Source organism: Oryx dammah, unplaced genomic scaffold (assembly GCF_014754425.2).
Source record: "Oryx dammah isolate SB20612 unplaced genomic scaffold, SCBI_Odam_1.1 HiC_scaffold_3, whole genome shotgun sequence".
Lineage (NCBI taxonomy): Eukaryota > Metazoa > Chordata > Mammalia > Artiodactyla > Bovidae > Oryx > Oryx dammah.
Genome location: NW_024070187.1, coordinates 98,247,161 through 98,391,339, shown reverse-complemented (window position 1 = coordinate 98,391,339; position 144,179 = coordinate 98,247,161). Strand labels below are relative to the sequence as shown.

Here is a 144,179-nt window from a genome sequence, read left to right as displayed (position 1 = left end):
TTCGCTTTTACCTCTAGGAAGAAAATGCTCAGAAGTGAAGTTGGAGTGAAAGAGGGGAGAAGGGAGAGATAATAGAAGGGAGATTCGATCCTCTGGTTTGACGGGTGACGGAGGGTAAAGACGAATTGGAGCTTTTGTGTCCACAGTCTCCTGCAAGACTGGGAAAGATTTTCCCTCTTATTCCTCATCTCCAAACCTGGGTTCCGAGTGCCTTCTCCTGTGCAAAATAAATTTCCAAAACAGACGTCTTCATACTGAACCAGTTAAATTACCATGTGCCTCTCTGTGAAATATGGATAACCAGTAGGTGCAAGGCATTATCTTGGAGTCCAGCTCTGCTGGTGTGACCCCATCGATACTAGCCCATTGACAAAGCATCGTGGCTATAGCCATTCTGTCTACGGTGGTGAAAATAGAGGGTGTTTAGTAATTTTGGAATTGGGTTTCGTTTTGTATTTTAGGAGGTCGATCTTACTAATCCCAAGACATTTAGAAACCTGGCCAAGCCAATGGGAGCACAGACAGATGAACGATTAGCTCAGTATAAGAAGCGATATAAAGACTGGGAAGATCCTAATGGTAAGTAACTTTCCCTGACACAGGACTTGGTACCCAAGTTTCAAAAGTAAGCCATTATTTAGTGGTCTGACCCCCTTCCATCTTTCCCCAAGTTGTTTGTATGATTATGTCTGTGTCTGTTACATATGCAAGCATATACGCAACTATCAAAGGAGAAAAATCAGGTTTTGCATGCCAACTGACAGCCATGCTTGGAAGGCATTTTTTAGGTAGCTTGTCAAGTATTGGCAGCAAACTAAGTCTTTCTGCTTTGTCTAGGGTAGAAATTTCCCATCATAATATGCCTTTATTCTAATCGTGTTTAGGCCAGGAACTATGCTTTCCTTTACTGACTCTTTTAGTATTTTTTATTGAAGTATAGTTAATTTAGTGTTTGAGGTATACAAAAAGTGATTCAGTGTGCATGTGTATGTGTATATGAATATATACATTTTTTTTCTTTTTCAGTTTGTTTTCCATTATATGTTCTTTTAATTTTATTGAGCACTTTTACAACCTTTTTGCATTAAAAAAATATAATTGAGTCCCTTCTAAAATACTGCAATTTACATACTCATGATTTATTGTTTAATGTTTATCATATTACCTCTTCAAATAGGCAAAATAAAGGAGGAAAAAAATTAAGCCTAACAATATTTCCTGTGTGAAATCTTTTTTTTCCCCTGCCAGGGAGAATATGTATCAGAAATTGCATGATACCCATAGAACATCAATTCAGAGAAATGTATACTATTGCAAAGCCAGAACCTACTAAAGAATTACTATATGTCAGTATCCTGCTTTAGTTGAAGGTGGCTTGCTATTAAGGATTATCTATTACAGTTAGCCTCAAAACATGAATTGCTGGATGTGCTCAATTTGGGGGAAAGTCACAGAATTTTACTAAAATGGATAGTTGCCAGATATATAAATGATACATTTCAGCAGCATCATAAAACTTTTTATTCTACAACTGCCAGAACTGACTGTACTTCATGTTGCAGTTATCACATACATTATTAACATTTTCAAGTCTATTGATTAACACTAATTTTATTTTTATGTTACTCTTTCGTTTTCTTTTTTATTCTCATTTTTCTTGTTTTTTAAATTTTTATTGGACTATAGTTGCTTTACAGTGTTGATAATTTCCGCTGTACAGCAAAGTCTTCCAGCTATATGTAAACATATGTCCTCTTTTTTTGGATTTCCTTCCATTTAGGTTACTGTGGAGCACTGAGTAGGGTGCCCTGTGCTATACAGTAGATTCTCATTAGTTTTCTATTTTGTACATACTATCAATAGTATATATATATACCAGTCCCAATATCCCGATTCATCCTTTTCAATTATGCTTTTATTTTCTTGGCCAGGAGAGACTCCAGCCTACCACTATGGGACCCACTATTCATCAGCCATGATTGTGGCTTCATACCTTGTCAGAATGGAACCCTTCACACAGATATTCCTAAGGCTACAGGTAAAACTCTTAAGTTTAGAATTTTTGCATGTTGTTCGCGCCTTCTATTTAAGATCGTTTTTGCTATTTTCTTTAATGTTGTTTATTTCCTGACATGAAGCCCTGTGAAGTTTTAGTCACAAAAGTAGTCAAAACATAATGATAGTGGAATTTCACTGGACCAAAATTGATAAATAAGCTAGGATTTGTTTACACTAAACAAGTGCCAAGGTCCTTTAGTCAAATAAGCAAGTAGCATTTGCTTTCCAGCCACATATATGGAATTCAGCCTTAACTGATTCATCAGACATTTTAAAAAGTCTATCTAGCTCATTTGCTATTGTCCCTATTATAATTGCTTTTCTCCAAATTCTCTTTCATTTATTCAGCAAATAATTATTGAATACTTACCGGATGCCAGGCACTATCCTAGGTGCTTAGAGGACATCAGAGAATAAAGACAGTAGTCCTGCGTGATGGAATTTATATCTTTTGGTTGAGAGAGACAGACAAACATAGTAAATAATTATCTAGTAAAATATTTTAGAATATGATAAGTGCTGTGTGAAAAATAGAGGTCAGAGAAAGGGGATAGGAAGTACAGGAATGTGAGGTGGGGAAGGACATGATGCCATTTTTAGAAAGACTGGTCACTGTAGGTCTCCTTGGAGAGGAGACATCTGAACCGGAGCTGGAAAGAAGTGAGGGAGTTACTGGTGTGGATATCTGGAGAAAGTGTGCTCCAGGCTGGGAGAACAGCCCATAAGGGGCCCTAAGTCAGACCTGTGCCTGAGACATTTGAGGACTAGCAAGAAAGCCAGTATCTGGAGCAGAGTGACTGCAGGGGAAAGCAACAGGGCATGAGGTCAGAGAGTTAGCAGGGGCCAGAGGGCAGTAGGCCTTGGTGACCATTGTACGGACTTGGGCATTTTCACACAGTGAACTTCATTGTAAAGACAAACACACTGTGTTCACTCAAACACAGCATAGGGAGTTTGCTTGAGGGAAGGCAGTGGTGTATCTGTGAGGCCGTGTAAGCAAAAGAAATTCCTTTTATATTTGAGTTTGTTTTATCAATTTATAACTTTTTGATCACCTTCCTAGTTCTCCTCTTAATTCTCATGGGTATAAGAATAACAATGTCATGTTATTTTATAAAATTAGTCAAATACATATATATCCTGAATATTTTCAACTGTAAATGGCTATATGATAATAGCAGCCTTTTTTTTGTTGTTTTTTTTAAATTAATTTTTATTGAAATGTACTTGCTTTACAATGTTGTTAGTTTCTACTGTATAACAAAGTAAGTCAGCCATATATCCCCTCCCTTTTGGGACTTCCTTGCCATTCAGGTCACCACAGTCCATTAAGTAGAGTTCCCTGTGCTATACAGTAGGTTCTCATTCAGTTCAGTTCAGTTCAGTCGCTCAGTCGTGTCCGACTCTTTGCGACCCCATGAATCGCAGCACGCCAGGCCTCCCTGTTCATCACCATCTCCTGGAGTTCACTCAGACTCACATCCATCAAGTCCGTGATGCCATCCAGCCATCTCATCCTTGGTCGTCCCCTTCTCCTCCTGCCCCCAATCCCTCCCAGCATCAGAGTTCTTTCCAATGAGTCAACTCTTCTCATGAGATGGCCAGAGTACTGGAGTTTCAGCTTTAGCATCATTCCTTCCAAAGAAATCCCAGGGTTGATCTCCTTCAGAATGGACTGGTTGGATCTCCTTGCAGTCCAAGGGACTCTCAAGAGTCTTCTCCAGCACCACAGTTCAAAAGCATCAATTCTTTGGCACTCAACCTTCTTCACAGTCCAACTCTCACATCCATACATGACCACAGGAAAAACCATAGCCTTGACTAAACGGACCTTAGTCGGCAAAGTAATGTCTCTGCTTTTGAATGTGCTATCTAGGTTGGTCATAACTTTTCTTCCAAGGAGTAAGCGTCTGACACCGTTTCCACTGTTTCCCCATCTATTTCCTTACCTATTTTATACATAGTATGTGTTAGTCCCTCAGTCGTTCCTGACTCTTTGCAATCCCATGGACTGTAGCCCGCTAGGCTCCTCTGTGCATGGACTTCTCCAGGCAAGAATACTGGAGTGGGTTGCCATTCCCTTCTCCAGGGGATCTTCCTGACCCAGGGATCCAACGTGGGTCTCCCGCATTGTGGGCAGATTCTTTACTATCTGAGCCACCAGGGAAGCCCTGTACATAGTATAAATCCTGTGTACATGTCAATTCCAGTCTCCCAATTCATCCTACTCCCCTCTTTTCCCCCCTTGGTGTCCATACATGTGTTCTCTATGTCTGCGTCTCTAGTTCTGCTTTGTAAGTAATAATCCTTTTTTTTTTTTTTTTTAGGAGAGCATTATCAAACAATGGAAGAACTATTTCTTTATAGTCTTGCCCTCTCTCTAAAAACTAATCTTTTTAAATTGTAGTACTTGGCTATCACTTTGATACAAAGCAAGAGACCCGAAAACAATTCTTCTTTTTTGTCATTATTTAAAAATTTTGTGTATTTGACATAGGAGAATGGGAAACTAAATTTTCAGCAAATGTATTTCTTTGGGGTTTCCAAGCCCTTGAGCGTGGATGCTGAGGTGGGAGCGGTTCTCTCACAGAGGTGCCTTCTCGTTCTGTCCACAGGGAGGCCACTTTGACCTGGCTGACCGGATGTTTCACAGTGTGCGCGAGGCCTGGTACTCGGCGTCGAAGCACAACATGGCAGATGTAAAGGAACTCATCCCAGAATTTTTTTACTTACCTGAGTTCCTGTTCAATTCCAACAACTTTGACCTTGGTATGTAGCACCATGGCACTGTCTTAGGAACGGTATCCAGGAAAAGACCACCAGAAATGTCACTTTTCTGAGAAGTCTGTAGCAGACACTGACAAGGAAAGCTTTCGTTACCAGACCAACCTTGGGTCCACCCACCTGACACACGGCAAGCCCAATCAGTCTATTGACGCTGGGTTGTGGTGAAGGGATGGAACAGTGTTTATTGCAGGGCCAAGCAAGGAGAATGGGCAGCTCATGCTCAAAAGGCCTGAACCACCCCCAGTGACAGCTTTCAGAGGAGAGTTTTAAAGAGTCCGTGTAAGGGAGAGGGTCACAGGCTTTGTGATCAGCTTGTGCTCAGTTCTGCGATTGGTTGATGATGCGGTAACGAAGTGGTATTCCAGGAATTTTGGTCATCAACTTCTGGTTCCAACTGGTCTGGGGTCTATGAGCTTGTGGTCAGCATGCAGTTAACTTCCTCCACCTGGTGGGGGTTTTAATATCTGCAGAACAACTCAAGGATATGGCTCAGGTTTATAGCCCTCGAGGAGAAACTAAAAATCCTTGACTTTATTTTAGGCTAAACTGTTACTTTGTGCTGCTTGGCTGTTTTCCTTTGTTTCTGCAGTTTCCCTCTTCTCTGATTACATTTGCTCTTTGGAACTCTGGGGAGGCCTGGAAGACTAAGGCTTTTCTACGAAGAAAGGAGGGGGAACGCACCGGGTTGGGGAGGACAGGTTGTTCTTGGAAAGGCCCTGCAGGTCCTTCTCAATTACTATTTCCTCATGGTTATAGCTGCTGTTAAATTCAACTGGGTTATTGGGTATATGAGAGTAAATATAACAAAGAAAAATAGATTTGTGCCCCCAAATAGCTGTTTCAATCCAGAGTCTTGGGAAAATGAAAAAATTAACAGAGATTACATCTAATGGTCAGAATATCATTATTTCATTGAAAATGAAAGTGAAGTAAAATTTTATTTGAAAATTAACGTGATTGAAGCTAACAGCCAAGAGTGGCATATCCACATTTTTCACATATAGTTTAAATCTTTCCGTATTGTCTCAGCTTACATGCTGATAAGTTTTAAAATTAGAATTTCTGAATAACTCTAAGTAGACCCCTTTTTTCATCTCGTTAGGGTACTAAAAACACAGAACCAAATCAACATTTCTAAAAAGGAGAGAAATTTCCTTGGTACTTCGCTCTCTTTGTATTATCCAGCAGCTACAGGAAGTAGATTTGACTTTGGTTATAGTTTCTTGGAACACAGCTTGCTGATCTGTGTTTTGAATATTTATTTTTACAACATATCAAAATTTCATTGTTTTACTTAGAGTATTCATGCCAGGTATTGTTCTGTTTTCATATTCTTTTCATGCCCTGTATCATACTGTATTTAAGATTTCCACATATAAACCATTACTATACTATCTCATAAAATTTATTAGGTTGTTCAGGGAATCAGTTCAGTTCAGTCGTGTTCAACTCTGCAACCCCATGGACTGCAACATGCCAGGCCTCCCTGTCCATCACCAGCTCCTGGAGTTTACCCAAACCCATGTCCATTGAGTTGGTGATGCCATCCAACCATCTCATTCCTCTGTCATCCCCTTCTCCTCCCACCTTCAATCTTTCCCAGCATCACGGTCTTTTCAAATGAGTCAGCTCTTTGCATCAGGTGGCCAAGTATTGGAGTTTCAGCTCCAACATCGGTCCTTCCAATGAACACTCAGGACTGATTTCCTTTAGGATGGACTGGCTGGATCTCCTTGTAATCCAAGGGACTCTCAAGAGTCTTCTCCAACACTGTCACATCTAATATATTTGAGTGATTTTATTTTGAGTATTATAATTTTTATTTATTTAATCATCCATTCAGCAGCTCAAACCTTGTGAAATTGTAGCTCCAGATGCAGTAGGAAAGATAATAAGACTCTCAGTAGCCCCAGCAGAAGTCCTAAAATTGAGTCTTAGCATTGATGCCTCTGATTGGACCTGGAGCTCAACCTTGAGCAGCTAAAGACACCAAGTTCTAGCACTTAGAGTTTGGAGGAATAGGGAAAAACAACAAATGTGAACCCAGCATTTGCATGTGAATGCACATTAGGGTTTTACTAGGTTTACTTATAATTCACCTTTGGAGAATGCTACTGTCTTCCCTAGGAACACCACTTTCAAAGAGACAAATATGGAAAAGTGCAAAAACGTATTCCAGAAATACTCAGTCTATAATAATATCTATGTTGCAGGAATGTTCTAACCAGACTACTTACAGACCCAACCAAATGATCCACTTTTAAATAAGTAAATGAAAGAAAGTGAAGTGAAGTCACTCAGTCGTGTCCGACTCTGTGACCCCGTGGACTGCAGCCCACCAGGCTCCTCCGTCCATGGGATTTTCCAGGCAAGAGTACTGGAATGGGTTGCCATTTCCTTCTCCAGAGGATCTTCCCAACCCAGGGATCGAACCTGGCTCTCCCGCATTGTAGGCAGACGCTTTTACTGTCTGAGCCACTAATTGTCACGCTCACCTTCGTAACAAATCCCCTTCCCTCCTTGAAATCACACACTTTAAAAACAACACTATTTGCAAGTAAGAGCTAAAGCTATAAGACTCTGAAAACTTAGGGATAAATCCTCATAATCTTGGATTTAGATAAACATAAGCAACAGCAACAAAAAAAGGGAAATTGAACTTTATCAGAATTTAAAAACTTCTGCATACAAGGGCATTATGAAGAAAGTGAAAAGAAGACATACGAAATGCTAGAAAATATTTTCAAATGATATATATCTTGTAAGGATCTAATATTCAGAATATAAAGAACTCGTACAACTCAACAGCAATAAGATAAGTGACCCAATTAAAGGGGCAAAGGACCTGAATAGACATTTCTCCAAAGAAGTTATACAGGTGGCCAATAAGCATATGGAAAGATGCTCAACGTCATTAGGTAAATGCAAATCAAAAGCACAATAAGGTAATACTTTGCATTCACTAGGATGACTATAATGGAAAAAGCAAGACACACAAACAGAAAATGACAAGAGCTGAAAAAGATGTGGAGAAAGTAGAACATTCATGTGTTGCTGGTGTGAATGTTACGGTGGTTCAGCACTGTGGGAAGCACTTTGGTAGTTCCTCCAAAAGTGAAACATTGAATTGCCATATGACCAAGCAGTTCCACGCAAGAACTGTCCAGAGGAACTGAAAAAAGACTTAAAGACCTATACATGCACATTCATCACAGCTTTATTGACAACAGCCCGATGGTAGAAAGAGCGCACATATGTATCAGTGGATAAACAAACTGTGGAATATATATATATAATGGAGTATCACTCAGGCATTATAAGATACGAGGTAATGGTAAATACACCAACACAGACGAACCTCAGAAACATTACACCAAGTAAAAGAAGCTAGACACAGAAAGTCACATAATGACTCCACTTACATGGAATGTCCAGAACAGGTACATACAGATAGGCAGGACACAGATTGGTGATTTCCAGGGCCTGAGGCAGGGGATCGGAGTGGGGGCCGGGGGGAGGAATGGGGAGCAACTGTTTACATTTAAGATTTCTTTCTGGGGTGGTCAAAATGTCTTAGTACTAGATATAGTTGCACAATACTGCGAACATATGAAATTCCACGGAATTGTGCACTTTAAAATCGTTAATTTTATGTTATGTGAACTTTACCTCAATATAAAGGAAGTCAAACAAAACCGTTTGTCTCTCCATCCAGAAAAGAGAGCTAATAATACAAAAGAAAGAACACTTGGGGTTTTTTCCCTGGCTCTGGAGCACATAGGTTCTTTTCCTGGTCTTATCCTTGTACCCTTGGATAAACATGGAGGGAAACTGCAGAGTAGCAGAATTAGACCAAGAGCTTTCAACAGACTGTCCCCTTTAAATGACATTTTAAAATTGCAGACAGTGCTGATAAAATAACATTATATCACACAGTATTTAGGGATTATGAGCAAAATTGGGAAAAGTAGATTCTATCTACTATTCTATCAGGTAGTTAGGGGATTATTACTTATTATCAAAAAAGTTATTTCTTACTTCTTATTCTTATTAGGCCTACGGGACATTTCAGAGAGGGTGGGGAAAGGGTGTGAAAGAGGGGAGAGAGGCTGTAATAACTTGATTGTTTTGTTTTGTTTTCTTAAGTTACATGAAAATTTTCCAACTAAATCAAAACGTTCCTTTAAACAATAAAATGGATTTTTAATCTCTTACTTATATCACATTGTAAAGAAGCCATCAAGTCTCAATGATGAAAGTTTTTTTTACTGGCCCTTACTTGGAACCTACCTTTTGTGTCCTGAAATTTGAACAGTTCTCTATGAAAATTTATAATGCAGCTGTTTAACCAACTGCATGAAACTAGGGAGTCCACATTATCATTTATGGAGTCATTGTTTACCATGATTATCCGATTTGTGCCTAGGAAAGCTCTGTAAGCTCAGTTAACTTTTTGAAAGAAGAAACAGAACCCACTTCCTCAGATGCCAGTCCCATTTAATGTGTTTTGTTGTCAATAGATAATAGTAAATGCAACCTTTACTATTTTAGGGATTATCTGGCTGTGACTTAACAGTTTATGTGGAATAAATATGACATGGTTATGAATTATCATAACTTGATTTCTTTTCCTGCCAGGTGGTCCTATAGTCTTTACAGGTGTTTTTTCTGTTAAAAGATACAACAGTCCCAAAAAAGTCACATTGTTTCAGATTTTACTTTTATTTTTTTAGTGCAGCAAAATACATGTGGGTTCTACAGAGTTCTCTCAAGAATTTAAGAATCAGAAATATGAGAAACCACATGTATTGCAGATATTTCTGGATGACTCATACTTTTATGTCCTCTTAGGCCAAGATAGAATTCAGACTGAAATTGGTTTAAGGAGTTAGGTATTCTTTCAGCAACCTTTTCCATATGAATGCAGAATTTTGTCAAAACATCCAGAAAAGAGATTCAGTGCTTGGCCACTGCTGTTGACTCACCAAGCTTTAAGCATTCTGGAAAAGCCTACATGAATGCTTCAGAGAAATTGTTAACAGTCTTGCAGATGAGCAGCCTTAAGGAGTTTATATTGGTTTAGGCAGTTTCTTCCAAACTCAAAACAGTAACCCCATAAAATGCTTCATGAAGCAGTCCTGTGGTCGATGAAATGGCAGAAATGTCTCTAATACCCTTCCTAGAGAAGAGCAGTACCTGGGAGGAGCCTATACCCTTCCTAGAGAAGAGCAGTACCTCGGAGGAGGCTTGTAGAAAAGAAACATGTTTAACCTTGCATAGCTCAGCATTTCCTGAAGCCCTTTGACTGTGGGAGCCCCACAGTTTTGCGAATGCTCTATAAATCGAAGGAGGAATTTTGGGGAAATACCAGAGTAGATGATCTCTGAGGGTCCTTTCTGGTGGTAACATTGTATAGTTCTGGTAATGAATCTAACCCACTATTTCTGTTACTTTAGTAGGATGTTACTATTTATCTCACTCTTTTATTTTCTTGTTAATGTATCTAATTTCACAGGCTGTAAACAAAACGGCACCAAGCTTGGAGACGTTATCCTTCCACCCTGGGCAAAAGGGGACCCACGAGAATTCATCCGGGTGCACCGTGAGGTAATGGGAGCGCACTTTGCGGTGGAACTGAGGTTTCACTGGGTCACTGACCACAAAACAGAGAGGACCTTGAGCAATGTGTTCCCCATGTGTTCAAGTTACTAATGTGATTTGTATGATTTTTAGTTATTTTAGTTCCAGTTGGCCAGTGGTCACTTCTTTTACTTTCCATGTTAGTAATCCAAGTCAGCCAGTGACTGAACCTGTGTTTTGAAATTGCAGGCTCTGGAATGTGACTACGTGAGTGCCCATCTGCATGAGTGGATCGACTTAATCTTCGGCTATAAGCAGCAAGGTCCTGCCGCAGTAGAAGCTGTAAATGTCTTCCATCACCTTTTCTATGAGGGTCAAGTGGATATCTACAACATAAATGACCCCCTCAAGGAGACAGCCACCATAGGGTTCATTAATAACTTTGGGCAGATCCCTAAACAGGTATGGCTGTTTTTTCCTTATCGTTGATATTTTCTATTACATTTTTTAAGCTCTGTCTTATGTCTTTGGGCTTCCCCAGTGACTCAGTGGTAAAGAATCTGCCTGCCAATGCAGGAGACACAGGTTCCATCCCTGGGTCGGGAAGATCCCCTGGAGAAGAAAATGGCAGCCCCTCCAATATTCTTGCCTGGAGAATCCCACGGGCCTAGTCCATGGAAGAGTCCACACATAACTTAGCAACTGAACAATATATCTATGGATGGTAGATGACCATATAGTAATTAACTTTAGACCAAGTTTTTAGTTAAGAACCATGAATATTGCCCAGTAGTTGCAGTGGGTCCCTAGATTATTACATTCTCCTTCCTTTTACAGTCCAGATAAATAGAAATTTTGTTAGTCAAAGAGGATTTTCCTTCACAGACTAGTGGCAGGGCATGCTTTCCTGTCCCCACACGAGATTCAGCAGGAAACTGGCTTCTCAACTGCTCCTGCACAACCCAGAGGAAGGGAGAGCTTCACCACATCCGATCAGGATAGAGGAGCTAGTGGGCAAATCACGTTTCCTGTGGAAAAGCCTCTCTTGGAAGGTTGTGTACCAGAGGCTAGCACTTTGCCTTGCACTCAAAGAATTCCTCCAGGAAGCCCTAGCCAACCAGGTATTCAGTGTTTCTGCAAACCAGAAGAGCCTCCTTTTGAGTCTCTAAGGGAACTCATCCCATCCTTCATCGCCTTTGCTCCGGGCCCACGACGAGGGCAGGATGTGCCAGAAGAAACCACAACACGGTGCAGAAGCCGCGCACTGCCGGCTGTTGAGACCACCGCCTTTCCCCCGAGTGCCCTGGCCTCTGCATTTTGACCCTGGCTGTCCTTCTCTGTTCAGACATCTCTCCTGGACTCCCTTTCTGTAGGTTAACCGACTTTGAGGTTCCCACAGTTGACAGCTGGGAACACAGAACAAAGATAAGTCTCTGTTTATGGACAGGCCGCGGCCCGTGACTCCACCACTCACAGTGCCGCCTGATCCCCCAGCGCAGGAACCAGGTTTCCTTCTGAAGTGAAACATTTGCTGAGGAGCTGTAATCACAGCAGAAGAACCTTAGTTAAGCCTTTCCCTTCTTTGTGGGTTACATGTGCAGGAACCATTTTTCATAACCTTCTGGGCAACAGATATTCTGAACACACATGCCCTGTTGCAGGATTTTTGCCCCACTTTTGAGTTTAAGAGGAAGATAGTCTGGGAGATAGGGTTTGGATACTAACATATTTCTAGGACATTCCAGGAACTAATGGAGAGTACTTCCAAGTGTAACCGTCCCTCAAAATAGCTAAGCTTTGTCGTCGTCGTCGTGTTAATTTATCCTTATATATATGCTTGCCTGGCCTGCTCTATCCTCAGGTACCTCATAAAGGTCTTCAGTAAAGGTTCATTCATGAGCATATTTGAAAGTGTGTGGGTGTTTTAATACAGCTTCTGAGTCTTGTCTCTGAAGACATTTATAAGAAATAACAGAACCCTGATCCTATGCCATGCATGTAGACAAAATGGGAATTACATCTTTAAAGCTTTGGGAGCCTCAGATGTGTATCTTTATAAACATATTTTTTCCTGTTTTTTCTCCTGGAAACCCAAAATGTCAAATAAATAGACTGTGATGGTGTTGTAGTCATCCTAAATCTCATTTCATCTTAAGATTTTCCAAATATCAGTTTTCCAACAGAAATGACTCTGTCTATTTAGAAACCGTACAGTATTTGAAAAACAGTCATCTTAAATGTACATTAATACTTTTCAGTCCCTTAGAAATACTAAACAGAAATGACAAAGATCTTTTTTTCTTTTACATCATCACAAAGTAAAAAGAAGGCAACCGTGTTCATACTGAGCAAATTAATAGCACATCCATAAAGCCCGTGTTGGCGCCAGATGTAACCCAGTTAGAATGGCTGCCTGCTCTCCATTGCCCAGAACAGTATCAATCTGTAAAGGATGGGTTCATTTTTAAACATCACTGAAAAATAATTTTCAACTGACTGTTATTTGAAGAGATTAATTTACTTTTGAAAAATTATCATGAAATCAGTGTAGCAGAGAGCTTGATGGTAACCCAAGCTTTAGTATCAGAGTCTTGTCCCCACTTACTGAGGTATGAGATCTCAGATGGCAACCTTCTGAGCCTCTTTAAATCTCTTTTGTCAAGTATAAAATGTGATAATGTGATGCCTAATGGCTGTTGTGAAGCTTAAGTGAAATCGCAAAAAAATATCTGGCAAATAAAAGGGCTGGTTAATAAATGTTAGCTTTCGTTATAAAATGTGTTGTCTTCTCTCTTACCAGTTATTTAAAAAACCTCATCCACCCAAGCGAGTGAGGAGTCGACTCAATGGAGAGAATGCGGGGGCCTCTGTCCCGCCAGGGTCTGCCAGTGACAAGATCTTTTTTCATCATCTAGACAACCTGAGGCCTTCGCTAACACCTGTAAAAGGTAAAATGACAGGGAATGAGTTTTGGATGGATGATTCTGTGGGACTGTTTAATAATCCTAGTTAAGCAATAACAAATTTGCTTCTCAGCAACAGTGTCATTTGTAGTGAGTGCTAAAACCATCAAATACAGAGTCTCCTTTTCCTTTTCTCTTCTCTTCTTTCTGCCTGTTGGATTTTGCATCTGAAAGAAACCCAACAGGTTTCTCCTCTCTGCTAGGGTACTGAAAACTAATATACCAAATCTTATAATTCAACTTGTAGAAAAACTTCTGCCATCTTCATTTACACATGTTCTGCCAATTTAGAAAGAGCAGTAAGAAGACTTGTATTTTTAACATGCCAACTTTAAAAGCTTCTTTCATCTACTGTTATTGTAAGTTATTTTAAATTACTTTTCCAAGTGGATATTTTTCCCCTTTGAATGAAAAAAAAAAAAATGTTTTGCAGAGTCTTGAAGTTGTCATTTAAATCCAAAAACTGAAGCATCAAAGTCTGGATGGGTGCCCAGCTCTCTGCCGCCTGTCTCATTCCACAGACTCTGCCCTGTGCCAGCTCCAGCCACTGCCCAGAGATGGCTCTGGAGCACTGGTGTGGTCAACAGAGTCCTGGGTCAGAGCTGGGGTTCTTGGCCTTCCTTCAGGAAGTCTAGGGCTGGGAGGGGCTGAAGGCCTAGGTCGTTTGGAGGTCTGCGTGGCATTCTGGGGAGCATCCCAGAACACTCTGGAAGTCCTCGGGATCAAAAGGTGGGCCTGGCGGCTTGGAGCCAAACCCAAGCAAGTGTCCATAGACAGGCAGGCTGGAGACACCAGTCAGGGTCGATATCTGCCCAGTTGGTCTGCAGAAGACTCCATCAAAAGCCACGCCCTACTTCCTTCTCAGGTCATTTTGTATTAATGTGGGTGTCAAGATGCTTGATTTGTATGAAGATTTGAGATCCCTTTACCCTCCGCTATGGGATTCCCAGGTAGCCTTAGTGGTGAAGAATCTGTCCACCAAGGCAGGAGATGCAAGAGATGCCAGTTCAGTCCCTGGGTTGGAAAGATCCCCTGGAGGAGGAAATGGCTTCCCACTCCAGTATTCTTGCCTGGAGAATCCCATGAACAGAGGGGCCTGGTGGGCTATAGTTCATGGGGTCATAAGAATCAGACACAACTAACACTCTCTACCCTCCTCTGTGGGATAAGGAGGTTAGTTTTCCCTGTACTGGTTCTAACATGTTGATTTATTTTTTGTAGAACTCAAAGAGCCTGTGGGACAAATCGTGTGTACAGACAAAGGCATTCTTGCGGTAGAACAGAATAAGGTTCTTATCCCGCCAACCTGGAACAAGACTTTCGCTTGGGGCTACGCGGACCTCAGCTGCAGGCTGGGGACCTATGAGTCAGACAAGGTTTGCACTGTTGCTTGCTCACTTATGTCATCCTGCCTCACGGGGGTGGGGATAGCTCAAGCCAAGGGCTTCTCAGCTGCTCCTCCCCAGCCCAGAGGAAGGGAGAGCTTCACTGCATCTGATCAGGATAGAGGAGCTAGTGGACGAGTCCCGTTTCCTGCAGAAAAGCCTCTCCTGGAAGGTTGTGTACCAAGACCTAGCAGTTTGCCTTCCACTCTAAGAACTCCTCCAGGGGGCCCTAGCCAACCAGGTGTTCAATACCTCTGCCAACCAGAAGAGCCTCCCTTTGAGACACTGTCCCACTTACCATTTCGGTGGTAGAAAACCTGCCGCCCTTCCCCTAAGAAGCAGTTGCGGCTACCATTTTCAGTCCCATTAGCATCTCTTGGAGAGGCAATACGTAAGTGATGCTTTGGGGTCGTATTTGCCCCTTGACAGTCCTCTCCTGAATGCATGAGGGACACAGTCTGTGTCTGTAACACAGTTCTGTTTAGTCACATTGTCATGAACAGCAGCACTCATGGGTTCCTTTTACATTCTGCCTGCTACAGCGGATGCATCCTTTCACCAGATCACCCCCTGCATCTCACACAGCATCACACAACCTGAACGTCATTTTCCATCACACAATCTAAACATCTTTTTCCCTGACTGGAGAAACTGGAGACCCCCAATATGAACAAAGTGCTTCTTATTATGATTTTCAACAGCATTTATAGTTAGGAGGCTGTAGGGTGTAGTTCAGAGTAGAGCTTTAGGGAACCAGCCCAGCAGGTATTTGCCCAGGAGGGACCCAAACAGAGGTTCTCTTTCATTTGGTATGCTCGTCGTGTCTCAGAAGCTTGTAGTGCTTGATGGCATGTCTGTCTCACATCTCTTCTATTTTACAGGCAGTGACTGTTTATGAATGTTTGTCGGAGTGGGGCCAGATTCTCTGTGCGATCTGCCCCAACCCCAAGCTGGTCATCACGGGTGGAACAAGCACGGTCGTGTGTGTTTGGGAGATGAGTACCTCGAAAGAAAAGGCTAAGACTCTCACTCTCAAACAGGTAACAGAATGTGAGATGGTGGACCTATTCCAGCCCACCCGCTCATGCTCTAGAGAAACTGAGTAACTTCCTTAATTCCAAGGCAATTTACACATTAATGGACAAGACCAAAAAATGTATGTTCTTTTGCTAGAAATGGATCTTAAAATAAGTAAATGAAAAATCAGAGGATACTATTTCTGAAGATGATCCAAGCTGTCCTTTTTTAAAATCTGAAGCAAGATATCTTTAGGTGATACAGTTTTTTTTTTTTAATATATTTAAGTAATGTCAATGTTTCTCAGAGTTATATGTAGGTTAAATTCTTGCAAACCAGTTATATTTGCAATTGATTCATAATAACTTCTTTTCTGGATGCTTTTCATTCATCTATACCATTAAGTCGTTGATTTTTGGTTTTCTGTTTCTTCATTTATAATATTCTTAAGAACATGGCAAATTCATGAAATGTATTCAGAAAAACCATTGGTGATGTTATTAACAAGTATTTTTGATCACTTGATATGAGGTGACTCTATCATAAATGTTTAATCAAAACAAGAATTCTTTTATCATGAAGCCATCACCTTTTTAATATTTATAAGTGAATTTACTGTAAGTTTCTTTTTAATGGAGTTTACATCTAGGTGTTTTCTGTGATAACACATTTTAAAAGTAGTGTAACAGTAATATCTGACATTTACTGAACACCTGCCGTGTTCAGGGCACTGTGCTGGGAGTTTAAAAAATGTAAAACTGCAATCTTGACATTTCTACAAGATCATTATCAGCCCAAGCTAATTAACACTTGGAAAAACCATGGCTTAGGGAACTTAATACACAGGCCCATGTCACACCTTGTGGTAAAGCCAGGATATAAATTCAGTTCTTTGTGATTCCAAAGCTATTTTAAAACCAGCCTCAGACAAACAGTGCTGTTTTCAATACCTGTAGAAAGAATAGAGCCCCTCTTGCTTACTCCAGTGACCATCTCTATTGTCTAGAACCTTCAGTGGTTGCTGGGTCTAAAGGTGAGTCCTTGTGAGACAGTCTCCACGTGCAAGGCTCTCAGTGCAGTTTGCTGGTCCAAACACTCCTGCTTGTGGTATTTTCTGTGTAGAAAATGGGCTTCGCAGCCAGCTAGCGTGCCTGTTAGCCCCTCAGTGCCAAGTACTTCTCACTTCGAACAGCCTTCTGGGTTTGCTAAGTATATAGTAAGGGTGTGTGCATCACCAAAATTTGATAAATAATAAATACTCAGAAATTCCTAACAGTCATATGAATCTTTTCCTTCAAAATGTTTGTTTTCGTGCACTACCATTTCCCTTGATCCTGTTTCTCTTCGTATCCCAGCAAAAGAGAAACATGTTTATTCTGGTTTGAGAACAGGTCCCTCTCGGGTGCAGGAGATACCCAGGTGTGTCCAGCTCCTAATAGATGCTCAGCAGACACGTCAGAGCTGCATTTTTGCTGTATCTTCCTAGGACCATGTATTACAACCACGCACTTACATTTTTAAAAAACATATCCAATTGTAGTTCTGTAGAATGGACTTCGAGGAATCGACAGCAGAAAAGAGTAGATTCGGAGTTTAAATTCTGAATTTGGGGACTATGATCGACACATCTCCATGTGGAGATGGGAAGTGTGAGAAAACCCCAGCTGGGTTGCAATTGCGACTCTCCCTGCCTTCTGAGATCCTGGGCTGAGGCCAGGAGAGAAGTAAGATACTAATGGAGAGTGGCGTCTCCCAAGTCCTCCACACTTCTCTCTTACCCCTGGTTGGGGAGGCAGGGACAGTGGCGAGAAAAGAATGACGACCTTCCAGATGCTGCTGCGCAAGGCGCTCCCCGCTAGCTGCACGCCTCTCAGTTCACAGCGCACCCAGCTGTTTGGAGTCCAGTAAGGAGCACCACCTGAGACCAGGTCTCTTCTGTCCCCCTTTTAGGCCTTACTGGGCCACACTGATACGGTCACCTGTGCCACCGCGTCATTAGCCTATCACATCATCGTCAGTGGGTCCCGAGACCGAACCTGCATCATCTGGGACCTGAACAGGCTGTCGTTCCTAACCCAGCTCCGAGGCCACCGGGCTCCCGTGTCTGCTCTGTGTATCAATGAATTAACCGTAAGTCATAAATTGCTCACTTGTTTTGTGTGTAGGAACACGTAACTCTGGCCAGCATAAATACAAAATAACTCTGCTTTCTAAGTTGATGGACATGCATCTTATAAAAGCCACTTGGTTTAGATGTTGTTTGCAAAAGCAAATGGATATTAAAGTTTGTAACCCAGGAAACAATTCTGTCTTAAAATCCAATCACTGCAGGAATACTGCAAAGAGCAAGATTTGGTTCAAAATAAAACAGTGTAGAATGCACTTTTTTAAAAGCAAGGAATTTGTGGGATTTGTTAAAATTGTTGAAGTTTGATGAAATATGTTCAAAGTGTTTATAAAGTGAGGAGAGTAATATTTGGGTACCCAAACAAGAGAAAAATTGTTGTAAAATGGTTTTCAAAACAGAACCCAAAGGTATGAAAAAAAAATGGCCCTCAAAAATACACTGAAACAGAACAAAAGAAATGTGCTGGCATAGGAGCCTCCATGCAGACTGGGCAAGGAGGGGGAAAAAGTCATTGGTTTGGGGTGTTAGGAAGCAAGGAACATTCGGGGTAGGTTTAGAGAGAATGAGGTCTCTGTGTCCAGGGGACAAATTCTCACATGTGCAAGTCAGTCTGCAAGTTAATGAGAACCGCCAAGCTCATCACTTCTTAGCTGTAAATATTCACTCCCACCCTTGCTGTCAGCCCCGCCGGGGATCATGCTAGTGACACAGAGTGGTCCTAGCTTTGTCATACCATCAGCCACGGGCAGCTTTCCTTTCAAAGGAGGCATATCTTTAATTTATACCAGAAGATTCTGAGTATTGAGTACTGTGCTTTCAGTCAAATACCTTGCAGTCACTCAGAGGGAAAAAAAAAAAAAGGAAATTTACTCATTCCTACTTAATGGCACTTGCAGTTGTGCCATGGACTTGCTAAGTCTTGTCTGACTCTCTTGTGACCCCATGCACTGTAGGCCACCAGGCTCCTCTGTCCATGGGGATTCTCCAGGCAAGAATACTGGAGTGGGTTGCCATGCCCTCCTCCAGGGGATCTTCCCGGCCCAGGGATCGAACCTGCACCTCTGGCATTTGCAGGTGGATTCTTTACCACTGAGCCACCAGGGAAGGCCAGTTAATGTCACTTAGATTGTCTCATAATAATAAGAGTAATCAGAGTCAGGAATGAGTGGGGAGCGTGTGGGGATAAGAGAGTCAAATTTGTTTTCATATATATTTGAAAGGCTTAAAATGTTTTTTAAAACAGCACCTTCAGTTGCTCCTGCAAAGGCATCTAAGAGGAGGTTTATGGAAATGTCAGTGCAGCAGAACCACCCTGCTCTTCACTGTGTTGCTCTGAGTCAAACGCATAATTGCACTATTTCAAGTACTTTGTTTTATGATTGTTGTTAATGCTGAGGATTTTATTTTAGTTAGTTGTCATTGGGGCCAGCACACACTCACTGGATTGCAGTAGTTGCTGTGGACACTACAGACATGTTAGATTTTTACCTTTGAAGATTCATTTGTCATCTCCATCACTCATGAGAAGATTTCTATTTCTGTTACATTTTTGTAGCCATCATCAAGTCTGCCTTACTGCAGTCTACACTTTGGGCATAAGCTGCCTTGCAGCTGCCCTTTAATTCTCCTTACTCTCAACCCTCATAACCACAGGGTTTGCTCAAACACACTCTAATTGAGGTGCCCTGGAGTAATTGCAGAATGTCTTGCGTAGTGCCTCATGGGGTGGCAGCCTCCCATCTCCTACAGAGACTGAACCCATTAATTAAAACTCAGTTGCTGACACTCGTCATCAGAGGTGGTTCCAGAGGTAGACACAGCAGTGCTTTGCTCAGTGTGGCTTTTGTTTGGGTGTTTGTTTGGTTCTTGCCACCTTGGTAGACTGGGGGAGAAGGGGAAGGCACAGTAGCAAGGCCAGCACAGCCAGCGGTTTGGAGAAGCCCCGGGCCCCGCCTGCCTGCCTGCCCGCCCTTCTCTCTTGCGTGGGTCCTGCTGTTGCATTTCTAGCTTTCCTCTGTTCTGGATGCTGTTGTTGTTCAGTTGCTCAGTCATGCCCAACTCTTTGCAGCCCCATGGACTGCAGCACGCCAGGCCTCCCCGTCCTTCACTATCTCCGAGAGCCTGCTCAAACTCATGTCTGTTGAGTCGGGGATGCCATCCAACCATCTCGCCCTCTGTCATCCCCTTCTCCTCCCGAATGCAATCATTTCCCAGCATCAGGGTCTTTTCTAATGAGTCAGCTGTTCACATAAGGTGGCTGAAGTATTGGAGCTTCAGCATCAGTCCTTCCAGTGAATATTCAGGACTGATTTCTTTTAGGATGGACTGGTTGGATCTCCATGCAGTCCAAGGGACTCTCAAGAGTCTTCTCCAGCACCACAGTTCAGAAGCATCAGTTCTTCGGCACTCAGCTTTCTTTGTAATCCAACTCTCTTATCCATACATGACTACTGGAAGAACCATAGCTTTGACTAGACAGACCTTTGTCAGCAAAGTAATGTCTCTGCTTTTTAATATGCTGTCTAGGTTGGCCATTGCTTTTCTTCTAAGGAGTAAGCATCTTTTAATTTCATGGCTGCGTTCACCATCTGCAGTGATTTTGGAGCCCAAAAAAATAAAAGTCTGTCACTGTTTCCATTGTTTCTCCATCTGTTTGCCATGAAGTGATGGGACTGGATGCCATGATCTTAGTTTTTTGAATGTTGAATTTTAAGCCAACTTTTTCACTCTCCTCTGTCACTTTCATCAAGAGGCTCTTTAGTTCCTCTTCACTTTCTGCCATAAGGGTGGTATCATTTGCATTTCTGAGGTTGTTGATAAGTCTCTGGCAATCTTGATTTCAGCTTGTGTTTTATCCAGCCCAGCATTTTGCATGATATACTCTGCATAGAAGTTAAATAAGCAGGGTGACAGTATACAGCCTTGATGTTCTCCTTTCCCAATTTGAAACCAGTCCATTTTCCCATGTCCGGTTCTAACTTGCTTCTTGACCTACATACAGGTTTTTCAGGAGGTAGGAGAGGTGGTCCGGTATTCCCATCTTGAAGAATTTTCCACAGTTTGTTGTGATTTACACAGTCAAAGGCTTTAGCATAGTCAGTGAAGCAGAAATAGATGTCTTTCTGAAGTTCTCTTGCTTTTTCTACGATCCAATGGATGTTGGCAATTTGATCTCTGGTTCCTCTGCCTTTTCTCAATCCAGCTTGAACATCTGGACATTCTCAGTTAACATACTGTTGAAGCCTAGCTTGGAGAATTTTGAGAATTACTTTGCTAGCTTGTGAAATGAGTGTAATTGTGCAGTAGTTTGAGCATTCTTTGGCCCTGCCTTTCTTTGGGATTGGAATAAAAACTGATCTTTTCCAGTCCTGTGGCCATTGCTGCATTTTCCAAATTTGCTGGCATATTTATTGGTTTTGACGACCATCTTCCAATTCCTATATGTTGTCCTATGCCCACTGGCTGTGTCCACCAGATCATTTCTGAAGTCAGACTTAGCATCACGCCTGTCAGACTATCTCAGGGATAGGAGAGGCTGCCTGGGATGGTGTAGAAGCTTTGGGGTGTCTAAAGGGCCCAGTGCACTAACCAACACACTATTGATGCTTCAGGAAGTATCTTAGTTCCTTTAACGGTAGTGGGTTGCTTTTCAACCAAACTGGTAGAATTTGAAGGAAAAGCTTCCTTTTTTTTTTTATTTTTTTCTATCTCTGGAACTCATGAAAAACTGACTTCTCTGCTCAGGGAGTCTTAGGGTTTAATTCCGTGTGCCAAGAAATGACCTACATACTAGCTTTCTTCTTCTCTATTGTGAATACAAATTTGTAATAGGATATTACAGTGTTACCAAGATTTCGTCTTTTCATTTATTGAAGGAGTCCCAGCTGCACCAAAGTAAAAGATTTCTCTTCTACCCCGTGGCTTTTATGATTGGGCTCATTTTGTAAAATTAAGTGGGTGGAAGGTATAGATTTTGTAAACAGTAAAAGAGTGGTTATCACCTCCTCAGATTACAGAGAGCTCTGACATGGAATGCGGCAGGGCTCTGCTGAGTGTGTGGAAGGGCTTCCAAATCCATCCCCAGATCACCTTGGCCAGTCTTCATGCCACCTTGAATTCTTAAAGAGGCCTCTGTTCAGGGTATTTTTTTTAAGTCAGCAAGCTCTGGATTCCAGGCTACCTCAGAAACTACCCAGTCACTAGTCAAAGCACTTAAGAGAGTTCTCGAGAGCCAGACCAAAGATTCAGTTGCTTCTGAAAGGAGCGTGTCCTCTGCTGGGAGTGACGTTTCTCTTCCCCATCTCAGGGGGACATCGTGTCCTGCGCCGGCACGTATATCCATGTGTGGAGCATCAACGGGAACCCTGTCGTAAGTGTGAACACGTTCACAGGCAGGAGCCAGCACATCGTCTGTTGCTGCGTGTCAGAGATGAACGAGTGGGACACGCAGAACGTCATCGTCACGGGACACTCGGATGGCGTGGTCCGGGTAGGTCCACTGTGAGCACATGTGCCAGGGTGTTTGCTGCCCTGGTTCACCCAAAGCTTCTGTAGCTGTCCGCAGGTAAAGACACCTGGAGGTTGTCCTTCTGTTTAGCAAACTGGCGCTCAGATGTAGACCTTGGCCACTGGGTTATCAGGTGTGGGGAGCATCAGTGACTCGGCCTCTTTTCCCCCCATTAAGTAGATGTGTTAGTGCCTTGACCGCTTGATACAGGATCACTGAGACACCGTTTCCCTGTCGCACTGGGATTGCTAGAAATGTCAGCTGCCCAAGTATTGGCCTTTCAGCCCGTCAGATGGCTTCTTTGGAAAATGGGGACCATCTCTTCTCTGCAGAGAATCACAGAGCTTGATCACGCTTCCAGGGGCCTCACGTCATCCATTCCTTGCTTGTCTCAGATCCTGGGTGATTTTACCTGAATCCTAGATCCGTTTATCCTTTTCTTAGTTTTCATGTGTTGAAAAGAAAAGAAAGAAAGTGAAATCGCTCAGTTGTGTCTGACTCCTCGCAATCCCATGGACTGTAACCTACCAGACTCCTCTGTCCCTGGGATTTTCCAGGCAAAAGTACTGGAGTGGGTTGCCATTTCCTTCTCCAGGGGATCTTCCCAACCCAGGGATTGAACCCAGGTCTCCCTTATTGTAGGCAGAAGCTTTACTGTCTGAGCCACCAGGGAAGCCAATGCATTCATGCGTTGGGCCTCTACCAAAAATGGAATCCATGGACTGTTTACCTTTTTAGTCTGTTCTAATACTTGGGTGTTTCTCTCGGGAGATTTTTCTTTATGTCCTTCTTTAATTGTGCTCTGTAAAAGGAGAGAGCAGATGGTTGCTGCCCTTGTAATCACAGTCACAAGCAGAACTACACAATGAGGCCATCAGCCACTCCCTGGCCACACTCTACTCTTAGACTATGGGCACTCCCCTAAAGGGCACACCCCCAAAGCCGCAGGGCTGCAGAGCAGCATTCCAGATTACTCCATCTGTGAGGAATCATGAAGAGCACCCTAGCCAAACACGTCTAGGGCTCCTACTTCCTGTACACCTTCTTGGAGGTGTAAAGTACATATCAGTGTATGCAAGGCTCACAGGGGTATTGTAGGAAATAAGGAAGTGTACATAGTTTAACTGTGTTTCTGAAATTTCTTTGACCCCATTCCTTTCCCTTGACCATGAAAAACCCACTGACATCTCATGCAACACAGTTTGGGGAGAACTGTTTAATCTGTAAGCAGTCCCTGCCACATTTTTCAAAATACAGGGAAACCTGACTGTACATAATAAGAGAAATCAGGTTACCTATTTAACCCTGAGAATCCATCTTCATGCAGTAACTCATAAATTGTTTCTGTAATCTGTTCAACTGTGTTGTTTGTTTTTTTTTTTTCCCCATGCTTATTTAAATTCAGTTTTGGAGAATGGAATTTTTGCAAGTTCCTGAAACACCAGCCCCTGAGCCTGCTGAAGTCCTTGAAATGCAGGAAGACTGTCCAGAAGCACAAATCGGTATTGAATACTTTCTAAGTTTTGCAGTAATTTTCATGTTTCTTTTTTTTAAATCCTTATGAGTAAATTTACATCAACCAAGGTAAGCAAGAGCCTGAGGTCAGGCATTGCTGTCAGAAGTGGTCTTAACCACCTGGTGTGCAAAGCAACCTGGCAGGCTCACAGAGTTCTCTGGTTCATCAGGCAACACCCCATGTGGTAGTGTCTCATGGTGAGCTTTCGCATCCCACAATAAATACAGTTACAAGCTTCCCAGAATACCAGAGGCTTGGGCTTTCCATTCTGAGAAATACAAAGCAGGTGCAAGAGTCCACTGTCCGATGAGTCAGGGGCCACACCTCAGTCCCCCCATCACTTGAACAGCTCCGTGTGAGGAACCGGGCAGCATCATGTTTGTAAACTATTCACAAAGACAGACCAGAGTCCATGCCCTAGACCCCTCAGGAGGGGCCTTCATCAGATAGAAGCCCACTGATCTGTACTCTTGCTGTTTAGTCGCTACGTCACATGTGACTCTTTGCAACCCCATGCACTATAGCCAGGTTTCTCTGGCCCTCGATTTCCCAGGCAAGAATACTGGCGTGGGTTGCCATTTCCTCCTCCAGGGGATCTTCGCAACCCAGGGATTAAACCCACATCTCCTGCATTGGCAGGCAGGTTCTTGGTACCACTGAGCCACCAGGGAAGCCCAATCTTTGTTCTGTATCTGCTGTTTGTGAAGTACTTTAAAATTTTCCAGTGAAATATAGATATAGATTTATTTGTGTGTGTATATATACACACACAGAATGTTTGGAAATGGCACCAAAGAATCAAGCTAAGGTGTGCTCTGGGTTACTGAGTCTCCAGAGAAGTACCTCTCCCTGATTTAGATCAGCTGGTCCAAGACTCTTCATAAAAAGGAACGGGGCTTTAAGTTCAACCTCTAGATCGTCTCTCCGTGACTTAATTTTTGTACACTGAGAATTCAGCATGAGTTTAACAATATGAGGAAGTTGCTAAGGGAAAAGACTTACTATCGGAAAGACACAAATCCTTCTCCTTGTAAGCTGACAGTAGCTTTTACTTTCTTTGCCGGAATCGATGAACAGGACATTGTAATGCTTGTATTACTTTAATGCATGTAAATTTCCACGTACAATTGCAGTTCCACTAAGAAGAAAGTCATCTGGGTGTTTGAAGACCTACACTCAGAATTTAGTTCAGTCAGTATTTGAGAGTTAATAACTGTTGTGTGTCAGACATCAACTGTTCAGTCTAATGAGAAGTATGTCCTTCTCCTTTCCTCTTCACAAAGCTTATAAGTGAAAAACAGGAAAATACGAATAAGGAGAGAAGAATGGTCAGATTCAGGGAGGAGAGGCATTTGTATGTCTTCATCTTCTTTATGTTTTCACATTGTGGACAAAGTTTGGCAAGAGTGGCAGAGGCGGAGAGCAGCCCACAGAAAGGGTTAACTTGGGACCATGTCAAAGTGGTAGGACTCAAGGGCAGGGACCCAGATGAAAGAGAGAGCTAGTGGCTCTCTGGAAATCAAACCCATGTCAAAGACCACTGTTTGAAGACTTTCATGATCATAAGCCATTGGGTTAAAAAAAAAAAAAAAAAAAAAAGCCCTGAAATTAGCCAACCAGATTACTAATGTTAGTAGAAGTGTTAATTGCTCAGTTATGTCCAACTCTGTGTAATCCCATGGACTGTCTCCTCTGTCCATGGGATTTCCCAGGCAGGAATAATGGAGTGGGTTGCTATTTCCTCCTTTGGGTAGATCTGCAGGTTTGATCCCTGGGTCTACTTCACTGCGGCAGACTCATTCAGTTCAGTTCAGTCACTCAGTTGTGTCCAACTCTTTGCGACCCCATGAATCGCAGCACGCCAGGCCTCCCTGTCCATCAACAACTCCTGGAGTTCACTCAAACTCATGTCCATCGAGTCAGTGATGCCATCCAGCCATCTCATCCTCTGTCGTCCCCTTCTCCTCCTGCCCCCAATCCCTCCCAGCATCAGGGTCTTTTCCAATGAGTCAACTCTTCGCATGAGGTGGCCAAAATACTGGAGTTTCAGCTTTAGCATCGTTCCTTCCAAAGAAATCCCAGGGCTGATCTTCAGAATGGACTGGTTGGATCTTACCACAGGCAAATTAAGTATTTGTCTAGTTAAAAAATATGCGTAGTGGACTGGTGCTTGCTTAGTTGTTTGTTTGTTTGTTTTTGGCTGAGTCAAGTTGTAGTTGTGGCACGCAGGATCTTCATTGACACACGCAGGTTCATGGGCTCCAGAGCGAATGGGTTCAGTAGTTGAGGCACGCAGGCTTAGTTGCCCTGCAGCGTGTGAGATCTTATAGTTCCCTGACCAGGGGTCAAACCTGTATCTCCACCCTTGGAAGGCGAATTCTTAACCACTGGACCACCAGGGAGGTCCCTGCTCACTTGGTCTTGCTCTCTCCTTTGTTCCAGTTACATATGTTTGAAAGTAAGTGAAAGTGTTGGTTGCTCAGTAGTGTCTGACTCTTTGCAACCCCGTGGACCATAGCCCTCCAGGCTCCTCTGTCCATGGGATTCTCCAGGCAAGGATACTGTAGTGGGTTGCCATTCCCTTCTCCAGCGGATCTTCCTGAACTAGAGGTTGAACCCGGGTCTCCTACACTGCAGGCAGATAGATTTTTTACCATCTGAGCCACCAGGAAAGCTAGTTTTCCCTCCAGTAGACTACTGCAAGGGAATTGAGCTGAAGAAATGGACAATAACAATGGAAAGAGGAGGAAGAACAAAATTCTCAATTAAGATTTCTATCCATAGTCTGTTCATCTATGCTGTCATTTATATTGACTGCTATGTGGAAGGCACCGTGCTGGGACTCCTTCTCTCCAACTGACCACTGTCTTGTAGAGATAATGACCAAAAGTAATAGTTTGGGGTGATAATTTTAAATGTGTGAGAGCCATACAGCTGTTAAAGGAGCCCAGAAGAGAGAGTTAATTTTCTGTTGCAGGAACCACATAAGATTTTAGAGAAAGAAGCATTTAAGATATGTCTTGAGAGATAGGTCACACCGGAACACACAGAGATTGGGAAGATGGGTCCAGGCAGGGCCAACCCGTGTGTGCAAAACTAGTTCTGAGGAGGAGCAGGGCTGCGTGGAGAGCAGAGTGGGCACGTCCAGCTGAGCTGTGGCCGAGAGGCAGGTGCAGGTGGTGAGAAATTCATAAAGGCAAGCTTTGGCCAGGTTGTGAAAGAATAAATGCCGATCTAAGGATTTGGGCCACAACAGTCTATGAACTCTGAAATTCTGCCATTTTGCTATCATACCTAACTGAAAATTCTGGCAATTTATTTGCCTTTATGGCTTCCCAGGTTGAGCTGGTGATAAATAACCCTCTTGCCAGTGAAGGAGACATAAGAGATGTGGGTTCGATCCCTGGGTCAGAAAGGTCCCCTGGAGGAGGGCACAGCAACCCACTCTACTATTCTTGCCTGGAGAATACCATGGACAGAGGAGCCTGGCAGGCTACAGTCCACAGGGCCACAAAGAGTGGGGCACAACTGAAGCGACTTTGCATATTGTGATATTGAGCTTAAAATACTGTCTCTTGTGTCTTAACCACTAGAGGAAAAATACGAGTGGGACAAAGCTGGATCTAACCATGATGTGTGCGTGTTCTCTAATTCCCCCAATGCATCACCCAGGGCAAGAAGCCCAGGACGAGGACAGCAGCGACTCCGAAGCTGACGAGCAGAGTGTCAGCCAGGACCCCAAGGACACGCCCAGCCAACCCAGCAGCACCAGCCACCGGCCCCGGGCAGCCTCCTGCCGAGCCACAGCCAGCTGGTATAACGACAGTGGCTCCGACGACTCCCGGCGCTGGTCTGATCAGCTCAGCCTCGATGAGAAAGACGGCTTCATATTTGTGAACTATTCAGAGGGCCAGAGCAGACCTCATCTTCAGACTCCCCTTAACCACCCCCACCCCAATCCCATCGAGGCGCGGAATTACAGCCGACTGAAGCCTGGTAACTCAGAAGTCCCGCGTCTGTTTGTCAAGCCTTGTGGGTTGGCGAGGGTCGGTGGACTGAGGCAGAGTGCTGCAGCTCTTCTTTGCCCCATCCCTGTGACTGAGGCTGCGCGCCGAGAGGGCCTCACGTTTCTTCTTGTGTAAAGTGGATCTAGAGACCCTTGGAGATTCTATCCTACGGTAGCATTTGCAACGTGTTGGGCATTTTGTAAGGAAAAATAACCTCAAACCAAAACTTCATTCATTCACAAATTATGAAAGCTTTTGAAAATGGGTAGGCTATAGATTACGGATAAATAGATAAAATTCTATTCACAGAGAACTTTACCTGTGATAGAGTTAGGGGCCAGGTCCTCAACTGGAGAAGTTGTGGCTTGTACTGAGGGTTTCCCCCTCTCCGTGTTTGTCTTTGTGAAAGCCTAACTGAGTCCCTGGTCAGTGTCAGGCTAGACTGCTGGACCTTTAATAACCAAGGCAGCAGCGACTGAGAACCAGAGAGGCTGCCAGAGCTGTGTTCAGCAGCACCCTGAGGTTTGAGGGCCCTTTGTCAGGGGCCACCTACCACACATGGGCTCCCCTCCCTTCGTCAGTCACGCGTTGCCCTTTTCTTCCCCAGGGTATCGCTGGGAACGGCAGCTGGTGTTCAGGAGTAAGCTGACCATGCACACGGCCTTCGACCGGAAGGACAACGCTCACCCTGCCGAGATCACTGCATTGGGTGTTTCCAAGTAAGTGGCCAGCTCTCCTGGGGCCCAGCCCGGGCGCCCACACTCAAGCCAGCTCTGGGGAGCACAGGTCTCATCTCTGTAATCCTGTGGAGCTGCACCGGACACACCAGGACACCTGCCAGTGTGTGGATTTCACTTGTGAATTTCAAAAACCAAAAAACTTTGCCTTCTCTGTTCTTCAGAGATACAGCACGGTTTGATGCATGGAGGGCTGAGATGGAAGTGTGCATTCAGGCTCAGTGCTGTTCTGTGCCTATCCACGCTTGACCCCTCCCCAGCACACACATCCACTGGGGACCGGGGTCACAGGGAGCTGCGGCCGCGTGGCGGTGACTCTGCCGTGTCTCCTGCAGGGACCACAGCAGGATCCTCGTGGGCGACAGTCGGGGCCGGGTGTTCAGCTGGTCTGTGAGCGACCAGCCCGGCCGCTCCGCCGCTGACCACTGGGTGAAGGACGAAGGAGGAGACAGCTGTTCAGGCTGCTCCGTGCGGTTCTCTCTCACGGAAAGACGGCACCATTGCAGGAACTGTGGTCAGCTCTTCTGCCAGAAGTAAGATGAGATGCAAGCTTTCTTTCCTTTTAATTAAAAAAATAATTTTTGTTTATTTATCTTTAGTTGCTCTGGGTCTCCATTGCCGTGAACAGGCTTTCCTCTAGCTGCAGCGAGGGTTCGAGTTACTCTAGTTGCAGTGCTCGGGCTTCTCACTGTGGCTTTTCTTGCAGAGGCGGGGCTCTGGGTGCACAGGCTTCAGTAGATGTGATTCATGGGCTCAGTGGCCCGGTGGCAGGTGGGATCTTCTTCAGCCAGGGTTTGAACCTGTGTCCCCTGCTTTGTCAGGCTGACTGTTAACCACTGGACCACCAGGGAGGTCCTTGATGGACTCAAGGGATTTTCTTTCATTTTATCAGAATGATAAGCAATACTGCAATGCACACCATTATAAATGCCCTCTTCATACACAAGCTGGAGTTTCCCTGGAGGAGATACCTCAGAAAGGAATTGCTAGATGGCAGACATAGCCCTGAGCTTAACTAGCTATTGCCAGATTACTCTCCAGAACAGTAGTGCTAGTTCACTCTCCCTCCAGCGGGATATGTCAGTTCTTGCAGTGCTTATTTATACCTGGTACTGCCAAGCTTTTCCACTTGTGCCAATCTGAGAGCCAGATTGTGTTGTTCTAGCTTGCAGCGTCTCTGAGGTTGAGCATCTTTTTGTATGCTTATCGGCAGTTTTGAGTTTCCTCTGGGGTAACTTGGCCCATTTCCTCTTTGGGTTTGCTCTCTGTTTTTTTTCCACCTACATGAGTTGTTTTGTATCCTGGGCTCTGATCCTTTGCCTTATATATGTCTTGCAGATATCTTCTGCCAGTCTGTGGCTTGTGTTTTTAACTTGATGCATGTTTTTTTCCTGGCACACGGGTTTAGAATTTTGATGCAGTAGCATGTGTTACTTTTTATGACTTTTGCTTCTTTTTTTTTTGGCCTTAAAAAATGTTTCTCTGTCCTGAGGTCATAAAAATGGCCTTGTTCGTTTTCTTTTAAAAGTTTCAAAGTTTTGTTTTTCACATTTGGGTCTTGAGGTTCAAATCCATTTGGAATTCATTTGGGGGTACGACATGAGGTGGGGATCACTTACATTTCCCGGGTATGAAGAGTCAGCTGTCCCATATGCACTGACTGCTTGGCATCGCTGTCATACACTGGGGTCCCACATACGCATGTTCACGCCTTGCTTTCCTTTTCTTAAGATTTATTTACCTACATATTTGCCTGCTTAGTCTCTCAGTCGTGTCCAGCTCTCTGTGACCCTTTGGACTGTGGCCTGTCTGCCTCCTCTGACCATGGGATTTCCCAGGCAGGGATGCATGCATGCATGTATTTTTGCCTGCACTGGGTCTTCATTGCCATTCATGGGCTCTCTCCAGTTGCAGTGCGGGCTCCCCTTCATCACAGCGTGTGGGCTTCTCTTGTTGTGGAATACAGGTCTCAGGGCGTGTGGGCTCAGTAGCTGTGGCACGCAGGCTTAGTTCCTCCAAGGTGTGTGGGATCTTCCCGTACCAGGGATCAAACCCGTGTCCCCTGCATTGGCAGGCAGATTCTTAACCACTAGACCATCAGGGAAGCCCCAGTCCTTAGTTTTCATGGCAGACAACAGAAAAGATCCCCCAGGCAGTACTCACTAATATGTATATTGCCTTACTCGAAAGATGCTTTCACAGAAAACACAAAGTGTGTCATTGCTCCTGAGCCAGTCACTGAGGGCCTTGGCTTATTGGAAAGGCTACAGTCTTAGGTTTCCACTGCCCGGGTACTCACTGGGCTGTTGTCCATTGCGTCATCTCAGCACATTACTAGCCCTCTCTGAAATCACATATGAGTTTTGTAAAGCACCAGGTGCAAAGTCTGGCAGTATAGGTGCTTAGTGAAAAGTGTTATCATAATTATAAATTTGTTTTCAGATTAATGTCTTAAACCTTTTCTCGTGAGATGTCTGATTCAAGGTGAGGTGGCAGAAAGTTGCTGCCAGCCACTTCTTACAGGAATTTCCATGATGGCAGAGGTATCTGTCTTGAGCTTCTGTGCTTTGAAACACCCACTCTGTGAAGCCTAGTGATCTGGTAATTTCTGGTCATCTGCTGCTCCATATGTCTGCTGACATACATCTGTTCTTTGTAGTGTTTAATTTTCAAAGTACTGTTTACATGTAGGTGATTCTTTAAATTATCAAAGGCCCTCAAATGTTGAATGGAGGCTTTATTTGAAAAACCAACCAAACAAGTGACGGATGATGACATAATGAGCATGGAAAAAATGCTGTCCCAGAGGGCAGAGCCCTGCCATGATCTTTTACCCTTGAGCTGCTAAGGGAGCTTGCCAGCATTCCTAAGGGTCTCCTCAAAGTCCAGTCCCTTAAACCTCCGAGGCTGCTGGCGCTTCACTTATTCTCTGGACACTTCTACTGGTAGATTAATGGAGGAAATAAAATTTTCAGTCTTGTGAAAAGCCAAGCTCAAAGTGACAGAGTGCCACATTCAGGGTCATATCCTGCTTTGTGCCAGGAATAAGAATGCTTTCTATAAAGAACTTGAACATCTCTAAGTGTGTATTCCACCTCAAGAAATTCTGTCAAGATAAACAGAAAATGAGAACATTTGGACCAGACAGAAAAGTCAAACTACGTGTTTAAGAAATGACTGAAAAGTGAGTCAAAGTGTTTAAAAGCTCAGAAGAACTCTTTAGTGACCAAAGTATCTTCTAAAATGAGTAGTGAGAGCTCTAATGCCCAGGGAAAATAGTCAGGCTCCAAGTAAAGACATTGGCATACCGCCCAAGGTTACAGGACCTGAGGAAGAATGCCCTACTTCCGTCCTGCACAGGAAGAGTGGCCTCAGAGCTACAAAGAACAGATGTATGTCAGCAGTTCCCCTGGCTTCATCCTGTAGCAGAATCTTAACTTTTTTTTTTAATCCTCTTTTGTCAAATAAATGCCTTGCCTTGGTTTTATTAGCACATTTCTTCATAGAATGAAACAAGGAGTACAGCATTCCTCGTGGTCCTTGGTCAAAAACCACATGACCCATACCAGTACGGCCTCGGGCATTCTTCGGACACAATATGGTCTTAAGTGTTATACTGCAGGCTCTCCATTCTGTTTTTAAATGAGCATTTCGGGGCCCAGTGGTCCAATGTGGGAAAAAATCCATAACTACCTGGTTTTGCCTCTCCTTTAGGTGCAGCCGATTTCAGTCAGAAATCAAACGCTTGAAAATCTCCTCCCCAGTACGTGTCTGTCAGAACTGTTACTACAACTTACAGCATGAGAGGAGTTCAGAAGACGGGCCTCGGAATTGTTGAAGATTCACCAAGCTGATCGGAGACCACAGTCTGGAGACCCCCCTTCCTGCCTCCCCCATCACAACTCGCAGCTTGGAAGGCATCGAAACAGTCTCCGTTTACACACCTCTTCACACCGCGTGTCTGAAGTGTGGGATTCAAAGGGAACACTGACTAACGGGTGTAGAGTCCAGTCGTGGGGCAGGCACGGTGCAGGTGAGCAGCGCCTGCTGAGAAGACGAGGTGGTTCCCAGGAGCAGCGTCTCAATATCCGACTCTCCCTTAACAGTCGCTTCTCCAAGAGAAAATCCTCACGTGTTAACTGTTCTTTTCTTGCGTCTCGTTTTTGTAGAGCTACTCATCCTCAATTGGAAAAATCAACAACTACAAAAAAAAAAAGGCTTTTAGAAAATGGTTGTAAATCTGACTTCTTTGCAAGTAACTGTGTATATTGTAAATAGGTACAAAGGCCTTTTTTCTAAATAAGGACTTAACAGCCTGTAACATGAGACTTCCAACTAAACCACTAATTCAATGAAATACTTATGGTTTGTCTGACATCGCTCACCAATTAATTATAAATATGTTTTTTTTTAAATCTTCAAAGACATTATCTGTGGTCTTTTTTCCTTCCCCCTTTCAAGCCCAGCTCGTGTGCCTGATGTCCTCTCTCAAGTTGCCCACGGTATCTCCACTTAACCTAAGCTAGTAACCAAAACAATGTCATGTGGACCTTCTTTAGGAAACAGTGTGGGAGAATAGGAGTCTGGCCCGGAGATACCCTGGCAATCTTTGGGCATCTTGCACATGGCTACACACCACCTCGGTGTTATTCTGACGTCATAAGGCCCCAAGTAGACTTCTCTTTGGACTGCCCTGTGGTCAAAGCATCTGTTCTTAGCACTGCGCCCTGATGGTCGGGCAATCCCCGCAGTGCAGGAAACAGCCCTGCCTCAACGAATGGAAATATATTTGCATGTAACCCAAATTAGCTTCTCTTGCATAGAACATAAGAAGTATGTGTCTTTGGTGACACTAATGTTCTACTATAGCTTATTTTCCAAAAAAGGGTTAAAACAAAAGAAAAAAGTGTACAGAATTAACATGTAAACCTTGTTGTAAAACTGGATCATGTCAGAACTGCTTATATTTAACCTTTACCATTTAATGCCATCTACCTGAAAACAGTGAGATTTATACTGTATCAATGTCTATTTTTTTGTTTTTGCTATGAATATAATTACAGTATTTTAATATTTAGTTATTTAATTCATTCTACTAGTTGGATACAGAACACACAAATCCAGGGAGACTAAAGCTGGTGGGGGCGAAGAGATAAGTTTCGTTTACAGAAAAAAAAGGCTTTGGTGGTGGGATTTTTTAAAATGTGTGTTATGTACATATATAAATATATATATAAAACAAATGAAACGATTAATCTAGATTTTAACATTTTCAGATATTTAGTGATAATATTATGAACAAATCTAAAAGCCCTGTGATTTGAAAAACACTGAAGCATTTATGGCCCAGGAAAGGAAGGACAGGCCTTCACACCTCTCGGAGTATCATACGAAGGACAGCGGCTTTGGCATTCCCGATTTTTCATCCTTAGGCCCTGGTGACAGGCACACTTATGCACTAAAATGCACATATATGCACATGCATTCAAGCATAGGCATTGGTACAATAGTAACCTTGTACCTAATGGGCTGAAACCAGCTTAAGAACAAATTTGTTCTTCCTGATAACTAGGTCTCCAAGAGAAAAATATAAAGGCTGCTTTAGTGCCTTATGCTTACTAAATTTACACCTTTATTAACTTAGGTTTGAGCCTACCGTCTATTTATGATTACATATCAAAATTGAGGAAAACACTTCCATTTCTAAAAGTTCAAATATACTTGTTAATAAAAGGATTATTGGCATTAATACTTTAACTTGAAGAAAAGTGTGTTCTGTTTTCCTTCCTGTGTCTCCCTCTCTCCCACCTTCCTCCCCGCTCCACCCCCAACCTTCTAACTTCCGTTCTAATAAATAATGCTGGGTGTTCAACAGTTGCAGGACCTGTGCTCTCACCTAGCCGTGGGCTTTGCCCCTGTCCGGACCTAGAGATGAGTTGTAGCAGTGTTATTCTACACTTTTTAAAAGAGGCGTCCTCCTTGTGTCCACGAACCATGTTTACCCCAAACCCAATGGCAGAGATGTTCTTTAAAGACTTGAATATATGAATGTCTGTACGTAGTTACTTAAAGGTTATTCCTCTGTGTAATATGAAGTTATATGAGATGAACACTTTTAAACTTTCCGACACAACTTCCGTAACTAGAAGGTGGAAACCAAAACCCTCATGATAGTATTTCCTCTGGCAGCTGGTGCTGTGGGCAACCGTTTTGTTCAGTGGGGTTTCTTTTCCTTTTTGCTTTTAATGCAGAAATCACAAATCACTCACACACCCAAGTACACTCACTCACATCAACTAATCGTTTCTCTGGATGTCTCTCTGTTCCATGCACATTTGTTTATCAACATATATTCTCAGCATGTACATCCACCTTTGCGTGGTCCGTGTTCTTTCTCTGAGAGTACCTCACAGGGCTTCTGCCTGATCTTTGTAGTGGTTTGTCCATCCATCGATTCATTCATCCCTGTTTTCTAACATCTGTGTGTAGTGTGGCATGGTAATGTCATGCTTTGGAAGAGGAGACTAGCTGCCCACAGCAGCCATCCGTCTGGATAATAGCAAAACACTCTAGATAAGTTATTTTGCACTTTCTTATGTATAAAGTTGGTAGAAACTTATTTTTGCTTTGTATCATTTAAATACATTTTGTTTGGGTAAATGAACTGTGTATAAAATATTTATGCCATTAAAACTGTTTTTAGAAAGTATTTTTAATTTCAGCAAGTTTGGTTACTTGTTGCATGACTATTAACACAGCTGACTTTTTGTGTCAGTGCAATGTATATTTTTTTGTCCTGTTATTAACTTGTAAGCCCTAGTAATGGCCGATTATTTGTACAGCAACAGAAGTAAATTGAAGATACTGGCTAAGACTGGATTGACTGTGGACTTTTGTACTATATTGCAGAATCCAATATCTGTTCTTTGGTGGTTATGTAAAAGGCCTGAAGAATTACTATCTTAGTGTGCAACCTGTGATAACTGAATGTTCATTGTATATCTGTCTCTGATGCAAAAAGGTAGAGTAACACAATTACAATACATGATTAAATGCAGTAGTCCAGATACTTTTTTTTTTCCATTTCAGATAAATACCTCCTATTTACCACCCCCAGGAAAAAAAAGAAAAAGTTTTTGAGCCAGCTCTTCAGAGAAGGAAAAACAAAATTGAGGTCCAGTAAAGCTTGTGTGTAGTTCTTTTCTAGTTGTGAATATATCTCTCAGAAGTGCCTGCTTAAAGTCTCTGCTTGCAGAGGTGTTGGCTGCTAGGACCTGGCTCCCGTTCTAGTGCAATCCACGTTTTAAAACCAGGCTTTCCGCATTCTGAGTTTCCCAGTGATGCTGGACTCCCAGGGCTAACTGTGTGCACAGCCGCAGGGAAAGACAAGTGGCTCTTGGGAGACATGACCTTCAGACTTGAATGAACCTCTGGAAAAGGACTACATCTCATGGTTTCGGCTCCTCTTCTCTGAGCTTTTTCTCTTATCCATCATATTATGAAATGTAAGCAATGATAAATTATGTCTCTGTCTATCTCCAGCCCCTGCTATATTCACATCAGGAATATTCTGCTGTCCGGCTCTCTTTCTGGAAGCACGGCGCCCTCTGTCATCAGCTAGACTTTGCATTTCAGCCTTTGATCTGAGATTGTTAGCAACTCACATCTGTTTTTATAGTTACTAGCTTATTTGGTCTGAAAACTGACTTCCCAGAAAGGGGGAATGTAGAAAACACTTAAGTTTATTTAGGCTGCTTTAATGTCTTCTTTCTAAATATACTAACAAAATTTCCATTTCATCTTAAATATAAATAGTAGAGTCCCACGTTTGAGGATATTGTGCTTATTACAAATTACCCCCCAGTGCAACTCCAGTGTAGAGCCAAAAGATATAGGAATGCTAAGAATTTCTAAGACAATAGATATTTCTTCAAAAATAGATTGGTGATAAGAGAAAACCCAGAGCAGTTCTCATTGTTTTAATGTAGTACCATTCATAATTCTAACGACCTCAAGAAGAGTTGCTGTCAAGGACGGACTTGCAAAAATTTTTTTCAGGGTTTAAAGGAAAATGTGCAAATGATCTTCAGTAAGTCCGATGTCTGCCTTTTGATTCTCCAGTAAAATTTCCTCTTCACCCCTCATTTCGGCCCATTTGGAGTGTTGAAGAAGCAGAGATGGAATTGCTTTAGCACTGGCTTAGACTTTTTTGCTTTAACAATATTCTCATCTTCCCCCACCCTTTGCAAAGTTCCTTTTTTATTTATATATTGTTCTTTTGACTTTTGCTAGAAGTGGCACCAAGCTCAGCTACTGAACTCAGAGATAGCATGGTGTTGGGAGAGCCTTGGCTCGGGATTCAGAGACGGTGACTTCCGGAGCCCCGCACTTAATCCCTCTTGGTGCACCAGGCTTTCCTGTGTCAACACTGACTGTGAGCATGGGATGAGTCTAAAGTAGCGCTCTTCCAACTCTTTGGTCTCAGAGCATTTTGATCCTTAAAACTATCACTTCTGTTTGTGTGAGCTGCCTCTATTAGTAGGCGTTGTATTAGAGAACAAAACTGAGATTTTAAAAGTACGTATATTACTTAGAAATAGCAATGATGAAATTATTATGTAGTAACATCAATTACATATGTCTATGGAAAAAAAAAAAATTTTCCAAACCACAAGAGAAAAAAAAATTAGTAAAGACAGTGGAATGGCTTTACAATTTTGCAAACCTTTCATGTCTGGCTTAATTGAACACAGGTGGATTCTCACATTTTCTTCTCTGTTCAGTCTCTTGCGATTCTTCATATTGGTTGAAGCATATGAGGGAAATCCAACCTCACACAGGTATGTGGTTAAAAGGGGGGCAGGGAAGGGTATTTTAATAGCCTTTTCAAGTCATTGTTTCTGAATAACTTTAAGTTTCTTAAAGATTGATTGCTATATGATATTTGAAACTATTGGGTTAGCCAGAAGGTTTGGGCTTTTCCACAACATCATACAGAAAAACCCAAATGGACTTACTGGCCAACCCATTTTATCAGTGAACTTTTTATACTCCATTGCTTGAAAATCCATTAGTCTGTCTTGTACTTTGAATTGATCTTTTACCCATGTATAATTTTATAGCACTGATTGGCTATTTAGAGGGCTTCCCAGGTGGTTCAGTGGTAAAGAATCAGCCTGCTAAGCAGGAGACTCAGATTCCATCGCTGGATCAGGAAGATCCCCTGGAGAAGGAAATGGCAACTCACTCCAGTATTCTTGCCTGGAAAATCCCATGGGCTGGAGGAGCCTGGCAGGCTACAGTCCACAGGGTTGCAAAAGAGTCCCACATGACAAAGCAACTAAACAACAACACTGGCCATTTAGAACTATTAGCACCACTGCTACAATGTGTGTAGATCTTCCAAGATGCAGTTCATTCTGTAATATATCCCCCCAAATCATGTCATAGATAATATTAAAACATCGCTAGCGGTCTCAGGAAATTCTAAGTCAAGCTCACAGTAGTGGATATCACAAGTTTTCCAAAATTCTTTAAGTTCTGCTTAAAACCTAGAATTTTATCACTGGCACCAGTCACTGTTGTTTCTTTGAAGCAATAGGCTCACCTTGTTAATTTCAACAACACTACTACCCAAGAACTGAGGTCTGTCTACTGCTGAGGTCTGTCTACTGCTCTTTCAGGGAGGAAAGATATGCCGGGAGAAAAGCCACAAGCCAGCCACAACTCAACTGCAAGTGCTTCTCTTCAAGATGAACCTTGTACCTGATGTACCTGGCACCTTCTGGGTACCTCTCATTTTGTGTCGTGTAACTTCAGGTTCAAGGTTTAATAAGAGTAGTAACTTCACAGCTTCTCCAAGGACATTTTTAAGAGAAACATACTTTTCCTGGGAGTGCTTGACAATGAAGACTATCACAAGTGGCAGTTCGGTACTGCTGCCTGATTGCATGCTTGAATTCTAGCAGTTATACTCACTGTTGTTGCACATCTGAGTTCGGTACAAATATCAATGCATTGAAAAAGGCAAACATTTCAATATTACCATGAAAATAATCTTCATCTTGCCTTTGACCCTTGAGAGGGTCTTTAGGAATCCCAAGGGTCTGGAACTCTGAATTGCAGAAGCACTGGTCCAAGGAGAAGACACATGAGGTGTTCCTAAATTTTAAAGCAACTGGTCTGAAACTTAACCTGGAGCCAGGTTTTTAATCACAGACTCGGGGCTTTCAGTGGGGCTCCCTCTGAAGCCTGCCAAGTGCAAGACAGGCCCTGCCACACTGGGCTTACCGCTGGGGCCACGGCCCTCTGCCAGAAACTGCCTCCCCAGCTCAAAGCACACACAGACCAAGAGTGCATCACTAGAGTACTGGGGTTTCTAAGATGGCCTTTTTTTAGTCACATTCTTCTAGTCAAGACCAGAATTTTGATCATGTAAAAACAATAAAGGACAGAAATGGTAGGGACCTAACAGAAGCAGAAGATATTAAGAAGAGGTGGCAAGAATACACAGAAGAACTGTACAAAAAAGATCTTCACAACCCAGATAATCACGATGGTGTGATCACTCACCTAGAGCCAGACATCCTGGAATGTGAAGTCAAATGGGCCTTAGGAAGCATCACTACAAACAAAGCTAGTGGAGGTGATAGAATTCCAGTGGAGCTGTTTCAAATCCTGAAAGATGATGCTGTGAAAGTGCTGCACTCAATATGCCAGCAAATTTGGAAACTCAGCAGTGGCCACAGGATTGGAAAAGGTTAGTTTTCATTCCTATCCCAAAGGCAATGCCAAAGAATGCTCAAACTACCACACAATTGCACTCATCTCACATGCTAGCAAAGTAATGCTTAAAATTTTCCAAGCCAGGCTTCAGCAGTATGTGAACCGTGAACTTCCAGATGTTCAAGCTGGTTTTAGAAGAGGCAAAGGAACCAGCGATCAAATTGCCAACATCCGCTGGATCATGGAAAAAGCAAGAGAGTTCCAGAAAAACATCTATTTCTGCTTTCTTGACTATGCCAAAGCCTTTGACTGTGTGGATCACAATAAACTGGAAAATTCTTCAAGAGATGGGGATACCAGACCACCTGACCTGCCTCTTGAGAAACGTGTATGCAGGTCAGGAAGCAAGAGTTAGAACCAGACATGGAACAACAGACTGGTTCCAGTTAGGAAAAGGAGTATATCAAGGCTGTATATTGTCACCCTGCTTATTTAACTTATATGCAGAGTACATCATGAGAAACGCTGGGCTGGAGGAAGCACAAGCTGGAATCAAGATTGCCGGGAGAAATATCAATAACTTCAGATATGCAGATGACACCACCCTTATGGCAGAAAGTGAAGAACTAGAGAGCCCCTTGATGAAAGTGAAAGAGGAGAGTGAAAAAGTTGGCTTAAAGCTCACTATTCAGAAGACTAAGATCATGACATCTGGTCCCATCACTTCATGGAAAAATAGATGGGGAAACAGTGGCTGACTTTATGTTTCTGAGCTCCAAAATCACTGCAGATGGTGACTGCAGCCATGAAATTAAAAGACACTTACTCTGTGGAAGGAAAGTTATGTCCAACCTAGACAGCATATTGAAAAGCAGAGACATTACTTTGTCAGCGAAGGTCCATCTAGTCAAGGCTATGGTTTTTCCAGTGGTCATGTATGGATGTGAGAGTTGGACTGTGAAGAAAGCTGAGCGTGGAAGAATTGATGCTTTTGAACTGTGGTGTTGGAGAAGACTCTTGAGAGTCCCTTGGACTGCAAGGAGATCCAACCAGGCCATCCTAAAGAAAATCAGTCCTGAATATTCACTGGAAGGACTGATGTTGAAGCTGAAACTCCAATACTTTGGCCACCTGATGCAAAGAGCTGACTCATTTGAAAAGACCCTGATGCTGGGAAAGATTGAGGGCAAGAGGAGAAGGGGATGACAGGGATGATATGTTTGGATGGCATCACCAACTCAATGGACATGGGTTTGGGTGAACTCTGGGAGTTGGTGATGGACAGGGAGGCCTGGCATGCTGTGGTTCATGGGCTCGCAAAGAGTTGGACACGACTGAGCAACTGAACTGAACTAAAAAACACTGTTATCCTTCCTATTGAGTATAGTTCTGCCTAAAATGGTGAGCTGGTCAGGAACTTGACAGCTGAGGGTCAGTCTGAAGTTTAAGTTCTCGTTCTGCCACTTACTGTGTGACATTAGGCCACTTCTTCACATCTGAGCTTCCTCATAAGTCAGTTTTATATTATGATACTTGAGAATTGTTATAAAGATTAAATTGGGTAATACATATCTTTTCCAATGAGTTTCTCTTCACATACTTTGGCCACCTGATGCGAGGAGCTGACTCACTGAAAAAGACCCTGAGGCTGGGAGGGATTGAGGGCAGGAAGAGAAGGGGGCGACAGAAGATGAGATGTTTGGATGACATCACTGACTCAATGGATATGAGTTTGACCTTGTAGTTCATGGGATCGCAGCTTACAGACTGAACAACAATATAGGACATTAGTGCTTTACCAGGTGTTCTCAATATAGTGTAGCATTAATTTAGAAATGGATTCCCAGGTGACTCAGTGGTAAAGAATCTGCCGGACAGTGCAGGAGATGCAGATGTGGATTCAGTTCCTGGGTCGGGAAGATCCCCTGGAGGAAGAAAACTGACAACCCACTCCAGTATTCCTCCCAGGAAAATCCCATGGACAGAGAAAATGGTTAGACAGCATCACCAACTCAAAGGACGTGAATTTAAGCAAACTCCGCGAGATGGTAGACAGAGGAGCCTGGCGTGCTACAGTCCATGAAGTCGCAAAGAGTTTGACACAACTTAGTGACTGAACAATAACAACAAAAAATTAGAAATATGAATGTGAAAGAAGTGGTGCATTTTCTAAAGCCTAAATATCTAAAGCCACAGACGGCCAGTTGATCTTCAGGCAGATTCTCAGCAGGCAGAATGCCAGCTGAGGAAGAGGCCTTAGAAATCGTGCAGCCCAAACCTTCATTGAGCACCAAGAAGAAAGGGATTCAGAGAAAGCTTTGACATTCCCAAAGCCCTATTGCTTATTAAATCTAATTCCCTGCTCTGCCCCTAAACTTCCCAAATCCAAGGCCAATGACCTTTACAAATGGCTTCCAGGTTCCATTTTCCATTTTCTCTTTCATTTGGGCGGTGGGGATGGGGTGGGTGCTGCAGGGCAGTGGTGTTGACTACAGCGAAAACGTACTTTGGATATTATTTCTATCATGCCCAGCTTTATCATAAAGATAAAGGGTTGGAACTTCAACCTTGGCCTTCAACTATCACACTTCCTGCTCAACAAAGGCAAAGGCAACTTGCAAGCTGCATTCCAGAGCACAGAACTATTATTTATAGGAAAACAAGTCCTTCGTGATTTTGCCCTCAAGCACTGCTATACATTTCAAACAAAACCTGTACCCTAAAATATTTTCTGTACATAAAAGCCAAGCCACCTGTTTGCAACCTGATTTGTTGCTGTTCAGTCACTAAGTTGAGTCCAACTCTTTGCCACCCCATAGACTGTGGCCCATCAGGCTCCTCTGTCCTCCACTATCGCCCAGAGTTTGCTCTGATTCATGTCCGTTGACTTAGTGATTCTATCTAACCATCTCATCCTCTGCCACCCTCTTCCCCTTTTGCCTTCAGTCTTTCCCAGCATCAGGGTCTTTTCCAGTGAGGCAGCTCTTCGCATCAGGAAGCTAAAGTATTGGAGCTTCAGCATCAGTCCTTTCAATGAATATTCGGGGTTGATTTCCTTTAGGATGGACTGGTTTGATCTCCTTGCAGTCCAAGGGACTCTCAAGAGTCTTCTCCAGCACCACAGTTCAAAGGCACCAATTCTTCAGTGCTCAGCCTTATGATCCAACTGATTAGGAAGAAATAAACCGGGGAGCAAAGGTCAACCTAAGCAGCCTGACTAGAAACTCAAGGATCATCACAGCGTGACCCCGCAGGCCAATTCTGCCGAGAGAAAGAAACCAAGACCTACCCCAGCAGTGTGACCAAGGATGCTTGTGGCTCAAGTGTGGATCCATCCACATAGATTTTTCCTTCTCCTAAGGTAGCAATCTCTATGTCCATGATGATACATATTCCATTGTGCCTTGTGAATGATACAAAAATGACATAACTAACCTCTTCAAGAACTTTCTAGCCTATAAACGAGAGGCTTGCCTTCAAGTCGGTGTAAGATTTATAGTTGTATTTTCAGTGAGTCTATTCCATTTCTTACTGTTTCTAATTCAGTAAGAATGACAATCTCATCACAATTGGTTTTCTCAGCTCTTCAATCTTCATTTTCACATCATTCTATTGTTCTCTCATTTCATCGCTGATCCTTTATTGAACTCATATTTTTACTAAATTACATAATACAAAGCCTTCCCAGAAAATTCTCTTTAGGGTGGTTTTTCCTCCCCCGCTCCCCCAAACTGGGCTCTTGGCATGTGTGCCTGCTTTCCTGCCTTCGTTTTGTGTAGATGTGATAGCTTTGATTTGCATCTTCCTCCTTTTAAAGGTGGGTATTCCAACCGAGTTTGCACTTGCTGACGTACAGTGTGAATAAATTCGCCCTTACTTTGGGGCCTGGCTGTGGGATTTCTGTACTGCCTTGGCCATCATGGTCCATTCTTAGCCAGGCAAGCCCACTAAGATGCTGGATTCTGTCAGTCCTTCTTAAAACCTGCAGGGCTCCTCACCTCCTACCTCCTTCATTCTGCACACTTGCCAGGCTCTCCCCCGAACTGTAACGTCTGCCCTGAGGCTCCTAACCCATCTGTGCTCCACTTCCTCACTCCCCTGCCTCAGTCATGTCTCAGCTGTCACCTTCTAAGGGAGGTACTTCCCAGACTTCCGGGCAGTACTAAGCCGACCCCTCAATGATGCCCATCAGACAGCAAGGAGGGGAGGCTGAGTACCCCGTGGGGCCCCCAGTTGTGGAGACAATCGGCACCCCTCCCCTGCTCCTCCCCAGGCCCAGAATACCTTCCCCTGTACATCTACCATGACAGATTGTCTAGCCAGTTAACAACTTTATTGAGAATTAAATCCTATAAAAATTCATCAAATAAGACTCTTTGAGTTTAGCATGTTTAGAGTTGTGCAGCTATCACTATTGTCTAATTTTAGAACATTTGCATCACCCCTAAGGAAATCTCACACCATTAGTCCCCATTCTCCTCCCTGTCCCCAACCCTGGCAGCCACTGACCTACTCCCTGTCTATAGATTGCCTGTTCTGGACATTTGGTTGAATGGAATTGTCACTATGTGGTCTTTAGGGGCTGTCCTGTGTCAGTGAACATAATATTTTGGAGTTTCATTCATATTGTATCATGTATCAGAACTTCCTTTTTATGGCCAAGTAGTTTAGTCCGTTGTGTGGCTATATCACATTTTATTTATCCATTCGCCACCTGATGGACATGTAGTTTGCATCCACTGTTTGCTGTTGTGAATAATGCTGTTGCAAACATTTGTGTTTACATTGGGCATTTTCATTTTTCTTGGGTATATATATATATATATACCCAAGAGTGGAATTGCTGGATCATATGGTAACGCTTTACCATGTTGAGGAACTGCCAACCTGATTTCCAAAACAGTTCTCCCATTTTACATTCCCTCCAGCAATGTGTCCCACCCTTTTTTATTCCCAGAGAACAGCACCAGCCAACCCTCAGTCCCTTCTCTGTCACCTATGAGCCCTCATTAAAATGTCTCTTTGATTTAGAGACAGGCCACTTTCTAATGTACTTTCAAGCTGAGAATGACAGCCTGCATTAGTACCCTGGGAATGGAAAGAGAATCAGATGGATGCACTGTCACAGGTGGAGACTTCAGCCATCAGAAATGGACAGATGCAGGAGACAGAAATTTAGTACAGACAAAGCTGAACTTAAGAGCACCATCACTCAACTGGGTAAAATTGACATGCACAGACACCCAATAACAACAGAATACACATTCTTCTCAAAGTCCCATGGAATTCACCAAAATAGACCATATTCTGGGCCATAAAATACATCTAAGTTTCAAAAAAGAAATCATATAATGTCTGCGTTCAGACCACAAAGAATTAAACTAGAAATTCCAAAATATATGGAGCTTAAATACATGCATCAAAGAAGAAATCTCAAAAGAAATGTTAAAATATTTTGAGCTGAATGAAAATGCAACTTACCAAAATTTGTAAATGAAAGGAACAGTTAGAAAGGGAGATTTATACCACTTGAGTGTATATTTTAGAAAAGAAGAAAGACCAAAAATCAATAACCTAAAGAAGAGCAAAGTAAATCCAAAGTAAGCATAAGAAGAGAAACAGTGAGAGCAGAAATCAGTGAAGTTGAAAACAAGAAATCAGTACCAAAAAATCAGTGAAACCAAAAGCTGGTTCTTTGAAAATATCACTAAAAATCAATAGGCCTCTAGCCAATCTACCTTAAAAGAAAGAGAGGACACTGATTACTGATATTAGAAAAGAAATAGAATCTATCACCACAGATCCTGTGAAATTAAAAGGACAATAAAGGAACGCTATAAACAACTCTTATGCCCACAAATTTGCTACCTAGATGAAGTGCACCAATTCCTTGAAAGACACAATATGCCAAAGCTCATACAGAAACAGTCTGAATAGGCTTCTATCAAAGAAATTAAATCAATACTTAGTAACCTTCTGAAGCAGACAATACCAGGCCCAGGTGGGTTCACTGGTAAATTCTATCAAAAAGGAAGAAATGATACCAATCGTCTACATCTCTTTCAGAGGAAAGAAGCAGAGGAAACACTTCCTAACTCATTCTATGCAAACAGCATTACCTTAATACCAAAAGCAGATAAAACCATTACAAGAAAACTGCAATCTCTCTCATGAACATAGTTGCCAAATCCTCAGCAAAGTAGGAGCAAATCAAATCAACAATGCATAAAAAGTATTATATAACATAACCAAGTGAGATATATTTCAAGTGTTCAAGGCTGGCTCAACATTTAAAAATCAGTGTAATCCATCACATCATTTAGCTGAAAAAGAAAAATGATATGATCATATCAAATGCAAAAAAAAAAAAAAAAAGCATTTGACAAAGTCCAACACTCATTCACTAAAAGCTCTCAGTAAACTAGGAATAGAGGGGAACCACCCCAACTTGATAAAGACTCTCTACCAAAAAATCTACAGCTAGTATGATATTCAATGATGAGAAGCTTACAGCTTTACCACTAAAATCAGCTACAAAGCAAGGTCTATCATCACTCCTCAGCATCACACTGGCAGTTCTGCCTAATGCAATAAGACAAGAAAATTAAGTATACAGCTAGGAAGAAAGATATTAAACTTTCTGTTGCCAGGTGACAGGATTGTATGTAGAAACCCCCTCAAAATGTGACCAAAAACTCCTTTAATTAATAAGTGTTAATCGAAAGTTTTCAGATTATAAAAATAAGTCACTTTCTTATATGTCAGCAATAAACAAGTGAAATTTGAAATTAAAAACAATGCCATTTACATTATCATTCCCCAAAATGAAGTACTTATGTATAAAGTTAAGAAAATGAGTACAAGATTTGTATGATGAAAACTGTAAAACTTTTATATAGACATACCTTAGAGATACTGTAGGTTCATTTCCACTCAATAAAGCAAATATCTCAAAGCAAGTCACCTGAATTTCTTGGTTTCTCAAGGCATATGTTATGTTTACATTATACTGTGGTCAATTTAAGTGTGCAATAGCAGTATGTCTAAAAAATAATGTATATATCTCAACTTTAAAATATTGTTAAAAAATGTAACCATCACCTGAGCCTTCAGTGAGTCATAACCTTTTTGCAGGTGGAGGGTCTTACCTCAATGTTGATGCTGCTAACTGATCAGGGTGGTAGTTGCTAAAGTTGGGGTGACTGTGGCAGTTTCTTAAAACAACAATGAATTTTGCTACAACTATTGACTTTTGCTTTCACAAACAATTTCTCTTTAGCATGCAATGCTGCTTGACAGCATTTTACCCACAGTAGAACTTCTTTAAAAATTAAGAGTCAATCCTCTCAAATCCTGCTGCTGCTTTATAAACTAAGTTTATTTATGTTTTAAATCTTGTGTTGTTATTTCAACAACCTTCAGGGCTTCCCAGGTGGCTGGGACATATTTGTAAGTCATATATCTGATAAGGGATTTGTATCTAGGATACATGATAATCTCCTACAACTTAGGAAAAACATCTCATGTAAAAATGTGCAAAGATACGAATAGACATTTTATCACAGAAGATATACAAATGGTCCATGAAAAGATACTCAACACCATTAGCCATTGGGGAAATGCAAACTAAAACCACCTTGAGATGCCTCAGCACGCCAGCCAGAATGGCCATCTTTAAAAAGACAACACCAAAAAAAAGTGTGTATAACTTATTCACTTTGCTGTACAACTGAAACTAACACAACACTGTAAATCAACTAGACTCCAATAAAATTTTTGAAAGAAGACAATGCTGAGTTTTGGTGAGGATATAGGTAAATTGGAACACTTGTGCACTGCAGGTAGGAATATAAGATTGTACTTCGGACAGTTTGGCCATTTCTTTAAAAGTTAAACATAAACTTACTATATGACCCAGCAATTTCACCCTGGAAATCTGAAGGGAATGCAGACATGCCCACACAACACATGTCAACATTTTGCATAAGAACCAAAAACTGGAAATAACTGAAATAATCAACAGGTAAATGGGTCAGCATTTACAGTATTAATAAAAAGGAAAGAAGTACTGATATATGCAAAAATATTATGCCAGACATAGAACACCGCATAGTGTATGAGTCTGTGTGTATGCAGTGTCCAGAAAAGGCAAATTCCTAAAGACAGAAAGCAAACCAGTGGTTGCCTAAAGCTGGAGGTTGGAGTGAGGATTATGTGCAAATGGGCACCAGGGATTTTTCTGGAGTGATGGGAATGTTCTCAAACCACAGGTTGTAATGGTTGCACAGTATTATGGTACATAAACTGAATCAATATTGGGGGGAAAAACAAAATTGCTAATAATACAAATATGTCTACCTTACCTGTACTTGCTGAAGCCTCTGGTTCCCTCACAAAGTTCTGAGATTTATTAAAACTGATCAAAAATATACTTAATAGATTATTCAAGACTCTTCTCCAAACTTACCACTTTTCTAGGTCCTGTCTGAAGTTTGAACATTGCACATGCTTGAATAAAAGACCACCAGGATCCATTACACTCCAGCTGAATACACAGCAGAAAAGGAGGCTATGAGAGCTTAAACCCCAAATCCATATACCCCATTGTCCTGTAAGTTTGACAGAGCAGTTTGAAATTTCATTCTTTTCCCAAGAGGACACCTTCAGGTGGGCTGTCCTTCAATGAATCTCTTTCTCTGGGCAACAAGACTGCTGGTTTACCCACCCATGTCCTTTGTACACATTTAAGGACCAGAGTATTCTCTCAGTTCATTTTGGAAACTCACTTCACCATCAACAGATAATATTCGACTCATCAGCCTGTACTAAATGACTCTCCTTGTTATCTGATGTTTCAAGAATATTCTCCCCTTCTGTACAGGAAAAGGAAGACAACGGGATTAAGGTAAGACAGACTTTTGATTTTGGTTAAATTGTCTAGATCTGCCTTTATTTGCAGCCACTGCATGAAGATTCCCAAATACAGCCCCTCCTCAGGGAGTGAATTTTAAACTCTTTAAGTTTCAGAGCTGGTAAGGAGAACTGGCTGTGGACTCTGTGCAGGGCAGCAGCTCGTCCATGGAGGTCAGAATGATGGTGTCCATTCAAGGAGCACTTACATTGCTAAGTCAGTCAGTCATGGCCAACTCTGTACCCCTGTGGACTGTAGCCCACCAGGCTTCCCTGTCCATAACATTTTCCTGGCAAGAATACTCAAGTGGGTTGCCATGCCCTCCTCCAGGGGAATCTTCCCACTTACATTAAAACTACCTAAACCAGATGAGACCAGACATGTGGACACTGTTCTGTTCAGTCCCACCAAACAGTCACTTCCCAGCGAAGATGGGCAACAGGAGAGGAGCAGAGAGGAAGAAGGAAGGACACCAAGGATCAGCTCCTTTATGCTGAACCCAAATCACAACATATTCATAGGAGTTTTCACTTAACCCTTAACCATAGGAACTAAGAGTAATGAAGTCCATCTTAGAGTCACATCAAATAAAAACTGGGATGAGTGTGGAGGGGCTGTTCAAGAGACACAAATGGGGATGTGAAGCTTGAGGACCTGGGGAGATGCCAGCATTGAGCCAGACCCTGGGAACACAGTGGCCATCAAGACAGACACCACTCACTGTCCATGCAGCTTAGAGCTCTAGTGATGATGAATAAAGATTGACAAAAATAAATAGCAATTACAAACTAAGACATACCCAAGACATTCGGTCCTCTTTCTATCAAGAGGATATCACCTCTCAACAACCACGTTTAATGATCAGCAGAGCTTATTTACTCCCCTGCCCTGAAGATGTCACTGTAGGTGTTGGTGACGGAGTATACACAGTTTCTGTATTTGTTGAATGAAATGTTTCTTCCCCAAAGAGAAAACGCACAACAGAGTTCAAATGTGATTTGTTTATTTTCCTGTCTGAGTAAGAGGTTCAGAGAATGGATTAACACATATCATAAGCTATCTTCCAGCCATATACAGTAGGTATACACTGATTCTTTTTCTTTTCCCCTGATAGGTGACACTTTCTTTGTTCAAACCAAATTACAAATGAAGAGATACTATAAAAATAAAAGGTGTGTGGGTGTAGCCTTTTTATTCTCAGACAGTAAATGTATACCCATCACCATGAGGGGAAAAGCACTGAGGAAACATTTGTACTGAACAGTCAGGACCCTCAGAGTACCTCTCCAAACAGCAGACTGGAACAGTTAGCCATTACTATAAAGGAAGTTCCTAGTCTTCCATTTTTTCTGTCATCACATTTGCTACACTGGAATTTAAACCCTCTTCAGAGTGCAAATATAAAAGTGATCAAAGTCAAGGTTTTATGGCAATCTTTGCCAAACTTTATTCTTGCTAAAATATATTCTATTTTAATATACATGCTATAAAAGTACACTAAAAAGGTCAATCTTTAGAGCTCTGTTAAAATTAAGAATTTTTTTTACATATAGAATAATATACACCCAACTCTAAAAGTATATTTGAGAATAGCTATTACTGTGACCCCAAATATTTCTAGCTTCAGATTTTGTTTATAACAGTATCAATTTTATAATACATGTATTCAGTAATGCTCTCATAATTCTATACTGCAATACTTCACTCATCACTAAAGAAAAATGCAGAGGGAACTGCATTTTCTCCAAGAAGTTCTTATTGTGCAAATCACGAAGTTTTCAACAGAAGTTCCTATTACAATATTTTTTAAACTTTGGTAAGTAAAATTCTTTTATGATCCACATTTGGGGCTTTTAATGCAGCAAGTAAAAAAGAGTGATGTTGAAAATTAACCTGAAGGTAGCCTGATTTTAAAAATGATCACTTCCTTCTGTAATAACATCTCCGGGGCCAATTCTAGGTGTTTATGGAATAGTGTGGAATAACGCTGACTGCACACATTCAGTGGTGATGAACTGACTGAGTGCACGCCAAACCAAGATATTAGACTCTTGGGACTGAGTTTATATCTACCACAGTCATGTAGTACACGTGATAAGGCTGCTAGTTTACATCTGTGGAACCCAGGCATATCCGCAATTTTTTTTATTTTAAGTAGAGCTGTAGAAGAGAAATATAAAATAATTGAAATTTGTTTTTGATTTAAACAAAAATATGTAGTCTTTTCCTTAACAAAACATTCTTTAAAATATATCAACTTCTCCTCTCCGAACGTTTAGCCAAGGAGCCCTAGGCAATTTTTGAAGGTTTTTGTGCTGACCGTTCGATACAATAAATACGGCTGTAGTGAGCACACAGCAACAGTAGATTACTGACATCCACCGAGAAGAAATTTATCCTCCTCTGGTTCCAGCGTCCAGTCCACCGAAAGAAAGGTTTGGCATTCGTGTGCTTTTTGTTCTTGGTGGGAATCACTTGCGCTTGATTTTCGTTGTTGGAAGGAAGAAACACCAGCTGATGACCTCGGGTTTTGTGACATGATGCGAAAGAGGAACGTGACAAAAATTAGCTGCTCCCATGGAACCGGTCTGGGATGGGGTTTCCAGGCAGATCTCGCTTCTTCCCAGGGGCGTGTCCGGTGGGCTGCACGGGAACCAGGAGCCAGGCACCTGGGGCCCAGGCATGTGGAGCTGCATCTTGGTGGGGCGGGGGGCGTTGCTCTCACTCAGCAGAGCACCCCCTGCTCTGCCTCGATCACCACCCCTCCTCACTACCTTATATACTGATGTTCGTGGGGACAGAACTTACGGAGACCAGCTCACAGGGAAACGAAGGCAGAGAAGTCAACCAAGAGGCAGGCTCTGCGTGCCACCATCCAGAGCTGCCTCCTGACTGCCTGTCTGTCGAGATGACGGGTGGAGCATGCGCACATCCGTTCTTCCCAGCGGAATTCTCCTATTTCTCTTGAAAGCTTTTGAGAAGATCCTGTTTTTTTCCAAACCATTTTATCAAAGTAGTCTGATGTCGGCTCTTTCGAGCAAACCAATCGTGGCAGAAACTTCAGCCCCTCTCTCTTGAATTTCAAACCTACCTAAAAGTGGAATGTTTTCCCCTGGCAAATAATTACTTCTTTGAAAAGTGGACAGTTATTCTTTTTTTGGATCCAAGTCAGCCCTTCAGAAAATACTTCAGACTGAAAGAGGAGGAAGTGGAGGAGAACTAGCTTCCTATTGTGCCTTACATAAAACGTTTTGCTGAAAATGAAGAATGGCTCCGACTACAAAGGCAAATATTTGTGAAAAGGGCACACCGCCAGGTGCAACCTCAAGACACCCTCAATGTACTCATTTCATAGTGTGTGACTCTTTAAAATACAAGTCTTAAGTGACGAAACCTAGCAAGTAATGGGAAGGAAGTTAACATCAGAAAATACACTTCAGAAAAAGTACAAGACATTTTGCCCTCCATTTGCTACTTATTTCATAACTTAGATCAAGAAAATGTTAAATATTCACAGTAACTTCAGAGAGGAAATATTCATGTCTGTAAAACTTCAATCCATTGCATTTTCAACTGTTTCTCTGTATAATTACAAAAATGTCATCTGTCAGTGCTTTCCTGTAGAATTCTTTATTGTTAGTCCATCCCTCTCCGGCTCCAATTATACCTTCAAGGTGGGCTGTAGTATTCCCTTCTCAATGAGATGAGTCTTCAGCGTTTTATAGATATTTAACTGCTGTTCTGGTTGAAGCACCAACAGCTGCTGCAGCACTTTGCTGGGATTTGGACCCCTGGAAACAGCAGAAAAGACAAAGTTCACACTATTTTGAGAGAGCTGAAGGCAGCATAGACTGGTATTTAAAATAAACCATGCCTTTAAGACTTCCCTGGTGGCACAACAGGGGCTCAGACAGTAAAGAATCTGCATGTGGCACAACAGGGGGCTCAGACAGTAAAGAATCTGCTTACAATGCAGGAGACCTGGGTTTGATCCATGGGTCGGAAAGATCCTCTGGAGAAGGGAATGGCTCCCCACTCTATTATTCCAGATTCTATGGACAGAGGAGCCTGGCAGGCTCCAGTCCATGGGGTCGCAAAGAGTTAGACACAACTGAGTGACTAACACTTTCCCTTTTGGTGGTACAATGGATAAGAGATCCGCCTGCCAATGCAGGGGACATGGGTTCAATCCCTGGTCTGGGAAGATTGCACATGGCAAGGAGCAGGTAAAAGCTGTGCACCACAGCTACTGAGCCTGTGCACTCTAGAGCCTGTACTCCGCAACAAGACACGGCAATGAGAAGACCAAGCGCCAGAACCAGAGGAAGCTCACACACAGCGACAAAGACCCAACGCCACAGAGAAGTATTTTTAAAAGATAAAATAAATCATGCATTTAAGTGCAAAGGATCAATCTTAACTGAAACAGTCTTACTCAGAGCCCACTTTAATGTTAGTGTCAGAGGGGGAAAAAAAACCTAGAACTCTCCACTGAGAGGCGTGCAGTGTAGATGTGAGAGAAATGCACAAACACAGAAGACAGGGTCAACACGAGGCACTGATGAAGTGCAGATCCACGCATTCCACAAAACTTCTCAAAAGGGCAATCTGAGTTAGAAGTGAAGGTTGGTAACAAAACCTGAGATTGGACAAGACACAGAAACCATTCTGTAAGAAAAGGAGCACAGCTCCTGGTGGATGAAGATAAACTAGAAGAGAACATGAAAACATAAATATTTTTGCTTCAAAGAAACGTCAGACAAGGAAGGTGTTTTGAAAGAATACACAAAGTGCTGAGCCTGCACTGAAGCCTCCACCTGGGATCTGCAGTGGGAACAACAGCCTCTGTTCAAAGAAGGTCTTGGGTAAAACCCAACAACAGAAACGAAATAAAAGGGGCTCTGCTCCAGCTGTGGTGCCAGTGGTAAAGAATCTGCCTGCCAATGCAGGAGATGCTAGAGACTCCAGTTCGATCACTGGGTTGCAAAGGTGCCCTGGAGTAGGAAATGGCAACCCACTGGAGTATTCTTACCTGGAAAATTTCATGGACAGAGGAGCCTAGCAGGTTACTGTCCATGGGGTCATAAAGAGTCGGACACGCACATTCGCACCCACCTTGCTTTAGCTGAAAGGAGGACAGGGAGCTGGAGAACCCTGCCTGCCTTATCCACCTTACCCAGCAGTCCCACTCCCACTGGGGAGGAAATAAGCCCAGGCAGCGTTAAGTATCCACTGGGCTGTGACTGCTCTTCACCAGTTACCACGCAGGGGCCTCTCCCTAAGCTTCTCCAGCATCCCTACACCGGCCCTTCTCTCTGCACCCTCCCCTGGTGCACTCTGAGTCAGAAAAGGTCCCAACCAGGACTTCACACTCTTCTATCCTGAGACACTGTGACAGGCAGGGGAGTGCAATTTCCTACCTTTTGGACTAGCACTCAATCCATTTGTAAGCTACAGATCACTTTCTGCTAAAGTGCTATTTTGTCAAATTCAGAATGCACCTCATTCAGACCGTAATGCGTATGTACTATTCTTTGCAATTCCTACAATTCACTTGAACAGGAAAAGCAGAGTAGGTTTACTTTTCAGGAAATCCAATGGGAAAAAGAAGCGAGACACAAGTAATAGATGGAGAATGGCACAGAATTCTGAGAAAGACATTTACATGGGTAATTAAATTTATGACTTATGATAAGGACTCCAGTTCAAAGGCTTCTCTGGTGGCTCAGTGGTAAAGGATCCACCTCCCAATGCAGGAGACTCAGGTTCCATCCTTGGGTCAGGAAGATCCCCTGGAGAAGGAAATGGCAACCCACTCTAGTATTCTTGCCTGGAGAAGCGCATGGACCAAGGAGCCTAGTGGGCTACAGTCCGTAGAGTCCCAAAAGAGTCGGACATGACTTAGTGACTAAACAACTTCTGTTCAGATGGAATTATAAAAAGTAGAAAACCTAGCAACAAAGAAATGTTTGCTGTAGGGTGATATCACAGAGAAAATCTTTGATTCTAAAAACTGCACAATAACATGAATTAGCTGTCTCATAGGTCACACCTTTGTGCACGTGGCTCAAATCATTTCCCAAAACCTTGAAACCCTAAGTCTTTCCACAACCATAGTCTACTCACGTCAAGACACAGCTTGTCTTATATTTCTTCAAAAGACTCAGCAACTTAATATAAACCCAGAGTAGGGCCCCACAGAGAAAGGGAAGGCTATTCTAGCAAGTTCAGCTAAATGCAAAATTGTCCTCAGGTGCTCCCAGCTAGCTGCACATTGGCTCTAGCACTGTATTCCTAATCATCTAAATATTTACTTTCAAATGGAGGACAACAAGGCTCAGCATGACTTTTTCCTACTGAGAGAACAGCAGATCAAAAGGCAAAAAAAGTATGAGTTAACGCTCTAAAAGCTACCATCTTCAGAAAAGAAAGAGTTCTAAGGATTTAATCACTAATTACTAATATTCAAACAGATCAGTGAATAAGTCATATGCAAATGGATTAAATACTCCAATTAAAAAGACAAAGACTGTCAACTGAGTTATAAAAACAAACAAAATCCAGCTATACACTTGTGAGAAGAAAAACACACTTTAAATATAAGGGAGAAGGCACACAAGAAATAAAAGGATAGACAAAAAATACTATGCAAACATTAATCAAAAGTAGGCTGATGTAGCTATGCTTATATTCAACAAAAGAAGCTTTAAACAGGTAGTATATGAAGATGAATATTATATGACATTAGGAGTGATTCAACAGTGTATACACTGTGTATACAACTAACACAACCTCAATATCTATAAAGCAAAACTGGAAGATTCTGACAAAGCTCTCTTCATAACTGACAGAGCAAGCAGATGGAAAACCAAACCAAAAAATCAGTACAGAAGATTTAGCTATTAACTCCCCCCAGTGGACTTACAGCACTTGTCTCATGTACACATAGAATGTATATCTGAGTAGACCATATGCTTGAGCACAAAGCAAGTCTCAATAAATATTAAATACTGAAATAACAGTATGTTTTCTAGTCACAGAATTAAAGCAAAAATCAATAAAGGAGAATGAGAAAATCTCCATTTCTTTGAAAGTGAATCAATGAACTTGTAAATAATCCCATGTCAAAGAAGACATAATACTGGAGATCAAAAAATATTTGTAGCTGAATAATGAAAATACAAATGTGGGATGACAGTACTTAAAGAGTATTGAAAAAAGAGCACTCAAAAAGCAGTAGTTAATAAGAAATATAGTGTTAGATGAACATATTAGACAAGAAAGCTGAAAATCAGTAACCTAAGCTTTATCTCAAGAAGCTGGAAAAGGAACAGAAAATTGAAACTTAAGGAAGATAAAGAACACAAAAACAGAAATGGAACCGATAGAAAACCCAGAAATAAACCCATGCACCTATGGGCACCTAATCTATCTATCTATATTCTTCTATCTAGCAAGAATATACAATGGAGAAAAGACAGTCTCTTCAATAAGTGATGCTGGGAAAACTGGACAACTACATGTAAAAGAATGAAATTAGAACATTCCCTGACACACACACACACACAAATAAACTCAAATGGATCAAAGACCTAAATGTAAGGCTAGACACCATACAACTCTTACAGGAAAACATAGGCAGAACAGTCTCTGACATAAACTGCAGCAAGATTTTTTGGGATTCCCCCTCCTAGACTATTGAAAATAGAAACAAAAATAAGCAAATGCGACCTAATTATGCCTAAAAGCTTTTGCACAGCAAAGTAAACCACGAACAAAACAAAAACACAACCACAGAATGGGAGAAAACATTTGCAAACAAAGCGACTGACAAGGGACTAATCTCCAAAATAAACAAACAGCTCATGCAGCTCTATGTCCAAAAAAAAGAGAAACAACCCAATCAAAAAAATGGGCAGAAGATCTAAACAGTTCTTTCTTCAAAGAAGACATACAGATGGCCAAAAAGCATATGAAAAGTTGCTTAACATCACTAATTATCTGAGAAATGCAAATCAAAACTACAATAAGGTATCACACCACACCTGTCAGAAAGCCCATCACCAAAAAATCTACAAACAATAAATACTGGAGAGAGTGTTGGTGGGATTGTAAATTGGTACAGCCACTACGGAGAATAGGATGGAGATTCCATAAAAAACTAAAAACAGAGCTACCATATGATCCAGCAATCCTACTCCTGGGTAAATATCCAGAGAAAACCGTAATTCAAAAAGATACATGCACCCCCCAATGTTCAGTGCAGCGCTATCTACAAATGTCCATCAAAAGAGGAATGGTGCAGATATACAATGGAATATTAGTCATAAAATAGAAGAAAATAATGCCATTTGCAACAACACAGATGGCTAGAGATTATCATACCACGTGAAGTCAGTCAAATACCATGGTATTACTCATATGGGAAATCTAATGTTAAAAAATGATACAAATGAACTTATTTACAAAACAGAAACACTCACAGATTTTGAAAACAAACTTATGTTTACCAAAAGGGAAATGCTGGAGGCAGGGGATAAATTAGGAGTTTGGGATTAACATGCACACACTACTATATATAAAATAGATAACTAACTAGGACCTACTCTATAACATAGGGCACTCTACTCAATATTCTGTAATAAACTATATGGAGAATGAATCTGAAAGCATATGAATAAATGTATAACTGATTCATTTTGCTGTATTCTTGAAACTAACAACACTGTAAAGCAACTGTACACCAATAAAATTTTTTTTTAAAGATGAAGGAAAGGTGAGAGTTGACATCATGAAATGGAAAACACACACACAACAGAGAAAGTTCAAGTCAGAATCTGACTCTTTGAAAAGATTAATGAAATAAACTCCTAACAAAACTGCTCAAGGAAAATAAAGGTTAATACAGAAATGCTCACACTACTATGGGTATAGATTTAAAATGCATATTTAGGGGCTATAAATATGAGTTTTCCTCCAAAAAAGAGGTTTCCTAGGTTCAGGAATATTCAAACCTACAGGTTTTCGAGGCTCAGACACCAGTAGAGACCATGACTTTAAAAAGTTACCATGTGGTTGATGGGGTTAGCCTTCACATCCCAGACTGGCGTTTTAGGGCAGATCCAAAACATTAAAGTTTAATAATGAGAATAAAGCACCCATACAAAATAGCAACACTCTCCAGTCACCCTGCCTCACCTCTCCACTCCCACCCTCAACACACATACACATCCATAAACCCCTTAGGCTGCTTTATTTTCCTCCATGGCTCTTACAACCACCAAACAAGCTCTATTTGTTGTCCACTCCTGCCCCTTCTCCCTCCAACTCCCGAACGAGAAAATAAGTTGAAGACGGGGACTGGTTTGTTTTGTCCTCTGCTATATCTGTGCCGAGAACATTCCCCAACACATAACAGATACTCCAGCAGTAACTAGTGGGCTGGATGAATTATGTCCGTCCTTTTTAACCCTCAGTGTTGACTACTACCAGTGTCCACAGTTGAGAAATGAAATCTCCTCCCGTTCCAAACCCAGTACAATGCATCCACGCTGACTGAAGGTTAACTCAGTCCTATTAGACTATGACATATACTATTTTTTAAGCTGTTCAAATCTAAGAAAAATAATTACACTTTAATCATACAGCCCAAGGCAACAGTGTGACACGGATCCAGGAGCTACCATTCCTTTCACTATTATGGAATACCAATGACAGAAAAAGTAGCTAATTCAAATTAATGCCTATGGAAATGAGCACTCAAAGAAATCATCTAATAAAACATTTTTTAAAAATCTAAAAGTACCTTATGAAACTTGTGATGTACACATGCACGAAAGTTGCCATCAAATACTGACAATCAAATCTGTCCATTATCCCGCCATGTCCAGGAATGGTGTTTGCAAAATCCTTCAGAAAACAACAACAGCAACAACAAACATATTAGTAAATTCTCAAAAATCACCTGCTATAAAATTTCTATCTGTAAATGTCTCCTTGATATCATGGACTTCAAGGAAAATACTTTAGTATTGGATTTTCCTATTAAATATAAGGGCTTCCCTTGTGGCTCAGACGGTAAGGAATCCACCCATAATGCAGGAGACTTTGGTTTGATCCTTGAGTTGGGAAAATCTCCTGGAGGAGAGCATGGCAACCCACTGCAAGTATTCTTCCTTGGAGAATCCCCACAGACAAAGGAACCTGGCAGGCTACAGTCCATGGGGTCACAAAGAGTCAGACTCTACTGAGCGACTAAGCACACACAAACACAAACTTATTAGAACATATCCAACAGATTTAAACCGTATCTTTGCAATATGTTAGAATCATGCTAGAGTGATTACTGAACTGACCCGCAGCTTTCTATGTTGTTGTTTCCTTTTTAGGGATCCAACCCACACCCGCTGCAGTGGAAGCAGGGGGGTCTTAACCATTGGGCAGCCACGGAAGTCCCCAGCCAAAGCTTTCAAACAACACTATATAAATATTCATTCAATCTAGCACTAACTTTTTTCAGTTAATAAAATTTTTTCTAAACAAAAAACGCTATCAGCTAATACTAATCATATATCCTGCTCTTCCGTTTTATCAGCAACTACTGGGAGGGTGCTATTTTAGTGCTGTTGACAGATGTACAACTGGTTCTAGCTCATGTTTATCCTAATAGTTCTTATGCTGAAATAAATATTTTACTACTGTGATGAACATTTCTTCTTTTTTTTTTTTAAGTGTTGGGGTAAAAAAGAAAATCAAAACAGCTAATTCATTTGGGACATGTTAGTCCATTAAATGGCCAAATGGAGGGACTGGTTAATCAGCCTCTGCCAAGTTGACCTTGAACAGATCTATCCAGGAAATGGAAATGTTTCAGTGCCCAGGAAATGGAAATGACCAAGTGCTCTTCTCATTTACTCAGGCAACCTGAAAAACCTCTGAAATGTAACAGCAATTCTACCTTCATTTCAGACATAAAAAGAAATCTCATCATTCAACAAGAAACCTTGGATTGGAGACCATTAAAGCAAATAAAATAGCTAGTGGGAAGCTGCTGTATATACCACAGGGAACTCAGTTTATCCTCTGTGATGACCTTGAGGAGTAGGATTGTGGGGCTGGGGGTGGCTGGATGGAAGCTCAAGAGGGAGGGAAAATATGTATACATAGAGTAGATTCACGTTGTTGCACAGCAGAAACTAACACAACATTGGAAAGCAATTATGCATGCGTGCTAAGTCACTTCAGCCATGTACAATTCTCTGCAACCCCATGGACACAGCCTGCTAGGCTCCTCTGTTCATGGGATTCTCCAGGCAAGAATATTGGAGTGGCAATCCAATAAATAAATAAATGAAAATACCATTCTAAACATAACATTTCTCTCTTTGAAAAAATGATCGAAAAATTCTTGGGTTAATTTTTGCCAACACGTTTCCTTCCATCTCTCCCCTACTGACCCAAGCACAGGAGAGCCGTGGTGACTCAACCCTGCTCTACTGTTTGCAGCCTTTTCAGGCCTCCTGTCTTGCACAGCTACTGCTGTGGTCCTTTGTGGATATAAATTATCTCCCCAAGTAGGTGGTGAGCGTCAGTGTGGACAACATTTTGCACATTTCTGTATATTATACGCACCTAAGGTAAGATGCCCCCCGTTGCAAGTGCTCTGAATTCAGGTACTTATTTCCCTGGGATCTGGCCCCATCCACTCTGTAGCCTGATCTGCTCTCTACCGTGGCCATGCTCTTCTTCATTTTCCCTCTGTGAGGGCTCCTCTGCTCCAGTGCTTTCACTGGAACTCCCTTCCTTCAATTTCTCTGCAGGACTCATCATCCTTTCCCCAGATCCCTGCTCAAACATCACCTCCTCAGAGAAGCCTGCCCTGACTGCCCCACCTTCAGAAGCCACTCTAACTCCCAACGGCACAACAGTCAGTCTTAGTGAAGCCATGTGAGGAAAGCTGAGATAAGAGGCCATTATTCCACTTTATGAGATTCTAACTGAAAACACAGGGCTGACTTTAAGTATCTGGAACAGGGACCAGCAGACTATGTCCCACAGACCAAATCCAGTCCTCTGCCTGTTTTCTGTAAGTAAAGTTTTATTAAAACACAGCCACACCCATTCCTTGACATTTTGTCCATGGGACCCTCTCACTACCATGGAAGAATTCAGAGTTGAGTAGTTTGCAACAGCACTACTATGAACATATGCCTTGGCCTTTCCAGAAAGAGTCTGCTGCCCCTTGATCTGGAGAGTCCAGTCACAGATCCCAGGACCCTCCTGCATGTCCCTTCGTGTGAGACGGTGACCGGACACTACACTCAACACAATTCATGGCCAGATTCTTGGATGAACACCTGAAGGACCAAGATTCTGTGTCTGTCCCAACCCGTGCCATTTCAGGAAGAGAGGGTGACGTGATACTTCAAGATGCATTAGCATGGCACGACCAAAACCTGACAAGAAAGAAGGAACTCTGTGAGGCTGACACACAGAGGGGGGAAACGTTTTTGCCCAGGGGCTTAATGTGGGAGGCCAAAAGAGAACCAAATTCCAACCCTCTCACATTCTCTAATTATATTCTAGAACACTCTAACAAAGAATCTAAACACACACCTTGATTTTGAAAGCTCTTTTGAATCCGCTGGCAAAGAAGCCTCCGAATGGACCAATCAAAGATGCAAACGTGGAAAGAGCAATGCTGTGTATCTGGAAAGGGTACATGCTCACTGATTCCTAAAGAGGTTAAAAAAAAAAAAAAGGAGAGGGGTTGGAGCTAACTGCGTGAGAAATGTATTTGAGCATGCCACCTAAACTAAGAACCGTGATATAAACAGTAAGTTAAGAGCATATGCCATAGTTTTATTAATTTCACAAATTATCAAGATCACAGGAAAAAAATAAATGTTGTAAGCTCATACTATCCTTTGTTTATTCAGCCTACATGCCCCATTCCCTCTGTAAGCATAATGAAAGCACCTGGTGTACTAAAATCTAACAGGCTGCTTTCTAATCTGTCTAGAGATTTATACATCACTTGGGTTGCAGGATTACCAAAAGTCAATTAATCTCTGAACCTGTTTTTTACAGTTGTTTCTGTAATCATATAATATATATTTTGATTGTGCATTTTATTTAACTTTAGTTTTCTATGACAAAATGAGGGGAAAGTTGATCCTTCTTTTAAAATTAAGTTAAATGCTGTGGAAACACCTGAGAGTAAAATGCTTAAAAAGACTGCCAAAATGAGCATCACCGAAGACAATTATAAAAGATTTGGAGAGGAAATCATAAAAATCGAGAAGAATTCTACAGTCAAATTATTTCGTCAATTCTTAGTTCTTATTCCACTTTAAATAAACTGAAATTACACATTTGAGAAAGGGCATCATGGGTGTGGTTTACAAAAGATCACTAAGAACTCCAATCTTTGGACTTGTTCTCAAAGCAATGGGCTCATCCCAATCAAAGACTGACAGAATCAAAACATTCTCTAGCAGGTAACAGATGGCTGGAACATTGAAAAATTTCTTGGAATCAGTGTATCTAGCATTCAAGTAGAGAAATCATTTGTTGGTTAACCTTCTTTTCTCAAAAATTAACTTCAGTTAACAATTAAATGCTTCAAGGAATCCCTGAAACAGGTGGTCCAGTGGTTAGGACTTAGTGCTTTCCCTGCTGGGGCCTGGGTTCAATTCCTGGTCAGGGAATTAATATCTAGCAAGCCATGAGGCACCACAAAAAAAAAGTTTTAAACTGAGTCAATTTATACCAGTTACACATAAAACTCATTATAACTCATCACTGCTTTGTAGAAATCTAAAAGATGCTGAAAAATGCTTCTAAGACAAACACAAAATAAATTACCACCAGTATTCAAACCATTAGGCGAGTAAGTTTCTAACAGATAATTAGTTTGTGATAGCAATATTCATTTTATGTTCAAGAAGGGGAAACCCCAAGAGAATAGGATATACGATTGATGCCAAGGAGTCAGTGAAACCACTTTTATATTCTATAGCTAACAATTCTGTAGAAATTGATTTCTTGTGAAAATCTTAATTTTACTTTTAAAGGAAGCTTAACCTTCAGGAGGGAGGATCCCTCCCACGTTTATCTTACCCGTCTCAACACTGCCTTCAGAAAGGGAGGAAGTGAGTAACTCTGAAGCTGAAAAAGTTCTGAAGGTTCACACTCTGTAACGAAGGAGTTTACATCACTTCGGTATTCCACTGGGCAGACAAAGTACTGGTATTTGGATAACACGTAAGCAGCCTAAATGACAAAGCAAGCGTTCATAAAACATTCAATGAAACAGAAATATGTATATACTAAAATTTTAATGGATGTATATTATGTGTCAGTAAGGCCGGAAACAGAATGCCAAGTTTTCCTTGCATTCTCATTCTGCCACATATATTTAAAGTTAAGTGATCACAAGCAGCACAATAAAAGACTCTGAAAAGCCATCAGGAAACCAAAAATTTTTGAAAATCAGTGTTGTTATAATCTCAGTATGACAATAAGAGGGAAGGGGAAAAAGATAAAAAATTGATTTGAGCATTTAGACAAGCATATAGACAAGCATTATAGCAAGGTTGTACTTTTTCTTAAGAACATACTTAATGTCAACAGAAGCTAAGAATTATAAAGATATGGGACAGTACAGGGCTGAAGTTTCTTACATAAAGGTTATAGTAACTTCATCAATAAAAAATAACCAGTAATTCAAAATTGCTAAGAAAACAGCACAGGTGAAAAACCCAGGAAATGGTTACTAAATTATTCTTTCTCTGGACACATCATTGCAATTTTTAAAGCTATCTGTTCTCAGCCACAGAAGATATATAAAAGCAAAATATCTTATTATAAATTTAAAGTGCTAGTTCATTTCCTTTCTCTTACAGACATTCACACCATTATACTGCTCAAGAATGGTTAATAGAAGTGCAAATATAACACTGGGAATAGATATATAGTGATTTTGCTTCCAAATAACCAGTTTCCTCAAAATTACTTATTAAATATATATATATATAAAATTTCCTTCATTATTTTGTCATGCATTACATTCTTATAGGATAGCTCTTTATTTTCTTTGGTCCTATCCTTGGTCCTATCCAGTGATATGGCTGTTCTTGTAGAATTTCTAAATTGTCTTTAATGATACCAGATTCTTGTAGTAGGATTTAACTTAATAATATTCTAGTTATCCTTGCTTCATACTGCATAAACATTGGATAGGACCAGGTCCCTTTCCATTATCCTATTTATCAATTTTTATCAACATTCTACCAAATAAACACTGGAATAATTTTTTTAAATTCTATTGGAATTTTCATTGAGGATGAACTAAACTGATAAAGGGATTATGATGGTTTTCCCATCCACCCTGGCTCATTTCCATTTATTTGTGCATTTGCTCCCTCTCAAAGCCCCATGTTATTAGTAAGTACCCTATATTTGGCTACAGAATATATTCTAGAACTGTTAAGGGACATGACTTAAAAATTAAACTTCCTGACAGTAAATTTTTAGTATATTTATCTATATCCAGCCATTTTTCTGCACCTTTTCTTGATTCTCACAAGACACCTTTGAATAAAAAACCTAAATTCCATAATTATACACTATTTTTTAAAACATTTACAATATCCGTATTCACAGCTAAAAGTGAACATCAATTATTTTTAACAAACTTTTTCTGTAAACTGGGCTCACAGCCACAAGCGCCCATTAAGTCAAGCAGCTGGTAAGTGTCAAGGAGGCAGAACTCTTCAACAGCATTTGCAGTCTCTGCTTTTACTTAGAGTCACCACCTGTCCCAGTATCTGTGTCCCCCAAAGGCTGCACAGCTATTAGAAACTACCAGAATACAACAAAGGGTCTCAAGCCTGCCTGTGTATGAGAATCAGCTGCGGGAGTTAATTGAGCTGGCAGAGGGCTGGGACATGAATGTTAGAGAAGCTCCCCAGGTGATCTTGACACAGGCCAGGATGGGAGCTGCTGGGCTAGAGAATACGAGCATACCTCACTCTACTGCACTCGCTTTACTGTGCTTCCCAAGTTTTGTGTTTTTAACAAATTGAAGGTTTTTGGCAACCCTGCCTCAAGCAAGCCTAACGGCACCATTTTTCCAACAGCAAGACTTTAGTGGAGGAAGTAACGACAAATGTGGTAAAATAGGAAAAGAACTGCAATTGAAAGTGGAGCCTGACTAAGGGGCGAATTGCTGCAATCTCCTTATACAACTTCCATGGATGAGGAATCACCTGTGATGAATGAGTAAACAAGGTGGTTTCTTGAGATGAGCTCTATTCCTGGTGAAGATGCCATGAAGACTGTTGAAATGACAACAAAGGCTATAGACTATGACATAAACTTGTTTGATAAAGCAGCAGCAGGATTTGAGAAGACTGACTCCAGTTCTGAAAGAAGTTATGCTGAGGGCAAAATGCTATCAGCATTGCATGCTACAGAGAAATCATTCACGGAAGAAGAGAGAATCAACGTGGTGTACTTCACTGTTGTCTTATTTTAAGAGATTACCAGAGCCACCTCAACCTTTAACAACCACCATCCTGATCAGTCAGCAGCATCAACATCAGAGCAAGGTTCTCCACCAGCAAAAAGATGATGACTTCTGAAGGCTCAGATGATGGTTAGTTAGCAGGTTTTTTTGTTTTGTTTATTTTTTTTGCTGGGGGTGAGGGGGCTACAAAGTATTTTAAAATTAAGGTATGTACATTGTTCTTTAAGATATAATGCCATTCCACACTTAAAGGACTAACAGTAAAATGTAAACGTAACTTTCATACACACTGGAAAACCAAAACATTCGTGTGACTCATTTTAACCCCACTACTCGCTTTACTGTGGTGGGCTGGAACTGAAGCCACAGTATCTCCAAGGTATGACTGTGGATTCTATTGAGTGGGCTTCAGTTACTACATTATTAGCATTTTATGGTTTAACGCCTTTAGGTTTAGAATAGATTAATAAACTTGCTACCATTTCTCAAAATATAAAATAAAAATCCGAGTAAAACTCACAATGAATCCAAAGATAACTGTGGAAAAGAAACCACCAATGAATCCTTCCCAGGTCTTCTTAGGAGACAACTGAAAAAGATATTTATTTTTTATATTAAATAAAATTTAAAAGAGTTGCTGCACTCACAAAACACAGATACATATGTTCAGTGAACTCCCATAATACCCTGTACACCTCTCCTTTTTCTCACATTGAAAAGATTTTGCAACGCTTTTTCCTTCAGTCCATGATTGTGTTCTATTTGTGTGAATCTCTCTGGTAGACTCTAACACATATTAGGCCCTCATACAGCTGACATATTGTGAATCTCTGTTTCTATAAATTGCCTCAATTTGTTTTCATCACTCAAAGGACTATAAACTCTATGCTGAAACAATTGTCCCATGATGTTCATGCTTATATAAACTCCCAGAATAATGTAGTTCTTGAAATAAGGCTGAGATCTATTCATGCTAAGTATACGTGGTCTGTGTTGATTTACTACTGATCAAAGGAGGATGCGTACAACACGTGGACACTGCAGGGCCCCGGGCCGTCACATAGTCCCAAATGCCAGGCTTGCAGCAGACCTCGTTCTGAAATGGCCAAAGACTCCATAGCCCAGGAGCAGATCAGCCCCACCAGTGGGCACATATCCTCCTTCCTTTGGTCAGAATACATCATTCTCTATGAAGAACTATATTGTGCTTCTAAGGATACTTTGGTATTTTGTATATCTTTGCAATTTGTGTCAGGTTGCAATTATTGTTTATTAGTCCTTGGAGCATTCGGGGAGAGAAATCTGGAGGAAAGTCTTGAACTTGGTGAAGCAGGGGCAGGAGAAAAAGATTTAGGAGTAGACAATGCTAACTGCTGAGATGCTCTGGAAAATAAGGACTCGGTACAGGGTTCTGATCATCAGGAAAGCACTCTGGTGGACTCTGTAAGAATCCTTTCAGTGGATCAGTGAGGACGGAAGCCAAACAAACAGCAGAGGGAAGATTCTGACATAGAAGTGGGTAATACGCTAAAGTACATGAAGTCTCAGCCCGAAGTTTACGAAGCACAAAGCCTTTCTTGACCAGTCTGACAACAATTCCATCACACGTAAGCGACTGGTATACACCACCTCTTAGGATAATTCAGTACTGTTGTCATGAAACAGCAGCTGACTCAAATTCAAAAGTGCCTGCTGATTATTTTAAAGAGAGCTTATCAAATTAAATTGACCCTATCATATTGATTTCAGGGTTAACTTGCTTAATTACATCTGGCCGCATTATACAACTAATTCAGCCTGGTAATTCACTAGAAATGGACGCTTAAAATCAGACAGTAAGTCTTCTACAGCCTCTGAGGGCTCCTGAGTCAACAAGCTCTCGGTATAGAAGCCTTGACTACTTCACCACTCACTCTTGTGCTGGAGCAACTTTAGAAACTTTAAAAATACATAATTTGCCGGCCAGTGTCCCTACAGCTCAGCTTGATGCTATGTACCGGACTCCTATGTGGGGAAGAATTTAAGGAAGGTGTTTTTGAAGGACAAGCAGTCCACACACTCTTCTGGGAATGATAAACTATCCTCACATCACTCTGAACAAACAAGTTTTCTATCCGAGTAATTGTCTCAGTTCCTCCAAAAATGCCTTCATGTCATAACATCAAAACAGCCACTTAATGCATTTGTGGGAATGGCATAAAAGACCTGGCCCAATATATAAACCAAGTAATTTCTTTATAAGGCCCCAACATGAAAAGCTTTTATTTTTTGAAGCAACCAGTTCTATAAAATGGTCTGTCTTTATATGAGAAATTGATTTTTTTTTAACCCCAGATGGGAACTTAAAAATTACTTCACTTCCTTCTTTGCTTCCATTGACTACTGTGCTGTGCTAAGTCACTTCAGTCATGTCCAACTCTTTGGGACCCCACAAACTGTAGGCTGCCAGGCTCCTCTGTCTATTGGATTCTCCAGGCAAGAATGCTGGAGTGGGTTGCTGAGCCCTCCTCCAGGGGATCTTCCCGACCCAGGGATCGTACCCTTGTCTCTTAAGTCTCCTGCATTGGCTGGTGGGTTCTTTACATGCCACCTGGGAAGCCAAACAGAACCAAATCTAACACAAAACAGCATGGTCTCCTCATGTGTATTTTCTGGTCTCTGAGCTTCACTTTTCCTTACCACTTGCATTATTCATCAATGTTTTTTATTGTAGAACCTCAATATTTTAAAAATGAATTTGAGTATAAAAGTCTTGCAAATGGACATGAGTATGTGATGCTGGTATATTATACACCTTTAAACAACTCAGTAAAGGACGAGACAAATGAGATGGCTTGAGAGGAAAGCAGAGTCAAGGACAGGCCTGTTTAGAGGGATGCTGGGGAAGAGAATTTAAAAAAAAAACCACATGACAGTCAAGGGAAAGAAGCCAGAGGAAAATGACAGGAGTCTTCACGGAAGAGAATGAATGACAGAGGAGTCAAAAGAAGAGCTGATGAAAAGCCCAGACGGAATCATTGGGAAATACAGACTTCTGCCCTCAACACTGTGGCTGCTGAGGGTAGCTAAGGAAAATCAAAGCGCCTGAGAAATCAACAACATGTAACAGCACCGAACTGTTGGGAATTTTTTTCCAGTAGCTGATCATCTAGGTTATGGTAAGGGCTTGCTTGTGGTGTTTTTCCATTACCTTAATTAACGGGGTTCTTCCAAAAAAAAATCCAAAAATGTAAGCAGCTATGTCATTGCAAATAACACTTGAAATTGGAACAAGGAACCTTAAAAAAAAAAAAAAAAGTCAGCAGAAAGAAGTCTGTAAGATTAAATGGCAAATATTTACACAGGTTTTGACTCAATGAATCAATGCAATAACCCTTTGGATGACACTGCAGCCTAGTCCAGAACATAACACATGCTGAAAGATGAATAGACACAATAAATATCAACCAAATTTGCCCATTTAGCAGTTAGGCAGAGCAAAATCCATAAACATACTAGAAGAATATTGCTAGTGAAAATATTAAATAATCAATTTGACAGTTAACAATCAATTTCTATAGCTACAGACTTTCAAATTTCCATTTTATGAGGAATGCCAACTAAAAACTATCACTCGCCATCTGGCTCTACAAGGGTTAGGTCACTAGTCACTGCCATTGCTGACCTCTGCTGACCTTTAACACATCCTGAAAGGAGTTCAGGGCAAAGGTCAGGAATGAGGCACTGTGTGCTCCAGGTAAAACTGGCAGAACAGGCCCTCAGAGAGTTAGACATTTTTTTAGGAGAAGATTTTATGAGGCCAATTGCTTATGTCAGACTCACTCTTGCATCTAGAAAAGCACTAAAATCATTAACAGAGACAGCTGCTCCTCATGACTAGCAGCAACCTTCTGCCAAAATGCGTGCTTGACGGCATGTGTCCCCGTCACTAAAATCATACGTATACTGACCTCCCCTCTGACCTCCTTAGAGGAGTTCCTCGAAGCTATCTGAAAAGCTTTCTCAGAGTTATCTGAGAAACTGTCTCTGGGCTATCTAGTCCTCATTTGGCTCCAAATAAAACTTAACTCACAATTCTTACATCATGCATTTTTTTTTTTCAGTCAATAGGAACAAGTTACAGTAGTATAAAGAATTTTTTAAAAGCAGCCTTTCAAAACAGAAATGAGTCAGTCAGAGTATAATCTGATAAATTTGCACCAAGCTCTTGTCCAATTATCAGTTTTAATTCTATCCTAGCCTACAGGGGGATTAAACCCTACTAACTGTACAGAACCTACTAATTTCAGTGATCGCCTCCCATCAATGAAAAGTTTGTATATGGAAGGCAGTCTTAAAATGATTCCAATTTTTCGCACACACATATGTAAAAAAAAAACACCAACCTGTCAAGGGAACGAATTTATCTTGACTAAACTTACCAATTATAAAAGTTTTTACTGTGTTTTAAAAGAATGTGGAAAAAATATGGTCAGATTTCTTAAAATCCTAAGTTTTTCTCCACTCTTATTTTTAATTAATAATAATAGTTTTAACTTAAGCTAATTTTTAACTAATAAAAATGCCTTCTCAATCTGCAACCCACTCCAAGTAGGTTACTAGCAAGTAACTCCAAATACTTGAAATCTGGACACTCTACACCTATACAAAGGCAGAGGAGAACTAACCCACCTTTCACCCAAAGAAAATGCATTGCCAGCTCACTGTCTGCTGGAAAGCGAACTTTCCCCTTCTTTTTACATTCCACGTAAACAGTACACTCTTTCAACTCAACTCTTTGTTTTTAGAAAACAGTCATGTTAAAGTGTAGTAACACCTGAAAATGTATTTAATTATTTGGAGCTTTTATGAGGGTTTTCTGCATTTTACTGGAAACCTGAAAAAGGAAGTTTTCCAGTTGATAACAAAGCATTTGTCTTCAGTTGTCATAGTTAGAAGGGAAGTCACTCATTTGTGTCCGACTCTTTGTGACCCCACGGACTATAGCCTGCCAGGCTCCTCCATCCATGGGCTTTTCCAGGCAAGAATACTGGAGTGGGTTGCATTTCCTTCTCCAGAGGACTCTTCCCAACTCAAGGATCGAACCCGGGTCTCCTGCATTGCAGGCAGACTCTGTGGCCTGAGCCACCAGGGAATCCAGTCAAACAGTTAAGGGGAATTTATTCTAATGGAAGAGAGTGACAACAAATAGGACATTTTAGTAGAAATCCCTGTAAGACACTGGCCAGGGTAAAAGAGCTTTAAAAGTGCTATAAATATATATAAATATAAAGCAGCATATACTGTCCCCTTACCATATCATGCCTTCAAACAGATTTTGGATGACAAGATGTGACTGAGTAACTGTTATCAGTAAGGTGACATGAGTCCATGCGAACTGTTAATAGCCCAACAACACAACAATAATGAGCACAAGAGATCAGGGCAGGCCACGAAGCAACAGCAATTCTGAAACGCAAATTTCTAGCACGACTACTGGTCAAATTTCATAAGATAAGGTCATACGAAATAAATGCCATTAGTAAATTACCTTCATTTTGGTGCCTCCTGAAACCTGAGAACCATGAAAAATATTCAACAAAGTAACCTTAACTTATACAAAAATGGAATGCTGGTAACACCGAGCTACACGTCTATTAAAAAATAAACCATCATCTTGAATCATGAGATTAAAGTGATAATGACAAGTCTGCAGTATTGCTATGGATTTAGATAAGAACTAAAATTTTACTCTGACTGCATTCTTTAGTTACTAGAAATGCTGAAAACGATTTTTCCCTGAGTTCACTATGGTTTTTTCCCATAAACAGTTATCTATAACTTCAAATGATTCAAACCAGCAGGGATCAATTGCCCTTAAATCCAACCTTTTCATACTTGAAAGCTGAGCTCTGTTCAATGACAGTATTCCATTTTAAATTGTCCAAAGGCCTCTGTTTCATCAATTCCATCTATCCTGAGAGACAGCCACTTTAGCTACTTTTAGCATCATTAATATGAGTAGAATGTGAAGAAAAAGGGCTAATATTTCTATGTATTAGTCTCATAATTTTCTGTTTCTTTTTTCTTTTTTTGCTGCACACCATGCAGGATCTTAGTTCCCCAATCGAGGATCAAACCTGCAACCCATGCATTGGCATTGTGAAGGCTTAACCACTGGACCACCAGGGAAGTCTCTCATAATTTTCATTGAAAGTTATAAAAGGACTTTTCAGAATTCTTATGATTTTGATTTATTTATAATAAACCTATCTATCATTTCAGCAAACAGTGTATTATGTTGGTTGTTCTGTTTTGTTTTCATCTGCTTAAGTGACCCAATTCTGTCTTAGATTGCTTCAATATGCATAAATGATTTTTCCCAGCAGGTACCATTTATATTTTCATAGCAGATTCTATTATTTCTAATTTGTCATGATGGTTTCTAAATTTTCACTGAGAACTTCACTGTTTCTTTTTTTCTCAAGATCCCCAGAAATTAGAAATGTAAGAAATACTATAATTTTCCAGCAATGGTGCTCAGCAGGATGTCTTAATGGGGAAAAGCAAAGCATGAAGAATAGGAATTATACCCCAAATTCACAACAAACCTAGCAAATACATGAATTTATAGATACTACATTTGTCATTTTACACTCTCATCATTAGCTACCTTTTAAGAAAATAAGAGGTCATCATATACAGTGATTCATTTCATAAGACACGGAACACTGTTCAAGGATACACTGAAGGAAATACTTCTGGCCAAAACAAATCATACAACTGTATAACTAACCATAGCTACCCGGAAAATGTAAGCTCTGCTCCCCTTATGCCTAGGCTAAGCACAAGTAAGCATAGGTCCTTTCCATACAAATATATGATACATGTTTCTGGGACTTATTAACTGTTCAGGAGACTATGGAAACACGTCAAATTTCTACATATTTAGGGAATCCAGATACTTGACTTTAAGGAAAAATTTTTAGGAAACTTTGGAAACAGTTAAAAATTTTGAGTCCTCGAAAAAATTTTCAACTTCAAACATTTATAAATATTAGTCATCCAAAATTCAAATACCCCTCACATTTAGGCAACTGGCAGATTAGATCCTATTTTCTCACTACAGAAAAAAAATAATAATAAAGGTGAAGGTTTTTATTACATATAGTAACTACAAAATAATGGTTAATACACACCATATAAAACTGCAGACGGTAATGTTTCTTCACCAAGCTCAGCACAAACATGCAGAAACCTGTTCAAGAACAAAAACATGTGCTTGTTGTGTAATCTGTTACAAATTTTAAGATTCAATGAGTTCATATAAGCCAAATTTCTACACCACATCTAGCTATTCATTGGCTACTCACTCATACACCATCCCTCCTACTCTTACATTATTGTTGAGTCACTAAATCTTGTCCAACTCTTTGCAACCCCATGGACTGTAGCCTGCCAGGCTCCTCTGTCCATGGGATTTCCCAGGCAAGAGTACTGTCATAGGTTATCATTTCCTTCTCCAGGGGATCTTTCTGGCCCAAGGATCAAACCCTGGTCTCCTGGACAGGACTCTTACATCACGCAATTTAAACAGAAGTTTCTTGAGGGGAATGATCCTGTATTCTCCAAAATGCCTGATACAGTCCATGCCATAAATTCAATAAACATCTCCTACATTAACTGAGTCAGTCCCTTGCTAATGTGCGGACATGGAAAATTGGACCCTGAATTTCAGTTCACTAAAATGTATTCACTGTATCATTCCATCAAGTATATATGAGTGAGTGAGTGAAGTCACTCAGTTGTGTCCGACTCTTTGTGACCCCATGGACGGTAGCCTACCAGGCTCCTCTTTCCATAGGATTTTCCAGGCAAGAGTACTGGAGTGGGTTGCCATTTCCTTCTCCAGGAGATCTTCCCAACCCAGGGATCGAACCCAGGTCTCCCACATTGTAGGCAAACGCTTTACCATCTGAGCCACCAGGAAAGAGCATATATACATATATACATTTAAACACATATATACATATATACATTTATACACACATATATACATATATACATTTAAACATTCTATATATATATATACATTTGTGTATACATATATGTACATATATATATAGAATGTTTAAATCTCTAAATAAAAATTAATAATAATTATAGCAGCTAACATCTTTGAACACTTATTATGTTCCATGTACTTGTCTAAGCCCTTTATAAGTATTAATTCATTTAATCCTTCCAACATTCCTATGGTGTAGTTACCTATTATTATCTCCACTTTACAGATGAAGAAAATTACACAAAGGACTTAATTAATTTACTGTGGATCATGGAGCTAAGAAGGAGTTAAACCCTTAGATTCTATTGACCATTAAGAGTCATGTGGTTCCATAAACCATTATCCTCAAGATTCAGGTTAAGAATGATTCAAAAATTCTCAGAAGCATATTGTAATAATTACAGTAAAATAAAATACTCTTTTAACAATTTCAAGATGCACAAACAGTATGTGTGTTTCTGTCTATAGTCTATAAATTAATTACAGTAAAATTTTACTAAATAAAAGTTCTACCTAATGAACTCTTGTTGTTTAGTTGCTAAACTGTATCTGACTCTTTCACGATCCCATCAACTGTAGCCCACCAGGCACCTCTGTCCATGGTATTCTCCAGGCAAGAATACTGGAGTGGGTTGCCATTTCCTTCTCCAGGGGATCTTCCAGACCCAGGGATCGAACCTGTGTCACCGGCACTGGCAGGCAGATTCTTTACCACTGAGCCACCTGGGAAGCCCACTAATGAAGCAGAAATCTAATAATTCTATGTTAAATAATGAGGAGGCACTATGATATACTTTTTTGCCCACTACATCAGTAAAGTTCTGAAGATAATTTTTTTTACAGAAGTAGATGTTAGAAATGCATGAACCAAGTTTAATTTCAACTAAATAGCCATGCATGCATTCTATTTGGCAATATCTTTAGAAAATGAGTTCTTTGAGAGAAAACAAATGGTCAACTAATCTATCCCATGTGAAATAAACACTATACTTTGCATATCTAAGGTGTACTTACCAAGGGAGTTCTACCCACTAGAGTAAGCAAGGTTGACGATACTCTGACCAGCGCACGGAATCAAACAGCAGCTGCCTGCACCTATTTTTGATAACTGATTTGAAATGTCAGTGTAAAGGGTGATAGTAAGGGAAGAGAATGCATGCTGGCTCCCAGATCCTATCTCACTTCCTATTCACCTGTAGAATCTGACTGGTTCAACTGCAAAAGAAATATGGAAACATTTCTGAGCAGCGGCAAACTGAGACATATGTCACTTTCTTGAGATAAAGAAAGGAAGCGGGGGCGGGGGGAGGCACTAAAACATGGAATTCATGGCATTAAAATCACCTGTAGCAAAAGATTTTCTTTTAAAATCACTGCTTTTAAATTTTTCTTCAATAGCAGGGAGATTTCTTTTCTGGCTTAAGAAATAATGAAATTTCTATGCTGCTTTATGCTTTTGGTCCCCGGTTACAGGCAAACGTAGACTGGACTTGGTTCAGTGGCTAATGGCGGCTTTCCCTTGTGGCTCAGCTGGTAAAGAATCTGCCCAAAGCGCGTGAGACCTGGGTTCAATCCCTAGGTTGGGGAGATCCCCTGGAGAAGGGAAAGGCTACCCACTCCAGTATTCTGGCCTAGAGAATTCCATGGACTGTATAGTCCATGGGGTTGCAAAGAGTCAGACACGACTGAGCGACTTTCACTTTCAGAGCTAATGAGGCAAAGACAACTCAGAAGCAAGACTGAGCTGTAAGTCTCCAGAACCTCCCCTTCTGTCAAATAAGACCTTTCTGGCTCTCCCAGGGCAGCCTTGGGAAATTCTCAACATCATTATTGATGAATTATCTCCTCACAAATACTACTCCAGCATGTATGGGTTTCTTGTTCTTGAAATTATATTCACCCTTAAGCATTTCTTCAAACAAAATTACCAGCAGATTCATTCAACACTTTCCTGATGATCATTTTATCCAGGACAGTCTTGGCAACTCAGTTTTACCTGATCCAATTTTATGGTTAAATCTACCAGTAACACACAGCATTTTAGGGTGCTCTAATAAAGGATATAACTATCTGACTCGTGGATATATTAAAATAATATCATTCTTGGAATCTGGAGGAGGAGGATGTAAACTGTTTTCCTAGCATATCTAAGGTTAAATATTGTCAAAGAAAAAGAATCCAAAAAAGAGACACATGCATTTACTTCTTCATTCACAGCCATTTTCTGTTTAAATGGAACACATACGTGCTATATTTCAACAAATCTTTGGAAAGGATAACTCTGCATATTTGGATCCATAGTTTTACTTTTTCCCCAATTAACAAAGAACATTTTTATGGTTATATTTCTAATTAAAATCACAGGATCTGTTAAAGTAAAATGTTCACTGAAAAAGTTTCCTAAACATACAATCTTGATATGTAACTATTTTTAGTTACACTTACTGATCACCAGTTATATACACAGCACTGGGCCTGGTGCTGTCAGTGCAAAGACGGACATATCTTGTGGCCCAGTATCAAGGAGTTCCCAGGAGGTTAGGGAGACCAAGTTCCCCAATAGACTTAAGAGAGGTACATTCAGAAAGCATAAGAAAGAATGAGATGTCTAAGGAGTCAAGTGAATTGAAGAAGAAAAAAAGACATTGAAAAGTCCAAAAAATGTGATAGAAGGAATTTCAGAAAAAGTAGAAAATTGAAAAATATTTATTGAGCACTTAAGATGCAGACATAAAATACAAAACATGGATAAGATAGTCATTCCACCCAAAGAGCTCATACATTAATTGAAGAGACAGAAAATATAAAGAAGTAATAAAGTTTTTTAAATTTCTTATTGTTGGTTAACCGATTCAGTATACATATGCAATCCTTAACTCAAAAAACAAAGACAGACCCAGGATTATACACTGGAGGTTACTGACTCATCGATGACTTTTGTACATGGCTGTATTTTTCATTACACTTCGCTAACCAAAACTTTGAAATGTTCCAAACATCGTATTCAACAATTCAGAAGCACACTGCTTTATGTGTTGCCATATTCAGACACCAGAATACAATTGGGGCGTTTTAAAGAAGTTTAAATATGCAATGTAGAAATTTACAAAAATCAACCATTATATTAGCTAATATACGGAAAAAGTTTTCCTTTAATCTGCATAGTGAGTTTAAGGTATAAAACAAGACTGATATATAAATAGTTTATAATCATGTTTAATTATGGAGAAGGAAATGGCAACCCACTCCAGTGTTCTTGCCTAGAGAATCCCAGGGACGGGGGAGCCTGGTGGGCTGCCGTCTATGGGGTCGAACAGAGTCGGACATGACTGAAGCGGCTTAGCAGTTAGCATGTTTAATTAAAAAACTGTTATGTGGGAAGGCTTCCCTGGTAATTCATGGTAAAGAATCCAGGAGACACAGGTTTGATCCCTTGTCCAGGGAGATCTCACAGCCATCATGAAGCAACTAAGGCCATGAGACACAGCTGCTGAGCCTGTGCTCTAGAGCTAATACTATACAACAAGAGAAGCCACCACAATGAGACGCCCATGCGCCACAACCAGAGAGTGGCCCCTGCTCATGGAAATTAGAGACAGCCCATGCAGCACTGAAGATCCAGCACAGCCAAAAATAAGCAAGCTATGGCTTCCCGCATAGCTCAGTTGGTAAGAATCCGCCTGCAATGCTGGAGACCTGGGTTCGAGTCCTGGATTGGGAAGATTCCCTGGAGAAGGAAATGGGGGGAGCCAGGCAGGCTACAGTCCCTAGGGTCGCAAGAGTCAGACACGACTTAGCTCTAGCCTTCTTTTCTTTTCTATACACACATACACACACACACAAATATAAACTATACGTGGTTCTGGAGATACAATCCTTTATGAACAGTGATTTGTGACACCTTTCAAAGATTTCATCTACATCTTCTGAGATAAAAGATATACAGGATGTTTGAAAACAATTCTTAATCATGTATTAATTTTAGCCATAATTTAATCTTATACTGTCCTTATAGCTTCCCTGATGGCTCAGACGGTAAAGCGTCTGCCTGCAATGCAGGAGACCCGGGTTCGATTCCTGGGTCGGGAAGATCCCCTGGAGAAGGAAATGGCAACCCACTCCAGCACTCTTGCCTGGAAAATCCCATGGACAGAGGAGCCTGATAGGCTACAGTCCATGGGGTCGCAAAGAGTCGGACACGACTGAGCGACTTCACTTTTACTTTGATTTTCAATATTATACTGTCCAGTGATTTTTCTTGAATTCAAAGTATTATATTCAAGTCATAACCTCTCCTTAAGCGTTTTAAAAAAGAAGTCAAAATAGTTAGCCATGCACAAATACATGCGAAAAAACCTGACTAAACATAATATGCCTTTAATATGCTTCTCACTAGTTGGCTAAAGAGATCTTAAGGTGATGATATTATGGGTCCAACATCTTAAGCTTATTCACCTGTCATTACCAGACATGTAATCACATGGTTGCTCTTGTTTCTAAAGAGCCTCAAATCCAAATCACCGAGATCTTTTAAAAATATATCCAGACTCTAGAGAAAATGTTGCCACTGATATTCGTTTTACTATGAGACAAATTCATTTTACAACAAAATTATCGAAAGTGTCAGAATGGCTTCTGGGCCCTCGTCAGTGAGTCATCTGGGATGATGTTAAATGAGTCATTTAACCTGCTGGGCCTTGGTGAGTAGGTCAGACCTGGATATAGGTACATTTTATTTTAATAAAATTCAACATCAATGAAAAAGCTTGTGTTGTCTCTGCTTTTCATATCCATTAAGACCTATAAAACTCATCTGACCACTGCAGAACTAAAATTTGGACAGGCCTCTTGGAATGTTGTCTAACGAGAAGAATTCCAGACATTTTTCACAGCATAATTTGAAGGAAAGGTGCAACTATCTCAACAGAGCATACTTTCTATTTCCTCACTCCTGTTTTAAAGTCTAACTTTATTTGCTGGACTAAGCTCATAAATGTTGCTAATCACTTCAAGAATCAACCAATGAGGCCTCAAGACCCAGCAACCAAAATCCTGATGCTAAAAAAAAAAATTATCTCTAAAAAGCACTATGTCTAGATGTGCATGTTCTCAGCCTCTCGATCATTCATCCAGGAAATGTGTGTTAGGAACCTAAATCCCAGACCCTGCATTAGGCACCAGGAATTAAAAAAACGAGAGAAACACAAAGTGGGGGCTTATGATCCTTTAATAGGACCATATTTAAGACACATGTGAAGTGATAACAGATATACTGGGATGGCCAAAAAGTTCATTTGGGTTTTTCATAACATCTTATGGAAAACCCAAATGAACATCTTATGAAAAACCCAAATGAACTTTTTGGCCAACCCAATAGAATACCATGCATGATTTATATCATAAGTTTCATCACTTAACCCAGCAGCTCCTAGCTTACTACAAAGTTGCATTTTATAGAAACACAGAGACTGGAAAAGTCAGTTTTTATTCCAATCCCAAAGAAAGGGAATGCCAAAGAAAGTTCAAACTACTGCACAATTGCACTCATCTCACACACTAGCAAAGTAATGCTCTAAATTCTCCAAGCCAGGCTTCAACAGTACATGAACAAAGAACTTTCAGATGTTCAAGCTAGATTTAGAAAAGGTAGAGGAACCAGAGATCAAATTGCCAACATCCGCTGGATCATCAAAAAGCAAGAGAATTCCAGAAAAACATCTACTTCCACTTCATAGACTACACTAAAGCTTTTGACTGTGTGGATCACAACAAACTGTGGAAAATTCTTAAAGAGATGGGAATATCAGCCCACCGGACCTGCCTCCTGAGAAATCTGTATGCAGGTCAAGAAGCAACAGTTAGAAACAGACTGGTTCCAAATTGGGAAAGGAGTCTATCAAGGCTGTATACTGTCACTCTGCTTATTTAATTTACATGCAAAGTACATCATGTAAAATACTGGGCTGGATGAAGCACAAGCTGGAATCAAGATTGCTGGGAGAAATATCAATAACCTCAGATATGCAGATGACACCACCCTTACATCAGAAAGCGAAGAGAAACTGAAGAGCCTCTTGATGAAAGTGAAAGAGAGTGAAAAAGTTGGCTTAAAACTCAACATTCAGAAAATTAAGATCATGGCATCCGGTCCCATCACTTCATGGCAAATAGATGGGGAAACAATAGAAACAGTGACAGATTTTATTTTCCTAGGCTCCAAAATCACTGCAGATGGTGACTGCAGCCATGAAACGAAAAGATGCTTGCTCCTTGGAAGAAAAGCAATGACAAACCTAGACAGCATACCAAAAAGCAGACATTAGCCAACAAAAGTCCATAATCAAAGCTATGGTTTTTCCAGTGGTCACATATAGACGTGAAAGTTGGACCATAAAGAAGCTGAGCACTGAAGAATTGATGCTTTTGAACCGTGGTGCTGGAGCAGCCTCGTGAGAGTCCCTTGGACTGCAAGGAGATCCAACCAGTCAATCCTAAAGGAAATCAGTGCTGAATATTCATTGGAGGGACTGATGCCGAAGCTGAAGCTCCAATTTTGGCCACCTGGTGTGAAGAACTGACTCATCGGAAAAGACCCTGATGCTGGCAAAGACTGAAGGCAGGAGGAGAAGGGGACGACCGAGGATGAGATGGTTGGATGGCATCACCGACTCGATGGACATAAATCTGAGTAAGCTCTGGGAGTTAGTGATGGACAGGGAGGCCTGGTGCGCTGCAGTCCATGGGGTTACAAAGAGTTGGACACGACTGAGCGACTGAACTGAACTGACACTCAGAAGCATAGAAAACAAATTTACAATTACCAAAAGGGAAAAGTGGTGGGGAAAGGATAAATTAGGATTTGGGGATTAGCAGATATAGTTTACTATATGTAAAACAGATAAACAACAAGGGCCTACTCTATAGCCCAGGGAACTCTAATATCCTGTAAGAAACCAAACTGGGAAAGCACATGAAAAAGTATATGTGAATCACTCTACTGTACACTAGAAACTAACACAGCACTGCAAATCAACTATATTTCAATTAAAAAACTGTGTTTTAAAAGTACATTTGTAAGACTATGATAATGTCAATATCCTTGTGTGATCTTACACTGTAATTTTTCAAAATATTACCACCGGTGAAAACTAGGAGAAGTGCATAAGGCATCTTGTGTTAGTTCTTACAACTGCATGAAAATGCATAATTATCTCAACAAAAAGTACATTTTAAGCCAATAATTTAGGATATAAAAGCAATTTTTCATAGACTGTCATAAACAGCAGTTGGTTCTAAAATCAGCACTTAGTATTAAAAAAAAATTTTTTTTTGTTTTAAATTTTTTGACCATACCACATAGCAGGTGGGATCCTAGTCCCTGACCAGGAATTGAACCTCCACTCCCTGCAGAGGAAGCACAGAGTCTTAACCACTGGACCACCAGCGAAGTCCCATAATTTTTTTTTTTTCTCACATCAATAATAGTCCAGATTTTATTTTTTAAAAACACAATTTTTAAAAAATTTATGACCCTCTTAGTATTAAGTATAAACATGAATGACTCAGGCATACATTATATTTAGTATAAATTAAAGCAACAGTTTCCTATCTTGCCACTCTATTAATGTCTCCCACTCACCATTCATTGAATTACACACCTGGTTATATTATCTCTTAGCTTGAAATCCTCCAGTAGTTTCCTAGGAATAAAGCCCAGAGTCTTCCTATGACATGCAAGGCTCCTCAACATGGGGCTCCTGTCTACTGTAGAACCTTCAGTACCTCCCATGGGTCCCAAACATGCCGCTCTCATTCCCAAGACGGCACAGCTGGTTTCTCCACCTGGAATGCCCTTTCCCACCCTCCACCTGGCAAACACCTGCTTGTTCTTTGTTTTTCACCGATCATCTCTTCATACTGTTCATGGGGTTCTCAGAGCAAGAATACTGAGGTGGCTTGCCACTTCCCCCTCAAAGACTGAAGGCAAAAGGAGAAGGGGATGGCAGAGGATGAGATGGTTAGAGAGCATCACCAACTCAATGGACATGAGTTTGAGCAAACTCTGGGAGACAGTGAAGGACAGGAGAGCCTGGAGCGCTGCAGTCCATGAGCTCACAAAGAGTCAGACATGATTTAGCGACTGAACAACAACAAGCATCTCTTCTCCAAGGCCTTCAATGGCCTTCCTACCCCAGTAAAGCAAGGCCCTCCTTCCCTTTCTTCATGGTCTTAGAGGTCCTTGTTCACATTCCAGCAGTGAACAAGGGGACACGTATCTCAGCAGCTGCCAGACCCTGGTAGGCACGCTAACGGCCTGTCTCCCTTTGTATCCTCACCGCCATGCACAGCACTGGCACCTGGAAAGCACTCCAGTGTTTGCTGAAAGAATGACAATGATGACTTTCAAGGAGCTTCTGTGATTCTATAGAAGAGCAATGGCGAGCTGGGCCAATGACAGAAATCAGAAAAAAATGAACAAATACTGATTTGATAGTCAGAAATTTAAGGGGAAGAAGCAACAATGACTGTAAAGAATTAGTTGAGAGGGTATCGTGTATACAATATTATAAAAAGAAACAAGTTGTACAGCAAAGGACACAACAAACAAGATTAAAAGACAACCCTCAGAATGGGGAAAAAATAACCGCAAGGGAAACAACTGGATTAATTTCCAAAATACACAAGCAGCTCATGCAGCTCAATACCAGAAAAACAAACAACCCGGTCAAAAACTGCGTGGAAGACCTACAGACATTTCTCCAAAGAAGGCATACAGACCGTGAACACGCTCATAAAAAGATGCTCAACATTATTCATTATCAGAGAAATGCAAATCAAAACTACAATGAGGTATCACCTCACACAGGTCAGAATGGCCATCATTAAAAAAAATCTGCTAACAGTAAATGCAGGAGAGGATGTAGAAAAAAGGGAACCCTCTTTCATCGCTGGTGGGAATGTAAATGGATAGTCACTACGGAGAACAATATGGAGATTCCTTAAAAAACTAAGAATAGAACTACCATATGACCCAACAATCTCACTACTGAGCACAAAAGCTGCGAAAACTATAATTGAAAGAGACGCACGTTCTCCAATGTTCACTACAGCACTATTTACAGTAGCTGGGACATGGACGCAAACTAGATGTCCACCTACAGATGAACGGATACAGAAACTGTGTTACATATATACAACTGAATATTACTCAGCTATAAAAAGAATGTATTTTAATTACTGAATTAAAATGACATATTTTTAAAGGACTGACTTTCCCACACACTCTGTATGTTTTTTTGTTTAATGAGAAATGGAAAGGAGTCATCCATATTGTATTAAGTTTCCAAAATTGTACTAAATGGAGAAGAATTTATTTATGAGGAAACCCCTAAGAGCTAAAACAGTAACCATTAAGAGCTAAAGAGAAAACTCACAAATAAATTTCATTTCTGCCTTTAAAAGTGAAAAGAATGATAATACTCAATATTTAAATAGCACCAGGTACTGCTCTAAGTGCTTTGCAAAGAAACTAAGGCACAGATTAGTTAATTACATTTCCCAAAGTTTATTCAGCATGTAAGCGGTGGAACCAGGATTCATACTGGAAATCTGACTTTTTACAAGTACATATCTAGGGACTTCCCTGGCGGTCCAGTGGCTAAGATTCCGTGTTCCCAATGCAAAGGGCCCAGGTTTAATCTCTGGTGTGGGAACTAGATCTCACATGCTCCAAATAAGACCTGGTAAACCCAAATAAAAATAATAGATAATTTTTACTGAAGTACATATCTAAATCAATTTTTTAAAAAATTTCTTTTATAATTGGTCAACTTCGATGGAAAACAAATCTGGTTTGTTGTTTTTTTTTTGGCCATGCTGCATGTCTTTTGAGCTCTTAGTTCCCTGACCAAAAATCAAACCTGGGCCCCCTGCAGTGGAAGTATGGAGCCTAACTACTGCAGCCACAAATCTGTTCATTCTAATGTTATCCTAAGTATCTGACTCTTAATCTAAAATCATAAAAATGTGATAGCCTACTATAAAAAATATATATATATATATTTATATATAAATGACTATATAATAAAAAATGTCAGGAAAACTAAGTACCCTGATTAATTCTATATAAAACTATTTCCTAGGAACAAATAAAGCAATATATATGTGAAAGTTTCTTTGTAAATTATATCATTACTTGGTAAATAATCCATATGCTTAAAATTCTTTTACTATAATTTACAAAGAAAATTTTCAAATATATAGATAGACTACTAAGCAAGTACTTTTTTTCAGCCACCAAGTACTTTTTTTAACAACCATCAGGGAGTAACTGCACTTTGGGGTCTCGAAAAGTCAGACACAACTGAGCGACTTCACTTTCACGTTTCACTTTCATGCACTGGAGAAGGAAATGGCAACTCACTCCAGTGTTCTTGCCTGGAGAATCCCAGGGATGGGGGAGCCTGGTGGGCTGCCGTCTATGGGGTCGCACAGAGTCGGAGACGACTGAAGCGACTTAGCAGCAGCAGCAGTTTATTTAGACTGTGATGAAAGTAGTTTTATATATGAGACATTTAAAAAGAGAAGGTGGATTCAAATGTAACCAAAAAAGGATGTTACAATTTAACATAAATAAAAATAAGCATGTAACATATACTGGCTACAAATCAATACAGAGTCTTTTCCTTAACTTACCTGCCAGATACAGGGCAAATGATATAAATCTGTGGTAGCGAATGAGGAACTGAAGTTGCTCTTCTCTTTGAACAAATGTAGCAAAATAATCAGCCACAGTCTCTCCATAGAAAAAGTAGTTCACACACAATAGAAAGTACCTGTAACATTAAAACAATTAGCTTCTTTATATTTGAAACATTTTTCCCTCAAACTCAACAAAACTATTTTCTACTTCTGATGATGACACAGATCAAAACTAAGTTTTGAACATAGGTTCATGATATATTCCACCAAAATGCTTTTCTCCCCTTGTTTTAAACTTAATTTCAAACTTACCAGTGAACAAAAATGTACAGAGTAGTTCATGCCTTTATTTAGCTCAAAATCTAATGCCAGAGACGGAAAATCAGGAAACAGTATAGAAAATACTACACACACACACACACTTTCAATACACTCTCAGACACACACACACATACTTTCTAATACACTCTCACACACACACACGTTTTCTAATACACTCTCAGACACACACACACAGTTTCTAATAAACTCTCAGACAGACACACACACAGTTTCTAATACACTCTCAGACACACACACACACACACGGTTTTCTAATACACTCTCAGACACACACACACACACACTTTCTAATACACTCTCAGACACACACATGCACACACACACACACAGAATTAAGTTTACAATGAAAATGCATTCCCTAGCATTAGGAGAATTAGCCTTCTCCCTAATGCTTTGTTTTTAAGATTTGTTTTTATATTGGCCATTTTTTAAAGTCTTTATTGCATTTGTTACAATTTTGCTTTCTTTTTTTATGTTTTAGTTTTTGGCTAAGGTTGGGGTCTTATGCACCCCAACCAAGGACTGAACCTGTACCCTCTGCAATGGAAGGCAAAGCCTCTACCACTGACCACCAGCGAAGTCCCTCTAATGCTTTTTAATAGTAGAGCTCCTAAGCCAAATTCCCGCCTGCCCTAAGGGAGACCAATGGGAAAAGAGGGAAGAAGTAATTTGACCTCTCACCTCTCACTCTGTCCTGCCCACACTGGGTCTTGTCCCCTTTTCTAAATGCTCCAGATGGACTCTAGTTGAATAAGTGACTCAAAAAGGTAGCAGTGGGGGTTGGGAGCTAGCTGCAGGTAAAAGTCTCTGGGGAAAAATTTTAAAATAGGAACACATGTTCCTACACCCATGGCTGATTCATGTCGATGTATGGCAAAAACCACTACAATATTGTAAAGTAACTAGCCTCCAATTAAAATAAATAAATTTTAAAAAAAAATAAAATGGAGAATGTAAAATTTGAAAAAAAAAAAAAACTTCATGAATGGCCTGTCCTTTCTCCCAGTGCTGGTTTATCCTTTTCCCCAGGCAGAAGTTGAACCCACAAGACTTTGCTGATGGGAGTGTGTGTAAGCCAGGAAAACAAGCTGAGAAACACTGCCTCGAGGTTCCTCCCAGACTCTACCTTAGAAAGACCATGTCCTAGGCAGTGGTAGAAGAGGAGAGGGGTGGCGGTTCCCTCTGGTCCTCATGCATAGAATCAGACCCCACTGTTCCCAAAGGGAAGCACATCATGTTTCCACATTACCATGTCTCTATCTCCTATATGGAAATTGTCTGTGACGCCTCTGTAAGGCTATCAAGGTCCATCCAGCCATCAAACCAACTTTTTTGTTTTTGGCCATGCCCCTCTGCATGTGGGATCTTAGTTCCCCAAACAGGGATTGAACTCATGTCCTCTGCACTGGAATTTTACAGTCCTAACCACTGGACTGCCAGGAAGTCCTGCACCAGTCCAGCTTTTGGGCCACTACTCCCTCCCACTCGGGAGAGCCAAGAAGATCTCATGACCTGTGGCAGATGCCTCCTCTGTCCCCCATCTGGAACCTGATGGGTGCTACTTCCCCAGCCTAAAACATCCTTCTCCATCCAAAGCCTGTCTTCATTTCTAGTAACAGTTTCTCTGTCTCCTTCTCTGTGAAGCCTCTACAATCACTGGAGCCCATCTTGACCTACCTTTTTCCCCCCTTACACTTAAAATCAATCCTGCATGGGTTAACTACTCTCCAACTACTTTAACATTCATTGGAAGGGCTGATGATTAAGCTGAAGTTCTAATACTCTGGCCACCTGATGCGAAGAGTTGACTCATTGGAAAAGACTCTGATGCTGGGAAAGATTGAGGACAGGAGAAAGGGACGACAGAGGATGAGATGGTTGGATGGCATCACTGACTCAATGGACATGAGTTTGAGCAAACTCCAGGAGATGGTGAAGGACAGAGAAGCCTGTCGTGCTGCAGTCCATGGGTTGCAAAGAGGTGGACACGACAGAGTGACTGAACAACTAATACTTAACCTACCTAACATTCCCTGTACACATTACCACTCACTCATGGAGAAACTTTCCAGAAGGAAAAATTAGGTGTTCATAAAACCAGAAACTGTTTTTGACTACTGTAAACCCAAAAGGTGATGCCTGTTTTAAAAAGACACAGATTCATGTCAATGTATGGCAAAACCAATACAGTATTGTAAAGTAAAATAAAAAATAAATAAATAAATAAAAAGACACTGATACTAATCAAACAACTACTGATATATTCAAAGACATGGACTGTTAACTACGAACTATCATATTATCATGTTTCATGGTCAAGGTCCTGATGACTAAGAAACCTGAAAAAACTTAAAAATATATAAAACATTAAATATTAAAATTGTTTGGTGATTCTTATTTACTAATTTTACATGCAATATTTTCTATATAGAATAATTTTATATGCAATGTTTCAGGGGCCTGGTAACTGCCCTGAAATGTTTAGCAGGGTGCCTTATACACTGATCCCCATCAGAGCCTTCCTATTCCCTCTGACAACCCTCCTTGTTGCATGTCAGAGATCTTGGGGCCTTCAGGAGACCAAGCCAGGAGCAGCAAAGGTAAGGTTATCCATCCTCTCACTGCCTTGCTCCCTCCTCCTGCCCCAGGCCTATGGGGGCTTTGGAGAAGGTAGGCCAGTCTGCCTACCTGCCCTGGTGCTCAGATGGTAAAGAACCTGCCTGCAATGCTGGAGACCTGGCTTCAATCCCTGGGATGGGAAGATCCCTTGGAGGAGGGCATGGCAACCCACTCCAGTATTCTTGCCTGGAGAATCCCCATGGACAGAGGAGCCTGGCGGGCTACAGTCGAAGGGGTTGCAAAGAGTCAGAGACGACTGAGCAACTAAGCACAGCACAGGCCAGTCTGCAGGGGTGAGGTGGGGAGGGGAGGAGGGAGACAGACATGCAGCTTGGGCTTTCCTCTCCTGAATCAACTTGTTACTCAAAAAAGAAAAAAAAAAAAGAAAACCCACAACTACTTTCATATCTCATCTTCCAGTCTTTGTAGAAATATCAGGTTTTGTGTATGGTTTCATGTCAACTGAGGGGAAATAAACCAAAAGATTAACATAACATATTTTTAACACTTCACAAAATGAAACTTTCTGTTAACACTGTAATTATAAAGAGTATAAACGTGTCCAATATAGTGCTGAAGTTTTTAAAAACAGGACAAAAATAGTGTGTATATGCAATATAAGTCAGTCACTCTGTACAAAGAGTGAAAGATGAAATCTGAAAATGTAACTATTTTTACGTTGAAATGGAAAGTTAAAGGTGATTTTATTCTTTCAACATTCAATTGCATTCTTTTCATTTATATTTCTTTATACTCAATCTATAAGGTCAACTGGGTGGATACTGACTGGTCAGGATGCTTCCTTACCAACTTTAGAAAAGAATCAGATTTTCATATCTGAAACAGTTTTAAGTCACTTACCAACTTAGTGTTCTAAACCACGGTAAGTCGTAAGAATGATAGACTCTGTAACCTATGGTGATGATTTCATGGAAGCATTTCACTTGGATGCTTAGAACCTGAAACCAAGAGAAAACGTTAACAAACAGTTCTTAATGTCTATATTTATGCTTAATTACTTAATAAGTAACTTGTCGCATGTATTTTAAAAATCTTCAGCTACCCACTTTCAGTTATTCTAAAGATCATCAGCAAAAATTCAATATTCAACTTCTATATAATCAAGTGATATCCCAAAGAGGTACGCAAAACAATGTTTTATTCATAACATTTGAGAGATCCTTCCCAGGGTAGGAGGTGGCACTGTACTTTAGAATTTGAAAGGTATAGTCTGGCTGGGGTCACAGCTAATGAGGCTTAATCAATCCTTCATTACTGCTTCATTTCTTGAAGTTGGGTGGCTTTTCCTGTCGATTTTGTTTCATGAGTTATCCTAGGAAAATGATCCTATGTGAAAATTTCCTTGTATATGTTTATTTTTAACAAGTTGGTATTCTTGCCAAGGATAAAGATACTATCAGGACAAATGGCTAAAATATCCTTACTGAGTCATTCAGGGGTTTGGCAAGAGATTTTCTTTCTTCCCACCATGCCAACTGTCCCTCAGCCAGCAACACACATCTCTGATCAACCCAAGCAGTGCTTCCTTGACATATTATAAGCAGCCTTCGACATCTGCAGCCCCAAACTGCTGCGTCCAGCAATCTAGATAAAGGTAATTTCTGAGACTATAGCATCATAACCAGTGTTTGGCTTAAGTCAGTTCCAAGACTCAAAGAGCAAATGGCAAGCTGAACACTCATCACCAGAAACTAAGAGATCCAAACCTTTGTCAGTATAGCAGACTAACTTTTCCCACCTCTAGAGAATCTACCCAAGGGCTTGTTTTTGTACAGCCCTGGAGCTAAGAATGGACTTTATATCTTTAAACAGTTAAAAACAAAACCCAAAGATGATATGATGGAGACATATGTGGCTCCTTAAAGCCTAAAATACTATCTGGGCCTTTCCAGAAAGAACTAACCAAATTCCGCTAAAGAGTACACTTTGGGATTTCTATTTCAGATCACCACAAATCAGCTTTCCCAAACCTACTGCCCAGGATAGTCTTAGGCTATTTTCCCCCACTATACCTATTACATGTCCAATGACATACTTAAAAAAGTAATTGTGTCCTCTTGGCAAGAAAATATTATGCCAAACTACTATAAATAATTCTTTTAAGAAAAAGTTATAAATGTGTTATAAACACAAGACGAAATCTAAATACTGTCCTTCAAATCACCTTTGCATATATTATCAAGTCTTTTTTTTTTTTTTAACAAAAATAATCACAGAACAGGGACAATGCTCAATGTTGGTAAAATGGCAAAGCTATGCTATTTATAGAACCAAGAGCTTTTAAAATATCAAGTGCACTCATGCAATTTCTATGAATACATGTGTTCAAGAACAACCATTAGGTCTATATATGGAATTTCACTGAAAGGAGAAAAAAAGAATTTTTAATATCACACACATATATGTATATAGTTGTTACTTACAGCTTATCAACAGAATTAATATGGTACTGCTGGGAAAATAGAAAACAGAGAATTCAAAATAGAGTCTAAGAACTGGGTGACCACACAGAAACTGATACTCCATGCCACCAATACAGGTAGCAATGCACCAATAGGCCTCTGCTGGCCCAATTAATGTGCTAATATTAAAAAACAACTGATACATAAGTGCATACTCTGCTACTTTGGGCTTCCCTGGTGACTCAGCAGCAAAAAACACCACCTGCCAGTCCAGGAGATATGGGTTCTATCCAGGGGTTGGAAAGATCCCCTAGAGAAGGAAATGGCAACCCACTCCAGTGTTCTTGCCTGGGAAATCCTATGGACAGAGGAGCCTGGCAGGCTACAGTCCATGGGGTCACAAAGAGTAGGACACAACTCAGCAACCAAACACCACCACCACTCTTGTTAGTTACTGAAGATTCAGAGAAATAACATGGGATTTTTGTTCTCAGAGAGGAGTAGTCTTTCAGGGGGAACACACACAACTGCAGTACCATGTGCAAACAGCCACAAGGATACAAGCACAGGCAGACACAGAAACCTGTGGTGAGGGTCGGGAGCGGTCAGCTGTGGGGAAGGAGGGAGACATACGGAGCCATGTACACGGGAGAGGAGGAGGATGGAGCTAGAAGCAGTCCAGAGATGCTGGAACCCAACGCTGGGATGAGAAGTACAGAGAGATAAGTCTGGTCACAGCATCACAGGAGACAGCATGAAGGGCCGAGCAAAAGAGTCGGTGCTGATCATGAAAGGACATGATCAGACCTGGGTGTCTGGGGTTAACAAGTGGAAAGAACCGATGGGAGACGCAGCAAGGAAGAGACAGCAAGCCAGGTAAGATACTACCACCCAGAGGGGTGTGGATTAGGGGCAGAAGAAGACGGAGTATAGGAAATCAGATATGTCAAGGAGGTAGAACTGACTGGATTTGGTGGTTGAGGAAACAGAGGGGCTAAGAGAGAGAGGAGAACACAGTGTAATTACCAGGGAAGGCTTGAGAGGGAGACGGAGGTACGTAGAACAGCTGGCAGTAGGACACAAGCTCAGATTTGGATATGCCGAGTTTGAACTATGGTACCTACTATGGGTTATCCAAACTAAAGTTTCACTCTCGGAATCTGTTTGAAGATTCTGCATATGAAAAAGCTTTACATTTTAATATGTTCAGGATAAAACTATTCACAATAAAGAAAAACCAGAATATAACTGGAATGTCTAAAAATAACACATTGATTGCTTTAAATAACTTATGATGTTATTTAACTCTTCCAGAAAATTGCAGAGGAAGGGAAACTTCCAAACTCATTCTATGAGGCCACCATCACCCTAGTACCAAAACCTGACAAAGATACTACAAAAAAAGAAAACTACAGGCCAATATCACTGATGAACATAGATGCAAAAATCCTCAACAAAATTCTAGCAATCAGAATCCAACAACACATTAAAAAGATCGTACACCATGACCAAGTGGGCTTTATCCCAGGGATGCAAGGATTCTTCAACATCCGCAAATCGATCAATGTAATTCACCACATTAACAAATTGAAAAATAAAAACCATATGATTATCTCAATAGATGCAGAGAAGGCCTTTGACAAAATTCAACATCCATTTATGATAAAAACTCTCCAGAAAGCAGGAATAGAAGGAACATACCTCAATATAATAAAAGCTATATATGACAAACCCACAGCAAACATTATCCTCAATGGTGAAAAATTGAAAGCATTTCCCCTTAAGTCAGGAACAAGACAAGGGTGCCCACTTTCACCACTACTATTCAACATAGTTCTGGAAGTTTTAGCCACAGCAATCAGAGCAGAAAAAGAAATAAAAGGAATCCAAATTGGAAAAGAAGAAGTAAAACTCTCACTGTTTGCAGATGACATGATCCTCTACATAGAAAACACTAAAGACTCTACCAGAAAATTACTAGAGCTAATTAATGAATATAGTAAAGTTGCAGGATATAAAATCAACACACAGAAATCCCTTGCATTCCTATACACTAATAATGAGAAAGTAGAAGAAGAAATTAAGGAAACAATTCCATTCACCATTGCAACAAAAAGAATAAAATACTTAGGAATATATCTACCTAAAGAAACTAAAGACCTATATACAGAAAACTATAAAACACTGATGAAAGAAATCAAAGAGGACACTAATAGATGGAGAAATATACCATGCTCATGGATCGGAAGAATCAATATAGTGAAAATGAGTATATTACCCAAAGCAATTTACAAATTCAATGCAATCCCTATCAAGATACCGGCGATATTTTTCACAGAACTAGAACAAATAATTTCAAGATTTGTATAGAAATACAAAAAAAACACGAATAGCCAAAGCAATCTTGAGAAAGAAGAATGGAACTGGAGGAATCAATTTACCTGACTTCAGGCTCTACTACAAAGCCACAGTCATCAAGACAGTATGGTATTGGCACAAAGACAGACATATAGATCAATGGAACAAAATAGAAAGCCCAGAGATAAATCCACATACATATGGACACCTTATCTTTGACAAAGGAGGCAAGAATATACAATGGAGTAAAGACAATCTCTTTAACAAGTGGTGCTGGGAAAACTGGTCAACCACTTGTAAAAGAATGAAACTAGATCACTTTCTAACACCGCACACAAAGATAAACTCAAAATGGATTAAAGATCTAAATGTAAGACCAGAAACTATAAAACTCTTAGAGGAGAACATAGGCAAAACACTCTCCGACATAAACCACAGCAGGATCCTCTATGATCCACCTCCCAGAATTCTGGAAATAAAAGCAAAAATAAACAAATGGGATCTAATTAAAATTAAAAGCTTCTGCACAACAAAGGAAAACATAAGCAAAGTGAAAAGACAGCCTTCCGAATGGGAGAAAATAATAGCAAATGAAGCAACTGACAAACAACTAATCTCAAAAATATACAAGCAACTCCTGCAGCTCAATTCCAGAAAAATAAATGACCCAATCAAAAAATGGGCCAAAGAACTAAATAGACATTTCTCCAAAGAAGACATATGGATGGCTAACAAACACATGAAAAGATGCTCAACATCACTCATTATTAGAGAAATGCAAATCAAAACCACAATGAGGTACCACTTCACACCAGTCAGAATGTCTGCGATCCAAAAATCAGCAAGCAATAAATGCTGGAGAGGGTGTGGACAGAGGGAACCCTCCTACACTGTTGGTGGGAATGCAAACTAGTACAGCCACTATGGAGAACAGTGTGGAGATTCCTTAAAAAATTGCAAATAGAAATGCCTTATGACCCAGCAATCCCACTGTTGGGCATACACACAGAGGAAACCAGAATTGAAAGAGACACATGTACCCCAATGTTCATTGCAGCACTGTTTATAATAGCCAGGACATGGAAACAACCTAGATGTCCATCAGTAGATGAATGGATAAGAAAGCTGTGGTACATATACACAATGGAGTATTACTCAGCCATTAAAAAGAATACATTTGAATCAGTTCTGATGAGATGGATGAAACTGGAGCCGATTATACAGAGTGAAGTGAGCCAGAAAGAAAAACACCAATACAGTATACTAACACATATATATGGAATTTAGGAAGATGGCAAGGATGACCCTGTATGCAGGACAGCAAAAAAGACACAGATGTGTATAGCGGACTTTTGGACTCAGAGGGAGAGGGAGAGGGTGTGATGATTTGGGAGAATGGCATTGAAACATGTATAATATCATGTAAGAATCGAAATGCCAGTCTAAGTCTGATGCAGGATATGACACGCTTGGGGCTGACACGCGGGGATGACCCAGAGAGATGTTGTGGGGAGGGGGGTGGGAGGGGGGTTCATGTTTGGGAACGCATGTACACCTGTGGTGGATTCATGTCAATCTATGCCAAAACCAATACAGAATTGTAAAGTAAAAATTAAAAATAAATTAATTAATTAATTAAAAAAAAAAAGAAAATTAAAAAGCGAAAAGAACACAGTTAGAGATGCTGCAGAGATTAAACATATAAGATATTGTGAATAAATTTACATCAAGCAAGCTCAAAACTCACAGGAAACAGATTACTCCTAGAAAAATAAAACTTATCAAAATGACTCTGCAGAAATAACACACTGAAGAGGAAGCACATAATTATCAAAAGTTCCTCAGACAGTGTGGCTGCACAACACTGTGAATGTGATTAATGCCACTGGATTTTGTGACTAAAAATGGTTATATGGTAAATTTTATGTTATATATACTTTACCACAATTTGTAATATTAAAATATAATAAAATCCTCTATCTAGAAGACAAAAAAAAAATAATAAAGTTAGATGTTAACAATGGAAAAATAAAAAATAAAAATAAATAAATAAATAAATAACTTATGATGTACTGCATTCCCCTGAGTAGATGAATGTATTAAATCTAATGGTTACAAGGACTATGGAGCAACACAAAACATTCACTATTTAGTTTAAAAAGGATACAGCATTTAGTCACATTATATACAATTACAATCATGGTTTTTAAAAGAAAAAAGATGAAAGGAAATATATCAAATGGCAGTATTAATTGAGTTTTGGTCACTGATGATGGGGTTGGGAGTGATTTTTTTAATTACTTATTTTTCCAAAGTAATTTTATAAAGAAACTTTACTATTAATATTTTTTAATTAGGTCCATGGCATGTGAGATCTTAGTTCCCTGACTAGGGATCAAACCCACATCCCCTGCATTACAAAGCAGATTAACCACTGGACCACCAGGAAAGTCCTTCCAAAGTAATTTTAATAAACATTTATAACTCTCACAATGGGAAATGCACTATTTAAATAATGTGCATTAAAATAATTATTATGGGAGTTTCCAGGAAGGGGTATGGGGAACCTCTTATATCTGTCACATGTTTCCATTTCCTTCTTAAACAATATATGCTTTAGTTACTCCATCACTTAGAAAATGTGATTCCAAGCTGTGACTGCTACAATTAAAGCACTATAAATAGAAGGTTGAAGAGGAAAAGCTTTTTTTTTTTAAAGAATGTGAGTTTGAGTTCCATCTTAAAATAGTAGCTATCATTTCCTAGATGTAAGTTTTTAATAAAACTCTCCTGAATTAGTCATTTTTGAATGCTCGTATTGTAAGACAAATGCAAGCTAGGTACAATGTGTACTTCTCAAAATATAAAGGACCTAGTTAGGGTTATAAAGGTAAATAAGACTTTAAAATACAGATAGTATTGATTGAGTACCAACAGTGTGTGTGTATGCATATATCTATCCGTGGTCCCTTAACATAAATATCATAAATACAAAGCATGTATATATGCATGTGTACATGTGTGGGCATGCATGTGCAGTAAATCTAAGCTAACAGCAATAACAGTGCAAACATATTTTAACTAGATCTTTAATAAACTTCTCTGGTTAAACTCACCAAAGAAATAACCTGTAATACAATGGCATTTTCCTTTCATACTAGAGAAACAAAAAAGCCCAAGTACTTTAAATGTGCTTATGATTCTCTTTTTAAAAAATCAGAATCGAAATATGCAAGGATATTTTTTAAGGTTTTTTTCAATGTTGTCATAAAAGAATGGTTAAGAATTGGTCTCAATCCACAAATTCTGGCCCTTGTTACCACACCAAATAGTTCAGCTTGGAGAGTAATGTCATTTGTCACTGGGAACCCACCAAACCAACTTGAGTCAGTGCCTTCAGGATACTGGTGGTTTATAATCTTTGATCAAAACTACCTTCAAAAGAGGACTAACAATCCAAATGATCCCTAAAATTTTAAATGGCTCCCCACTGCTTTACAAAATAAATCCTGAACGTCTTCACAGAGTATCTCAAGGGCCTCCAGGATTTGATCCCTAATTACGTTTTCACGTTCAAAGGGCCCAAGCTCCTGGTAAAGGTTTCACCTACCCTTTCCTGACATACCCAGCCACTGGAACCTTTGCTCACAGTGCTCACTCCAGCCTGATAGGTCCTCAAGGGCCACTCAAAGATCCTTTCATCCCCAAAGCCTTATTGAGCTCTCTGCCATCACCCCACCTCTCCTTCCCCCAGCTTGACCGCCCACCACACAGCACTGGGAAGTGCTCAGCAGCCACTCAGTCCTGAAATGTCATCCTGAGACCGCTGGGAGTCCTCAGGGGTTCAGACTCAGAGGACTGGCAGCTGGGGCCCACCCCTCACGCCACACCTGAACAGTGCTCAGGCCTGCCTACCTGGCTCTCACACTCAGCACCCTCTAGCCTCATATAGTAAGTCGGTCCTATCCATTATCCATCTTTCCTTTGTAAGAAAAAGCTGCAATGTCAGCAAATTAACAGAATAGAGAAAGAAATTTTGCATTTTTTTTAACCTGGATATGCCAAAAAAAAAGTACAAAATTAACAAGAGGATGAAAAGAAAAGTGAAAGGGCTTCATGGTCCTTTAAAGAGGTATTCTAAATCACTTCAGAAGTTGATGGGATTTTTTTTCAACTGTGTCTGATTTTACTTCAAAACTTCTTTTATTTTCTTAACAAAAATAAAAGGAAAATCATCATATTGCTCCTACAACTTTATTGCTGTGAATATGAGTAAACAGGAGAGGGGAAGGCAGGTAAACATATTTCTTAGGGTGTCCAGGCAGCCAGAAAACAAACAGGGAGGTAAGATCATAAGAAGGGACTAAACTAACTGAGCTGTGTGCACGCATGCTTATTCGCTCAGTCCTGTCTGACTCTTTGTAACCCCTTGGACTGTAGCCCGCCAGGCTCCTCTGTCCGTGGAATTTTCCAGGCAAGAATACTGCCATGGGTTGTTTCTTCCTGCAGGGGAAGCTGGAGATAACTGAGATGGATGAAGACAAATAATAAAAAGAAGGGACATCATGCATGACCCTGGAGCAGGCCCTCACAGTTCACTGCTAAACCATGTTCAGCACCGGGAAGGGATGAATTTATTGAACAGAATGTGTTTCTCCTTCTTACTTCTACCACTTTGGACTTCAAATGCTTCATGCTTCTTTGGTGATCAAGGTTTTTATGCACAGGGAAACCTTGGCTGTGACGATCCTTCCCCCAAGATCTCCGCTTCACCCCGTGACTCCTAATCAGCCTTCAATCACTGTGCTGATGCTGAGAACTGGATCAAGTCCAGGAAGCCTACCAGCACCCCCTCTGCTCTCTTACCTTCCTATTCTTTTGTCCAGATGCTTACTGCAGCCTGTGATGATGTATCTGATCAATTCTTTAGTACGTAGACAGTAAGCTCCACGAGGGCAGGCACAGGTATGCTGTTCTCAGCCCCACTGCACCATTCCCCGGAAGAGCCTGGCACAATTTTGTTTTTTTGTTTTTGTTTTTTACTGTGTATTCCCAATAAGATCACAGAGTTTATTTCACTCATTTACTATACTCTTTATTCATATGGCTATCTACATGTCTCTGCCATCAGACTGAGTCTCTTGAAGTCAGGGACCTAGCTGATAGTCACATATGTTGAAGACGTGTGTGTATTTCTTTCTACTGAAAGCTTGGCACAGTTTCTGACACAAAGCTGTGTATCTGTTATATGTACTTGGTCTCTGCTTAAAGAGCACACTGAATGGCCAATTTGCAAGTGGAAAAGATTAGTCAAGGCCATTTCATAAACCAGAAAATGTCTAAAGGAACTAAACTTGCTGTTACCAAGTCTTGAATCACCTTCTTTTTCAGGACATACTCAAATTACTTCAATATTAATGCTGTAAAAGGAAGCGAGAGACACTTGGGCAAACACGAAACACTTACCAGAAGCATCAGCATAAAGGATCCCATATAGATGATCAAGAAAAACAATGAAATCATCGTCAGAGTAAGAATTCCACGAATCCACCAGTTTTTCCATCTACAAAGGAAATGTTTGTAAAGTTAGCATCGGTGTATTCTTACATGTTTGCGTGTTGTTTCACTACTAAATTGCCAGACTTAACAGATTTCCCTTAACTACACTTCAGGAATCCCCACGCACCTACTTTGCCTTGTACAATAACAACATTTACCAACCAAGCAAACCAAGAGCAATTGCTCAGTCACTGAGAGCTAAAGGAAAGGTGAAAATTATGTCTGCCAAAAGGAAAAACCAGCTCATGTTCCACATGAATGAGGATGGATCCTCTGAGGCTGGGAAGTGAGGTGGCCAACAAGGATGTCTACACATACCACCTCAAGTCATTCAGATGTGAAGGAGGGGCCAGGTGATAGCCCACTCAAAGGATGTCCATCCTTCGGGGTGGTTGATATAAACGGTAATGATGTTAAGGTGGGGTATAAAAGAAAGCATGGCCTTCTAATGAGAAAATGTCAAGAAAGGGCAATGCAGAACTGAAACTGGAGAGACCAGCAATTTCAGGAAAATGAGGAAGGTGTGGGGAGGTCAGGCATTGAGGACAGGACAACCAGAAGGTCACTTCTTTCAGCTCAACTTCTTTCAGCCTGTTTTCCTGAAGCACAGAGCCTTCAGCGGTATTCTCTTCTCTTTGGGCCTTTGCTGGTTCTTAGAGCAGAGCTCCCCTAAGCAAAAAACCTGGCTGGTCCCTGGTAGCTGAGAGTGACTTACCTGCTTAACCCTCTACTGTCAGTAAGGGCCTGGGAAGCCGATCTCCCCCCACCCAGGGGCGTCACACATACCCCTAGTGTACCTTACAAATAGCTGCACTCTTTCTGTGGCTGTCATGAAAAATGTCAGCAGACACTGTATGAAACAACCCAAACTGTTCTAATAACACCTATAGAAGGAATATTCACTGGAAGGACTGATGCTAAAAGTTGAACTTTTAATACTTGATGCAAAGAGCCAACTCATTGGAAAAGACCCCAGTGCTGGGGAAGACTGAGGGCAGAGGGGAGAAGAAGGCAATAAGGGATCAAATAGTTGGATAGCATCGCTGACTCAATGGACTTGGGTAAAGCGTGGGAGACAGTGAAGGACAGGGAAGCCTGGTATGCTGCAGTCCATGGGGCTCCAAAGAGTCGGGCATGACTGAGCGCCTGAACAACAATCACAACAACAAAGAAAGATATGCTTTCTGAATCTAAAATTCCTGCCCTCTGAGTTTATTCATTCTACATTCATTTCACATTCTACTCAATAATTTCTGATTTCTATTAACTGAAATTATAACACTTAAATTATTCACGGACATTTTGACCCAACATGTGATAACACATAGGCACACCCTATTCTAAGTATTCTCCACTCTATCACAGAAATATTAGCTGATTCCATTCATTTCTCAAACACTAGTTACATTCCCTGTCTTCAGTCACTCTCCTATATAGTCTGGATACCCAGATCTACTCTTCTCTCAATAATCCTTTTGATCACATCCTTTCTGCACACAAGACCTAAAATGCCAACATTAAATCCAAGCTCTTTTAAATTGTTTTCAAGGTTTTGCACAAGTTTGTCAAATTGTACTTACCCAACTTTATTTCCCTCTCCTGCTTAACTCCACATGTAGACTCATACATTTTTCATGAGACTGAAAGCTTTGGGGCTGTGCTGAAAAGCTACAGCTGAGAGGTTCCATTTGGCTTTATAGAACAAACTCTTTAAGGATGAATGAATGGATTAGGAAACTGAGCTAGGTCACAGAGCTAGTCAGAGGTAAATAAAGGACCACAAGCCAGTCTGTGAGTAATAACCCTGTCTTGTTTGCATGAATCTCAGAAAGGTACTCAGCCTTCCTTCATAACTGATTCTCAGACTCAGAATCACTGAGAACATTTTTCAGACAAAGGGCACTATCCAAGTGTCAGAAATCAGTCCTTGGTGGGAACTTCAAGGTCTATGTGCACCTCTAACACTAAAGGGCTGGCCTTGAACATCAGAGAACCAGAGATTTAAACAGAGACCTACTCTCTTTTATTATACCAATGCTACTCCCAGAAAAATTCCCCAACAAGATCAAAGACTTACTTGCCTTATTGTAATTTAAATGACTCCCCAAACCTCCCAAGAAAACCTAATACAAAGTTAAGCACATAAAAGCACAGATTTAAACATAATATATAGCTACTGATAAGGTAACCAAAAGTTACCTCCCAAGGGAGAAGCCCTTAACTCCAAACAGAGCTTCCGTTGCTGCTGAGTCACGGCAGTGCGACCCCACTCTGTGCGACCCCAAGGACGGCAGCCCACCAGGCTCCCCCATCTCTGGGATTCTCCAGGCAAGAACACTGGAGTGGGTTGCCATTTCCTTCTCCAATACATGAAAGTGAAAAGGGAAAGGGAAGTCGCTCAGTCGTGTCTGACTCTAAGCGACCTCATGGACTGTAGCCTATCAGGCTCCTCCCATGGGATTTTCCAGGCAAGAGTACTAGAGTGGGGTGCCATTGTCTTCTCTGCCAAACAGAGCTCTGATATGCAAAATGTATGTACCACTGTTACTAAAATCCAGAGGAAGGTCTAGTTCCAAACTCAAAATTCTTGACTTCCTTTACCATGCCACCATGATCACCTTAGAGGAAGCCTTAATTTTGAGTCCAAGTCATCACCTCACAGCTTGTTTTAGATCAAGGAACTGAGAACCAATATAGGAGAGCTTCATTCAAGTCTCCTGTCTCCAAGACCTCTGCGAGCTAGAAATGAAATTTCTAAAAAGTATTTAATTAAGCAGTGTTCTTTGGCTGGAAAATCCCATGGACAGAGGAACCTAGAGGGCTACAGTCCATGGGGTCGCAAAGTGTTGTACATGACTGAAGCAACTACACAACAACAACAAGCAGTGTCCTTAAAAGCAATTATCTAAAGCGATGACACACTTATTGCTCAGATTAGTTATGTGGTGCACAATGTCTTACTGTTACTACAACTCTTTAGGCGTTTTTATTTCAAAAGTAATAAAACAACAATTTTTTTTTTCCTTGTGGTACAAGCATCATGAGTTGTCAAAGACCGAGGCTAACAAGGGAGTTATCTGAGCCAAGAATCAGAGCACAGAGGCACCCTTTGAGAACACACAAGAACTCGATGGGCCGTCTAATAAAGAGTAGGGTTTTGGAGAAACCCCATCTACCAGCCTTAGGAGGAAGTGGACAGGAAGTGTGCAGGTTCCCAGGGAGAAGGAAGATGGTATGACAGAGTACAAGAGACCAGCAAGACTATGCCTGGGTTATCTTCATGGTCTCTGAACCTTCACTAGTAACGTCTGGGCCACACCATTCTCTGCCGTGAAGAGCTGTTCCGTGGACTGTAGGATGGTGCTACCAGCACCTTCTCTCACTGTGACACCTGAAACGTCTCTGGGCGTGTATGCTCAGTTGTGTCCAACTCTTTGTGACCCCATGGACTGTAGCCCTCTAGGCTCCTCTGTCCATGAGATTCTCCAGGCAAGAAATACTGGAGTGGATTGCCATTTCCTCCTCCTGGGGATCTTCCTGACCCAGAGTTCAAACCCTCGTCTCCTGCGGCTGCTGTGTGGGTAGGTGGATTCTTTACCACTGAGCCATCTGGGAAGCCAGACATTGCCAAATGTTCACAGGCTGTGGGGGATGGTACAAAACCCAAGGCATCGCCCCTGGAAAGAACTACTAAGTTAGATTCATTGCTGAAGAAGCTCTTCACTCAAGGAGAAAACCAGCCACTTCGCTGGCTAATGAATATTCCTTTCCGCAGATCCATGCAAAGGTCAAGAAACAGACTGGGACACCTGCCAAGGGACTGAAGACTTTTCAAGCTCCTTCCAGTGTCAATGGCTAATGCTCTCTTTGGCATTATATATTAGAGTCTTAAAAATGAACATCAATCTTGCCCAAGGAACTTCACTTTAAAGATTTTATGTGGACTTTGAACAAGATGGCAGAGGAGTAGGTGGACGTGGAGTACATCTCTCTCCATGGATACATCAGGAATACACCTTCAGACACAGAAGTACTTACAGAATCCCAGCTGAGAGCAGACAGGAGTAACTGACCACCGGAAAAGAAATCCTAGGACCACACAAAACTCGGTATGATGAAGAACTGCACTCAGCAAGTGGGGGAACTGAAGCAGGGGTCTGATCCCCACAACCAGAGGAGAAACAACTGAGGCTGAGAGCGAAGCAGCTGATCTGTGGCAGCCCAAATGGAATGAGAATCACACAGACAATCCTTGCCGTAGCCATAGGTACCCCAGACAAGGACGTGTGTTTCCCAGAAGGCACAGCAACTGGGAGCTGAAGCGTAGGGATCGTGGAGCAATCCCAGGGAGAGGTCTGCTGTTGACTGTGGGGAATTGGCCCAAGGGACATGAGGGAGGAGACTGTGGTGGGAAATGCCTGCGGAGGAAAATCAGGCAGCCATGAAGGCAAGCGGATACTCCTGAGTCATGCGTAGGGGTGGGGCCATCACCGTAGCCTCCTTCTCCACACCTACACTGGCAGCTGAACAACAGAGAGACTGGTCCATCAAATGCCCGACGCCCAAACAACAGAGAAGGACCCCAACCAGGGGAGCCCTTTTAGTGCCTTATGCACAGAACACCAGAGTAGGACCCCAGTCAGCGGGGCCCCTTTATGTGCCTGACACACTGAGCAACAGAGGACCCCAGGCAGGGGAGCCCTCTAAGTGCCTGAATGGGCAGAGCAATGGAGAAACATTAGCCAGAGAGGCCTTCAGATCGCCAGCCACCAGAGGCTAGGAAAAGACTCTGAGAGTCCCTTGAACTACAAGGAGATCCAACTAGTCCATCCTACAGAAAATCAGTCCTGAATATTCATTGGAAGGACTGATGCTAAAGCTGAAACTCCAATACTCTGGCCACCTGATGCAAAGAGCTAACTCATTGGAAAGGACTCTGATAATGGGAAAGATTGAAGGCCGAAGGAGAAGGGGAGGACAGAGGATGAGACGGTTGGATGGCATCACTGACTCAATGGACATGAGTTTGAGTAAACTCCGGGAGTTGGCAATGGACAGGGAGGCCTGGCATGCTGCAGTCCAAGGGGTGGCAAAGAGTTGGACATGACTGAGAGACTGAACTGAGGGCCATAGCTCCTGCGGCTGAGGCAGTCCATGTCTCTGCACACTTGGCACCACCAGGGTTCCCAAGGCCAAAACAGCTGCACCATCTTCACGGTCAGTCCTCACTGGGGCATAGCTGCCACAGGCTAGAAAAAGCCCTAATAGCACCACATGTCCTGTGACGATAGCCGCCGGCGCTCCTGCATAGCCAGTACTGCCAGGGTCCCCGTGATCCAAGCAACCGTGCCACCTCCGTGCATGATCCCCACTGGGACAGAGCTGCCAGAGACCAGAAAAAGTCCTGCGTCTGTGCACACGGGGTCACTTCAGTTATAGCCAACTCCTTGTGACCCTGTGGACTATGGCATGCCAGACTTCTCTGTCCAGGGGGGATTCTCAGGCTGGAATACTGGAGTGGGTTGCCATATCCTTCTAGAGCACAATATTTCCTGCTGCCCTAACCTCCGGCTCCCCTGAGTACCTGTTGCCAGGGCCCCCATGACCCAAGCAGCTGTGCCACCCCCTACCTGGCCCTCACTAGGGCAGACCCAAGTCCTCCAGGGCAGCCTTAGGAGCAAACCCCTGTGGGCAAGCCACATGCAGAGGTGGATATAAAATCACAACTGAAACCCAGGGGCAGGGTGACTAAGAAGAGGACCCACAACCTTCCCACTAGCTGTACAAGCTGCAGATTAAATCCACATGATCAACTAGGCTGACTCTGTGGCTATGGAATACATGAAAGGACAATGAGAATTCTGACAAAAGAAAACGCACTGGTTCTGACAACTGTGGACATCAGAGGCAAGAACACACAGGAGTAGAACCGGATTAGAGTATGAGCTGCCGGAAGCAGGTCCAGAGACCAGCAATATTGGAGGGCATCCCAGGGAGGCGAGGTGAGCTGGGACTCCCATTGAGGGAACAGACGCTGATGGCAGAGACTCAAGAAAAACACCTGAACATTTATTATTTTTATATTTTGACTTGTTCTGTAGTTGCTTCTGGATTTTTTTTCTTTTCCTTTTTTTCCCTCTATTGTTGTAGTTGTCAATTTAATTAGTACTATTCAATCTATTTAAGCTTTTGAGAATTTTTTAAAGCACATTTTTTATTTTTGTTACATACTTCAGCCTCTGTATTGGCCTTTTACAGTTCTGTGGAGTTTTCCTTATTTTTTTTTCTTTCTCTTTTTCAATTTTAATTTTTTAAATTTATTATTATTTTTTCTACATTTATTCCTTTCTCTTTTTTCCTACTATTCTTTTCCTGTTTCAGTTAATCTTTAATACATATAAATCTTTAGCTACCTCTATTAAACTTTGCGTTTCTATTAGTTCTTTCTTCTCTTTCTTTTCTTTTTCTCACCATATCTGTCAGCTTTGTTTTCACTGCTTTAAAAATTCCCCAGTTAACATCTTTAGTTTTGTTTTCCAGTTTGTGCTTTAGTTACTTATGTTCTTAACTGGTGGATATCACTTTTGATTTCCTTTGTTCACTGGGCCAATCTATTGCACTTTTTTTTGGACTGTTTTGGTTTTGCTTATGGGTGTATATGTATGTGTGTAAATTCCATTATTTTACTTATTTGCCTGATTTTGTAATTGCCATTTGTCTGGGTTATGCCTTTTGTTTCTCATTTTTGTGTATTTGTTTTAATCCCATTTAATGCAATAACAAACCACCTGTGGTATCTCCATTTCCAGCCAGAGATCAGGCCCTGAGCCTATGGATCCAGAGTGCTGACTCCAAGACCCTAGACTACCAGAGATTCCTAACCCTAGAGAGTACCAAATAGCCAGAACTACCCAGCAAGGATCTCATTCAAAGCTGATGGAGAAATCAAAAGCTTTACAGACAAGCAAAAGTTAAGAGAATTTAGTACCAACAAATCAGCTTTACAACAGATGTTAAAGGGACTTAGTCAGGAAATACAAGAGAAGAAAAAGATCTAAGAAAAATAAACCCCAATCAAGAAAATGGCAATAGGAACATATATATCAATAATTACTTTAAATGTAAATGGATTAAATGTTCCAACCAAAAGACAGAGACAGGCTGAATGGATACAAAAACCCACATACATGCTGTCTACAAGAAACCTACTTCAGACCTAAAGACACATATAGACTGAAAGTGAGATGCTGGAAAAAGATATTCCATGCAAACGGAAATCAAAATAAAGCTGGAGTAGCAATCCTCATATGAGACAGAATCAACCTTAAAATAAAGACTATTACAAGAGACATGGAAGGACACTACATAATGATCAAGGGATCGACCCAAAAGAAAGACGACTGACAGTAACACAATAGTACTAGGAGATTCTAACACCCCACTTACACCAATGGACAGATCATCAAAACAGAAAATTAGAAAGAAAATACAAGCCTTAAAACGACACATTAGATCAGGTGAATCTCACTGATATCTTCAGGGCATTCCATTCAAATGCAGAAGAATACACTTTCTTCTCAAGTGCACATGGAACACTCTCCAGGACAGACCACATCTTAGGTCACAAATCAAACCTCAGTAAATTTAAGAAAACTGAAATAATATCAAGCCTCTTTTCTGACCACAATGCTATGAGACTAGATATCAATTATAAGGAAAAAAAAACTGTAAAAACACAAACCCATGGAAATTAAACAATGTTTCTAAATAATGAACAGGTTACTGAAGAAATCAAAAGGAAAATAAAAAAATTCCTAGAAACAAATGACAATGAAAACATATCAACTCAAAACCTATCAGTTCAGTTCAGTTGCTCAGTCGTGTCCGACTCTTTGCAACCCCATGAATCGCAGCACGCCAGGCCTCCCTGTCCATCACCAACTCCCGGAGTTCACCCAGACTCGCGTCTGTCGAGTTCGTGATGCCATCCAGCCATCTCATCCTCGGTCGTCCCCTTCTCCTCCTGCCCCCAATCCCTCCCAGCATCAGAGTCTTTTCCAATGCAACAAAAGCAGTTGTAAGAGGGAAGTCTACAGCAATACAATCCTACCTCAAGAAACAAGAAAAACATCAAATAGATAACCTAACTTTACCCCTAAAACAACTGGAAAAAGAACAACAACAAAAAAATCCCAAAGTTAGCAGAAGGAAAGAAATCATAAAGATCAGAGTAGAAATAAATGAAAGAAACAATGGTAGAGATGAATAACGCTAAAAGCTGGTTCTTTGAGAAGATAAACAAAATCGACCAATTTTTAGCCAGACTCATCAAGAAAAAACAGAGAAGAATCAAACCTACAAAATTAGAAGTGAAAAAGAAGAGGTTACAGCAGACAGTGCAGAAATACAAAGGATTATAAGAGCCTACTATGAGCACCTTTATGGCAATTAAATGGACAACCTGAAAGCAGTGGACAGCTTCTTAGAAAACTTCAGTCTTCCAAGGCTGAACCAGGAAGAAACAGAAATCGTGAACAAACCAGTTACAAGCACGGAAATCGAAACTGTGATAAAAAATCTCCCAAAAAACAAAAGCCCAGGTGCTTTACAGGAGAATTCTGTCAAACATTTAGAGAAGAGCTAATGACTATCCTTCCAAAACTCTTTCAAAAAATTTCAGAGAAAGGAACACTTCCAAACACATTCTACGAGTCCACCATCGCCCTGATACCAAAATCCAGACAAAGACAAAACAAAAGAAAAGAAAATTACAGGCCAAAATCACTGATGATTGCCATCACTGACTCGATGGACATGAGTTTGAGCAAGCTCTGATGGACAGGGAAGCCTGGCATGCTGCAGTCCGTGGGGTCACAAAGAGTTGAACACAACTGAGTGACTGAACTAAACTGACTGATCACTGATGAATATAGATGCAAAAATCCTCAACAAAATTCTAGCAAACAGAATTCAACAGCACATTAAAAGCTTAAACACCATGATCAAGTCGGGTTATTCTAGGGATTCAAGGACTCTTTAATATACACAGATCAATCAATGTGATATATCATATTAGCAAATTGAAAGATAAAGACCATATGATAATCTCAATAGATTCAGAAGAAGCCTTTGACAAAATTCAGCAACTATTTATGATTAAAAAAAAAGACTCTTCAAAAAATGGGCATAGTAGGAACCTACTTCAACATAGTAAAGGTCACATATGATAAGCCCACAGCAAACATTATTTTCAATAGTGAAAAACTGAAAGCATTCACTCTAAGATGAGGAATAAGAAAAGGGTTCCCACTCTCACCACTATCATTCAACATAGTTTTGGAAGTCCTGCTGCTGCTAAGTCACGTCAGTCATGTCTGACTCTGTGCGACCCCACAGATGGCAGCCCACCAGGCTCCTCTGTCCCTGGAATTCTCCAGGCAAGAATACTGAAGTGGGCTGCCATTTCCTTCTCCAATGCATGAACATGAAAAGTGAAAGTGAAGTTGCTCAGTCGTGTCCGACTCTTAGCAACCCCATAGACTGTAGCCCACCAGGCTCCCCCGTCCATGGGATCTTCCAGGCAAGAGTACTGGAGTGGGCTGCCATCGCCTTCTCCTTGAAAGTCCTAGGTACAGCAATCAGAGAAGAAAAAGAGATAAAGGAACCCAGATCAGAAAAGAAGTAAAATTCTCACAGTTTGCAGATGACATGATACTAAACATAAAAAACCCTAAAGATACCATCAGAAAATTACTAGAGCTAATCAGTCAATTTAGCAAAGTCTCAGGATACAAAATCAATACACAGAAATCACTTGCATGCATTCCTATATTTTAACAATGAATAATTGGAAAGAAAAATTAAGGGCTCAATCCCATTCACTTTTGCAACAAAAAGAATAAAATATCTAGGAACAAACCTACCTAAGGAGACAAAAGAACTGTATGTATAAAATTATAAGACACTGATGAAAGGAATCAAAGATGGCATAAACAGATGGAGAAACATTCCATGTTCCTGGGTAGGAAGAAGCAATATTATGAAAATGACTATACTACCAAATGCAAACTACAGATTCAATGTGATCCTTATCAAATTACCAATGGCATTTTTCACAGAAATAGAAAAAAGTTTTCACAATTCATATAGAAACACAAAAGACCCCAAATAGCCAAAACAGTCTTAAGAAATAACAACGATCTGGAGGAATTAACCTTCCTGACTTCAGACTATACTACAAAGCCACAGTCATCAAGACAGTATGGTACTGGCACAAAAACAGAAATATAGACCAATGGAACAAGATAGAGAGCCCAAAGATAAACCCATGCACCTATGGGTACCTTATTTTTACAAAGGAAGCAAGAATATACAATGGGGCAAAGACAGCCTCTTCAATAAACAGTGCTGGGAAAACTGGACAGTTATATGTAAAAATGAAACTGGAACACCTTCTAATGCCACACACAAAGATAAACAAAACGGATTAAACACCTAAATGGAAGACCAGAAACTATAAAACTCTCAGAGGAAAACATAGGTGGAACACTCAATGACATAAATCAAAGCAAGATCCTGTTACCCACCTCGTAGAGTAATGGAAATAAAAACAAAAGTAAACAAATGGAACCTAATTAAACTTAAAAGCTTCTGCACAGCAAAGGAAACTATAAACACGGTGAAAAGACAACCCTCAGAAGGAGAAAATGATAGCAAATGAAACAATCGACAAAAGATTAATTCCCCAAAATATACAAGCAGCTCATATAACTCAATACCAAAAAACAAACAACCCAATCAAAAAGTGGGAAAAAGACCTAAATAGACATTTCTCTAAAGAGGACATACAGATGCCTAACAGACACAGGAAAAGATGCTCAACATCTAGATTTAGCGAAATGCAAATCAAAACTTCAGTGAGATACCAACCAACTCACACCAGTCAGAATGGCCATCATAAAAAAGTCTACAAATAAATGCTGGAGAGGGTATACAGAAAAGGGAACCTTCTGTTGGTGGGAATATAAATTGATACAGTCACTATGGAAGATGGTATGGAGATTCCTTAAAAAACTAGGGAAAAAAAAAAAAACCACCACCATATGACCCAGCAATCCCACTACTAGTTATATATTCTGAAGAAACCAAAATTGAAAAAGACACATGTACCCCAATATTCACTGCAGCACTGTTTACCATAACCAGAACATGGAAGCAACCCAGATGTCCATCGACAGATAAATGGATGAATCTGTGGTGCATGTATACAATCGAATATTACTCAGCCATAAAAAGGAACACCTCTGAGTCAGTTCTAATGAGGCAGATGAATCAAGAGCCTATTATACAGAGTTAAATAAGTCAGAAAGAGAAAGATAAATATTGTATATTAACAGAAATATATGGAATCTAGAAAGATGGTACCTATGAATTTATTTGCAGGGCAGCATTGGAGAAATAGACATAGAGAACAAACTAATGGCCATGGGGTCGGGGGCAAGAAGGAGAGGGTATGTATGGAGAGAGTAACATGGAAACTTACATTACCATATGTAAAACAGACAGCCAATGGGAATTTGCTGTATGACTCAGGGAACTCAAACAGGGGCTCTGTAACAACCTAGAGGGGTGGGATGGGGGAGAGGTTCAGGAGGGAGGCAACCTGTGTATGCCTATGGCTGATTTGTGTTGGTATTTGTCAGAAAACAACAAAATTCTGTAAAGCAATTATCCTTCAATTAAAAAATAAATAAAATTTAAAAATTTTATCTGAAGAAAATAATTATGGATGCTAAATAAAAGTTAGCTATAAAAACGTACATTTAAAGCAGAGTTGGTTTTAATTGTGAAAATTTAGAAATTGGCTGTCTAGCAACATCTGTTAAGTAAATTGAACTATAGCTGTACAAGGAATATATTATCATGTAGCCATTCAAGTATTTACATATATTTAAGGATGTTGTTCCTAATACCATGGAATGAAAAGGAAAATACCAAGGCAGAAAGGAGTACAATGCTGCTTTTACGTTACACACACAGGCACACATATGCACACAGTGCAAAAAAAAAGTTTCAAAGATAAACATCACAGTGTTTTCATCAGTAATGTCTCAGTTGGAGGGTTACAGGGTTTTTTCCTGCAATCCAGGTACATTTCTTATGCAATTAGTAGTTTTACTCCTTTGCATCTACAACTTCTAAATCTTTGCAAGGCAGACTATTTGGGGTATTAAATGAAAATAGGATAAAAGGTGTAAAACATAGATTTTACAACATACATTTAATTTTTACAGAGAAGTTTCTTGAGAAAATTCAAAGTAGTCATTTATTACCTGCTGTTTATTTTTTAAAAGTGAAATCTTTCATAAATAGAGTGCAATGCTTTGCTTCAGAATGTGGCTCTATCACTTAGCCAGGTCATTTGCACATGACCCTGGATATGACACATATCTGTGCTTCAGTTTCTCCATTGATACAACAGGTGTAATATAACCACAACTGTGTTACAGGGTTGATGTGATAATAAATTAGTCAACACAAGTAAAGTGCTTGGAGAAGCACCTAGCAAATACACATGGTCAATAAATACCAGCTACTATTACCTGCTATTGTTGCTTTATGCCAGGAAAAAAAATAGTAAGGAAAATCTTATTATGAATGACACACAGGAATCCAGCATTACTCTTATATAACATCAACACAGAAAAGAATCCAGATCCAAAATAGACCAGGTGAGATTTTAAAGCAAAGGTACATCTGTGAACTAGGTCATGAAAACAACTAGGAACAAGAAATATTAAAACAATAATCATGCTTTTAATAAGGGACAGCAAAATTTTTTTCTGTTGGCTAAAAAACATGAAAACTTTGTCTTGAACTGGTTTATTCTAATATGGCTATCCTCTAGGAAATTAAAAATCAGAAAAGTTCATATTTTATTTACTAGATATGACTAAATCAGTGTTTTTCAAACTTCAAGTTATGACCCATGGGTAGTAAAAATCAATTTAGTAATCCAGGATTTCTTGGTCCAAGAACCTAGAACAGTTATCAAAAATATGAGAAATCACAGTGCATCACACACAGTTAAGGCAAGAATTGCTTCATACCATTTTTCCAGCGGTTAAAATATAATTTGTGTCTCTCCTGGGGCATGGTGGGAAACAAACCTCTTATTGTGTGTCACAGTATTAAGAAATTGAAGAAAGAGTGTTCTGTACCAATATTTAAGATTTTATATGTTCATCTGGGTAACAGATTACACTTATTTTGCCCTTATAAATTGTATAATTCATATTACAATGGAGGACAATATAAAACTAGGTTGTTTTTAGACATTTAAAGGTATAACAGAAATACAAAATGATAAAGTGCTGTGGCATCTTGGACAGTGATTTTAAATTCCATTAGAAGGAAAAAATTTACCTATTTCCACCTAGCATTTGAAAACACAGGACAGAGGATACAGAATTTTCTTTATTTGATGTCCCAGTATCAGAAAAGGCAACTTGATGTGATAAATGGGTCACTGGCTTCAGAAACCCAGAAGACAGGGGCAGAAATGTCAGGTCCACAACTTACTAGCTTTATAACATTCACCAGCTAACCTCTCAGACTTGGTTTTCTAAAACTTAAGAATTTAAAGATTAATGAAAAGATGTATATCAAGCCTCCAACACTGTGCTCACGTATGGTGAAAAATGTAAAAGTGTTCTCTCATAGCTCTAAAACTCACAAAAAGTGGAATTTCTTATACCAGTGTAAGAAATGGTCCAGGATAACCTCACAGCTTATCTTGTTCACCCCTTAGATTGACCTTCAACCAATCATACCTTGAAGACAAACCAGACAGAGCTTTCTTGAGGATCTCGGGGGTTCTATCTAGGGATGGTGGAATTTCTGGAATATCAGAATCTGTTCTGGAATCCAAGTCTCCATATCTGTCATCAATATCTGTTTCCTAAAATTAAAGAAAAAAGAAAATCACTTTGCAAAATAAAAGGGAAAAAAAGTGCATGCTTGCCAATACATCTATTTTATTGCTCAGAGTACCAACTCTCATTTCCATAACTTAAAAAAAAAACTATTAACTTATCTTGAATATGCAAGCACTGTTGGACATCCTAGTTAGTAAAGTCCCTGCTAAAGTCTATCAACATAAAGGATTAATTTAAACAAAAAACACAAAAAGAAACTTCTATATTATCTAAATCAGAAATTTACCACAGAATCAAATATTTATTGTTTCTCTGCTTAACAGAAAATATAGTGTTTGTGTTAATGTCGATTCTGATCAATGGTACATGAGTGAATGTGTCAATGAAGTCGCTCAGTCTGTCCAACTCTCTGCAACCGCGTGGACTGTAGCCTACCAGGCTCTTTTGTCCATGTACAATGGTACATAGTCTCTTTTTCATTTGATTGCAATCAAAGCATCTCCAGTAGGAGTAATATCTTACACTGGCATGGCATTTTAGATAGATACATAGATACTGAAGCTGATTCTGACCTCTGTACCCCAACGCTGAATTAAATCTCTGAGACTTCTGGGTGAAGTTAAAAAAGAATAGCTTTATCACTTTGCCAGGCAAAGGAAGCCACAGCAGGCTAATGCCCTCAAAATTGTGTGTCCCAACTTGGAGAGAGTAGTGAGAAGTTTTATAGTTATGGGGTGTGATCAACTTGTGGACATTCTTGTGACTGGTTGGTGCTAAGTAGGGTCAGCATCATCAACCTTCAGGTTCCAACTGGTCTGGGGTCTGTGTGCTTGTGGGCAGCGTACCCTCATTAATCATTAACTTCTCCCGCCTGGTAGGGGTTTCAGTATCTGCACAACAGCTCAAAGATATTGCCATGGGTATCCCTTACTGGGGAACCAGGACCTTGGCCCAAGGCTGCACTCTTGTTTCTCTTGACTGTTTCTCCCTTGTCTTGCATCCCCTCGCTTTCCTAATTAACAACTGCTTGAATCTGGCTGTTGGAACTCAGTGAAGATCAGGGAGGCTGAATGAAGGCTATTTCCTGTAATCAGATGAATGGGGGACACACAAAGGCTCTGTGCCCAGGAGTCCTACAGGGCCCTGCTAGGTATCAATAGATAGACAGATATAAATATGTAGATGTACAGATACATACACACACACACAAAAAAAAAAAGAGATCAAATCAGTCAATCTTGGGATTCCTTTAGAGGAAATCAACCCTGAACATTCATTGGAAGGACTGATCCTAAAGCTGAAGCTTCAATACTTTGGCCACCTGATGTGAAGAGCCAACTCACTGGAAAAGACCCTGATGCTGGTAAAGATTGAAGGCAGGAGGAAAAGGGGATGACAGAGGATGAAACGGTTGGATGGCATCACCAACTCAATGAACATGAGTTGGAGCAAACTCCAGGAGATGGTGAAGGTCAGGGAAGCCTGGCATGCTGCAGGCCATGTGGTTGCAGTGGGATGCGACTTAGCAACTGAACGACAATATACATATAATTATTCAAAACACTCAAACTTCCACCATTTTATTAGATCCTTAAGAGATAATCCTGGCCACGATGGTGGAGTACAAAATCCTGGAGCCCACCTCCTCTTATGGGCACACTAAGTTTACAACTATTATCAGAACAGCTACTGATGAGAAAGAGTGATAGAATCTACCAGAAAAGATCTTCTACAACTAAAGATACAAGGAAAAATCCACAGGGAGACAGAAAGGAGGGGCAGTGGGGATGGTACAGTCAAGATTCATACTATAGAAAAAGCAGTTTTAAGAGGAAAGGTTATAGTGAAGCAAGCCTACCTCAGTCTCCTAAAACAAGGAAATAAAAGCAAAAATAAACAAATGAGTTCTAAGGAGACTTAAAAGCTTTTGCACAGCAATGAAAACCATCAACAAAACAAAAAGACAACCTACTGAATGAGAGAAAATATTTGCAAATGTTATGACTAATAAGGGGTTAATATCCAAAATATACAAACAGCTCATACAACTCAATATCAAAAAACCAAACAACTCCATCAAAAAATGGGTAGAAGACCTGTATACACACTTTTCCAAAGAAGACATAAAAATGGCCAATAGGCACATGAAAAGGTGCTCAACATTACTAATTGCCACAGAAATGAAAATCAAAACCACAATGACATATCATGTCACATCTGTCAGAATGACTATCATCAAAAAGACCACAAATAGCAGATGTTGGCAATGATGTGGAGAAAAGGGAGCACGGGACACTGTCGGTGGGAATGCAAGTTTGTATAAGCACTGTGAAACCAGCATGGAGGTTCCTGAAAGAACTAAAAATAGAACTCCCATATGATTCTGCAACTCTACTTCTGTGTATATTTCTGAAAAACAAAAAAGAAAAACACTAATTCAAAACCATACATGCACCACAATGTTCAAAGCAGCATTGTTTACAATGGCCAGCAGCATGTGGAAGCAAGCTAAGTGTCCTCAACAGATGAATAGACAAAGAAGATGTGGTATTGGGGCTTTCCTGTTGGCTCAGTGGTGAAAAGTCCGCCACTGGTTTGGTCCCTGATATGGGAGGATCCCACATGCCCTGGACCAGCTAAGCCTGTGCACCACAGCCATTGAACCTGGGCTCTAGAACCCAGGAACCGCAACTACTAAAGTTTGTGTGCCTAGAGCCCATGCTCTGCAACGAGAGAAGTCACCATCGTGAGACGTTTGCACACCGCAACTAGAGAAAAGCCCATGCGGCAACAAAGACCCACACAGCCGGAAATAAATAAATAAAATTATAAAAAAGATGTGGTGCACACACACACACACACAGGAATGCTACTCAGACATAAAAAAGAATAAATTTTTCCATCTGCAGCAACATGGATGGACCTGGAGGGTATTATGCCTAGTGAAATCAGTTCAGTTCAGTTCAGTCTCTCAGTCACGTCCAACTCTTTGCGACCCCATGAACCGCAGCACGCCAGGCCTCCCCGTCCATTACCAACTCCCGGAGTTCACCCAAACCCATGTCCATGTTCAAAAGCATCAATTCTTTGGCACTCAGCTTTCTTCATAGTCCAGCTCTCACATCCACACATGACCACTGGTAGCAATCTTCATTAAAGAGTGCTACACGCATAAACGCTTTGGGAGAGTGGTTTACAGAGGGGGAAACGGCGGGGCGGGGGGGAAGCAGCTGAAATGGGTGAGAAGGAAGAGAATATTCACAGCGGGTGAATATAAGCAGAAGGGGCACTGAGCAGAGTGTTGGGCCAGAAGTTGATCCTAAGAATGAAAGGATATAGGGAGATTCTAAATGTTTAGGAAATCTCCAACCAAACTCAGCCCTCAGTAGCACCAAAGTTGCGGCAAATTTCATCACCCCTTCCAACTGTTTCTTTACCCACAAAAACTGGAAACATTAAAAAAAAAACAAACCTGGAAATATTTAATGCCAAGGACTGAGGTCAGTCAGTGAAACAGTAAGCTATTATTATTATTACTATCAAATCCAATTCCTCATTAAGTAGCTTACCAAATAAAATGGGTACCAAATAAAATGTCTTGGGTAGCATTATCAATATTCATAAAGGAATAATAAGCTTTTGATCACTAACTATAAATCTCTTATCAAATAATTACAAAGTTAAATGTGACATTATACCAAAAATGACAAATAAAGCAAATGTCGTGTTCCCACTGTAACCCTGAGAGTCAGCTGGCCTCAGAGCAGCTTAAACAAATAGCTGTTGACTAGTAAACCACCAGGCAGGACATCTCCTGCCAACATCATGGAACCTGCTGTCAGCCTGACGTGCCAGCAGGTTTTCGACATCTGGAACAATGGAACACATCACTTTTACTTCTTTGTTCTGCTACTCTTTTTTTCCCTGTCAATAACCCAGGGTGTTGGAAGCATGGTGTGAGTGGTTGTGGAGACAGTGACTAATGGAAGTGTCATAAGGCACATCACCAGGTTACAGAGAGTACCACACTAGGAGTCGGGATTTTCAAGTACACTGGTCACTCAGTACCTGGTGGGGATGGGGGCTGGAGGGTGGGGATTAGTGCCAGGACCTTCTAAGATACAAAAATCAGAGAAGATACAGTATTTGTATACAATCTATACACATCCTTTCATACACTTTACATCATCTCTAGATTAATTATAAAACCTAATACAATGTAAACAGTTGTAAGTACAATGTAAACAATTGTGTGTGTGCTTAGTCACTCAGTTGTATCCGACTCTTTGCGACCCATTGGACTGTAGCCTCCCAGGCTCTTCGGTCCATGGGATTTTCCAGGCAAGAACACTGGAGTAGGTCGCCATTTCCCTCTCCAGGGGATCTTCCCAACCCAGGGATCGAACCCACATCTCCTATATTGGCAGGCGGATTCTTTACCCACTGAGCCATCGGGAAGCATCTTGCAAACAGTTGTGGTTTGGTTGCTAAGTCGTGTCTGACTCTTTGTGACCCCATGGACTGTAGCCTGCCAGGCTCCTCTGTCCATGGGACTTCCCAGGCAAGAACACTGGAGTGGGTTGCCATTTCCTTCTCCAGGGGATCTTCCCCACTCAGGGATCAAACCTGGGTCTCCTACATTGCAGGCAAATTCTTTACCAACTGAGACACCAGGGAAGCCCAAATACAGTTGTGAGTATGCCGCAAATTCAAGTTTTTCTTGTTGGGACGTTCTGGGATTTTTTTTTTTCAAATATTTTGATCCACAGTTGGTTGAATCCAGACTCACAACCCACAGATATGAGGGCTGACTGTCCTAATTCCACCTCTACTTTAACTAGCAATGACAAAAGACAAAACACTTGACCCTAAAGAAACTCAGCCTCTGGTTTCCATAAAAAATAAAAGCACTGCACTTTCCAACAAACTGCCTCAAAGTCCACTTGGTAATAAAGGTGATGTGCCCCAACCCTCTGCAGTGGTTCATAAGCTTTGTGAGAAGAGGAAACACTGCTGGCTTCACTGTTGGCTCCCTAGAGGTTGGCAGAGGACCTGCACAGCCGCTGGCACTTACTATGTAAATATGTGTTGAATGAACTGAGCCTGTAACCTTATGCTAACATTTGAGATTAAAACAGTTCTCAACTGTTCTTGCTAGGTGAATGGTTTTGGCCATGTCCCTTGCTTGGGACCACCTTTTAGCACTCGTGAAATGAGGGCTTCTGACTATGAAGGGCTATGGGCTATTCTTTTGCAAATATAAAAAGACAAGGAAAGTGTATCTGGTAAATGATGAACGGAAGTTGAAATAAAGTTTCTTTATTACCCTGAAAATCTCATTCCTACAGTGAAACGAACTTCAAAAGTACTTTACAAATGTCAATTTATTTATATCTCACATTACCTTATGGATAAGTAAATAATCACATCCTTTTTGTAAGTGAAAAAATTTAGGCTCACAAAGATTGAGTAAAGCCCCGCAAGTTGACTCAGCTTGAAGCAATGTAGCCAGGAGGCAGAGAGAAAACTTAAGTGACAATTTTTCCACAAACTGATCTGCAGATCCAGTGTGATCCCAGTCTTGTCAATTGGCTTTTATTTTGTGTGGAAATAAACAGGCTGACTCTAAAATTTATATGAAAACACAAAAGGACCTTAAGAGCCAGAACCACCTGCAGATAAAAACAAAACTGAAGGACTTACACTGTTTTCAAAAGTTATTAAGCTGTAACTGTGACATTGGCACAAAAACTGATCAATGGAATAGAAGAAGGGATCTAGAAATTAATCCACACTTACATGGCCAATTGACTTCACCAAGTTGAAAGGTAATTCAATATACAATGCTGGAATAATTAGATAATTATATAAAAGGAAGGAAGGAAGGAAAAACTTGGATCCATACTTTACAATACTTACAAAAATTAATTCAAAATAGATCAGACATTTACATAAAGCTATAAAATTCTCCAAGCCAGGCTTCAGCAATACGTGAACCGTGAACTTCCAGATGTTCAAGCTGGTTTTAGAAAAGGCAGAGGAACCAGAGGAATTGCCAACATCCGCTGGATCATGGAAAAGCAAGACAGTTCCAGGAAAACATCTATTTCTGCTTTATTGACTATGCCAAAGCCTTTGACTGTGTGGATCACAATAAACTGTGGAAAATTCTGAAAGAGATGGGAATACCAGACCACCTGACCTGCCTCTTGAGAAACCTACATGCAGGTCAGGAAGCAACAGTTAGAACTGGACGTGGAACAACAGACTGGTTCCAAATAGGAAAAGGAGTATGTCAAGGCTGTATATTGTCACCCTGCTTATTTAACTTATATGCAGAGTACATCATGAGAAACGCTGGGCTGGATGAAGCACAAGCTGGAATCAAGATTGCCGGGAGAAATCTCAATAACCTCAGATATGCAGATGACACCACCCTTATGGCAGAAAGTGAAGAACTAAAGAGCCCCTTGATGAAAGTGAAAGAGGAGAATGAAAAAGTTGGCTTAAAAATGTTGGCTCAACATTCAGAAAACTAAGATCATGGCATCTGGTCCCATCACTTCATGGGAAATAAATGGGGAAACAGTGGGAACAGTGTCAGACTTTATTTTGGGGGGCTCCAAAATCACTGCAGATGGTGACTGCAGCCATGAAATTAAAAGACGCATACTCCTTGGAAGGAAAGTTATGACCAACCTAGATAGCATATTAAAAAGCAGAGATATTACTTTGTCAACAAAGGTCCATCTAGTCAAGGCTATGGTTTTTCCAGTGGTCATGTATGGATGTGAGAGTTGGACTGTGAAGAAAGCTGAGTGCTGAAGAATTGATGCTTTTGAACTGTGGTGTTGGAGAAGACTCTTGAGAGTCCCTTGGACTGCAAGGAGATCCAAACAGTCCCAAAGGAGATCAGTCCTGGGTGTTCTTTGGAAGGAATGATGCTAAAGCTGAAACTCCAATATTTTGGCCACCTCATGCAAAGAGTTGACTCAATGGAAAAGACTCTGATGCTGGGAGGGATTGGGGGCAGGAGGAGAAGGGGACGACAGAGGATGAGATGGATGGATGGCATCACCCACTCGATGGACATGAGTTTGGGTAAACTCATGTTCACCCAATGTTGGGTAATGGACAGGGAGGCCTGGTGTGCTGCAATTCATGGGGTCACAAAGAGTCGGATATGACTGAGCGAATGAACTGAACTGAACTGAACTGATACAATTCCATAAACTCTCTGTGACCTAAGGTTAGGCAAAGACTTAAATACGACAACAAAAAGTAGGATTCATAAAAGAAAAACTGATAAATAAAACCACTTCAAAATTAAAATGTTCTGCTTTTCACAAGACACTGTTAAGAGAAAGAGGAAACAGCTATAGACTGGGAAAAGATATCTGCAAGAAAGAATGTGTGCTCAGTCATGTCCAGCTCTTTGCAACCCCATGGACTATAGCCCAAGAGGCTCCTCTGTCCATGGAATTTTCCAGGCAAGAATACTGGAATGGGTTTCCATTTCCTACTCCAGAGGATCTTCCCAACCCAGGGATCAAACCCATGACTCTTGTGTCTCCTGCATTAGCAGGCAGATTCTTTACCACTAGCACCACCAGGGAAGACCTGATATTTGCAAACCACATGTCAAATAAAGGTCTTGCCTCCACAATATATTAAGAATTCCCAACATTCAATAAGAAAACTATCGATGTAATCAAAATACATGGGCAAAGCTTTATTTGAACAGACATCTCACTGAAGGCAAGAGTACACTGACGGTAAACTGGCATCTGAAGAAACGCTCAACATCTTAGTTATTAGGGAGTTAAAGTGAAAGTCCCTCAGTTATGTCCAACTCTTTGTGACCTATGGACTATATAGTCCATGGAATTCTCCAGGCCAGAATCTGGAGGGGGTAGCCTTTCTCTTCTCCAGGAGATCTACCCAACCCAGGGATCGAAACCAAGTCTCGTATTAGGCAGATTCTTACCAGCTGAGCCACAAGGGAAGTCCAAGAATACTGGTGTGGGTAGCCTATCCCCTATCCAGTGGATCTTCCCAACGCAGGAACTGAACCAGGGTCTCCTGCATTGCAGGCGGATTCTTTACCAACTGAGCTATCAGGGAAGTTATTAGGGAAAGGCAAATCAAAACCGCGATAAGAGACTATGACACACCTTCTAGCATAGCTAAAAAATAAAAACTGAACATACCAAGTCTCAGAGAAGATGTATTGAAACTGGGCCTCTCAAACACTGCTGGTGGGAATGTGTACAATCATTCTGGGAAAGAGTCTGGCAGTTTCTTAAAAAGTTAAATACACGTCCACCCTATGACCCAGTCATTTCAGTCCCAGGTATGTGCCCCAAAGAAATGAAAGCATATATCCACACAAAGACTGTACACAATGTTCACGGCAGCTTTCTTTGTAATAGCTTCAAACTGAAAACAGCAAATGTTGCAAAGGACAAACTGGGCTACATCCATACAATGGAAAACTACTCAGCAACAAAACGAACTACTGATGTATGCAACAATATGGGTGAATGTCAAAAAAATTATGCTGAGTAAAAAGAAGCCAGACAAAATGTACATATGATACGTATACGTATACATATATGTGGGTATATGGATATATGTATGTATTGAATTCTATTTACATAAAATTCTGGAAAATACACATTCATCTCTAGTGCCTGAAAGCAGATCAGTGATTACTGTGATCAGCTGTGTCTGACTCTTTGTGACCCTATGGACTGCAGCCTGCCAGACTCTTCTGTCCATTGGATTGCCCCAGCAAGATTACTGGAATGGGTTGCCATTTCCTCCTCCAGGGGATCTTCGGACCCAGGGATTGAACCCATGTCTCCCACCTCTCCTGGATTGGGAGGTGGATCCTTTACCACCGAGCCACCAGGGAAACCCAATCAGTGATTATCAAAAGGTAAAAGGTGAATACAAAAGGGCAGGAGCAAACTTTCAGTGGTGACGGGTTTGTTCACTATCTTTACTGCAGTGATAAATTCATGGGCGTACGCATATGTCAAACTGCACAGTGTAATAAGCACGGTCACTTTAGCGTATGTAACATAGGTCATGGGGACTCCTGAAGAGTACACAGGAGCCCGTGGTCAGGGAAAGAGAACTGAAGTGCTTCTCGACACTGGGGACTGAAAAGGCAGGAAGAAAACCACTCAAGATGATGGCTCCAAAGTCGTCTCTAAACTAATGAAAGTAAGCAGCAGTTTAGAATGCAACAAAGGATAACGCATTAAATCAATCACAATTTCCACCCCTCTTACATCTAATCCCCTAAAAAGTGAGTCAGATGACCAGTGTCAGCTTCTCCACTCCACTACAGGTCCCTTGAGGTTCACACTGATTCCTGTACCTGCTGCTGCTGCTAAGTCACTTCAGTTGTGTCCAACTGTTTGCGACTCTATGGACTGTCCGTGGGTTCTCCAGGCAAGAATACTGGAGTAGGTTGCCACTTCCTTCTACAGAGGATTCCTGTACCTAGCATTAAAACTGCAAACAAGCATATGGAAAGCCTCAAGTGACACAGAGTTCTGTGCCTAAAAGGATGGAAGCCTTAAATCTTGAATCTAAACAGTTCTTGGGCTTCCCTGGTGGTTCAGTAGTAAAGAATCGCCTGCCAACACAGGAGATACAGGTTCAGTCCCTGGGCTGGGAAGATCCCCTGGAGAAGAGAATGGCTACCCACTCCAGTTTTCTTGCCTGGGAAATCCCATGCACAGAGGAGCCTGGTGGGCTACAGTTCATAGGGTTGCAAAGAGTTGGAACCAACTTAGTGACTAAACAACAACAAACAGCTCTTACTTGAAAGAATAGTAGTTTATATTCCTGATTTCAGCGTTTTCTCTCTGTCTTTTCACTGTTCCAGTGCTAAGTCTCTCCAGTAATGTCCAGCTCTTTGCAACCCCATGGACTGTAGCTGCCACGCTCCTTTCTCCACAGGATTTTTCAGGCAAGAATACTGGAGTGGGTTTCCATTTCCTTCTCCAGGGCATCTTCCCTACCCAGGGATCGAACGTGGGTCTCCTGCGTTGCAGGCAGATTCTTTACCAACTGAACCACCACGGAAGCCCTTTCTTATTCTCAGCTATTAAATGGGAAATATTGCTAACCCATGCAGTTAGGGAGCAAATAAAGTTAAGATGCAATGTTACTGTTTTCTCTAAATCACTCTAAAAGCATCAGCGATCATGACTACTGCTGCTTTGTTGTAGTTCAGTTGCTGAATCGTGCCCGACTCTTTGCGACCCCACAGGTTGCAGCACACCAGGTTTTCCTGTCCTTCACTATCTCCTGGAATTTGCTCAAATTCATGTCCACTGAGTTGGTGATGCTATCTAACCATCTCATCCTCTGCCACTCTCTTGTCCTTTTGCCTTCGTTCTTTCCCAGCATCAGGGTCTTTTCCAATGAGTTGGCTCTTCACATCAAGTGGCCAAAGTATTGCTACTACCACTACTGAGTTAGGAACTATGATAATGCAATACAAAACCAATTTCACCGAGTTTGATGATTCCGCCGGTGGCCTCCTGATCATCTGACATTACACTCTCTAAAATGACATTCCAACAGGATCCCAGTCAGAGCTGAGTTCTAGTTCCAGCTCTGCACCTGTCTGAGGTCATTTTGGGTAATAAACACAGTCTAAGGCAAGTTTATTATTTAAAAATACACACACATGCAAATATATACACGTATGTATGAACTAAATTTTTTCTAAGATCTCTTAAAGCTCTGCGGTTCTTAGACTGTACTTTATTGGGAAATTTTAAAGCATCAAATGCTGATTTCCCCCTTCTGTTTTTCAAAATGTTTCTGTATCTAACCTCGATTCCTTCTTTCCTTTCCATGAATATCCCAATTATCTGTATTCTCCACACTACATCTGCTTTCTTTTTCCTAGGGATGGCCCACCCTCATCAGCATCTTCACTCCCACTTGACTTCTTTATATAAATACTTGTCTTTCCTTGTTTGAAAAAGGAAATTTTTACTCAATCCTCCAGTCCTTTCGAGCTGCTATTCTGTGCTCCCTTCACTGGCACTTTCTATGATTACTACCAATTTTTACCTCTCACATTCCTCGGCCTAAACCTCAGCTTCTATGAAGGTCTTTGGCTAAATCTCACGTTCTCCACCTCTTCCTCATTTCTAAATACTAATGACAATATCTTCTAAACAATCCCTCCTCCTCTAGCTCTCAAGATCTCTCTATTTTGGTGTCTTCCTTACATCTCCAGCCTACTGTAAACATGCCCCATCCTAATCAAAAGTCTCTATTGTTGTTCAGTCACTACGTCCTGTCCAACTCTTTGCAACCTCCAGGGACGCCAGGCTTCCCTGTCCTTCACTATATCCTGCTCAAACCCATGTCCCTTGAGTCAGTGATACCACCGAACCATCTTATCCCCTGTTGTCCCCTCCTCCTCCTGCCCTCAGTCTTTCCCAGCATCAGGGTCTTTTCCAATGAATCGGCTCATGACATCAGGTGGCTAAATTATTGGAGCTTTGGCATCAGTCCTCTAGACTTCAGTCCCATTCCCACCACCACCTGGAGCCACTTCCCTACTTTAGAGAATGCCGTACCTGCCCTACTCAACTCACCCATCTCCCCTCAACTCACCCATCTCCCACATCACCTGCAAAAACCCTGCAGAACTGCCCAATCATTTTTGCTTTTTTCTTAAGTCTCTTAAGTTGTGGACCAAAATGTGTCTCCAGTGGGCTATTTTATTAGTCTTACCCTTGTCTAGGGTCCCATCACCATCATCTAAAATATGCTTCCTGTCTCTCAACCCCCACTCGTCCACTCTTCCTAGACTTAGGACGTGCCCTCATTATTTCATATGTATAGCATTTGCAATACACACCTATTTGGTTTCTCTGTGGCAGTTCTCTTCCCCTTCCAACACTTTCTCCAGACTGCTGCTAGAATGACAGGCTAATGCCTCTACAAAAACTTCTCAGTGGCTTCCAGGAGTCCACAGAAGAAAGCTTAATCTCTCTCGCAAGACCCTTAAACTCCCAACCACTGCTTGCAAACTATAGTTTATACTCCAGGACTATCAAACTAAGCAGACTATCAAACTAAGCTCAGTTCACTGTGCCTAGAATGCTGATTCAAGAAACAGTTCCACATGCCCTTTGCCTAGAATGCCTTTCCCTGACACCTGTCTACCTAGCAAGTCCCCAGGCATCTTTTAATTCCAAACTCAACCCTCATCTCCTCTTTCAAGCCTTTCCTGTTGTCTCCATACAGTGTCCAGCTATGCCCTCTTTGCCAAGAGCGAAGTAAAGAAGCCTTGTTCAGACATCTATTAAGTCTAATTTTGTGTGTCTCCTGGGGTGGGTTCCTTGAGGGAGTGGTCTTGCTATCTCTTAAGTATTATTCCAGCATTCAGCAACAGGGAACATTTTCACTTGCTAATGCCCTGGAGCACAGAGCTTTCTCTCAGAATAAGTCTCCAGGTCCTGAAGGAAGAGAAGGTCATGTTAATAACACCACTGTAAAAAGACTACAAAATGGCATGGGACTGTACAATAATAGCAGAATAGAACACACTTCCTGTACTTCTTTCATTAATTTTGTTAAGGGTTTTCACCTTTACTGTAACTTGACTAGAGAAGGCACTTAGAAGAGTTTAAATGAACCAAATATTAACCAGCCTCTGATGTGCAGGCTGACTTTATAATGGCCCTTGACCTGGAAATACAGGTGCATTCAAATATACACCCTGATAAGAAAGGAGGAAGAGAGGATAGAGTTCAATGACTCAGAGCCTGCCAAGTCAAAAGTTCCTTGCGATAAACTCTAAAAGGATGCAATATTTTAGACATGGTTTGAAAAATGCTCATCCTTGATGATTTAGAAATCTTAACACAACTGGTTACACGTGGCAGCACCTACTTATAGAAAAGAGAATCCAGCTAGCTATGTATTAATGAAAACTAACAGAAACATAGAACATATATTGTGTGCATCGTGATCATACATATTCACGTTTGTAAATTTATGGATAAATTAAGGTTGACAATAAAATGTAACAGTGCAGCACTTATAAATAAATATGCAGGGTTAACCCACTCACAGTTAGCTAGAGACAACAGTTCTGATGGCTCCAATCAAACCAGAGAAGTAGTTTTCATTTTAAATGTAGTATTAGGGCATTAAGAAACTAATTACTTCAAAAGTTATTTTATGGATGGCTTCCTGAACATGTTTTTTCTTTTTAAAAGCTTGTTATTTTCTCCTAGTTAAGGAAGTGATCATGGGGAAGCTGGTATTTCCTTGGTTCTAAACTATACCAGTGCTAAAACAAAACAAACCCCAACCTAATTAATTCTATTTTTGGTCTAGTTTCCAAGGCAATTTTCACAAAAACTATTCTCAGCCCACTGTTTTCAGCTTTGTAACATCAACCTTCAGTAGCCAGAAACTGTTACACTTTGTGTAATCCCTTGACACACAAGTTCTATCATAGATCACTTTATTCCACCTGCCTCTCAAGGGTCAAGGGAAAAAAAAGGATCTGTCTTCCCATTGATTTTAAAGTTTCTTTCCTAAAATCACTGTTGTGGGATGTGTTCCCACCTAAGTTTTATAACTTTGGTTACCTCAAGTTCATCAGCATCAAGTTTCTGTGGAACCCTCCCCAAATTGGAACTGTGAGTCTCAGTTGTGTCCAATTCTTTGCCACCCTATGGACGCATGTGGCCTCTATTCATGGAATTCTCCAGGCAAGAATACTGGAGTGGGTGGCCATTCCCTTCTCCAGGGGATCTTCCCAACTCAGGGATTGAACCTGGGTCCCCTGCATTGCAGGCAGATTCTTTACCATCTGAGCCACCAGGGAAACCCTTCTCAGCAACTGTACAAACAAGAAAAAAGGGAATCGGGAACAGTTTCTAGTTCCAAGAGGCCACTGACCCGACCTTGAGCAATCGACTTCACTTCTGTAATACAAACTACAGTACCTGCTTCCAAAAAAGAATGCTTCCAGAATTAGCTTCCGTGCTTTGAGTTTCTAAGATAAAATGGAATTTAATAGATTTTATAAAACAATCCTATTGCCCGGCCCAATTTCCTAAACGGTCAAGGATAAAAAAAAAATTGTAAAACTGGACTCCCCCCCCACCCCCGCACAAATTTGTACTTGCACCACTGTATTACCAAATAAGCTGAAGTCTGTCTCTCTCCAACTTTTTAAAAAGCATACTAGCATTATATCTACTTATTCTTCAAGGTGAAGTAAAGGCAATCTGTAGAGATGGAAAATTTAAAAGTCCTTATGAATTCACGTTATCAGGTCAGATGAAATCCACTGGTAGAAGTGCATTGTCTGCCGCGGACTCAAAAGAAGCTGGAGGGTCACAATGTGGTCAAGTGTAGAAGACTCTCAAACCTCTTAAATCTATGATTCTGAGAAAGGACAGAGGAAACGAAAGTGCTGATGGGGGAGCGCGAGAAGCCAAGCGTCAAGGTCCGATGACAGGTTAGAAGGGAAGGTGCGTGTCTTAAGTTTAGTCCTAACTCTCCCGAGAAGAGGTGAGGCGCGGCTACTAGAGACGCTGCGAATTCTTAGGGTGGGAGGGACCATCCCGGTTCTAGCGCCGGCCCCAGACCCCGGGGAGGAGGGACTGGAATTGCAGAAAGTAAACTGGAGTCAAGCTGAATCCTGCAGCCGTCCCGGGAGCGGCCGCGGTCAGCCCGAGAAGCGCACCGTCGCTGGGGTCCGGCTCCCACTGAATTTAGCCGGGCGGGAGCGCGGCGCGGCCAGCAGCTTCACTGGACATTCCGCGGGGCCCCACCCTCGCTCCCTCCCTCCCAGGTGTCCCGGCCCCATCGGGACGCAGCCCGGGACGCGGGGGCTGCGCCTCTCGGGCTCCACTTACCTTGTCACTGGTGCTCTCGGTTTCGTGGTCGCCGCCGGCCGCCTCTCCCTCGCGGGGCGGCGACGCCGCCTCTCCCCCGGGGCCGGGGCCGCCGCCTCCCCGGTGCCTGAGTTCCCACATCTCCGGCTCCAGCGCCCCCGAAATCCGAGCTTGCGCGCGAGGTCTCGAAGTCCCGCCGAGCCGCGGGCACTCACACGCCTCACCGCCCCACCACCGCACCCCACCTGGAGGCGCCGCTGCCGCCGCCGCCGCCGCCGCCGCGCCGGGTCACCCCCAAAACGGCATCAACGAGCGGGCGCTCGTGGCCGCCTCCAGCGAGCGCGGCGCCGGGGGCCGGCTCGGGGAGCCCGGCCCGAGCGGAGAAGGCGGGGGCGCGGCGGAGGGCGGCCGCTGGTTGCCAGGTGCGCGTCCCCACGCGGAGGCCCAGGTGGGCGGAGGAGAAAGGACCGGGAGGGCAGGAGCAAGCCCGACCCGCTCTGGCGCTCCGCCGGGGCGCCCGCCGCCCGGGCCCTGCCACTCCCCGCCCCGCCCCCCGGACTCAGGAGTCAGCCGCTCTCGGCCCCCCTACACCTTTCTCCCGGTTCCTGCCTCCTGCAGCCAGGTCACGCGCGCAGGCCCCACCCCGCCCCGCCCCTCTGCGCTGCACTGCGGTTCCCACAGCCCCGCCTCCCTCGCCGGGGTGACGTCATGGGTCCCGACCCGAAGCTCCGCCCCGGCCTCCTGCGAGCGCGCAGGTGGTGTGGCTCCGAGGCAAGGTGCGGGCTGGAGCGCGCGGGAGGAGCAGGGAGGTGGAGGGGGGCTCGAGCTGCTCGCTCGAAAGTGAGGGCTGAGAACTTGTGGACACGGCCCGGAGCCACTGGGGGGCCGGAAGAACTCGAAGGCCGCCAGGTCAGTATTGACCGCGCTCGACCCCTACCCCTTCTCAGGGCTCTCCGGCCGCGGCAGCTTGACACACCTCGGCGTTCAAACCTCAGAGGTTCCGGAGGCGTCCAGAAGCAGAAACCTGTCGGGCAGGATGAACCCGACGGCTTGGAAGCATTCTGCCCGATCTCACCACCTGCAAAAATGGGAGCTGCGTCGGCCTCACTGGGCGTCCTGGGATGAGCTGTTTCTCCAAGGAATTCGAGGATTGAAATCTCTCCAAAAAGTCACTGCCTAGGGCCTGGAGAGAGAACCAGGACTCTGAGATGCCACCAGGTGCGGTTGCCAACCAGCTAATCTCTAAGCAGTCATGGACCTTGAGCTGCTAAAGTTGGAACAGGAAGGGCACAAGATCCGCCTTAATTCCCTTCCAAATCCTGTTAGAAGGTGATTAGTTTTCTTGACACGTATGTACCACCTGGTCATTACTGACAAGCTGACACATGGGAGGAGGGGTAGGGAGGAGACAGGCCATCACACAAACAGGACAGCGTTTACTAGAACACACTTACAGAGATAAATCAACAATATAAATCTCGCAAGGTCATTTCTGACCCATTGAAAACAAGTAATGTGGTTCTGAAAACTGAATAACAAACAGAAATAAAAAGTCAAAGTAGGACGCACTGAAAACCAGGGCACAAAGACATTATTTTCCATCATCAAACAGATCTTTAAAGCTCTGAGTTCAGATCGGGTCGTCATATTTTCAGAGGGATAGAGAGGAAAATCAGTCTTCCGGGAAGAGCAAAAACAACAAAAGATATGAGAAAATAAGTTCTTGGAGTCACAGTCATGGTGTGGTTATCCTTAAGGAGCGGACAACTATAGGGTGACTAGTTTAATCCATTGTTCTTCATTTCTTTGGAGAACCAGAGATGAAGCACTGCCTGATTCTCAGGAACATGAGGTTGAAGAGACTGATGAAGGCAGTGATGGAGTCTCCCATCTGAGGTCTTGTTAAGAAGCCTGAGTTCTAGCTCCACCAATGCCGCTAATTAGGTGTGGCCTTGGATAAGTCATTAAGCCTCAGTGTCCCCAGCTGTAAAGTGGATGGTTGGGAGGATGGCCTTTGTGGACCTTCCCAGCTTACAAATGATTCTGCGACTAAAGCCTCTCTGCATCAGATGCCAGTCCTTCCTTGCTCCCGTGGCTCAAGAATAGGGGAGCTGATGTGGCACCCAAATGGTTTCCTCCTTCCCCTACTCAACCCAAGAGCGATTAAAAATATTTATTTATTTTTGGCTGTGCTGGGTCTTCCTTGCTATGCACGGGCTTTCTCTAGTTGCGATGAGCGGAAGCTACTCTGTAGTTGCGAAGAACTGGCTTCTCATTGCGGTGGCTTCTTTTGTTTCAGCTTGTGGGTTCTAGAGCACAAACTTAGTAGTTGCGGCGCTCAGGTTTAGTTGCCCTGCAGCATGCGGAATCTTTTCAGACCAGGGATCAAACCTCTGTCCTCTGCATTGGCAGGTGCATTCTTAACCACTGGACCACCAGGGAGGTCCCTGCAAGAGCTCCTTTGACTTTGTTCTGCCTTTGCTGTGGGAGGGGGAAAAAAAATGATGAGAAAGGTAGTGAGAAAAGTGGCAGGAGGGAACAATACCGGGCAGGAGCGCATGCCAGAAGAAACAGTAGTCCCAGACCAGGAAATGTGGCCCCAGGTATTTAGCCTGCCAAAGGAAATGGCAACCCACTCCAGTGTTCTTGCCTGCAAAACCCCATGGACAGAGGAGCCTGGTGGGCTACAGTCCATGGGGTCGCAAAGAGCTGGGCATGACAACGATTGAGCACAGAGTGGTTTACTACTTTATCTCACCCTTCCTTAAATTCTACTTCCTGTGTTTCAGCACAGATGGTTATTTCTTTCTGTCTTCAGTATACTTATTGCTACTCATTGAGAGCTTACACTGAACCGAGACAGCAGGAACGACTTTCTATTCATCCTCACAGCCCAATCCCTTGCAACAGTGCTGGCCCCCACCCTCATGCAGTCAACACTTTTGTGGAAGAAGTGAGTGAAGAAATGAATGAATAGCAGAGGTACAGCATAACCAGGGAAAGATATATAGTATTTGCATTTTTTAAATAAAAAGTCTATATCAGCCTTATAAAGGTATTCACGTGTCTTTTTCACTTGATATGAAAAAGATTGATTTTAAGATATATTAAAAGGGGGTTATAGTAATGACTAGTACATTTTATTATTTTAGGTGTATTATGCTATAGTCTGGAGAAGGCAATGGCACCCCACTCCAGTACTCTTGCCTGGAAAATCAGAGTACTGGAGACGGGTGCCATTGCCTTCTCCAGACTATAGCATAATACACCAACCACACTGGCCTTACTGAGCCCTATGGTGTCAGACTTCTTCAGTGTCTTTTCTTTTTCATTTTTATCTTTCGCTTTCCTTCATTCAGGGAGCTTACCTTCTCAAAGTTTATTACACTTAATGTTCTGTGGTACAAATTCTGGCATGTAAATGTTTCTAAGGTCTCACCTGTTAGTTTTACAAGAGTTTAATCTGCTAAAGGGCATTATGTAAACTCTGAGCACATAGCCTAATCACAGGAGACACTCGGCCAATGTTTCTTGGTTGATTTATAGATTTTCTAGTATGTTGAAATGATTTATAACTCTGAGTGAGGCATTTGCTAGAGGAGGAAGAGAGAGTGCTAACTATTTATATGATTTTTATGAGATTTTTTACCTTCTCCTTTGCCCAAAGATGAAGGGATCCCTTATCACCCTCTTCCCTGAGTACCCAGACTGTTCCCAGACTGGTAAATATTCCCCTTTTGTGTGGGAATTTGAGCTGCTTTCCACATCAGAGGCACAGAGGCGCCCAACTGGAATGTCCTCGGCTTGCCAGTGTAAGAAGAAATCTTCCTCAGCCAAGGTTTCTGGTTGCTTGGACACCCACACTATAGCTTTTGTCACTTGATCTGTCTGTCTTTCTCTGTTGCCCTCTGTCAATTCAGTCTGTAAATCAGAGGTAGAAATTTATTTTTAGCTTTTTAGTTTTATATTGGAGTATAGCCAGTTAACAATGCTGCACCAGTTTCAGATGCACAGCAAAGCAACTCAGCCATACATATGGATGTATTAATAATCTGTCAGTGAAGTGTTAGTTGATTGGTTGTGTCCAACTCTTTGCAACCCCATGGACTGTGGCCCGCCAGGCTCCTCTGTCCATGAGTTTCCCAGGCAAGAATACTGCAGTGGGTTGCCATTCCCTTCTCCAAGGAATCTTCCTAACCCAGGGATTGAACACAGGTCTCCAGCATTGCAGGCAGATTCTTTACCATCTGAGCCACCAGTGAAAGTGTAAGTCACTCAGTCATGTCTGACTCCTTGTGGCCCCATGGACTGTATCAGTCAGTTCAGTTCAGTTGCTCAGTCGTGTCCAACTCTTTGCGACCCCATGAATCAATCACAGCACACCAGGCCTCCCTGTCCATCACCAACTCCCGGAGTTCACTCAGACTCAAGTCCATCGAGTCAGTGATGCCATCCAGCCATCTCATCCTCGGTCGTCCCCTTCTTCTGCCTGCAATCCCTCCCAGCATCAAAGTCTTTTCCGATGAGTCAACTCTTTGCACAAGGTGGCCAAAGTACTGGAGTTTCAGCTTTAGCATCATTCCTTCCAAAGAAATCCCAGGGTTGATCTCCTTCAGAATGGACTGGTTGGATCTCCTTGCAGTCCAAGGGACTCTCAAGAGTCTTCTCCAACACCACAGTTCAAAAGCATCAATTCTTCGGCTCTCAGCCTTCTTCACAGTCCAACTCTCACATCCATACAAGACTACTGGAAAAACCATAGCCTTGACTAGACGGATCTTAGTCCATAGAATTCTCCAGGCCAGAATACTGTAGGAGATAGCCATTCCATTCTCCAGGGGATCTTCCCAACCCAGGGATCAAACCCAGGTCTCCCACATTGCAGGCAGATTCTTTCCCACCTGAGCCATCAGGGAAGCCCAAGAATAGTGTAGTGGGTACACCCAGGAATCAAACTATGGTCTCCTGCATTGTAAGCGGATTCTTTACCAGCTGAGCTACCAGGAAAGCCCGTCTGAGCCACCAGGGAAACTCGAAATACCTATCAGAGATAGAAATGTATGATTTCAGGCAACCAGAGAAACATTTTGTGGTAAATTATTGAAGGACAATTTATGTGTACATCCTTATTTTCAATGAAACTGCAAAGGAAAATAACAGTGTACCATCAATTACATCTGATTATCACAGGAGCAAGTACAGGTGTATAGAAAGAACCAAATTTTATGTACAGGCAACCCCAGTTTCGGGTCTTCCCTGATGGCTTAGCGCTAAAGGATCTGCCTGCAATGTAGGAGCCAAAGGAGACACAGGTTCGATCTCTGGATCAGGAGGATCCCCTTGAGGAGGTCATGGCAGCCCACTTCCAGTATCCTTGCCTGGAGAATCCCATGGACAGAGGAGTCTGGTGGGCTACAGTCATCAGTCAGGTAACTTAATTCGTCCGTGCCTCAGTGTCCTCATCTATAAAATGAAGATAATAAGGGTGATAATATTTTCCTCCTAGCATTCTTATGAAGATTAAACTGGTTACCACACATAAAGACATTGGTCCTAATGAAGCATTCTACAGGTGTTACCTATTATTGCCATTTATATGATTAAAAGCTGTGTTTCTTGAGGAAAGCAATATTCAGCTTTTAAACTCACTAAAGCTGCAACACCCCAGAGGACTTTGAAGAAAAAGGGATATGTTGACATTGCTTTGGTAAGGTGGGTACAAATTATGAAATGGGGTAGGGTAACTTTGCAAATAAGTACAAAGAACTCATCAGGCTATCAAATTAATTAATTTTTGTTACAGTAAAACTAATGACATTGGTGTTCCCTATTATTAACTGGAATCAATTTACTACCATGTAATTTGCATATGTATTATGACTGAAGAATTCCTTCCATTTTTAGTTTCTCCACTGAATCATAGTAACTGAGCAAAGTATATTTTGGTGATTTAACTCCTTTGTAAAACAGGCGGTATATTCCTTCTATGACTTTGTAAATTATATTCTGAAAGAGTGGGTGTATGTGTGCTTTTGATACTGCATGATTCAGCTATTTTTTAATTGTTGAACATGGCTGGATTTGGGTTTCCCAAGTGGTGCTAGGGGAACCTGGTAGGCTGCCGTCTATGGGGTCGCACAGAGTCAGACACGACTGAAGCGACTTAGGAGCAGCAGCAGCAGGTGGTGCTAGTGGTAAAGAACATGCCTGCCAACGCAGAAGACATAAGAGAGGCTGGTTCAATCCCTAGGTGGAGAATATTTCCTGGAGAAGGAAATGGTAACCCACTCCAGTATTCTTCCCTGGAGGGAAGGATAGAGAAGCCTGGTGGGCTATAGTCCATAGGGTTGCAAAGAGCTGGACACGACTGAAGAGACTTAGCATGCGCGGTTGGATTTATATCCTTTTTGGAAATGGTCATTTAGAGAAGTGGAAGACATTGGTAACTGTCCTTAGAAAAGCTAAATTACTGATTTGCTGCAAACTGTATCAATTCTCTCTGCTCAATTAATTGCTGAAATCCAGAAGTATCCATCAAGGTTCTTAGATGCAAGTCTAGCTGACTTAGGAAGACAAAGAATTTATTGAGGGATAATGAGGAGTTCACAGAACTCTTTGGAAAGCCGGAGGACCCAGAATAGAAAACCGGTAGGAACAAAGGAACAAAAGATGCCAAGCAGTAGCTAGGACCATAGTCAAAGCCAAACCAGCCACCTATGGCCAACATTGCTAGACCCACTGGGGCAAACCATCACAGCCTGCACCATCACTGTGGGGGTACTTGCCACTGGGTCTCATTGTACCATAGCTGACCCTTTCCACTTGTGTTTTACTTACAAACTCCTGTTTAGTTAAACTTTACAATAGGAATCATTTCTTTATAATATGCAATAATAGCCATAAGATCTCTTTGCGAAAAAGACTTACTGATCAGAGAAATAATAGCTATACAATTCCTGTTTGTTGTAAGTCATATCAAATACCATGTCTCCTTTAAGAAACTCTTGTAATTTATATTTTAACTGCTCTGAAATCATAGTGTGTCTTATAGTCAATAAGAATAATAAGTAATTAGAAAATGCTGTTTTATGTTTTAATTGGCCACTGTATTTTTCTTAGCAGTACATAAAATAATGGTGAATTTTTTAAATGATGGCTTAATTGAGTCAATGAAGTACCCTTTAAAGATTGACTCCTGTTGGTTAGGAAGATCACATATCTTGGATTTTTCCAGATCCTCCCAAATTGCATGTGTTTCTTTTTCAGTAAAGAGTATTTATCAAACATATAACCAAGTATAATAATAGTTTTAATATTTTATTTTTATTTTATTTATTTATTTTTGGCTGGACGGTGTGGCATGTGGGATCTTAGTTCCTGGAGCAGGGATCAAACCTGTGCCACCTGCATTAGAAGCATGGATTCATAACCACTGGACCACCAGAGAAGTCCCCTGATAATGGTTTTCAACATCCAAAAAATCTTTTCCATGTCTTTATGTTCTCATAGCAAAAAACAAAAAGATACATTTTGCTAGACTTTATAAAGCCTAATTTTTGGCTTAGAAAATATCATCAGCAAGCATGTTTCAGAGATTATTTCATTCAGTTCAGTTCAGTCACTCGGTCATGTCTGACTCTTTGCAACCCCATGGACTGCAGCATGCCAGGCTTCCCTGTCCATCACCAGCTCCCGGAGCTTACTCAAATTCATGTCCACCTAGTCATGAGTCATGAGTTATGATGCCAGCATCTATTTTATTCCTGCATATTACAAAAGACTTCTAAAATTATATGTATTTTTAGTACCACCTACTGTCTGTCTACTGGTTCCAAATCAGGAAAGGAGGACATCAAGGTTGTATATTGTCACCCTGCTTATTTAACTGATATGCAGAGTACATCATGCAAAATGCCAGGCTGGATGAAGCACAAGCTGGAATCAAGATTGCCAGGAGAAATATCAATAACCTCAGATATGCAGATGACACCATCCTTATGGCAGAAAGCTGAAAAGCCTCTTGATGAAAGTGAAAGAGGAGAATGAAAAAGTTGGCTTAAAGCTCAACATTCAGAAAACTAAGATCATGGCATTTGGTCCCATGACTTCATGGCAAATAGATGGGAAACAATGGAAACAGTGAGAGATTTTAGTTTTTTGGGCTCTAAAATCACTGCAGATGGTGATTGCAGCCATGAAATTAAAAGATGCTTGCTCCTTAGAAGAAAACCTATGACCAATCTAGACAACATATTAAAAAGCAGAGAAGAGACATTACTTTGTCAACAAAGGTCCATCTAGTCAAGGCTATGGTTTTTCTAGTAGTCATGTGTGGATGTGAGAGTTGGACTATAAAGAAAGCTGAATGCCAAAGAACTGATGCTTCTGAACTGTGGTATTGGAGAAAACTCTTGAGTCCCTTGGAATGCAAGGATATCCAACCAGTCAATCCTAAAGGAAATCAGTCCTGAATAGTCATTGGAAGGACTGATGTTGAAGCTGAAACTCCAATACTTTGGCCACCTTATGCAAAGAACTGACTCATTTGAAAAGACCCTGATGCTGGGGAAGATTGAAAGCGGGAGGAGAAGGGGACGACAGAGGATGAGGTGGTTGGATGGCATCACCAACTCGATGGACATGAGTTTGAGTAAGCTCTGGAAGTTGGTGGTGGACAGGGAAGCTTGGCGTGCTGCAGTCCATGGGGTCGCAAAGAGTTGGACAAGACTGAGCAACTGAACTCAGCTGAACTGTCTGTTGACCCTCTTTGCTCACAGTTTGATTTAGAAAAAATATTTTTATCATATATTAAGAGATTTTAATTGATTTGCTTCCCAAATTAATAGCCTAAATTATTATGGAAAGTAAATCAGTCTCATCCATCCTCTTAACAACAATAATTAATGCCTTGATCATTTAGTATCATTTTCTGTATTTAACTGGGATGGGTTGATGTATGGGAGTGGGAAGGGGCGGTGGCCTTCACTGTGCCCTCTAGGCAGTTGAGAACAGCCTAGAGTAGGAAATTGATTAGAGTATCTTTGGGTGCACCAGAAGAGGTTGTTAACCTAATATGCTTAAGAAAGACCTGTGTTTCTGCTTTTCTCAATAAACCTGGCTTCAGCAAGACACCACTCAGATTATTGTACTGCCTTGTTTAGGGAACAAATGCCAAAATGCCTTACTAACTGATTCTGCCAAGATATTTCCAGTCTCTTTGAGGAGGAGTCAGTGGTGCAATGAAAACATTTTATGCAAGGACACTGAGATTTTTATAAGGAAAGACTTTCAATTACCTTACTTGCAAAGCAGCTTTAGACAGGCTGGTCATTTGGCACGCTTGTCAGGAGAATGAATGAATAGTATCACTCTGTGTAAATATGGATTAAATAAATTATTGAAAACCATGCAATCATTAACATAGCTTAGCAAAGAGGTTTATACATGTTTCAAAACACGAAGAAAATTAATGTACCAATGTCAGGAAAAACTGACAAAGCTTCAGAGATGAGCAAGTCTCTGGCTGTTCTTGTAATAGGCATTAGGTGTTACCTAGCAGTTCTGCTGAGGATTATCTGATGCTGAAGAGGGATGCACCTTGGACTGTTGTCCTAGGTCAGGCCGCCATGGCAAAAGTGCCACATAGACTGGGTGGCTTACAGACAACAGAAATTTACTTTCTGCAGTTTTGGAGGCTGGAAGTCCAAGATAGGGTGCCAGCGCGGTCAAGTACTTGTGAGCACCCTCTCTCATGTTGTAGACTGCTGACTTCTCCTTGTATCCTCACACAGGAAAGAGCAGAGAGAAAAACCCAGCTCTAGCTTGACTGTTACAAGGTCACTAATCCAATTCATAAGGGCTCCACCCTCCTGCCGACATCTCATTCTAATTACCTCCCAAAGGCCTCACTTCCTAATACCATCACACTAAGGGTAGAGGTTCAGCTTATGAATTTGTGCGTTGAGGGGACACACAAACATTCAGTCTATAGCAACTGTCTTTGATCCAATTAAGCTATTTTACAACTCTGTAGGGATGACAGTTAATTCATGGAAAACTAATAACCATACCCATGGTTCTTATTCTTGGTAATCTAAGTGAATTTTGCTTGATAGAGAAGTCCAACTCTCTAACTGATGTCTGGTGGCTAGAAGCTTAGGGAAGTCGAGTGATGTAGTTCCAGTCCGAACCCAAAGGCCTGAGAACCTGGGGAGCCAGTGGTGTAAATACCCATCCGAGTAGGAAGGCCCAACGACTAGGGGTGTGGATGACCAAGGGCAGGAGGAGATGGCTGTCCTAACTCAAGCAAGAAAACAAACTCACTCACCCTCCACTATTTTTCCCTGTTGGATGGTGCCTACCCACACCGATGAGGGCAATCTTCTTTACAGATTGAAATGCCAATCTCTCCTGGAAACACCCTCTCAGACACACTGAGAAATAATGTTTTACCAGCTGTCTGGGCATTCCTTAGCCTAGTTAAGTTGCCACTTAAAATTAACCATCACAGTGGTACAGCTAGGACCCAACCAAGGTCTCACTCTTAATAGAAGAGTTTGTTAGGACTACTTCTGTTTTCTCCTGTGGTCCATCTTCAGCTACCTGCTACTCAGGTAGTCTCCTTAGCCTTCCCTTGCAGCTCTTTACCTCCCCATCATCACCATCTTTATCCCTTCACCTCTGTTTCTTTTTATGCAGTACAATTTAGCTGTGTCTCAGTTGTCTCAGTGGTATTTCCTACTTCCACTGTTTAAAATATGAAAAGCCTTTATCCTGAAGATGACAAGCAAAAGATGCTCCAATTATCAACAGATATTCATCCTCCTAGGAAAGGTGGTTAGAAGTGTGTGTATGAGGCAGGAGGGTAATTTTAAACAATAACTAATTTTGTTTTTCTATCAGATATGTATTTGGAAATTAATTTTGGGATGTGGGTTCGATCCCTGGTCAGGGAACTAAGATCCCACATTCCTTGGGACAACTAAGCCTGCTTGCTCTAGAGCCTATTTGCCACAACTAAGATCCAACAGAGGCAAATAAATTAAGTAATTTTAAAAAGAAATAAAACTGGTTTTGTTTTTCAAAGATTTTTACTTCTCCTTTCCTGGTTTTTGGTAGGTTGCTCAGTGCTGTGGTGATTGACTGGATATGAAGGCTGATAGAAATGGACATGTCAAAGATAACTACAAGGTTTTAACAGTGCAGATGACAAGAGAATGGTTGTCTTTGCAAAAGCAGGGAGATTGGGAAAAACAACTACTTCCTCCATAACCCTAATGGATATTAGTAGTAGGTGGGAAATGAGAATTTCATTTTGGACATGTACATTTTGAGACAGTAGTAATACTCTGAAGTAAAACATTAAGGTAGTAAAGTTGCATATGAATGTGGTATAAGTGAAAGATCAAAGATTGAAGGTAAAAGACTTAGGAATTGCCAGCATGGAGGCGGGGGCTGGAGCAGAGAAACTGCAGAGAGTCTCTCACAGAATATGTACAAAAGGTGACTGAGGAAGGCAGGGCAAAGGGAAAGAATCCAGAAACATCTAGCAAAGAAAGGACAGAGAGGTAAGAAGAGAATCAGAATGTTACAGCATTCCAGGAGTCAAACAAGGAAAACATTCAACAAAACAGTATCGAACATTATGAGCTTTTAATAATGGCATGCATTATTTCAGTTGAAATTCTCACTAATCATACGATTGACTTACTGTTATTAGACCTCTTCTCATTAATGAGGAAACTGACTTAGAAAGCTCACATAATTTGTCTGAAGTCATAGAGCTGGTGGTCAAATCAAGACCAGGAGGACCCTAAATATTCAAGTTCTTACACACTGCTGTACAGAATGTATTGAGAATCCAGAGTTTTTATGTAACTGTTTAATCCTCATTGTATACCAGGTTATTATTTTATATGCCTATATAAAATACAGGCATCCTGTATTTTATCTGGCAATTGTACCAGACTATGAATTCAGATCATCTTTTTTGGACTTGGAAATTCAAATTAATTCATCCCAGTAACTCATAGTATGAAATGATAAATGGTGCAAAATGCTGCATCTGAAGTCTGTTCCATTTGAACTCACCTGGAGATATTTATAAACCATACTTCTTGAGTACTCAGGAAGTCTTTTATATACTTACTGAATTCTCCACAACTCTTCAGCTCTACTGTCTCCAAATAAAATATAGAGAAGTGTCATGTAACTTATCAAAAACCCCATGGTTGGTAAGTAATGGAGTTAGGATTTGAAATCTGTCAGTCTATTCCCAAGTTTATATAAAAAAAGGTTAAGCAGGGTGGGGGAGCCATTATTCCATTTCAACAGTTAAGGAAAATCAACTCCTTTATCACTTTGGAATATATTTCATGGGATGAAATTTTGAAACCACTGTCTTAGCCTATATCACCTGTCTCCTTTGCATGGTACCCACCTTGCAGGCTCCGCCTCTCAGGAAATCCTAACATCTTACCCATTCCATGGGATGCTGCTGCTTTTTCTCCTTTTTGTTCTCAGTCATTGCAGGGAACTTGAAGTTCCTGAAGAGCCCAGTAGTTTCAGTTGAGTCAGATTTTAGTTGCAATTATAAAACAGCTGACTGTTCTAATGTTGTAAAAATATTCATCACATAGGTATTATTTACTTAAAAAAATCTCCATTTCTTTTCTTTCTGATCAAAACCAGGACAAATATTAAATAAAATTTTTCCACCACCTCTTAAGCTAGTGTTTCCTCTTCACTCCCATGAATGGATAGGGTAGCAGTGGTTCAAGTGAAATTTTATGTACTTATTACGAGCAGAAGGTGTGTGTGTGTGTGTGTGTGTGTGTGTCTGTGTGCATGTGCTCAGTTGTGTCTGACCCTTTGCAGGCCCATGGACTATAGCCCACCAGGCTCCTCTGTCCATGGAATTTTCCAGGCAGGAATACTGGAGTGGGTTGCCAGGTTCTGCTCCAAGGAACCTTCCCAACCCAGGGATCAAACCCATGCCTCTTATGTCTCCTGCAATGGCAGGCAGATTCTTTACTACTAGTGCCACGAAAATAGGGTGGCCAGATTTAACAAACGAACATACAGGATGCTCATTTGAATTTGAATTTCAGGTAAACAACAAATAAAAAAAAATTTAGTGTAACATACTGAAAGGAAATAGTCACTGCATATCTGAAACTGAAATTTAACTCGGCATCCTGTATTTTATCTGGCAATTGTACCAGACTATGAATTCAGATCATCTTTTTTGGACTTGGAAATTCAAATTAATTCATCCCAGTAACTCATAGTATGAAATGAGAAATGGTACAAAATGCTGCATCTGAAGTCTGTTCCATTTGAACTCACCTGGAGATATTTATAAACCATACTTCCTGAGTACTCAGAGGCTGTGGGCAAGGACGCCCACGTTCCTCAGGCAATGGCGCAAGGAGACATGGTTAACACAGAATGAAATTTTATGTGTGCTATAATTTGAATCTGAGTGACTTTCAGCTCTGTGGTTTCACAGCAAATTTGAGCATTCACTGGCTCAATCTATCTAATTGAAAATTAGAGTCAGTTCTGTAATTTTCAAATTTCTTTAAATCAAGTGAAAACTATTTGCAGTTCCTCCAGAGCGTCTCCTTTTTAGTCTTAAGCATCTGGTTTAAGTCTTGAGGTATCCTAAATTTTCTACTGCATTACCCACTTTCTCACTTCCTGTATACTATACTAACTTTGTGTGTGGGTACTAAGTTGCTTCCATTGTGTCCAACTCTTTGTGAGCCTATGGACTGTAGCCCAGCAGGCTCCACTGTCCTTGGGACTCTTGAGGCAAGAATACTGGAGTGCCTGCCATGCTCTCCCCCAGAGAATCTTCCTGACCCAGGGATTGACCCACATCTCTTACATCTCCTGCATTGACAGGTGGGTTCTTTACCACTAGTACCACCTGGGAAGCCCTTATTAACATCAAGCCATTTTAATTATCTATAAAACAATATCCAATCAGAAAGAAATGTGATTACAGAGGATCAGCCAAGATGGCAGCATAGAAAGACCCTGAGTGAACCTCTTCTCATGGGCAAACAGAAATTGCGACTATTCACAGAACAATCATCAATGAAAAAGACTGGAACTTGCCAGAAAAGACTTTTTACAACTGAAGATAACAAGAAGGAACCGCAACAAGATAGGTGGGATGAGTTGAGGTATAGTCAAGCCCCACACCTCTAGGTGGGTGATCTACAAACAGGAGAATAATTACAACGGCAGAGATTCTCTCCAAGGAGGGAGGGGTCTAACCCCACATCGGGTTCCCTGGCCTGAGGGTGCTGTGCCAAGATGAGACCCGGAATGTTTGGCTTTGAAGGCCAGCAGGACTTGCTTCTGGGAGACCCAGAGGGCTGTGGGACATAGAAACACCATTCTATTTTGGGGGGAAGTTTTTTTTCTTATAATTTATTTTTAATTGGAAGATAATTGCTTTACAATATTGAATTGGTTTCTGTCATGTATCAACATGAATCAGCCATAGGTATACATATGACCCCTCCATCTTGTAGCTTCCTCCCACCTCCCACCTGCTCTCACCCTCCTAGGTTGGCACAGAGCATGGGGTTTGACCTCCCTGCGTCATACAGCGAATTCCCACTGGCTATATATTTCACATATGGTAGTGTATATGTTTCCATGCTAGTCTCTCCATTCGTCCCACCCTCTCCTTCCCCCGCTGTGTCCACAGTCTGCTTTCTATGTCTGTGTCTCTGTTGTTGCTCTGCAAATAGGTTTATCAGTACCATCCTTCTAGATTCCATTTGTTGTTGTTCATTTGCTAGGTTGTGTCTTGACCCTTTGTGACCCCATGGACTGCAGCACACCAGGCTTCCTTGTCCTTCACTATCTCCCAGAGTTTTCTCAAACCCATGTCCATTGAGTTGGAGATGCCTTCCAATCATTTCATCCTCAATTGCCCCCTTCTCCTCCTGCCCTCAGTCTTTACCAGCAGCAGGGTCTTTTCCCATGGAGTCAGCTCTTCACATCAGGTAGCCAAAGTATTGGATTCCATATATGTGCATTAATATATAATATTTGAGAACATCTCTCTTTAAAGGGCACAAAATCTCACATGCTCTGGGGCCCAGGGCAGAAGTAGTAATTTGAAAAGAACCTGGGTCAGACTTACCAGATAATTTTGACGAGTCTCCAAGAGAAGCAAGAGGCAACTGGAGCTCACTCTGGGGACACAGACACTGGAAGAAGCCATTATTGAGAGTTTGTTCTCCCACATGGACACTGGGGCTGGTCAACACCATTCTGGAATCCTCCCTTCAGCTTACTGATCTTGGGACCCAGCCCAACTCCACACCCAGTACTGGAATACCTCAGGCCAAGCAACTAATAAGCAACTCACAGCCCTCCAGAAGAGAGACTGCCTTAAAACTCCCTGAGCCCACAGCTTCCCACGGACACAGCCATGCCAATCAGAGGGTTCAGGACCTGACCCACACACTGGTATGCAGGCACTAGACTCGGGACCCCTAGGGCCCTGCAGCCAGAGACCCTGCAACCCAGCTCCACCTACAAGTGGGCAGGCATCAGCCCCCAGATACCAAGCGCCAACTACCATAAAGCCTGTCCTCACCTCCGGGACAGCCTAATCCACCAGCAGGCAGACACCAGCACCAAGACAACAGTCCCACAGCCTGCAGGCCCAGCCCATCAATCAGCAGGCCAACATTACCAAATGATATAATCAAGGGATCAATGCAAGAAAAAGATATAACAATTATAAATACAAATGCAACCAACATAGAGTCACCTCAATGCATAAGCAAATACTAACAGACATAAAGGAGAAATTGACAAAAGCACAATAATAAAGAGGACCTTAATACCCTACTACATCGATGAACAAATCATCCAGACAGAAAGTCAGTAAGGAAGCAATGGCCTGAAATGACACAGGCCAAATGGATTAATAGATATATATAGAACATTCCATCCAAAAGCAGCAGAATATACATGTTTTTTTCAAATGTACACGGATCATTCTCCAGGACAGATCACATGCTACTCATGCTAAGCCGCAAAACAAACCTCAGTAAATTTAAGAAAATTGAAATCATATCAAGTATTTCTTCCAACCACAACACTATGAGACTAGAAATCAATTACAAGAAAAAATGCAGAAAATACAAGCACATGATAGCTAAACAATGTGCCACGAAACAACTGATGGATCACCGAAGAAATCAAAAAGGAAGTAAATGAATACCTGGAGACAAATGAAAATGAAAACAAAATATCCAAAAGCTATGTGGCACAGAAAAAGCAATTCTAAGAGGAAAGTTTAGAGTAATACAAACTGACCTCAGGAAACAAGAAAAATCTCAAATAAATAGCCTAACCTTATACCTAAAGGAACTAGAAAAAGAAGAACAAGCAAAGCACAAAGTTAGTAAAAGGAAAGAAATCATAAAGATCAGAGCAGAAACAAATGAAATAGAGACTAAAAATCAACAGTAAAATCAATGAAACTAAGAGCTGATTCTTTGAAAAGATAAATAAGATTGATAAACTTTTAGCCAGACTCATCAAGAAAAAAAAAAGACTCAATAAAATTAGCAATGAAAAAGAAGTTACAATACCATAGAAAGACTAAGGATCATAAGAGACTACTATGAACTACAATATACCAATAAAATGGACAACCTAGAAATGAACAAATTCCTAGACATGCACAATATCCCTAGATTGAACCAGGAAGAAGATACGAACAGCCCAATTACCAGAAGTGAAATCGAATCAGTACTGGAAGAAATTTCTAACAAACCAAAGGCCAGAACCAGATGGTGTCACAGGTGATTTCCACCAAACAATTAGTGAAGAGTTAACACTTAACCTTCTCAAAGTATTCTTAAAAAGTGCAGAGGAAGGAACATTTCCAAACTCATTCCCCAAAACCAGCATCACCCTGATACCAAAATCAGACATAAATAAAATCACGCAAGAAAGAAAATTATAGGCCAATATCATTTTGTGCCTATGAACAAAGTTTGCTGATTTAACATTCCGTTTGCTGACTCAATAAAGTGTCAGCAAACTGAATTCCACAGAATGTTAAAAGGATCATATACCATGATCAAGTAGGATTTATCCCAGGGCTGCAAGGATGGTTGAATATCCACAAATAAAGGCTGTAACACAAATGTTAATGCAACACATTAACAAATTAAAGAATAACAGTCATATGATCATCTCAATAGATGCAGCTTTTGACAACACTCAACATCCATTTATGATAAAAATTATCCACGGAGTGAGTTGTCAATAGTTCTAGAGTTGCCCTGACAAAGTCAGTATCAGAGTGTAGTAGGCAGTGGTGGAGGCAATGGAAGGAGGGAACTGGGAGATGGCGAGGTGAGAAGGAGAGGGGACCTGCCAATTAAGCTATTTTGGGGAATTGGCTATGGCAAGGCCATGTTATCCATCGGGTTGGAGCCTGGGCTTCCCAGGCTGGCTGTCCTAATTTGTAATTCTGGCTCTTTCACTTTAAATCTGACGTGTGAATAGCTGTAAGCCAACTATTTGATCTCTCCATAAGCCTGTTTCCTCATCTGTAAAACTGAACAAGTAACACTATACACTTCACAAGTTTGGTGCAAAATTTATAAAATAATAAATACTTTCTGTTTTCATTAGTTTTTATGACTTGTTATTCTAATTAGCAATTTCATTCAGGCATTCCCGCTATTGAAAACCATTGGCTCAGCTAGGGAAGGAAAAAAGAGGTTTTTTTGCATGTGGTTTGTTTGTTTTGGTCATGCTACACAACTTGTGGGATCTTAGTTCCCCGACCAGGAATTGAACTCAGGGCCATGTCAGTGAAAGCACTGAATCCTAACTGCTGGAACACCAAATTTTATTTTATATTTTGCTCAAGAAGTGTTATTTTTAATTATAGCTAGCAGAACATTGGAGAAGGCAATGGCACCCCACTCCAATACTCTTGCCTGGAAAATCCCATGGACGGAGGAGCCTGGAAGGCTGCAGTCCATGGGGTCGCTAAGAGCTGGACACAACTGAGCGACTTCACTTTCCCTTTTCACTTTCATGCGTTGGAAAAGGAAATGGCAACCCACTCCAGTGCTCTTGCCTGGAGAATCCCAGGGAGCGGGGAGCCTGGTGGGCTGCCGTCTATGGGGTCGCACAGAGTTGGACACGGCTGAAGCGACTTTAGCAGCAGCAGCAGCACTAGAACATTACCACTTAAACATGTTTTCCCTGTTTTCATAGACTGCTTACCATGCTGAAAATTATTTGCTGCTCTGAAATAGCCTTAAGCACAAATAGTGTCTCTTTCTAGGAGGAAGTTAGAAGCGGGTAATGACAGCCTAACTTCTCCAAGCTTATTTCAATATGTTAATCAGGAAAAGATTTCTTTCTTTTCTTCTACTT

The 144,179-nt window shown here is 41.3% G+C and overlaps 2 protein-coding genes across 3 annotated transcripts in view; one reads left to right on the top strand and one right to left on the bottom strand.

Annotated features, from left to right (window-relative positions):
• The window catches only part of WDFY3 (WD repeat and FYVE domain containing 3), a 250,563-nt gene extending 214,811 nt beyond the window's left edge, over nucleotides 1-35,752 (top strand). For both annotated transcript variants that reach the window (XM_040237260.1, XM_040237261.1), the window contains exons 53-67: nucleotides 462-579; nucleotides 1,932-2,038; nucleotides 4,674-4,827; nucleotides 10,361-10,452; nucleotides 10,675-10,887; nucleotides 13,226-13,373; nucleotides 14,610-14,764; nucleotides 15,655-15,813; nucleotides 17,741-17,920; nucleotides 22,225-22,407; nucleotides 23,831-23,927; nucleotides 27,614-27,937; nucleotides 28,556-28,667; nucleotides 29,021-29,218; nucleotides 32,400-35,752. In XM_040237260.1, the coding sequence (XP_040093194.1) occupies nucleotides 462-579; nucleotides 1,932-2,038; nucleotides 4,674-4,827; nucleotides 10,361-10,452; nucleotides 10,675-10,887; nucleotides 13,226-13,373; nucleotides 14,610-14,764; nucleotides 15,655-15,813; nucleotides 17,741-17,920; nucleotides 22,225-22,407; nucleotides 23,831-23,927; nucleotides 27,614-27,937; nucleotides 28,556-28,667; nucleotides 29,021-29,218; nucleotides 32,400-32,523 (2,364 nt within the window). In that variant the 3' untranslated portion in view covers nucleotides 32,524-35,752. The remainder of the gene's footprint in view (nucleotides 1-461; nucleotides 580-1,931; nucleotides 2,039-4,673; nucleotides 4,828-10,360; nucleotides 10,453-10,674; nucleotides 10,888-13,225; nucleotides 13,374-14,609; nucleotides 14,765-15,654; nucleotides 15,814-17,740; nucleotides 17,921-22,224; nucleotides 22,408-23,830; nucleotides 23,928-27,613; nucleotides 27,938-28,555; nucleotides 28,668-29,020; nucleotides 29,219-32,399) is intronic.
• A 13,555-nt stretch (nucleotides 35,753-49,307) lies between these two features.
• CDS1 (CDP-diacylglycerol synthase 1) lies at nucleotides 49,308-126,003 on the bottom strand. Its single transcript, XM_040237259.1, has 13 exons — nucleotides 125,760-126,003; nucleotides 110,731-110,858; nucleotides 96,806-96,902; nucleotides 87,420-87,517; nucleotides 83,592-83,731; nucleotides 72,031-72,089; nucleotides 70,147-70,229; nucleotides 68,043-68,130; nucleotides 65,373-65,441; nucleotides 62,443-62,595; nucleotides 60,937-61,056; nucleotides 58,127-58,230; nucleotides 49,308-52,112 (listed from the first exon to the last, which is right to left on the bottom strand). The coding sequence occupies exons 1-13, from the start codon at nucleotides 125,877-125,879 to the stop codon at nucleotides 51,983-51,985; spliced, it is 1,389 nt and encodes a 462-aa protein (XP_040093193.1). The 5' UTR covers nucleotides 125,880-126,003; the 3' UTR covers nucleotides 49,308-51,982.
• Nucleotides 126,004-144,179: the final 18,176 nt, after the last annotated feature.

What these genes read in the sequence shown, in the direction of transcription:
- CDS1 (XM_040237259.1), bottom strand. Translation starts at nt 125,879, where the DNA reads ATGTGGGAACTCAGGCACCGGGGAGGCGGCGGCCCCGGCCCCGGGGGA. An exon ending in CAGTTATCTTTGGATTCATT is followed by an intron (nt 62,596 to 65,372) that starts GTGAGTTTTACT and finishes TTTGTCATTTAG; the next exon opens with GCTGCTTACGTGTTATCCAA. An exon ending in TGAAGGCAGTGTTGAGACGG is followed by an intron (nt 61,057 to 62,442) that starts GTAAGATAAACG and finishes TAACCTCTTTAG; the next exon opens with GAATCAGTGAGCATGTACCC.